This window comes from Pleurodeles waltl, chromosome 1_2, assembly GCF_031143425.1.
Source record: "Pleurodeles waltl isolate 20211129_DDA chromosome 1_2, aPleWal1.hap1.20221129, whole genome shotgun sequence".
Lineage (NCBI taxonomy): Eukaryota > Metazoa > Chordata > Amphibia > Caudata > Salamandridae > Pleurodeles > Pleurodeles waltl.
This window is the reverse complement of record NC_090437.1, coordinates 373,612,709-373,756,887: the sequence shown is the minus strand read 5'-3', so window position 1 is coordinate 373,756,887 and position 144,179 is coordinate 373,612,709.

Genomic DNA, 144,179 nt, shown 5'->3' with positions numbered 1-144,179 from the left:
AGTCTGTTTTGATGGGTGGTCCTTCTTCATTCGCCCATTTAAACAGAACATACCTTGGGATCCTAAGGTTCTTACTAGGGATAAATCACGTGCAGAGCATTCTACTTTTGGGAAGATGTTATTTGGGATTTGTGCAACTATCAATAATTCCTTAAAAATTTATCAATACTATTGGGGTTAAATTTGTGATTAAAATCTCCCAACATTAGGGTCAGATATCCTGGTTTACCAATACATAATAGTTCCAGATCTTCTTCAAACAGACCCCGCTGAACATCATAATCATACGTTTTCCTTGGATGTATGTATTCATTAATTATTATTAACGGTACGGCTCCTCCAATTGCATTATATAGATCCACCTGGCCTGCCAGTAGCCACCGACATTTAGTCTCTATCTCTATAAACTTACTTGCTATTCTTGTTGAGGCTAAGGTTATTAGAACCCCTGATGGACATCCTAACCCTTGCCGTGTTGCTCCCATGAAGAGTCTCAGGAAACCATCAACTGGATCGGGTTCGTCGCACAGCCACATTTCCTGGAAACACACTATATCATACTTTCCAAGCTCTTTTTTAAATAGGTCTTGTTTTAAATGCTTTTAAATGCTTTTTATAACCTCCCGGGTTCCAGGAAAATATCAAATGGGTGTGCGGGGAGCCTAATTCCGAGTCTACGACACTTAATTCGCCCCTCCTGTAATTATCACAAGGGTATACAGAAGGCTTAGGACAATTCCTCCACTGTGGGTCATCATTTCCAGTAGCAACAGTTACACTTAACCTACCGTTGTTTCCATCCACACACCTTCTTTGGTTGTTATTGTATAACACTTTACAATGCACTTGGTTAGGGAACAATCCTGCATGACATATAAGGACCCTCCCTTCTTGAATCTCGCACCCTAACTCTCTTTGTTGTACTAATCTTATACCCTACTTCCTTAATTCCGCCTCTGCTTGCCGTACCACACGTCTAATGCATTCAGAGTAGAAGAGTGCTTTAGTCACCTCTTCTCCCTCCATCTGACTCAATTTCACATAGACTTGGACAGCGGGCCATAACTTTTAGGAGTCGGGTATGATTCAAAGGTTTTAGCTTTCTACGCCTTTTCCTCCCAATCTCTCTTCCCCATGGTGCTAGATAGATCCACCTACATTTACTTCTGCTAGGGCTCTCCCATTCCCTCTTTTCCTCGAGGCCCTTAGGTTCCATTATTTCCATCTCCATCCCCACAGCTGTTTTATGAGTAACATCCTTCTTTTTTTCTTGCTGGCTAACTTCTCTAACTTCTCTGTATGGTGCGACAGGTACTTTTTGAAGCGTGGCCCCTTGCTCTAGGTCTGCAACTTCCCACTCTTGTCCTTGCTCTATCCTTGGGGTATCGGCCTGGTCTATCTTTCCCTCGTTCCCTGCAGAAGTTTTCCTCCCAACATTCCTTTATTTACTCTGCCTACTTTGCCTCCTACAGCAAAGTTTATAGTGACAACTATTAAACCCATAACCCTTCCTCCCCCTTCTATGATCCCTCTTTATCACCAGCATTGGTTCTTTAGGGATCTATACTGACGCTTGGTCTAAGATCTGTATTTTATCTATTTCCCCTCCTTCATTACTGGCCTCCCGGGTATCATGGATATCACGAGTATCTGTTTCTTGGTCTCTTTTTTCTAGCACTGGGCGTACTATGGTTGGCATACTGCTATTAATACATTTTAACTCTGCTGTTATCCCTTGCAGTTGATTTTTATGTACTTTCTTCAAACTATTGTTTACAGTCAGTACTTCCAAGATCGCTTGCAAAGTCTTCTAGATTAGGAACATTATCTCCAATAACGATTCTGCTGGTACAGCAGTAGTATCAAAGACAGATGCAGATGCGGAATGTTTACGCAAAACTGGTGACAATGACAATATATGCAACTTTTTACTTCCTTCTGCAGTGCCCCCCTAACCCCTTTCCAAAAGTCTCCCTCCTCTCCAAAGCCAGCGGTATCATCTCCTCAAAGTTCATAGTATACCTTTCTTGGAGCGAGATGCAGGGGGATGACGATTGCCTGGATTCCACCAACCCCTCAAACCCGCCACCCTCCTCTGTCCTCCTCACTAATAACAAGTCCTCTGTTTGCATTAAGTCTGCAATCAGGAACTCATTCCTCTAAAAAAAACTCAGAATGCTCCCTTACACTCTGATTGGCCTCGACCATATTACTCCCCTTTGATAACTGTAGCTGTGATGTGTGGTGTTTTTTTAAAAAATATCGTCCCACAAAATCTCTAATAGATGTTCCAAGTGGAGTTCCTGAGGATCTTTCATGATTATCCCTGGCAGCTCTATCTGCTCTACTAACTCCCAAGGCTGCCTTCTATCCTGATCCAGATAGCTGAAGTGCTTGCTCCCCTCCTCCGGCTTGATCTCCAGACGGCGGTGATACTAGCAACGGGTATTCCTCCATGGACTCCCTTACCTTAGGGCATGGTTTTGGTCCCCTTTTTCCACCGCCAGCACGTGATCTCGCCTTACTCGCTGGCATTACATATATCCCTCGTTAGGGCGATACTCCCCACACAAAACCTCAAAAAAGGAACAGGGATAGATTACACCGAGATCTAATTGTCTAATTGTAGCTGTTCACTTTCTGGGGAAATTTTTTCCCAAACTTCACAAAGTCTGCTGTAGCCTGATCTCCACAGGGTCCTTCAGTAACTTGCTGCTCCTTGCTGCTAGGTAGAACAATGATACGGGGAGGAACAGAGAGGAACAGAGAGCACAGAAAAACACAAAATGGCCTTACTCAGAGGCAAGACCAAGACCACCACATCAACACCAGCTCCACACCATGACCCCCCCCCCCCAGTAAGCTCCAAGCCAAGCCCCAGCTCCAAGCCAAGCCCCGCTCCAGCCACAAACGCCCTTGAACACCTCCAATTTGTCCTTTGTCCTTTGGTTCTAGCCTTCCTTTGACAGTAGCCGAACAGTTCTGTATATATATATGTCTATAATTAAAATCCTACCGCAGCTTCATGGGCACTTCATGGTAGCTGTCTAGTCACGGGCCTTGACACGAACTCCAGCAGAACTCGGGCAGCCTCTACCTGCCCCCAGCCTCTGCTCCAATCGGGCCACCAAGATCACTGACCCTCATGTGGGTCATTAGACCGCGGTGATAGCACACTGCGCACTGTGCACTGCCACTGTGCACTGGCTGGCAGACACCGGCACCATATCTGCTGTATCCGCTGTATCCGTTGTGCTTCGTAGTGCTTGCCACACAAAAAAAAAACACTGTGCACTGGCTGGAAGACACCGGCACCATATCTGCTGTATCCGCTGTGTCCGTTGTGCTTCGTAGAGCTTGCCACACAAAAAAAACACAGCCACAACTGTCGGGAACGCTATCGGCGCTGTCGGCGGCTGGGCAGTGGAGAAACAATCTCGGATTCTAGAATCCCAGACGAGCGTAGCCGCTAGCAGCAGCCGCGGTGAGAAACAATAATGATGGTGTTATAATATTTGCTCCCTGCCCCATTGTAAGTGCCTTCCTGACCCAGTGTCTGGATCTCCCTTGTCCAGTCCTAGCCTCCCCCTCTTCCATTGTAGGTCTGCAACTATTTAATTGTGGATTTTTTCCTATTTCCTTGAGTGTACTTTGAGATTAATATGTTACCATTCTGTTTCACATTTGTACTATCTGTGCCCTTCATCTTTATCTCCTTGCTCTTTTGCAATTGTTAACTTTCAGGTGTTTCTAATATATACAATAAGAATACAAACAATATATACTTAGGAGCAGAGTAATTACACATTTATAGACTACTCATATCATAATCAGTGTCAGTATTTTTTTCACTTCTCACCAACGGTTATTCCTTAATCGTTTTTCTCATTTGCTGAAAACACATTCAACATCAGGACGACACCCCATCTATCAACTGCAAAGGGGTACGTTCTTGCACAAAAATTACTCTTTGAGTACAAGTTACAGCTTATGTTGCACTGAGGAGAGTGGAAGAATTTGCAGCATTGCACCAGCAGTGCTAAGGGTGGTTGAAATGTCATATTTTGATGCTCCTGGTCCTGCCAGTCAGATAAGTGCTGATGGCGTAATGGTGAATAACAGGACTCTGGACCTTTTTTCATGCCAGAACGCTTGATGTTCTCTTGCACTCCTTCACAACACAAACAAGAGGAGAGCCATCGTGGTGGTGATTGCTTTTATCCTCTCCTGCATCCTTTACAATTGCACATGTGCCTGTAAATCATGTCAGATGAGGGTTCATTTATCAACCTGAATCTCAACAAGTGATGCATTACAAGCATATGTAGCCAGACAATCGCTGACTATGGCCTACTACTATTAGGAGTAACTTTTATTCATATAGCTGTAGACAAAAGCAGACCTTCACTGCTTAAACGTAAAGTATGGGAACAGCTGTATGGTTTATACCTATATTGCTGTCTAGTATTGCCTTTCATTACACACTACTAGAAGAATTATAATCAGGTGCACTCTAATTTTGTACCGATCCCAATGCAGCACATGGCAGGAGTTCCCTGCTAGATGGCTCATGGCAGTATGCAGGAAAGTAGGGCCGCCTTTCCTATATGAATGTTAGATGCTTCATTAAAATACTGTACAGATATAAAACACGCACGGGGTGCTACTGTTCTCATGCCTAACTTGGTAACTGCATGAGGTAGTGAGTGAGCTGTAGGTAGCAGAGATTGACATCCTTCGTTCTGTAGCTCATTCAATAACTCATAGGGCCATATTTATACTTTTTGACGCAAAACTGCGCTATCGCAGTTTTGCGCCAAAAAGATTAGCGCCGGCTAACGCCATTCTGAAGCACCATGCGGGCGCCGTATTTATTGAATGGCGTTAGCCGGCGCTAGCAGACCGGCGCTGCCTGGTATGCGTGGAAAAAAAACACGTACACCAGGCAGCGCCGGCGTTGGGGAAAATGGCGTTAAGGCGTCTTAAAATGGGGCAAGTCAGGTTGAGGCAAAAAAATCGCCTCCACCCGATTTGCGCCATTTTTAACGACGCCCAGACGCCATTTACATGACTCCTGTCTTAGTAAAGAGAGGAGTCATGCCCCCTTGCCCAATGGCCATGCCCAGGGGACTTCTGTCCCCTGGGCATGGTCATTGGGCATTGTGGCATGTAGGGGGGCACAAATCAGGCCCCCCTATGCCAAAAAAAAATATTTAAAAAAAAAAATTATACTTACCTGAACTTACCTGAATGTCCCTGGGATGGGTCCCTCCATCCTTGGGTGTCCTCCTGGGGTGGGCAAAGGTGGCAGGGGGGGTCCCTGGGGGCATGGGAGGGCAGCTGTGGGCTCATTTTGAGCCCACAGGTCCCTTAACGCCTGCCCTGACCCAGGCGTTAAAAAGAGGCGCAAATGCGGGTTTTTTTGCCCCGCCCACTCCCAGGCGTGATTTTTGCCCGGGAGTATAAATACGACGCATTTGCGTCGCAGTCATTTTTTTAGACGGGAACGTCTACCTTGCATCTCATTAACGCAAGGAAGGCGTTCACGCAAAAAAATGACGCTCATTCCTCATGCTTTGGCGCTAGACGCGTCTAACGCCAAAGTATAAATATGGCGTTAGTTTTGCGCCGAATTTGCGTCGAAAAAAACGACGCAAATTCGGCACAAACGGAGTATAAATATGCCCCATAGAGTCTCACAGCGAGGAGTTGATTCCCAGAAGCATCACTGAGCATCGGAAGTAATACTGCAGACGTTCTCTTTTACATACTCTTCCATGACTTTGTGAATAAGACTTGGAATGTCAATCATCTCCCTATTATTAAAAGTCTAAAGAGGGCACTGACCTTTTTAATTTGTATTAATTGTACGTGAATTATCCTATTTTATTTACATTTTAGATGTTTCTGGACCTTTTCAAGTAGGCATGCAAGAGTATATAAAAGGCCACTATAGGAGTACTTCTTACTCTTTGCGAACATGCTCCTGGGCGTATGTTTCAAAGAGTGCAACTTCAGTGAAAACAGGCCCAGAGACGACTTCAGCATCTGTAAATGGGCGCAAAATAGTATCAAGAGGTGGACCCGCCGACGGTGATCACACTTTTTCACCTGATGTCCCGTATACACCTTCCTTAGCTCTAATCTGTACATTAGATATGTTCTGACACCGGGAGGAAGTCATTGAAAAAGGATCGTTAACTTTTCTGATTAACGTTCCTGCTTCTTTTTTAATATACTACCTTTCAAGGCGGAGAATTTCTTCACTCTTTCTTTTGCAAACGTGTCTCTCTGGTAGCTTATTACTCGCTCCTATGTGTTCTTAATCTTTCTATGTGAGATGTGATTTTTAGTCTTCCCACTCCAAGGGAGAGAGGAGGGAGGTGAGAGCCAGCTACCCACAGCCCGAAACTCCCCATGCCTTGTATCTTATACGGTGGGAGCAGGCAGCCTCTATAGCTCTTCAACGCACGGATATTTTGCTCTAATCTCGCATTTAATTGCATCCTTTCACCTTTTCTCCACTTCTGGTTAAACAAGAATTGCATTCAAGGTGATAGTACATCCATAATACTAAGGCTCACCTTAAAATACGCTCATTTGAACTGAAGTGGGTGGAGGTTTTGGGATTTTAAAATCCAGCTGATTGTTAATTGAGTGGTTATAGGTAAAGAGTGCCGAGGAATTTATAAAGGTTTCAAAACATACTTACTTTCAAAAGAGCAGCTACAGATCATGAGCGCCTTGCTAGTACTGTCGCCATTCCCAGAGGAACATACCGGCCATCTGTTCATGTTTAAAGATTCTGCAAAGGCCCTGACATGATTCCTAGGCGGAACTTTATATGGAATAGTCTGTATTCGTTTTTTAAAATGGCCTTCCTGTCTGATCATTACTTATCAGTCAGGGTAACTGAGAGCAGCTGTAGAACACATTTTAAAGTGCTTCTTGCATTACTGTTTAGTACGTACTGATGATGGGACAAAATACCGGCTTTGACTGATATTTTTAATTTTTGCATGGGCACGAACATTAAAATACCTGTCATGCACGTAGAAAACCAGCCAGGTGGCAACTTGGAGCCTCACGTGGGCCTGCTTCTGCATCACGCCAGTGCATCAGAATGAGCAAATCGCCTGCTTCAGAAACGTACATTACAATCATGGCCCCAGTCTCTAGTCAAGACATTACTAGGGTCTCGTCCTGCTCATTCCCCTCTTTATCGGCAGCTCAAACATGTCCCCCGTGGTCAAATCACGTTTCAAAAACGATGTCTTTGAAAGAGCCTTTTTTTTAAATGTTTCTTCATCTTCCTCTGAGGCCAGAACATTATCCCAGCTCTTCGCACTGTGATTAATAGACCTGCATTGATTTGCTCCCGTAATCTGTTAAAAGGTCTCCACTTCAAATGGAAAGACCGGCTCAGCAGCCATTACCTGCAACCAACCCATTAGAAATAAACCTGAGTAAGCTGCATTAGAGGAACATGTAGTATGATTTTTATGTTCAATGATTAGAAGACGGATCAACACTGAAATCAATAGTCTCTAGAGTGTGGCCATCGATATCAGCGTTACATGATTTCAACGTTTCCCTGCAGATCAACGTTATTTAACTCAAACAAATTGAATAGCCAATTCAGCACAGATATGATTGTTGTATTTGGGATGATGTATTGATTTCAAGTCTACTTCATTAGAACTAACGGCACACTAAAATACAATTTGTTTTCATTACTAATTTGATTATTGGTAGGATTTGTTATTTAATGGCGCTTATTCAGGAGATTTACTCTCAAGACTCTTCGAAATCAATGTTTTTTTTTACTTTTTTCTCTCTCGTTTTATTTCCGTTTCATTTTAGTTGGTTTTCTTTAGCCGCCTGCTCTATTTAACGTTTTACTGGCTATGTTCACTTATGCATAATTCTAGTATTCAAGCAAATTAAATCCGCCTTTCACATGAAGAAAACATGCTTTTTTGGGATGGCTTAAAAGCTCTTATGATCACAAAATTCTACCAGTAGGTCATATATTTAGTTACATGCACAAAGAAACTTTGGGTCAGGTTGTTTCTATCACTGGTCTGATTGAACGTGATTCGTGTTTCGCTTCCACCTACAGGACAAGATACAGCTTTTGATGCTGGGTCATCTAGCTTCAGGCTTCGGTTAATGAATCCGTCAACTTCAGCTGTTGGCTCTCTTGCCACATAAGTGATGGCATGTTCTCTGATCTGCCTTAACCGCTTCGCTGCCAGGCCTTTTCCCCTCCTGTGCGAAGCCTTTTTTTGGCTATTTGGGACAGTTTGCGCTTAGACCCTCATAACTTTTTGTCCACATAAGCTACCCACACCAAATCTGCGACCTTTTTTCCCAACATCCTAGGAATTCTAGAGGTACCCAGACTTTGTGGGTTCCCCAGAAGGAGACCAAGAAATTAGCCAAAATACAGCAAAAATTTCGTTTTTTTCAAAAAGAATGGGAAAAAAGGGCTGCAGAAGAAGACTTGTGGTTTTGTCCCTGAAAATGGCATCAACAAAGGGTTTGTAGTGCTAAAATCACCATCTTCCCAGCTTTCAGGAACAGGCAGACGTGAATCAGAAAACCCCATTTTTCAACACAATTTTGGCATTTTACTGGGACATACCCCATTTTTACTATTTTTTGTGCTTTCAACTTCCTTCTAGTTAGTGACAGAGATAGGTATAAAACCAATGCTGGATTCCAGACAGCTAAACATTTCTGAAAAGCAGGCAAAATTCTGAACTCAGCAAGGGGTAATTTGTGTGGCTCCTACAAGTGTGTTCTATAGAAAATAACAGCTGAAATAAACAAATATTGAAATTGAGGTGAAAAAACCAGCCATTTTTTTCCATGTTTTATTCTGTAACTTTTTCCTGCAATGTCAGAGTTTTTAAAGCAATATACCATTACGTCCGCTGGACTCTTCTGGTTGCGGGGATATATAGGGCTTGTAAGTTCATCAAGAACCCTAGTTACCCATGGCCAATAAATGAGCTGCACCTTCCAATGGGTTTTCATTCTATACCGGGTATACAGCAATTTATTTGTTGAAATATAAAAAGTGAAAAATAGGTATCAAGAAAATCTTTGTATTTCCAAAATGGGCACAAGATAAGGTGTTGAGAAGAAGTGGTTATTTGCACATCTCTGAATCCTTGGGTGCCCATACTAGCATGTGAATTACAGGGCATGTCTCAAATAGACATCTTTTTTACACACTGTCTTACATTTGGCAGGAAAAAATGTAGAGAAAGACAAGGGGCAATAACACTTGTTTTGCTATCCTGTGTTCCCCCAACTCTCCCGATAAAAATGGTACCTCACTTGCGAGGGTAGGCCCAATGCTCGCAACAGGAAACACAACATGGACACATCACATTTTTACATTGAAATCTGACATGTTTTTTGTAAAGTGCTAGCTGTAGATTTTGGCCTCTAGTTCAGCTGGCACCTAGGGAAACCTACCAAATCTGCACATTTTTGAAAACTAGACACCTAGGGGAATCCAATATGGGGTAATGTGTGGGGCTCTGACCAGGTTCTGTTACCCAGAATCCTTTGCAAACCTCAAAATGTAGCTAAAAAAACATGTTTTCCTCTCATTTCGGTGACAGAAAGTTCTGGAATGTGAGAGGAGACACAAATTTCCTTCCACCCAGCATTCCCCCAAGTCTCCAGATAAAAATGGTACCTCACTTGTGTGGGTAGGCCTAGCGCCCGCAGCAGGAAATGCCCCAAAACACAACGTGGACACATCACATTTTCCCAAAGAAAACAGAGCTGTTTTCTGCAAAGTGCCCAGCTGTGGATTTTGGCTTCTAGCTCAGCTGGCACCTAGGGAAATCTAGCAAACCTGCACATTTTTGAAAGCTAGACACCTAGGGGAATCTAAGATAGGGTGACTTGTGGGGCTCTGACCAGGTTCTGTTACCCAAAATCCTTTGCAAACCTCAACATTTGGCCAAGAAAACACTTTTTCCTCTCATTTCGGTGACAGAATGTTCTGGAATCCTAGAGGAGCCACAAATTTCCTTCCACCCAGAGTTCCCCCAAGTGTCCCGGTAACAATGGTACCTCACTTGTGTTCCTAGTGCTCGCGAAAGGAAATGCCCCAAAACACTATCTCGACACATCAAAATGATCAAATACAAAACTACCTGTTTTTGTGGGGGGCACCTGAGTTGTTGGTCCTGGGCTCAGCAGCCATCTAGGGAAACCTACAAAACCCAGATATTTCTTAAAACTAGACACCCGAGGGAGTCCAGGGAGGTGGGACTTGCGTGGATCCCCCAATGTTTTCTTACCAAGAATCCTCAGCAAACCTCAAATTTAGCTAAAATATCACATTTTCCCCACATTTTTGTGTGGGATCACCGCACCGGGACAAATTTCCTACCACCCAACGTTCTCCTCAGTCTCCCAGAAAAACTGCTACCTCAGTTGTGTAGGTGGGTCAAGTGCCTGTGACAGGGAAGAGCCAAAAACATGTCAAAATTGTGCGGGAACCAAAGCGGGTCCATAAGGGCAGTTTGTAAAAAAACGTTTTTAGGCTGAGAAGTGCAGCGGAATTTTTATCGGTATAGATGAGACAATGTTGGGTGGTAGGAGTTTTGTGGATTCCTACGATTCCGGAAGGTTCCATCACAAAAATATGTGATTTCCAGCAAAGTTGGAGGTTTGCATAGCATTACAGGTAAGAAAAGTGTGTGGGGTGCATGTGACGCACTCCACCCTGGAATCAACCAGATGCTTGGATTTCAATGTGTCTAGGTCTTGTGGATTTTTTTACATGGCAGCATCCCAAAGTCAAAAAAGTGCTGCCCTCACCATTCAAAGTGGGACGATTTTGAGAGTTACCAACCTCTCATGGCCCAAATGTAAAACCAAAATCCAAAATAATCAAATGTCCTCTTGCTTGCTGTGGGATAAAATGTTTTAGCGTGCGAGGGAGAGCTGAAAGACTGTTACCCCCTTCAGTTGCGGTGGGGGCATAACCAGGCCCATACTGGTTGGTAGCCACCACCCCACAATTTTTTTGAATTCCCTGGCATCTAGTAGACTTTCTTACCCCCGGGGTGTGGGTCGGGGGTAATTGCCCAATCTGCCCACTGGTGGGCAGAACAACTTTGGCCCCATTTATTTGGGGTGGGGGTATAGCCATACCCCCACCCTCTTATTTTGAAAAAAAAGGTCTTCCCTGGACTCTGGTGGGCTTTCTGCCTCCCCATAAGGGGGGCAGATATGGCCAACAGTAATGTGCCCTCATGGGGAGCAACCCTTGCCCGAGGGGCTCCTCCCAAACAAAACACACACATACACACACCAATTCCTGGTGTCTAGTGGTTTCTGCCCCCCCTTGGGGGCATATTGGCCTAACAAAAATAGGCCAATCTGCTCCCAAGGGGGGCAGAAATGGCCTAAATACAATTTGCCCCCCAGGGGAGCGACCCTTGCCTAAGGGGTCGCTACCCATACATAAAAACATAAAATAAATAAAAAAAAATATATATATCCCTGGTGACTAAAGGTTTCTGCCCCCCCGGAGGCAGATCGGCCAGGGGGGGCAGAAAAGGTCTAAAACTATTTTGCCCCGCATAGGGAGGGGCCCTTGCCCAAGGAGCCGCTCCACTTCTGCGTTAGTATATAAAAAAAAATATCCCTGGTGACTAGTGGCTTCTGCCCCCCCTGGGGGCAGATCAGCCTAACATGCACTTGTTAAAAATGGGGTTTCTGGTTGCCTAGGGTATGCACCTAAGCCAGGCAGAACCCACCTACTCTTGTCAGGGCAAGGGAGTTACACGTCCAAGATATCCCCTGCTCACCCCCTTGGTAGCTTGGTACGAGCAGTCAGGCCTAGCCCAGAGGCAATGTATAAAGCATTTGCACAATACACACAACACACATGACACACTATCCCCACCACAAAGGAAACACAACACCAAGTTATATGAAAATATACTGTATTGTGCACAATGCAATTATTAGACCAAACATCACCTATCAGTAATATCCTGCTATCTTAGCAGGTGTCAGAACGTTACACATTATTTACTCTGCAAAACTAGCAGCAGTCACATATAACACACAGGTTACTTAGTATTATGCAACATAAGCAGTAGTCAGGAAACACGTTATTACAACAAAGCACTTGTCATAAAAAAATATCAGAAAGGCCTATACCAGGAACATTATGAAATTATATGGCAAGTCATGAAAAACATATATCAGCATGTCATACCCATAACAGGGACATGTAGCAAATATATATTGCATTAGCAAAATAAGCCTGGGGCATATCACCCTCCCAGTGTCCCAAAAAGTACCTGGTTCCTGAGAAAAAGGCACTCCTAGTGCCTGGAAGAGTAAGGTGGGACCCCAGGTGCTTCTTTGTGCTCAACGGGGGCCATGTTTCGCTCCAGGGGAAGAGGGGTATTCTGCACCCTCTCTGTTGCACCTAACGGGCCCCTCCTGGGGCCCGTGACCTCTGGTGGCCCCCCTGGGCCTCCACTGGCACTTCCACCGTGGGGGTGGCAACAACGAAATGCCCAAAGTAATCTACTGGGGCGATCGCACCCCTAAGGAAGAGGCCGGGGGAAAGGACCTCCCTTTCCACCCCGTGCCCTGCATTGTGCAGGCGGCTGCCCGTGTCCTCGGTGCAGCTGCCCAAACAAAGAAAAGGGGTAGCAGGGCCTCTGATGAGGCTTTCCTCCTGCTCCTCCACGGCTGCACCTGACACGGTATGGAAGCCACTCTTCTGCCCTTCCCCGGGCTGTGACGGTGCCCGGGGGTGCTCTTTTGAGCAAACCGTGCCCCATGGGTACTGATAAGAGGAAGTTTGTTCCAGTTTCCTTTTCTTTGTGCCCTGGGGCACTGGGGAGCACGCAGCACTCGCGCTTCCTCTGGTTTAGACGCCCGGGCAGCGGTGGTGAATTGTGAGCCCGGGTCACGGTGGTGAAGTCTCAGCAAAGCGCCTACAGAGTGCTCAGGGGCTCCCCCAGGCAGCGCTCTTCAGTGCGTTATGCCTGGGCTGCGGCGGTGATCCTTCCTCACCACACTGTGCTCATCTGAAGCCCGTCTGGCTTCCTACAAGCGCTAGAATGCGCTTTAGGGGAAAGATGCGGCACCCCTCGTGAGGGAAAGCTTACATGGGTCAGGGGCCACAGCACCCTGCTCTTGGAGACAAGCAAGGGGGGGAAGCACAGGGCTGGCAGGCGCAAAAACAGGTCAGCACAAGGGGTTCAGGTGATGGCAGTTCCTCCTAGTGACCAGGCAGGTTACAGGTCAGCACAGCAGCAGCAGTCCAAGGTGGTCCTGTTGAGTCCATTTAACAGCGTCCTGTGTCCAGTTCCAAGTAAGTTTTCTGGAGTCCCAAGAATGTCTAAATTGTGGGGAATATTCCCCTTTACTTAAACTCAGTGTGCAGTGTCTCTTACAATGAGGAGGAGAAGGGGTTTCAACCAGATACAACTGGTTCTGTGAGTGCCCTTTCTCTCCTCCAGCTCAGGCTTCAAACATCAGTGGGGGGGGGTAAACAACCCTATTGTGCGAGGCCAGGGCACAGCCTTTACAAATGCAAGTGTGCCCCACCTCCCCCTTTCTCAGCCCAGGAAGACCATACAAAATGTAGATGCACCTCTGTGACACCTCCACCCTCCCTGTGTACTGGCTGTCTGAAAAGTATACACAAAGCCCCAACTGTCAGTCTGCCCAGATGTGGATTGGAGTGAAGCTGCAAAACACCAGAGTCATAAGCACAAAGAAATGCTCACTTTCTAGAAGTGGCATTTCTGTAATAGTAATAAAAAATTCACCTACACCAGTAAGCAACATTTCTTACCACCATTACAACCATACCAAACATGCCTACGCTACCCCTCATAAGTCAGACAATACCCCTTACACATCAGGCTGGACATTTCTAATGCAATCGTATGAGAAGGCATCACTCACAGCAGTAAGACACCAAGTTAGGATGTTTGTCACTACCAGGACAGGCCACGCAACCTGGCACATGTCCTGCCTTCTACATACATGGCACCCTGCCCATAGGGCTAGCTAGGGCCTACCTTAGGGGTGACATATATAGTAAAAAGGGAGTTCTGTGCCTGGCAAGTAAATTTAGATGCTAGGTCCCTGTGGCAGAAACTGGGCACACAGACCTTGCGCTAGCAGGCCTGAGAGAGTTTTGAAAGGCTACTTCAGTGGGGTGGCGCAAGCAGCGCTGCAGGCCCACTAGTAGCATTCAATTTACAGGCCCAGGTGATAGAGATACCACTGTACAAGGGACTTATAGGTAAATTAAATATGCCAATTAGGTATAAGCCAATCATACCAGCTTTAGATGGAAGAGCACCTGCACTTTAGCACTGGTCAGCAGTGATAAAGTGCTGGGAGTCCTAGAGCCAACAGGGAGAGGTCAATAAAATAGGATGAACTAGGCAAAAGGTAAGGGGGTGAACCTGCCACAAGGGCCAGGTCCAACAGCACTTCTCAAGAAAAACGTAATACTTTTTATTGGAGAGTATTGACACTTCTCAGAAGCAAGCAGGTACTCTGAAACAGAGTACGTGCACTTTTCGTTTTCCATTTCAAGCACTGATGCTATACTAAGACATTGGATGAATTGTAATGCTTCTCACGGCTTGACTTGTTTAAGAATTAGGAGTATCTGTTCAACGTAAGCTTGACACTGCTGTACCTTAGCATTAGCCATTCTTGCACACCTGCACAGGAGCGAAGTGTGTTGTAATTTTTTAACAAAACTGTGCGTTTTCCTTTTCATGCATTATCACAATATAAATGCAAACAATCAAACGCATTGGCAGGCAGCAGAGAATAGCATGCCACCAATACTATGTCCCTCATTGCGAGTTACCCAAAGCGGTGTCCCCAGTAGACACCAGGGTGAGCAACATAAACTTTGCGATGGCTTCAGGACTGTAAATGTTTGCTCTGCAAACTCCAAACCCCATAAATATTGGCCCAGAGACACCAGACAGGGAACTGTCAGCAGAGCTGCCTTGGCGAAAAGCACTTGCTGTTCGCATATTTAGCATCAGGGGAACAGAAGAAGCTCCCTCCAGTTAAGTAAAAAGATTACCTTCCCTTCCGCCACCCCGAACTCTCATCTGCCTACTGTGAGTGCGTCTGGCCTTATTTGATCTCTGGTAATTTATTTATAAGGGGTTAGAGGTTCGATGGAACCTTTGACTACGCGTAGAGTGATTCTACCATGTGCACAATCTTTACACATAAACAAACACGTTGAACAAATCAGTCATCAGAAGCTTGAGTAAATAACCTTTACGCACCATGACCCATGCGGCCATGAATACCAACGCCTTTTGGTAAAGTTATAAAGTTTATTTCCCTATATTAACAATGCTAAAATCACATAAATTAATCTCAAAACCAAATGATAAGCATATACAAACAAGACAGGCTGACCAAAGCGGCGGAAGAACCTCAATTTACCCAAAACATTTATTATTAAACATTCAAGAGTTACAGTACAAATTAATAACATCAATAACTAAATATCAGAGATAGCATACATCTGGATTTAACAGGTGAACCAAATCAATTCTTTGTTAATAACATTTGTCAACACATTGGGCATACTAACTAATTCTCCAATTAGAATAGCATGTTTGGACATCATGCAAAAGCAATTTAGTCAAAAGTTAATTGGAAAGCATCTAACTAGGGTTCTATCAAAATTAGCAGTTGGTACCTAGACGGAAAAACAAAAATCTACAACAGAAACAATATAATTTTGTATACCTCTCCTCAATGGATCAGCAAGCTGTGATTTCTTCGTCAGTTGGACATCCGTCTGGTCCCCAATGGCATGGGGAAAGAAAGGAATTGGCTCAGCCACAGTTGGGCTTTAGAATCAACTGAACCAACTTAGAAAACATTAATCTAAGGAAACAGCATCAACAACATTAACTCAATTTATCTATGCGATAGCTATGAGGGAAAAGAACATCTGGAACTGTGGTGCTCCACGAACAGGACTGCTAAGGGAGAGAGAAAAAAGATAGAACAACCAAACTGACTGACAAAAGACAGGGAATGGACTAGACTCCTAAGTGTGGTCGGGCTAAGTTAAAACTCCACAAAGTATTTTCCCACGCCATCTTTGGTCATAATAGTGTGTGTGCACTGTAGGACCAATGAACACTACACTCTAAATATATCATATAACTAGACAGTCTTTTACACGTCGATGATTGGGGCTTCTTCTCCCATTCCCATCATCAGCTTCGTCAGGTAACTTTTAAGTTGCAGTCCCAGCTGCAGTCAGTGCAGCTGTTGTTGAATCCTGGGGACATCTTCTTCTGACGCATCAAATCTACAAAGTAGCAACTTTAGTACAGGACGTTTCAGCAAGCAATTCTCGTGAGAAAGTTTAAGACATTTACAAATCGCTTGGTCAGTGCTGTGTGAACAATGGACAGTGTTAATCCTCGGCTGTCACAAAACATTTAGGAACATTTATTTTATGCCATGGAGTTTAACATGAGGCTCTGTTGACTAGGCCCAAAATCTTGGTATTAATTAATGCAGCACCCGTCGCGCAATCCACTGCACGTAATTCAGGCAGTGGATTGCGCGATGGGGCTGTGCCTGGTGACCCCTGCACTGCCCATGCTTACTGGATGGGCAGTGCAGGGGCCACCACTGCCTGCTCTGAAAAAATGAAACGAAAACGTTTTATTTTTTATTTTTGTAATGCATCTGGTTTTCCTTTAAGGAAAACGGGCTGCATTACAAAGAAAAAAAACTGCTTTTTTGAAAATCAGTCACAGGCATGGGGGTCTGCTGTCCGCAGCAGGCCACCACCCTGTGAGGGCCACCATTCTCAAGGGGGTCGCAAATTGTGACCCACCTCATGAATATTCATGAGGTGGGCATTTGTGACCCCCTTGCAAATCGCTTACAGTGTCATGGACACTGTTGTGCATAAGATTTTGCGACTCGCACATTGCAAGTTGCTCTGACTCGCAACGTGCGAGTCGCAAAACCAAACGTACGTACATGTGGCCCTTAGTAATTTGTAGAATTGGAAGCCTCCATTTGGTTTTGAATTTAATACAGATTTTATAAGAAGCAAATGGAGCTTACTCCCCATGTAAATGTGATAATTGATTCTTTGTATCTTAAAAATATGTACCGTCCCTGTCCAATTAAGCTAAGAAATATATAGTTTTCTCATGGCCTAATCCTTTAGAAAGAAGGTTTTGCAAATGTGTTAATACTGCTTGCAGTATGGATACTTAAGTGATTTGTGTCCACTGGAACAGAGGTACTTCTAATTAGTGCATCCAGATCGCAGTAGTCTGAGCTCCAGTATTTCTGAGCTGGGCGGAACAGGATTGGCCTGGAGACATAGTGAGCAGCATGGCTGGAGTGGAAGGAGGGTGTGGGGATCACTATTCACATAAGTACCCTACTACACAGTCAAATATAACTTGTGTCTGTTCACCTCAGTGGAATCCACTGCCTTTCATCTTTCCCCACAAAACAAACTGCTCTCTTTCTGTTTCCTCTAACCTCTCCTGTTATCTCCTTACCACCTTTAATCTCTTAACATTTTCCCTTTTCTATTCGGCTTAAATTTCCCTTAACCATTTAGTTCTCCTGCTCCTTCTCTCAGAGGAATACCTAACCTCTCCTGAGCTTTCTCTTTACTCCTTTGCCATTCAATCGGCACTTCAAGTTGTTACAAGAGCTGAATGTGGCAGCAACTATGGCCCTCATTTCAACCCTGGTGGTCGGTGACTGCCGGGGAAATGTGACGGTAGTACCGCCAACAGGCTGGCGGTACTACACTGCATATTTTGACTGTGGCACCACGGTCATACCGCCTGGATTGGCGGAATACCGCCATGGTGGTCCCGGCGGTCGTAATCCACCAGGATTACAATGGAACCATTAGGAGCCGGCTGCAATGTTACAGCCCTGCTCCCCGCTGGCCCGGTGGGCGGAAACTCTGTTTCTGCCTGCCAGCCCAGCGGGGATGTCCAAATGGGGCCAGCGGGTTCCGGGCAACATAGGCAGCCGACTGGCGGTCCAATATTGGCAGTCGGCCAATGTTGTAATGAAGGCTTTTGTGTTTGGGAGTGAGTGTGAGCACCACAAAGCCTCTAGTCACTGGTGCACTTCTTCATTGAGTGAGTCAGGAAGTCTTTCTCAATGTAGGTTTGGAACTTTTTTGCATTCCAACTACCCCACTTTCTTAAACTTGTTTGATACCTACTGTAAGAAAACTGCAAGAATACTTGTATTGGAAGATCCCACCCTCCTAAGTACCTTCTGCCATGGGTAACCACCTACATCCGCATATAGAGAAACAGTATTGTAATGAGGAAACCTAAGCTAACCATCACACCTCCACCCTTATGACATGAAAATTGTAGGGTGATGAAAGCATTTTGCTTCTGTCTATAGGAAGAAGGCAGAACTGTGTTTTCCATTTCTGCACCACAATTCCATAGCACATATGAGTATGTTCTCTACCCATCATTTTCCTGTCATTAGCTTGATTTACCTTTTTTGATATTGTGTATGCAGGCAGGCTGTGCTTCTAGGAAGTCAATATGTGTTATCCTTTGAAGTACTACCTTCATCATGCACAGTGGATGCATGAGAATGGCATGGGCACGGCAGGGGCCCCGTAAGAGGGCCCCGCAAAGTATTTCAGTGTCTGCCTTGCAGACACTGAAATACGCGACGGGTGCAACTGCACCCGTCGCACCCCTGCAACTACGCCGGCTCAATTCTGAGCCGGCGTCCTCGTTGCAGGGGCATTTCCTCTGGGCCGGCGGGCGCTCTTTTGGAGAGCGCCCGCCGGCCCAGAGGAAATGTCTGAATGGCCGCCGCGGTCTTTTGACCGCGGTGCGGTCATTTGGCGGCGGTACTATGGCGGACGGCCTCCGCCGTCCGCCATAGTCAGAATCACCCCCTCCATGTCTTCACAAACAAAACCCAAGATGACCCACATCACACGTTTACATAAGCCACATCAGGGGGACAAGTCTAACACCATACATGCTCACATTGCACAGCACATAAATAAATACTTGGAATGTAAAACAGTACACAATGCCCTGATATCAGCATTGTATTTACACACACATAACTATACACACAACATATACCCTTCTCTGGGGGACAACAGCAGTGCACACAAACTCACATACTGCAAACTCTAGCACATGGAGCAGCAAGCTGGCACAAACACACACAACTGGAAACACACAACAAAAGTCACTCAGGAACAACATTACCCTAGAAAAGAAATTGCAGGACAAATGTATACTCACAAAAGACAGCTGTTTTGGTTTAATAATTAGAATAATATTAAAGTCCAACAGTCATTGTCCTGTCCATATTCAAGTTCAATAATGCCACAGTTTTGTGCGTAAACTTGATTCCCAACTGTCATGTAACCTCCACAGGAAGAGGCATCAAGGGGGCAGGCGGTGGGGGAATGGGATTTGGGAAGGGGAGTGTGGGCTTGGGGGTGGTCGTCTTGGGAGGTGTTGGCTTCTTCTTGGGAGAGCTGGGCTTCTTCTTTGGGGGAAAGAGTAATAGCGACTTGTGGGGGGCGCGGTGAGGCCTTGGAGGTGGAAGGGACAAACTGGGTGGGGTACTTCTGTGTCTGAGATGGGGGGGTGAGGGGAACAGGGTAAAAGTTAAGTACACGTAAAAAAGTTTTTTTAGACACATGGGGACATTCATCAGAAGGGGGTCAGGATTTGGAGGTTGAGAGCGTGTTTGTCTGATGTGTAGGTGTAGATGCCGTGGGTACGTGCTTATGGGAGGTATGTTTGTATGTGGTGGGTGTCTGTTTGGTGGGTGAGTGAGGGTGTTTATGTGTCTTGGGCATAGGGGGGGTGGAGGTGCTGGGGGATGCATTTGTCTGTTTAGGTGGTGACTGCAGGTATGGTGGATGTGGTGGATGTATGTGTGGCTGTAGTTGTGGTGTCTGTGGGTAAAGTGCTTGTGTTAGATGTCTAGGGTCTGCTGGAGTGTTGTCTGTAGATAGGATGGGTGTGGTGGCTGTGTCAGTGGCTGTTGTGTTGGTGTCTACAGGCATGCTTGATGTTGTGTATGTGATGCTGGGTGTGGTGGGGGTGTCAGAGGAAGTTGTGAGTGTTGCTGTGTCTGTGGGTGGATGTAGTTTCTGTGCATGCCGGTGTGTCTTGTGGTGCTTGAGTTTCAGTGCGCTCCATTTGTCTGTTGAAGTGGATGTCTATGTATCTGTATGTGTGCTTTGGGTAGGTAGGGGAAAGTGGGATTTGAACTTGGAATAGGGAGTTGGAGGGGAACAGAAGGTGGAGGGTAACTGGGTGTCATCCGTGTGGAGGTCAGAGCCTGAAAAGATCTCCGTAGGCCAGCCATTGCACCATGAATGCCTTCCAGGTATGCATTAGACTGTTGGAGCTGACTTGCCAATCCCTGGATCGCGTTCACAATGGCTGTCTGACCCACAAAGATATTCCTCAGGAGGTCAATAGCCTCCTCCCTGAGGGCAGGAGGGGTAACAGGGGCTGGGGCAGATGTGAATGCGGCAAAGGAGAAGCACATCCTCTTGGGTAAATAGGCATGGCCAACTAGGTGGGGAGGAACAGGGAGGGCGGTGATAGAACGGGGGTTGTAGGCAAAGTTGGTACTGGGGGATTCCCTGATAGGTCCCCCACCACTAGTGAGTGACCACTGGAGCAGGAATCTGATGATCATGAAGATGTCCCGGTCCCCCGTGTGCACTCCCCTAGCCCTCCGGGCCACTGGGTCTGTGTCAGTGGTGTTTTAACCCGAAGTCCTGTGGCCAGATGTTTTTCCACTTGGCTCAGCCCCATCTCCTTCACTTGCCTGTGCTGATGATGCACAAAGAAAGAGAAATAGGTTGATAATATGTCCATGATAACACTTCAATCACTACTCTGATTGTCAAACAATGCCTTTGTTTCAAGCAGACCCCAGCAAAAACTTACACCTGGTGGCACATACATGTTCTATAACATATGCATGCATGCCATCTGGATTTACTAAAGTTGCCCACCAGACAATCAGGATCTCAGACAACTAAAAATGCATTACTGAAGTCTTGCAACCACAATAACCATACAACAACTAGGAGACCTATCCATCCTCAAAGCTGTGCCACATGCAGCAGACCTAAGTTATTTTTTGGCAAATAATAGTATCTCTTTGTAAAGTTAATTCCCACATTTCACACACAAGATCATGCACAAATCCTGCTATGTTAATTACGAAAGTGCAATATCCTGGAGTAGGCAAGATGGAAATACCAATGTCATACTGGAATAATTTCAGCAATGTACACTTCAAGAAGTGACACCTGTTGCAGTAGAGTCAAGGAGGTAATATCCATTTTATTGAGGTAGGCCTCACATGTGCTATTGACATCAGGTTCAATATGTCAGGGAGAGATGTCTCCAGAATACACAAAACAATGCATCAGTAAGCCCCAGGATAGTCACCACTAATATCTGACACACCATTTCAATGACATTATCTGTGTGTTTCTGTAGTAACCATCTGTCCTTTGCATGTTGGAGGGATACAGAACATTCAATGACTAATAGAAGGACCTCAACCTGTTGTCCAATGAGAAGCAACATCACTATCCACATCTGGAACGTGCCAACCCTGGTGTCTATCTGTAGATGAATGTCTGTACCCAAGCACATTTGTTGTCAACATAACTGCAAGTCACTCCATGATGCATGCCTACAGTCAGGCCACAATCCTCAACCATCACACATGTGCAGTCCACTTTTCCACATGATTCCACATCAAGGGCATAGATAAACACTGAGTGCTTCAACAATCTGGGCCTAACTGTCATGTCCCTCATTGCTACTGCAGTTCTACATGCCAAATGATATACTGTGATGAATTAAGATATCTGTCAGACAATAAACAATGATGACACACTCCTGTCTGTGGCACAACATGAAATGCACCACCATTGTAACTGTACTATTCCACAAACAGCTTTCCATGCACATATATGTAAGAAAATACCAACATAAACCCACCAACATAGGTAGAACATGCATGACATTTCAGACTAAGAATGCTTCCTAAAGAGAAAAGGACACATGCTGACACGTAGGCACAAACAATGTTGGCAACAGTCACCGGACATAATTCATCTCAATGGATATTCCCCACTTACTAAGGGAAAGTAGTTTGCTACATCTGCAAACAATTAGCCATGTAAGCCATGTCACATGTATGATGGACACCTTCATATTATATACTTAAGCTAACTAGCTTATGGGTGGTAGAGGTTTACATACACATATACCCAGACAGATGGCAGAGGATAGTGATCCATAACCTACTTGTCTTTAGCCTGTAACATTTAGGGGTAGTGATCTGTAGGTTAGAACTTACACCCACTACAACACCAAACAGTACATGAATGATTACTGTACACAGTCATTTGTGGTCCCTGCAGAGCAAGTGGTTTGAAGATTCCCCCCAGTTTTGTACTACGTTTAGTTTTAGTTTTATTGACATATTGAAACATAAAATGTTAAAGCCAGACAAAAATCACGATTTAAAAATTGCAAAAGTTAAAATCCCCAATACAAACAATTTGGTGAATTGTTTGAAAATTCTTCCACAGAGATCGCAGTACACCACGTTTTGAATATCAGAAATTAAAAATCATATAAATACAAATAATTAACGTGTGATCTGAAACAATTCAATATTGAAATTGATTACATTTAAAACTTTATTAAAAAAAGAACCCCTTCCTACCTTAGGCTGGGGGAGCGCCCGCACATGATGCTTTGCAGATATGGGGGGTCATTACAACCCTGGCGGACGGTGTTAAAGCGGCGGTAAGTCCGCCAACAGGCTGGTGGTCTTTTTTTGGAATTATGACCATGGCGGTTACCGCCATGGTCATCCGCCGCTTCTCCGTTCCGCCCGCCAGGGCAGAGACGACTGCTGGGCTGGAGACCTGGGTCTCCAGCCCGGCAGCCGTGACAATACCAGCGCTGGTATTTTGACCCGGCTTACCGCCGTGGGTTTCCAGCAGTAGGAACCGCCATGAAATCCATGGCGGTAAGCACTATCAGTGCCAGGGAATTCCTTCCCTGGCACTGATACGGGTCTCCCCCACCCCCCACCTCCACCCCGACTTCCTCCCCTATACCCCCACCACCCCTGCCACCCCCCAAAGGTGGCACGACCCCCCTCCCTACCCCGACCCCGAGATTAGCTTACACATACACACCCGACACGCACGCAGGCACCACCAACACACATACACACACACACACCGACACACATGCCAACATCCACACACACAGTCAGACACGCACACCCACATTCAAACATACACGCACACATCCACACAGACATCCCTACAGACATACACGCACTCATTCCCAAAACACACACCACCCCCACAAGCATACACGCACTCACACACCCCCTCTACATACACCCACGCACCCACACAACACACAACACCCTCCACCCCCTCCCCTGACGGACGATCGACTTACCTGTTCTGTCGATCCTCCGGGAGGGGACGGGAGCCACGGGGGCAGCTCCGCCGACACCACACCGCCAACAGAACACCGCCGTGCAGAATCACAGGACGTGATTCGCTGGGCAGTGTTCTGTTGGCGTGGCGGTGGAGGTGGAGCAACCTCCACTTCCCCGCCGCCCGTCACTATGGCTGTTGGCGGCTCTCCGTTGGAAAAACGACGTAGAGCTCCTAACAGTCATAATACGCCGAGTGGAAAACCGCCACCACTGGCGGTATTCAGCACGGCGGTCCCTCAGCGGTCTTGTGAAAAGACCGCCGAGGTTGTAATGACCCCCATAATGTTGTGTGCACATTAATAATGGTAGGAATTTTTTTTTGAGTTCAAACTGTTGTAACTAACAGCTTTGGGCTGCTCTGGTATAAGCACTTATAAACTGCAATGGTGAGAACCGCAAAGACAAAATGCACAGTGGAATATACATCATATGCGAAAACCATAAATATATTCAGTGCCATATAAGACAATTCCTACCGAGGGCTGGAATAATACCCACATGCCTGATTTCACAAAAAAATATCATGAAATGGGCATTGATGATGGTATAGTGATGAAAAATATAATTTTTCATTTTCTAGCCTATAAAACTGGTCCCATGTCCCTGAGCAAAGCAGCACAAACAAAAGAACTCTTTACTTAGGCCTTCCCACCCAGATACTATAAAAACTCTGGACTGCTTCAGCCAAAAATTCTTATTCTGAGGCTTCCCCTCCAAGTGCTATGAGGGCACTATGGAGTGTGGACCAGGCAGCTGACAGATATTTGGTAACTGCACTTACTACCAATACACATTTTTGCAAATTCTGTAGGCATTGGCGCGGTCATATAAAAGCAAGGTCTTGCAAAGTGGGATGATCCATTTTTCCCTGGGGATCTTGTATGAAGGACAGAAGAAGAGAAAATGTTCAGCTGTTCCCACACCAGATTTCCATAATTTGCACTTGTTACCTTCAGAGCTGTTTGAAGACCATCGGGCAGTGAGGCATTAACATGTAAAGTGCCATATCTAAACTGAAGGAATAGGGAGCAAGCATATGCCGGTATTGTCAGGTCAAAAAATTGTTCAGCAAGTGGCTCCTGTTCAACAAGCAAAAATTCTGATGTTAATTGTCCCAACCCGTTCCGATGGGAGATCTGCTTGTTTACCGTCCCCCAATATCTCTGCTTAATTATGGTAGCAGCATTGGTTGGGATTGATTCAGGGTTCCCCCAAAACTGGGGGAAGCCCATTTCGTCCCAGGCAGATTTCATTTCCCTCAGCCAACTGACCGTATCCCAGCAGCTTGAGTTCCCTAATAGATCTCTGACTGCCTCTCAAAAATATTCCAATTCCTTTGTCTTCCAGAGGTGAATCCAGTATAAGAGGGGCTTCAGTGCTGCATGATCTTCGATATTATTCAACTTAAGATCCAATCTAAGGAGGATTAGTGGAATACTCTTCCCCATTCTGGCTATATAATTGATGAAGTTATTTTATTTCACTTGCAAGAGATTCTGCTGTCTGTTAAAACCCCACAATTCTGCTCCATATAGGGCAGCTCCTCTGACCTGGGCTTTATACATTTCTACAATAGGGTTTAATAGGGGACTAACTACAGCTTTAACTTTACGGCCCAAGGCCCTGCCCCTGTGACATATAATATGGGTACTTTTACTAATGTGTGCATCCCATCTGCCTGAGTCAGTAAATCTAATCCCTAAATAGACAATCTCATTAACCCTTTGTGATATGGTAGAGTTCATTTTTATACTGGCATTCACGTTCTTCTTTCCCTGGCAACAGATCATCAACTTTGTTTTCCCAACATTGACCTTCAGGTCCTAGTCTTTGCAAAAGAGACAAAATTGGTTGACTAAGGTTTGTAATCCCATCAGTGATTTTGCCATGGTGATAGTATCACCCGCATAAAACGACCCCTGATTTTCTGTCCAGCCAACCATGGCGAATCATTCTTACAGCTGTTAAGGTACTTAATAAAATTATTTATATACAAAAGAAAGAGATTGGGGGCAAGAACTCAGTCTTGCCACACTCCTTTCTCAGTAATGACTGAGTCTGTCAATTTGCAGTCCCTACCACATCTAATTTGTGGAGTCGTACAATTAAGCTCAAGAGTCCTCTGGGAACTCCCATTTTGTTCAATGTCTGCCACAGCTTATATCTGGGAACCAGGTTGAAGGCTGCACGGAGATCGATTAAGGCAACATATGTTTTCTCCACTGATATCCACCACCTTCCATCTGATTTCCATGAACCTCAATACCTGATCTATTGCATTGGCTGAAGGCCTAAATCCTGCCTGTAAACTAAAAATGGCCCCATTCACTTCAATCCACTCCTCCAGGTGAATCAGAATCTGTTTCACAAGTATTTTTGGGAGGTTATCTAACAGGCTTATAGGCTGATAGTTGGATGGATCACTAGGATTTGCCTTCTTGTACAGGTGTACTATTTCTGCTCCTTTCCATGTGTAGGGAACAGGTGCGCCTGAAGACATGCATTACAGACCTTATTTAAATAGGGTGCCCAGATGTCAGGATTTGACTAATAAAGGTCACCTGGTATTTTGGCAGGGCCAGGGGCTTTGCCCCACTTGAGGGAGGCTATAGCTACCTTGATATCAGCTAAAGAAAATTTAGTTGGGGATACACTTTCTTTCCTATTAGCACTCTGCTCCATAGAGTCTAGTCATCTCTCCCTGAGTAGAGTGAACTAAAATGTTTGACCCTTACATCGGGAAGAATTGATGCCACTAGCGGAGGCTGGGATTCACCACTTTCATTCGAGACCAGTCTCCAAAACGTATAGGCGTCTTTATTTCTTGTAGCCTCTAAAAGTGCTGTCCAATCTTCTCTTCCCAACTTCTCTATGCTTCAGATAACTCAAACCTATAATTCTCTCTTGATTGTTTTATTGGGTCTCTTATCCCCCTTCTAAGAGCCCTCAATAGCCTGTTCTTAGATTCTCTGCATGATATATTGTACCACCTTTCACTGCACTTGGTTCTCATTGTGCCAGTGGCCTCTCTGACGAACAGTTCTTTCAGGCAGTCAAATTATTTCAAGTGTTCGACCAGTATCCTTTTCTCATCCTGCCCAAGGTGGAGCATGAGTTCCTTTTGGTTGGCCAGCAATCTGTATATAGTTGCAGTGGTACAAGAGGAGGACTTAATGGTTTCCCACTTAACATTCCATTTGTTGTATGTCAGAGTGAGATGCCGGTCAAACTCCCTAGAAACAGGGCCCCCAATTACAGTTAGCAAACCCCTGATGGAAAGTATCAATAGGTCATGGTCACTTTCCTTGTGTGCCTCTACCACCATGTCCACCATGTGCCCCCACAAACAATATCCAGTAAGAAATAGTCAATGTGACTCCTATATGCTCCTCGTCTAAATTTATGAGAGGGATTTACATCTGAGCGAGAGCGCCCGTTACATGCCCCGAGAACGTGGGCAAGCGTAATATTAACAATTTGATGTGCTGCCCTATTCAATCTGTATCCTTTGCTCTCAGATAATTGCAGAATGCCCCATAGAATATCATCTTCTTGATAGAGCTCCTGCGCCAACGGGTAAGGCTCAAAGGTGTCATTAAAATCCCCACCAGTCAGGATACAATGGGTACTATATCTACTACCTAAAATATTATCCAGAGAACTTAAAACATCAGACTCACAACTTTTACCAACACTATAGATTTTTACCAGTAATAGTGATTTTTTCTCTTAGTGTGGACAGAAGTAAGCCCTGAAGATCAGCCCAGCCCATGTCTAATTCTCTCACTTGGCATTTGAGGAAGCAACTAATCCAAATGAGTAAATCCCCACAAAAGGTCTTCAAAAGGACACACTGCTTGCTGGGACCCAGTAACTCCCAAATCCAGGTCTATACTTGGGCTCCGTGGCCCATGTTTCCTGAAATAGGCATATCAAGTGATCATCTATAAAAAAAAACATTCTGGAATGTGTGTTTTGGCTTCCAGCCCGGCTATATTCCAGCTAATGACATTGGCTGGCGTCTCGGCCAATGCTTGTGAAGGAATCTGCGATAAACCCACAGGAATTAGGTTTTCCATTAATTCAGCCTCTGGGCTGGCATTTCAGTGCCCCTGTGCATCTCTGTACCTGGGCGCATCAGGCGCATCAGGGGTTACCCTCAATTTCCCATTCCCTGGAGGTCCCTACTTAACCCTGACTTTGAGTGAATCCACTTCAGCAATGTAGATGAAGTCCACATACACCAGGTCTGTTGGAAAGAGAGATCTCCCTTTTGGGCGCAGGAGCTGGGAGAGCCTCTGGGGCCGATTTCCACCCTCCTGGTGAAAAAATAACCTGTTTGGGGATAGAAAGCCGCAAGTCTGCACAGAAAAGTCCCCCTGGACAAGGGCCTGACTTTACAACAATTTGAGAATATCTGATGAACTATAAGAGGTGAGTTAAAATTGACAACAATGCAATCCCCATCACAGGGCTTCCTCGATGAGCCCACCCAGCCTACCCTCCTCACCATTAATATTGAGGATACCACTGAAAATCAAAAATTGCCATTAACATGTAACCAGTGGATGACCTTATTTTTCATTTCTATGTAGGACTCTGTACTGTTTAACTGTAACCTAGGTGCATTAGTAATCACTGCTACGTATGGGTTGGCATCCGGGGGAAGAGTTAGTGCCCCATGCTGAACCCCATAAGAACTATCGCAGGTTCTTGCCAAGTTCACGTTTATGAATCACCCCATCTGGGTTAGTCATTGAGTTGGTGCGAATTTCTCCTATATTAATGGTAGCTGTATCTCTAATGTGACAGTTCTCCAAAACATGACTGAGCCCCCAGCCAAGCCCTTTCTGATGAACAATCCAGAAGAAGCATTTTTGCGGGCATAATTGCGACATGATCCAAGATGAACTGGGGTTTCCTGATGGCGTAGTGGGGCAACATCTTCTGTCCTAAACGGTGAAGAATTGCTCTAGGGTTGCGATTAAAGGGAGGCAACCTTACACAAAAATCATTAGATGTGCATTATTGGGCAATCCCCTCCAGTTTCTCTTCGATGGCTATTAGGTGGTTCTCTATAGGACGCAATATTTTGGTTAAGTCCTACATTATAGGCTCTGTCACTAAGGTGACTAACTCAGCAGGAACCTCCTGAAGCCTTTCAGTCATGCCACTTTTCGGTTCCAGAGCTGCTGTGGCCCACAGTGCGTGCACGCTTGTTCTTTAGGGAATTGTCACATCGCTTTCTTTTCCCTTTTACTGTAGGAATCTCTGAACCTGGTACACCTGCCAGAATGTCCAGTAACACCGGTGGAGTTTCTGCCCCAGATAAAGGAGTTAGGCGGGAACTGATGCCTCCAGACAATCATCTTGCACAACTGGGGTGGGAGTGGGGGTGGCAGAGAGATGGCAAAAGAGGAAGCTGTGATAGATAGACGTTGCTCAGCAGAATCCATCTCCTTTTCTGTGGCTCCAACAGCCCTTTGTAAAAAGCCATCAAGTGTATTGTTAGTTTTAGAACTGTACTGGGAGGTTACTACCTTCCATTATCCATCTTTATACAGGCTCCAAATATCAAGTGTCAAAGGAACAGTTAACACATGATGGTTTACTGTGGACTTTTATCAGCACACTTGAGATTGCAGAGTGGTGGATAAGTGCTATGGCGGGTACAACAAGAGAGCAAGCCGCAGCAGCCTATTGCTACCCGCTTCCGCTCACACCTGCTGGTATTGCAGCTCTAAACTTTGTTGTCCAAAGTTCCACCACACATAAATATACAACAGGCTTGTACACTCTTTCGTGCTGTGTCATTTATGTCACTTGTGCAGCTTGTGAGGATGCATGGTGGCAATGATCATGTGGAATGGGTCTACACAGCAAATACGATGAACTATAACATCAGACAATGGACAGCTGGCTTAGAGATAGCAGGCAGATATGACAATGCACATGGATCAATATTCACTGCAGCTATACATTGATCAATAGTCAACAACTCCAACAAACATAAAGATGCATCAATTGACTCAGCTTCCTTATGTAATGTTTGCGCTGTTTAAAATTCCCAGGATAATAGGGGCTTCGGGGAGTGGGGGAGGTTCCACTTCACATCTCGCACCTCCAGGAAACCTTGGCCCCTCCTTCGGTGGGGTAAGCTAGCAAAAGAAGACAGAGGACTAAGGAGGAGGTGAAAAGCTGAGCAGGGGCTGTAGAATAGCAGGATAGTTGGAGAGGGCCGGGGGTGGCCCCGTCAAGATGGCATCTAATGGTGAGGCGAGACTGCAGGCAGGATGGGAGTGTGGGCAAAGGTGAACAAATACAGTCAATACAGTCAATGCGGGTAGTAGTAGGCAGCAGAGAACAGGCTGGGAGGATGCTAGCCTAGGTCTGCAGCATGCGGGGGGACGTGCTGCATTCTCCACACTCCTCATAGCACCTCGGAGCACTTCAAAGCACTTGACGCACTTAAAGCACTCAAAGCACTCCAGGCTTGCTGCTCACCGCGGTTTCAGTCACCGTTGCCTTTGCCATCCTGTGCCCTTGGATGCTGTTTGCCCTTGAAACGCTGTTTGCCTGCTCCACACTGGTCTGTTCCACGCTGCGCACCGCTCCCATTCCGTCCTCCATCTGCCAGCCTTCGACCTCTGACAGCTTCCGCTTTCCCAGGTTCAAAAGAGAGGGCACACCAGTTTGATGCACATGGCATGTCAACACAAACAATCTCCCATCTACTGTGTGACGCATGGCTCATTCCTAATTATCTGTGGGAGCAGGGAGTACCTCACTCAATCACTTGGCAATGGGGCAGGCAGGAGTCTGCTGTGTACTCTTCCTCATTTGGCTGCTTTGCTGCCCACAAATGCCCATCAAGCTCCGGGTAGGCCACCGCCAAAATGAAGGCCATTAGGGTGGTCATGGTCTGATGGGCATCCCGCCCATGTTGGGAGGACAGGCCCTCTGCAATCTTTTGGGCCCAGCGTCTCAGATCTTCCCACCTTTTGCAACAGTGGGCACTTTGCTAGCTGTGGCACCCCAGGGTCCACACCTTCTTGGCAATCACTTTCCATATCCCTTTCTTCTGATGGGCGTTGATCTGCATGTATGCAAAAGACAAGACACAAAATTATGTCCACAAGTCCCTTCACAAATCTAAGAACATTCTGATTTGCCCAAACTGCCCAAGTCTGGCACATACTAGCCATTGAGTACAGGGACATGACTACAAATACTTAGCAATCTACAGACCAACCCACCATCCTGCTCAGGCCATCCACTGATTAGGTAGGCCAACTGACATCTTGTGGGACATGCTCTATCAACCTGATAGAGATCTGAGAAACTATGGGACACCTCTGTGGCTTCTAAAAGGTAGACTCCTTAGGCATGAATGCATTAAAACACTCACACTCTGTGAGAATGATACTCTGCATATAGTTACCACAGGCTTCTGCCAGAGTACAAACTCCAACATTACACATGGGTCACAATGAAGGGTCTGGAATGGTGGGTACAGAAAATGTTTTCCATGTCCATGGGTGAACATGTGGAGTAACAAATACATAATCATGCCATCTCAGGGGGTGGGGTTTTGTGGCATGTACGTGTGCCACAGAACTTGCTTTTAAACATATGTATCCATCTACAGATATGGCATCAACAAACAAAGGCATGCATTGTGCATTTCCTGCCATGTGATCAACCTACTGAGGCACATATCATGGGTCCTAGGAACAAACACACTGTCTCCCCTGTGGGTCTATCATGTATGCAATAAGCCTGCACAGGACAAATTTGACCTGTGTGAAGGTGACAGCAGGGCTGTGTGAGTAAGGGACCTGACAAGGGCCATAGACACGCATTGATAATGAGGCCAAGTGCAGATTGGTCAGAGATCATTAACTCTCCCCTAAAACCATTTACATACTCATCAGGGAAAGAGCCTCAATAAGCTGCATATTAGCACAGAGCCTAGATTTGGCCACATAACAGCATCTAATGGGATACAGGGAGTGGGCATAGTGCCACAGTTGCATGGCAAAAGTGACTCAACACCAGATTAGACTTGGACCCATACTGTGAAATACATTTGACAAGCCCTGGTCTCTACAGGCGGTGCAGACAGAGACTCCATTCCCATCTCCTTCTTGCATGACAGTACATCACGTAGCCAACAGCAATTTGGCATGTGGTGCATATGTGGCAACCTGAAGGGAAGAGTGAGCCAGGATATGCCTTCAAAACAACAGTTTGGCAAGGCCAGGTATGGTTTGAAATCTCAGCGGCAACATACACATAGCTCACTTTAGACACACCTCACACGTACAACATGCATTCACAGCTTATGATGTCATGCAAATACATGTTGTCTCACATTGACAAAATCCATGTGGAAAGAGATGTATGGGGATGGCTATGCTGTCACCTCACCTAGTTTTGTGCATCAAACATAAGGTAGATCAGGGTACACTGAAAACACACACATAACAATGTATTAGGACTCAACATCTGGCACTCAACATAGATACATGCACATTGATCCTCCCATTGGTGCCACACCAACTTTACATTCTTGCACACATGAGCACAATCTAGACTTTGAGGAGGGAATGTATGGCGAAGTACATAGGAAGAAATGTGGACATGAGGCACTTATCTGCTCCTCTGGTGTACCATAAATCTGTTCATACAGGGGTAGGACCTCTGTGACTAGCCTCTCCAGCTCCTCCAGGAAGAAGGCAGAGGCCCTATCACCAGCTGGATGTGTCATGATTACTCCAAAAGTGGTACACAGCAGTACAGGTAGTAGAGATCTTGCTGGCAGCAGTGTCAGGAGTCAAGCAAGCATTTTGCAGAACATGGTGGTCAGATCCGCCATGTATGCAGCCATCACCACTAGAGGACACAGTCACTGGCACCAATGTTACCCTATGACTGTGTCTGCCGCTGTTGCAACCGCCTACCGCTATTACGACCTCTGCTGGCGATCACAGGCAGTTCCTAATGTCCAATGGAGTAGGTCAGGCACCCGCCATTTTAGAGGACTAAAATGCATTATATAGCACCAACAAATGCATCACAACTCCGATAATGTTGTTCTTTCCAGTGATAAGTATGTGTCTTGTCCTGTAGATCCTACTACTCAGACATAATTTTTATTCATTGTTAGGCACATATAGCAATTTGCTTTGGGGCACAACCCCCCAATCCCTCCGACAAAGGTCATTTTAAAGCTTGGGACATCAAGTCACAGTCCGAGTGGCAAGTTTAATGCACAAATTGTTGATGACCAGATAGATGATGTGAACACATGTGTTGCAAAGCAGGGGGGTAACATGTTACTTCTGTGTGATTAACAGTTCTGATGTGTCTGGTGTGTACTGTGTATTATGTCCTTAATTTACAACATGCCTTGTCAGAGTTTGTCATTGACATGCATCATGTATGTTGCAAAGGACACATTGAATGATGGAAAAAATAATTTCTCTCCATTAATAGGTACCCAGAGAGGGGGAGGATCAGACAACCTCCTGTCTTTCATCCACAATCAAATCTTCAGACCATGGAAAAATATCACATCATCCAGATCTACCATCTGAATCATCAAACAATTGTGGATCTATGTTGTCAGTTGGAGCCAGATCTGATCCCTACCATTCATCATCCAAATAGCATACCACCCTTTGTACAAGTTATGGCAGTGTTGTACTTCCAGGCCACAGGGTCCTTCCGAAATACAGTAGCCCTATCTGCTGGGAGGCACAGCCTAAGTACAGTCTTGTTTTGATGAATGTACTTTCAACAATGTTGAAACACCTGGACAGCTACATCCGGTTTCCTCAATGTGAGGTTTTCATCCATTTGAAGGCTGACTTCTATGGTTTGACACACATCCCACATGGGATGGGAGCCATTGATGCTAAACATGTTGCCTTGGTCCCATAGCATGGCAATGAACAAGTATACCGCAAAAGAAAGAACTTCCATTCCATCACTGTCCAAGTTATTTGTTTTTGGGGATCTCTACATTTCACAGGTCTGTGCCCATTATTCGGGTACAGTTTATGATGCCTTCATAACGAGGAACAGCACAATCCCCCAGCTGATGTCACCACTGTACCCAGAGAATGCCTGGCTGGTTGGTAAGTCACTTATGTCATGTTTGTTTGTGTGCAAAGTCTGCTGCAAAAATTCCAATGAGAGGGACCCATAGTTGCACATAAGCACTATTCCATACCAGGGGACTCTGCATACCCAAACCGTCCATAGTTGTTGATGCCGTTGAGTATCACAACTACGCCAGGGGAAGTCTGCTTCATTGATGTACATGGAAGAACACAGCGTTTTGTGAAGTGGGCTTTTGGGCTCCTGAAGGCCAGAATTAGGTGCCTTGACAAGACAAGTGGCACCCTCCTCTACTCACCTGAAAAAGTGTGTAACATCACTGTGGCCTGCTGCATGCTCCTCAACATAGCCCTCTGGAGGGATTTCCCATACATTTCAGATGAGGGGGAGTTATCAGTGCCACAGGTGAGAATCCTGAAATGCCAAGTGAGGATGACAGTGATGAGGGGGAAGGTGGAGACTTGCAGGCAGGTTTCATCAATTGCTACTTTATTTGCAAGTAAATATGTAATGTTATGTGATTACTGTGACTGTATGAGGTACTGTAGTTGTCACAATGTGCTGAGTAGGGTTTTTACCAAAATACAGGGGATCTTATGTTTTGCAGTATAAAAACAAAGCATGCTTGCTAAGTCAGACCTGAACATTTTTCTACTTTGATTATCTGCTTTGTGTGTGTCCTTCTCATTGCAATGTAAGCAGATCTACTGATGTTTGATATGAGGTTTTGGTCATAGGTATACTTTTTCCTGCCTAAACTCCTTGTATTGTTTTTAACCAGGTACCTTCACCACGTCATTTTCATGTGGACATTTCAGAGTTGTGACATTGGCAGGTATATGATGCTGTTCTGACATATGAAGTGGAGATGGACTGAACTAGGTAATATTGGTCACAGATTTAGAGTGAATGAGTCCTGTGCCAAAGCAGCCTGGACAGTGGGAGGGTGGAATTCTGAACTGCACAATAAACAGTGCAATAAATAAATTGCTAACGACAGCAGTTTTGAGTGTAAACAGACAAGTGGAAATTGCGTGTCTGACGTCCGAATCCAAGTTTATAAGTGTCTTCAGTAGATTGAAAAAGCCGTTTCATTCTAGATTATGAAGATCAACTACAAAAGGAAAGGGTCGGAAATGTAAATCACGTTAAAATCGTAATAGTTTCTAAAGCCCACTTCGTTAAGGCAACGTTGTAGTGACCCATATTTTCTTACCTATCAACAATGCACGCAGTGTAGAGTGACGTCAAAACGATACAAGACGCCATGATGCGAGTACGCATACGCGCGTCTGCAACTTACGGGGAATAAATCCTCCCCGGAAGCGCAAAGTCACCTCGCGCAGCAACAGAAACAACGGACTACAGTCCGTTGTTCAAACAAAGCGTCATTACGGGGAGCAGCGCCACATTGGAAGACTCTAACTAAACATTTCCCTATTTTTAGGAAATACGGACAATCAATAAGAATACCTCCTAATAGAAAGAAGGTATCAAACAACCAGGAAAATATAAGCGAATGAAAATATCGGAGATCATAATTTGATAAAACGCCACTATATGCTCCTCGTACGATTCCACATTGTGTATGCTAAATGGACAAACAAAATTCATAAATGTAATCAAAGGGACTTGCCATATAAGAAATGTTAAATTGAGAAGAAGGCCAATTAAGAAAGTGTAAATAGAAGTGCGAGGGTTAAAGAGCAGTTAAAGTTAAGACATTAACCACTAATAGAGTAATACTCAAGTGTGAGAATTTTGGTTAATAATTACCAAATTCATACATATCAGTTGAAATACAATACAACCATATCCATGCATAATCAACATATAATAACTGGTTATTGTCTTATTTACATTAACTGTGATCCCCCAAAAAGAATTCCAACTCTCTATCAGAGTTAAGGCCCGATTCTACAGCTTTTAATCTCATTATCCATGTTGCCTCTTTCCTCCGTAGCATATTGCCCCCTCTCGGGTTACGGGGAACATGCTCCAGTCCAAAAAATGTGAAATTTTTATGTATCGATTGTGCATTACAGGATAAGATATGGGCAACTATTGGATATCTTGTATCTCCATTTCATTTTTGAGCATCCGCATATGTTCACCAATTCTAGTCTTTAACGGGCGTATAGTACTCCCTACATAGATACGTGTACAATCGCATTGTATTACATAAACAACATAAGTAGTGTTGCAATTGATCATAGTACAAATTTTGTAAGTTTGCCCATTCAAAGAGAATTCTTTAATCCCATGGCATGCCCAACGACACGTTTCACAGTTACCACATTTGAAAAAAACCACCGTTTGTGTAGAAAGCCAAGTTCTGTTAGAGGAAACAGTGGTGAAACTAGGACTCAAAATATTTTTTAAAGTTTTACCTTTACGGTATGTGGTAGGAACTCTTTCTGGTATTAAATTTTTAATTGACTCATCCTGCGATAGTAAATGCCAATGTTTCGCCATAAACTTAACCAAAATTAAAGAAGCATCATTAAAATCAGTTATAAGGCGTACCTTGTTTGATTCATCAAACATGTTTCTACGAGTTCCAGTTCTTAAAGTATCAACCCTGTTGACATTTCTACTTCTTAGTTGTGCCTTCTTAATCATTTTTTTGGAGTAACCACGTGCTTTAAATCTTTTACCCATATCAATCACATGGTATAAAAATTCATCATCTAAACTGCAATTACGTCGTGCTCTCACCATTTCACCATAGGGAATGGAAGCTATCTGATGTCGCGGGTGAGCACTCGCAGCATGTAAAATAGAGTTACACGCTGTGGCCTTCCGGAAGAGTCTACTCTGAATTTTGTTATTCGCAATAAAGACCTCTACGTCTAAAAATACAATCTTCTCCGCACTGTATTGGTACGTAAATTCTACATTCATGGCGTTAGAATTAAAAAAAGTGCAAAATTCTAGCAATTTTTGTTCTCCACCAGTCCAAATCATGAAACAATCGTCTATAAATCTACCCCAAAACAAAATGTCGGTTTGCCACTGAGTGGATTCAGAGCCCCAAACCCAATTGTGTTCAAACCAACCCATGAAAAGATTCGCATAGGAAGGAGAGAACTTGGAGCCCATTGCAACACCCCGTTTTTGTCTAAACCAATTGTTGTTGAAAAGAAAAAAAATATTAGTAAGAATTACGTCAATCATTTCAATTAACATTACAGTATGTTGCCACAGGCTTGCTGATCTTTTGGTTAGAAAAAAACTAATAGCTTCCAGTCCTAGTTCATGTTTAATACAAGTGTAAAGGGATACTACATCAAGCGTAACCAACAACATATTCCAATCCCAATCAACATCATTTAAAATGCTAAGAATATGAGTAGTATCCTTGATGAAAGATGGAAGATTACACACTATTGGTTGTAAAAAACAATCAACAAATTCAGAGAGTTTTTCAGTTGGACCTTGTAAACCTGAGACAATCGGTCTGCCTGGTGGAAAAGGCAGACCCTTATGAACCTTGGGCAATGTGTAAAGACATGGGTATCTCGGATGAGTAACCTTTAAATACAAATATTCATCTTTGTTCAATAATCCCTCTTGTTGCCATACACACAATTTTTTATTTATCAAATCAGTCAGATTAGGGATGGGGTTGCCAGTAACTCTCTTGTAACATGCCAGATCATTCAGTTGTGCCAAGATTTCATTGTCATAGTCTGTCTTATTCATAAGAACAACATTCCCACCCTTGTCTGCTTGTCTGACAATGACATCCTTGTCTTGTTTAAGCCTTTCCAATGCAAACGATTCATCTGGACTCAAGTTTTTGGAGAAATGTCTGTATTTGTTCTTTGCCAAGTACTTATCATAATCTTGGCAAACCAGGTCAAAGAATCTATCAAAAATATTCAAGCCACAAGATTTTGGAGTCCAGCAAGACTTTCTTTTTAGACCACTAGAAATGGTTCTATTGTGATCTAGGTCCAGGTCATGTAATATTCTGGAACAGATATCTGGATCATCTTCTCGTTCTGCTAAAGAAAGTATGAGTGCTGTATCTTGCACCTCCTCAATGGACAGAGTACTCAGTGGAGAAACCGCTTCATCCGAAGTTGTATTCTCAATTTGATTCATCTGAAAGAATCTTTTTAGTTTAAGTTTACGCATACATTTAAAAAGATCAATCTTGGATTTGCAGGGATCCCCAAACGTTTTGGGACAGAAATTTAATCTTTTAGCTAAGAGACTACTCATCCCCGAAGTTAATTCAATTTTAGATAAGTTAATCACATTTATAGTTGAAGATTCTTCAATATCTAGTTTTTCTTGTCCCGGGATCTCGTTTTCACACCCTCCTGATCTCTTGTTTTGACCACCTGATCCTCTATTGCCTCTTCTGGTCTTTTTGCGTGGGGTGTGCCTTTGTTCTGAGTAAATTTGCCTCTTCTCATTCTCATTAACTCCTGTAAAAAAGTACTGCCTTCCGAGACGTCACTGACCTGGGCAGAAGTGCTCGGACCACCTTCCACCTCACTATCACTAGTGACCGAAGTGCTGATAGATGTTGAGTCTGAAACGTTGGACAAGCTAGACCTCCTAGGGGCCACCTTGGTGTGTACTAAATGATCATATTTGCTGGAGAATGTGAAAATTCTGCCTGTCAGATAGTCCTTTTCATCACGTTTTAATTTACGAGCTTTTCTTTGTATAATTTCTTCCTGATACTTGAGTAGTACCTCTTCCAGAATCTTATAGTTTTTGTCAGCTGCTTCCTTAAGATTCAGATTCGCAATTTCCTTTTCTAAAACCTCAATTTCTTTCTGTAAGTGGGTCACTTTCCTCTCTGAGTTAATAATCAAGATATCCATAAGTTTCATCGAACTGGTAGTAAGTTCATTATCCCACATGACTAACAGGTCCATATCCAAATCATCATAGGTGGGAAAGATCTGAGATCTTAAACCCCTAGGAATGTGATTTAACTTCCTATATTGTTTTAAAGTCGCTCCATCCCACCATTTAGATAATTCATTCTTTTTTAATCTCTCTAATCTAATAAATTTATTCCTTAAACCTTCATTATGTAAGCTGAAATTGTTCCGTGATGTATTTTGAATTATGCCCCCCTTAGCTAGGCTTTCAAACAATTCTTCTGCTATTTTGGTTCTATCCATAATGGAAAGTATATAGAAGTAGAGGCCCGTGCCCGAGCTGCCCCCCTCAACAAGTATACAAAGAAAATGGGGTGCAAAAATAGGGAAAAAATGGCGCTCAGGGTACTGCTAGGCCAATTAGAAAATTAGGGGTAGCCTGCACAAGGGAAAACACCCATCCCTCAAGGGTTCAAAACAAACCCAACATTAATTTGCACAAGGTGAGGCCCCCTTACCAAAACAATTTTTACTTTCACAACTTATATACGTCAAAGAATCAAGTGAGTACAGTTCAAATCAAGTAAGTCAACATCCAAGTGAGTGAATTCAAGGGAATGCAATCAAGAAATTTTACATCAATCAGTAAAAAGTCCAATCCAGTTTAGAGATTTAATAGATCGCAAACTCAAAATTCAACAACATCCACGAGGATACATTCTGAGCCAACACGTGTTTCGTCATGGGGAATTCTTCTAGTCCCCAGCGACTTCTTCAGGGCTCTATATTGTAAATAAATAAATGGTACTAGAAACCAAAATGCTCAGACTCTATGAAGCTCAATATATAAATTAGAGAAAAGTCCCATTCAAACTTGAAGGCACTAAAGTAACTAAATAAGTGAGAGGAAAGTGAATAAACTCTAATGTCTAACCCAACTTAGTTAAACCCCCAAATCACCAACTACGGAGAACAAAGAGGTGCTTCCAGTCACCCTACAGGTTACATGTCACCGAAAATTGCACTCACATCTATTACAATGGCCCATTCACCGAAATCTCTCCTTACTACTGACACAAATCCATGTGAGTGTTATTCATGCATCAAAACGAGTGAAAATATACGTGAAAAGTTACAGCTAGTCTATAGATGACAGCGTTGTCATTATCATACCTTATAAGCTTCCAATTTTAAAATTACTGCAAGTCTCTCCAGAGGATAGGTAACGTTCCAAAAGTAACTACTCGATAATCAATATACCTATTTTAGCCAAAGGAAACATGATATGCCAATAAATAAATTGCTAACGACAGCAGTTTTGAGTGTAAACAGACAAGTGGAAATTACGTGTCTTACGTCCGAATCCAAGTTTATAAGTGTCTTCAGTAGATTGAAAAAGCCGTTTCATTCTAGATTATGAAGATCAACTACATAAGGAAAGGGTCGGAAATGTAAATCACGTTAAAATCGTAATAGTTTCTAAAGCCCACTTCGTTAAGGCAACGTTGTAGTGACCCATATTTTCTTACCTATCAACAATGCACGCAGTGTAGAGTGACATCAAAACGATACAAGACGCCATGATGCGAGTACGCATACGCGCGTCTGCAACTTACGGGGAATAAATTCTCCCCGGAAGCGCGAAGTCACCTCGCGCAGCAACAGAAACAACGGACTACAGTCCGTTGTTCAAACAAAGCGTCATTACGGGGAGCAGCGCCACATTGGAAGACCCTAACTAAACATTTCCCTATTTTTAGGAAATACGGACAATCAATAAGAATACCTCCTAATAGAAAGAAGGTATCAAACAACCAGGAAAATATAAGCGAATGAAAATATCGGAGATCATAATTTGATAAAACGCCACTATATGCTCCTCGTACGATTCCACATTGTGTATGCTAAATGGACAAACAAAATTCATAAATGTAATCAAAGGGACTTGCCATATAAGAAATGTTAAATTGAGAAGAAGGCCAATTAAGAAAGTGTAAATAGAAGTGTGAGGGTTAAAGAGCAGTTAAAGTTAAGACATTAACCACTAATAGAGTAATAATCAAGTGTGAGAATTTTGGTTAATAGTTACCAAATTCATACATATCAGTTGAAATACAATACAACCATATCCATGCATAATCAACATATAATAACTGGTTATTGCCTAATTTACATTAACTGCGATCCCCCAAAAAGAATTCCAACTCTCTATCAGAGTTAAGGCCCGATTCTACAGCTTTTAATCTCATTATCCATGTTGCCTCTTTCCTCCGTAGCATAAGTTCTCTATTGCCCCCTCTCGGGTTACGGGGAACATGTTCCAGTCCAAAAAATTTGAAATTTTTATGTATTGATTGTGCATTACAGGATAAGATATGGGCAACTATTGGATATCTTGTATCTCCATTTTTAAGCATCCGCATATGTTCACCAATTCTAGTCTTTAACGGGCGTATAGTACTCCCTACATAGATACATGTACACTCGCATTGTATTACATAAACAACATAAGTAGTGTTGCAATTGATCATAGTACAAATTTTGTAAGTTTGTCATGTGGGATAATGAACTTACTACCAGTTCGATGAAACTTATGGATTTCTTGATTATTAACTCAGAGAGGAAAGTGGCCCACTTACAGAAAGAAATTGAGGTTTTAGAAAAGGAAATTGCGAATCTGAATCTTAAGGAAGCAGCTGACAAAAACTACACGATTCTGGAAGAGGTACTACTCAAGTAGCAGCAAGAAATTATACAAAGAAAAGCTTGTAAATTAAAACGTGATGAAAAGGACTATCTGACAGGCAGAATTTTCACGTTCTCCAGCAAATATGATCATTTAGTACACACCAAGGTGGCCCCTAGGAGGTCTAGCTTGTCCAACGTTTCAGACTCAACATCTATCAGCACTTCGGTCACTAGTGATAGTGAGGTGGAAGGTGGTCCGAGCACTTCTGTCCAGGTCAGTGACGTCTCAGAAGGCAGTACTTTTTTACAGGAGTTAATGAGAATGAGACGAGGCAAATTTACTCAGAACAAAGGCACACCCCACGCAAAAAGACCAGGAGAGGCAATACAGGATCAGGTGGTCAAAACAAGGGATCAGGAAGGTGTGAAAACGAGATCCCGGGACAAGATAAAACTAGATATTGAAGAATCTTCAACTATAAATGTGATTAACTTATCTAAAATTGAATTAACTTCGGGGATGAGTAGTCTCTTAGCTAAAGGATTACATTTCTGTCCCAAAACGTTTGGGGATCCCTGCAAATCCAAGATTGATCTTTTTAAATTTATGCGTAAACTTAAACTAAAAAGATTCTTTCAGATGAATCAAATTGAGAATACAACTTCGGATGAAGCGGTTTCTCCACTGAGTACTCTGTCCATTGAGGAGGTGCAAGATACAGCACTCATACTTTCTTTAGCAGAACGAGAAGATGATCCAGATATCTGTTCCAGAATATTACATGACCTGGACCTAGATCACAATAGAACCATTTCTAGTGGTCTAAAAAGAAAGTCTTGCTGGACTCCAAAATCTTGTGGCTTGAATATTTTTGATAGATTCTTTGACCTGGTTTGCCAAGATTATGATAAGTACTTGGCAAAGAACAAATACAGACATTTCTCCAAAAGCTTGAGTCCAGATGAATCGTTTGCATTGGAAAGGCTTAAACAAGACAAGGATGTCATTGTCAGACAAGCAGACAAGGGTGGGAATGTTGTTCTTATGAATAAGACAGACTATGACAGTGAAATCTTGGCAGAACTGAATGATCTGGCATGTTACGAGAGAGTTACTGGCAACCCCATCCCTAATCTGACTGATTTGATAAATAAAGAATTGTGTGTATGGCAACAAGAGGGATTATTGAACAAAGATGAATATTTGTATTTAAAGGTTACTCATCCGAAATACCCATGTCTTTACACATTGCCCAAGGTTCATAAGGGTCTGCCTTTTCCACCAGGCAGACCGATTGTCTCAGGTTTACAAGGTCCAACTGAAAAACTCTCTGAATTTGTTGATTGTTTTTTACAACCAATAGTGTGTAATCTTCCATCTTTCATCAAGGATACTACTCATATTCTTAGCATTTTAAATGATGTTGATTGGGATAGGAATATGTTGTTGGTTACGCTTGATGTAGTATCCCTTTACACCTGTATTAAACATGAACTAGGACTGGAAGCTATTCGGTTTTTTCTAACCAAAAGATCAGCAAGCCTGTGGCAACATACTGTAATGTTAATTGAAATGATTGATGCAATTCTTACTAATAATTTCTTTCTTTTCAACAACAATTGGTTTAGACAAAAACGGGGTGTTGCAATGGGCTCCAAGTTCTCTCCTTCCTATGCGAATCTTTTCATGGGTTGGTTTGAACACAATTGGGTTTGGGGCTCTGAATCCACTCAGTGGCAAACCGACATTTTGTTTTGGGGTAGATTTATAGACGATTGTTTCATGATTTGGACTGGTGGAGAACAAAAATTGCTAGAATTTTGCACTTTTTTAAATTCTAACGCCATGAATGTAGAATTTACGTACCAATACAGTGCGGAGAAGATTGTATTTTTAGACGTAGAAGTCTTTATTGCGAATAACAAAATTCAGAGTAGACTCTTCCGGAAGGCCACAGCGTGTAACTCTATTTTACATGCTGCGAGTGCTCACCCGCGACATCAGATAGCTTCCATTCCCTATGGTGAAATGGTGAGAGCACGACGTAATTGCAGTTTAGATGATGAATTTTTATACCATGTGATTGATATGGGTAAAAGATTTAAAGCACGTGGTTACTCCAAAAAAATGATTAAGAAGGCACAACTAAGAAGTAGAAATGTCAACAGGGTTGATACTTTAAGAACTGGAACTCGTAGAAACATGTTTGATGAATCAAACAAGGTACGCCTTATAACTGATTTTAATGATGCTTCTTTAATTTTGGTTAAGTTTATGGCGAAACATTGGCATTTACTATCGCAGGATGAGTCAATTAAAAATTTAATACCTGAAAGAGTTCCTACCACATACCGTAAAGGTAAAACTTAAAAAAATATTTTGAGTCCTAGTTTCACCACTGTTTCCTCTAACAGAACTTGGCTTTCTACACAAACGGTGGGTTTTTTCAAATGTGGTAACTGTGGAACGTGTCGTTGGGCATGCCATGGGATTAAAGAATTCTCTTTGAATGGGCAAACTTACAAAATTTGTACTATGATCAATTGCAACACTACTTATGTTGTTTATGTAATACAATGCGAGTGTACACGTATCTATGTCGGGAGTACTATGCGCCCGTTAAAGACTAGAATTGGTGAACATATGCGGATGCTCAAAAATGGAGATACAAGATATCCAATAGTTGCCCATATCTTATCCTGTAATGCACAATCGATACATAAAAATTTCAAATTTTTTGGACTGGAGCATGTTCCCTGTAACCCGAGAGGGGGCAATAGAGAACTTATTCTACGGAGGAAAGAGGCAACATGGATAATGAGATTAAAAGCTGTAGAATCGGGCCTTAACTCTGATAGAGAGTTGGAATTCTTTTTGGGGGATCGCAGTTAATGTAAATTAGACAATAACCAGTTATTATATGTTGATTATGCATGGATATGGTTGTATTGTATTTCAACTGATATGTATGAATTTGGTAACTATTAACCAAAATTCTCACACTTGAGTATTACTCTATTAGTGGTTAATGTCTTAACTTTAACTTCTCTTTAACCTTCGCACTTCTATTTACACTTTCTTAATTGGCCTTCTTCTCAATTTAACATTTCTTATATGGCAAGTCCCTTTGATTACATTTATGAATTTTGTTTGTCCATTTAGCATACACAATGTGGAATCGTACGAGGAGCATATAGTGGCGTTTTATCAAATTATGATCTCCGATATTTTCATTCGCTTATATTTTCCTGGTTGTTTGATACCTTCTTTCTATTAGGAGGTATTCTTATTGATTGTCCGTATTTCCTAAAAATAGGGAAATGTTTAGTTAGGGTCTTCCAATGTGGCGCTGCTCCCCGTAATGACGCTTTGTTTGAACAACGGACTGTAGTCCGTTGTTTCTGTTGCTGCGTGAGGTGACTTCGCGCTTCCGGGGAGGATTTATTCCCCGTAAGTTGCAGACGCGCGTATGCGTACTCGCATCATGGCGTCTTGTATCGTTTTGACGTCACTCTACACTGCGTGCATTGTTGATAGGTAAGAAAATATGGGTCACTACAACGTTGCCTTAACGAAGTGGGCTTTAGAAACTATTACGATTTTAACGTGATTTACATTTCCGACCCTTTCCTTTTGTAGTTGATCTTCATAATCTAGAATTAAACGGCTTTTTCAATCTACTGAAGACACTTATAAACTTGGATTCGGACGTAAGACACGCAATTTCCACTTGTCTGTTTACACTCAAAACTGCTGTCGTTAGCAATTTATTTATTGGCATATCATGTTTCCTTTGGCTAAAATAGGTATATTGATTATCGAGTAGTTACTTTTGGAACGTTACCTATCCTCTGGAGAGACTTGCAGTAATTTTGAAATTGGAAGCTTATAAGGTATGATAATGACAACGCTGTCATCTATAGACTAGCTGTAACTTTTCACGTATATTTTCACTCGTTTTGATGCATGAATAACACTCACATGGATTTGTGTCAGTAGTAAGGAGAGATTTCGGTGAATGGGCCATTGTAATAGATGTGAGTGCAATTTTCGGTGACATATAACCTGTAGGGTGACTGGAAGCACCTCTTTGTTCTCCGTAGTTGGTGATTTGGGGGTTTAACTAAGTTGGGTTAGACATTAGAGTTTATTCACTTTCCTCTCACTTATTTAGTTACTTTAGTGCCTTCAAGTTTGAATGGGACTTTTCTCTAATCTATATATTGAGCTTCATAGAGTCTGAGCATTTTGGTTTCTAATACCATTTATTTATTTACAATATAGAGCCCTGAAGAAGTCGCTGGGGACTAGAAGAATTCCCCATGACGAAACACGTGTTGGCTCAGAATGTATCCTCGTGGATGTTGTTGAATTTTGAGTTTGCAATCTATTAAATCTCTAAACTGGATTGGACTTTTTACTGATTGATGTAAAATTTCTTGATTGCATTCCCTTGAATTCACTCACTTGGATGTTGACTTACTTGATTTGAACTGTACTCACTTGATTCTTTGACGTATATAAGTTGTGAAAGTAAAAATTGTTTTGCTAAGGGGGCCTCACCTTGTGCAAATTAATGTTGGGTTTGTTTTGAACCCTTGAGGGATGGGTGTTTTCCCTTGTGCAGGCTACCCCTAATTTTCTAATTGGCCTAGCAGTACCCTGAGCGCCATTATTTCCCTATTTTTGCACCCCATTTTCTTTGTATGGTATGTTGGCAGACCTGGTTTCGATGTGTGATAAGGCTCGAGCTGGTAACAACATCCACCAATCTGTTAGCCCATTCTACAAGACAATGTCTGACAAAGCCCTCACTTCTCTGGTCTGGGAGACAGTACCATGGGATATCTAGCCTTACTAATATGGTTCAGCATTTCTTGGCTAAGACATTCCAGACATTTTAACAGACTATGTGCCGAACATTGCAATAAAATGTTTGGTGTGACCAGACATTTGTATCATTGTGTTGCTAGTAAACCTCAGCATGACAATACCTGACAGATATCCATCCTTCCATTACCATCTTGTCTTCCTCATGTGCATCACATGGACTTACAACTCAACATTTCAAAATGTGGAAAGTAAGGTAGCAGGCAATGTTTTTTGTGATAGGTGAGTTTATTGGCATAGGTGAAGGAAATAATTGAGAGATGCTTCAGAAAAGCCCATTTAGGGCAACTAATGCAAACAAACAAGTGTTGGTTGGAATGCTGAGCAATGTGAAACATTCACCCTCAGTGCAGAGATCTGGGCCTAATCCATCCTACATGTACCAGGTATGCCCAGACGTGGGTCCCGGGCTCACTATGCCACTGGATTCAAGCTAGCCTGGCTGATGAGGGGTGATACCCCGAAACCGGTCCCAGGATGCTTCTTTCTGGTCCCAGAAGGATCTGGCCTGGCAATTCAGGCTAGATTGTTACCCTGGGGAACAGGCTCAAGACTGGTTTGCATATGACTAGGTCCAAACTAGGGTGGCGTGGTGAGCAAACAAATTGATGGATTAAAACCATGACTGGGGCCAATGTTTGATTTGTTCGGCATTCCATCCATCATTTGGTTTGTTTGCTTTTGTCATCCTAAGTGCGCCGGGTATGCCCAGACGTTGGTCCCGGGCTCACTATGCCACTGGATTCAAGCTAGCCTGGCTGATGAGCGTGATACCCCGAAACCGGTCCCGGGATGCTTGTTTCTGGTTCAGGGAGGACCTGGCCTGGTAGTTGAGGCTAGACTGTTCCCATGGGGAACCTGGTCAAGACTAATTTTCAAATGGCTGGGGAGGTGTGGTGAGAAAAAGAATTGATGGATTAAACACAGATCTGTGGCTTTGGGTGAATGTTTGATTTGTTCAGCATTCCGTCCATTTGCTTTCAATAATGTGGCATATAAAAGTCTAAATCTGTGAACTCAAGTCTTGTACTAGAATACTTCTACGTACCCAATAACTCATCAATAACTCCAGATGATAATTCTTGGGTTCCAGTCTCGGGCTCCAAGCGATACAGATGCAGCAAATAAATATTTCAGCTGTCTAGAAAGAATCACCTTAAAACATGAGGAACTCGCTCCATGAATCCTAGATGTCTACCACTATTGCAAGTCTCATTGGAGAACCATGTTGCTATCGGACATGAAGTTTGTCTTGACTCATCTTGTGATTTTCTCTTAGTGCAAATGTGGCAGACGCAAAGCCTTAGGACAAGCAACACCCACACTGTGCATGCACAGCTGACCTCTTTTGCTAAGAAAGACTTGAGAACTCCTGAGGTTTGGGGAAGCATGCCTTTTCTCTTGTCCACAGCAGATAGAAGAGCAATAGCTGTGAATTATGACAGGCAGCAGAGAAAGGAGAATGACTGTTAAACAGAACAAAAGATTAAGAGGTCTTGACCCAAAGTTCCTATTTGAATTTATATTTTTGTTATTAATTAATTTGATTTATTTGATTACTTGAGGAGGACAAGACAGCTAATGCTAATGCAGTCTTAAGCTAGACTCAAACATTTCCTTTGATGCATTGATGTTGGCTCCTTGGGCCCCACAGAACAGAGATTAAGCCACAAACATCAAAAATTCAGGCAGCATGTTGGTCATATCGATAAAAGTATCCAACTTTAGGTGTAAATCTTCAAGATTAGTGGGGTGGTGGACATGATAGCTTTGTAAATGGGCATCACCAAAACTCCACTAACCATACCTACTGCAGGCAGTAGGCACATGAACAGCGGCAGCACCTCAGAGGCAATTCCCAGTAATGATGAAGACAGGGACAATGCATTCTCACCTCACATAGAGAACAATAGCTACCATTACACCAAACCTTCAGGGGATGCACCTCCTAATGAAACAAATGGCTGATACTTTCCTCTCTGCATTAGCAACAAACTGTACTCATATTGCATCATGGATTTCCAGTAACACAGTCAGACTTCACTGATGTACTTTCAACATCTTGTCCATAACCCAAGTGTGTGCAGTCATTGCATGATTTATAATCCTTACTTCTCTCTCCATGGTATTGCTGCAAACTTGTGATACATGCTTTTCTATCCCACCTTCCGAATGCCATACAACTCACATTTATGATTCACCACTGTAGTTACTACCTTTTTGATCTACAATGTCAGACTCATCCTATGTCTGGCTCGGCCCTCTGTGGGATTGTCAGAAATGCCCACCACCCACCGTTCCTCTCCCAATGATTGTGTCTGAGTGCTTTGAAACCTGGAACGTGGTCCTACAAATGTGCCTGTGGTGTGTCTCTCTACCTCTTTTCTTTTGAGACTCTGAAATTCACCAAAACTGCAACATTCCTTTCCACTACAAATTCAATTGAAATCGGATATTCTTTACCACCCCTTATTTCTAGGATTATTCCTATCCCAAACCCTTTAAAGAAATGCTGCAGAATTAGATTTGTATTTAAACATGGTAGTTTGTGTCCCTCCTCATCTGTATTGGTATTTAGGGATGCAACAGTCATTTAATGAAGTGCAGGCACACTTAAACAATACTGTATGGAGAAAGGATGATACCTGAAATGTTTTGGCTATATTTTCACAGGTATATGCTGTCAATGTCCAACATTGAAGGGTGACTTGATGAATACATTGCTTAAAACACAGACTGCTTGTTTGCAATACATGGAACAGGCACATTTAGGGGCAGATTTAAGAGCACCTAGCATCTCATAGCACCACATTAGCATAATTTTGTACACTAATGTGGCCCAACGAGGCCAAAATCACCACACCAAATTTACAAAGTGGTGCAATGCATGCATTGCAACACTTTGTAACCCTTTAGTGCTACATTATGCCTGTGTCAGGCATAACGTATGCAAAAGAGGTGTTCCCCAGTTACAGGGTTGAAACAATGGCACAAACAAATCTAAGAGATTTCTTTGCGTCCTTTTTTTCTGCATTTTTTACACCTGCTCAAAGCAGGCATTAAAAGAAGGCTCCCACTGGTTTCAACAGGCCTCTGGGTGCTTTGCAGGATTAGCTTCAAAATGTTTGGTGCTAATCCTGCAAAGCTCTGAACTAGCATAAAAAATTCTGATGCTAGTTCCCTAACTACCGCAATGGTGTGGCGTCTATTAAATATGGTGCACACATTGTGGCGTTACGGGGTGCAAGATAAGTGGCACTGCACTAGGTGCAGCGCCACTTTTCATAAATCTGACCCTAATTCTTTTGTTTATTTGAAGGTTTTGTAAGGTGCCGGATGTCCCTTTATAATTGTTTCATGCAGGAACTGCGTTAAGTGCATGTTACTGGAAGAACAGTAAATAATTCATGAGTGTTCAGACACATTCGGTTCATGACCACCAACCCTGCTGGCATCTCTGTACATTGAAAAGAACTGACATCACAGCAGATCCCATCAAGATACAAAACATTTTGTGGACAGCTGCCTTCAGTTTTGATGAGAATCCATCAAACCTTTAACATGTTTTGTTTTTCAAAAATAAGCTCCTGAAGTGGGAGTTGGATTTTGGTAAACAAAACCACAATGACCCCCACTTTCTGGGAGTTTTCTCTCAGGGAAAAGGGTCATTATTTTATTTGTGCGCCTCACTGGCAGGTTTTTCCTGTCAGTAAAGGCGATCAAAAAGGACATTCCACCATCCACAGTAAATAGTGAGCACTGTACTGCCCTTTCTCTGGGCGTCAGAGAAAGCTTTCCATCCACTGAGCCAACAAGGGATTCATATGGAAAGCTTATGGTCTGCACACCTCTAAATAAAGGTCGGCAGACCAAGAGTCTGATGGACAGTACATTTGGTCACAAACACAATGGAGTAGACATTCTGAGGGTGCTAGGGAGTCCCTCTGTGCGATGACATTGGAGTACAATGCTGCTGCGCATTTTCCACTTGGCAGACCGGCAGAAACCTTGGTTTTGGCCATTCAGCCCAGTGGAAAACCCTTAATAGGGCAGGTAGGGAGGCCATCAGGTCCATGGCGGTCTTCTCACCACGGGTCTGACAGTGGGTTTTCTGGCTGCCAAACTCTTAATCAGGCCCTTTGTCTGCTAAACTCTAAATCATGCCCAGAGTACTGAAAATTCGCAATGCTCCATAAACCAAATTACATTCTGCAAAATGTAGTCAGGAAATGATATTTCCCATTGCTCTTCTGTAATAACATGTGTTTAACACAGGTGTGCTGTCATTGTCATGTGAGGAGGTATATGAATATGGGTCCATTTGAAACTCCAATGTATTTTTTTTATATTTGTAAAATAGGCTTATAAAGCTCATCTTGGTCACACATGGTATTTGTGTTATTTATAGAAAAACAGAACAACACATCACTGGCAGATGAGGCGAGAATATTGAATCCAAACTAGTGCATTATAGATGCATTAACAAATTCTGGAACAGAAGATTGTGCATGGTGAGGGCTTTTCATAGTTCAGAAGCAAGTAAAACAGATGCAGCTTTATGTGCGTTCTAATAGCCAAGAGAGACACCAGAGGGGAGATTGATTAGTACTTGGGATGTGTTTGTAATTGCTTCCAGCTTGGCCTGCAGTAGAAAGATGACGGAAAAGGGTAAATAGGCACTGTATCCTCCATTTTGTCTCTAGGCTAAGGGATATTCTATGAATGCATTCAGTAAAGAAGCAGGCATTTCCCTCACCATCAACCAGTTCACTAGGGACCAGATGTACAAATGCTCCTAAATACTAAATCAGAAAATATGATTTTTTTCTGAATCACAATTTCCAAATCTGTGTTTGGTATGTATTATCCATCAATTTGATACTATTCACATTTGAAATGTACTGATTCTCTAATGCTGTATCAGCGAATCGTGAATCGATAATTTATAGACGCAAGTCTCAAAATTAATATTTTGAGGTCTGCTTGATGACATCACAAAGAGGAAGTGATTTAACTCATGCTCAGTTCAAGTTTCTGTATCACGTTTACGAGCAGGCATTCTTAGCAGAACCTTCTTTACTGCTGTTTTTGAAGTATTGGAGGCATTTTGGCCCTCATTATAACCCTGGCGGATGGTGTTAAAGTGGCGGTAATAACGCCAACAGGCCGGCGGTCAAAAAAATGGAATCACGACCATGGCGGAAACCGCCAACACATACAGCCACTTTAACACTACGACCGCCACGGCGGTAGTAACAAACACTGCGGTGGTAACCACCAACAGCCAGGCGGAAGACAATGTACCACCCACCCCACGACAAAACGCCCATCCGCCAGCTTTTCCAGGGCAGTACCAACGCCACCAACAGCACAGCGGAAACAGTACTTTGAAGGGAAACCACTCACCTCTCGACACTCAAGAAAGAACCAGGACGACATGGAGCCCGAGCTGCACATCCTGCCCATGCTGGTGTATTTTCTCATATATCAGGAGTACCAATGACGGCAACGATGACCACAGTGAGTACAGCACCTAGTAGACAGGGGAAGGGGGGAGGAAAAATAGAGTGACACACACACACAACATCCCCACCCCCACCCTCACCCCCAACATCATACACACAAACACATGCAATAACATTACATTTAAACCCCGTAACCTTCTGGAATAACACAAGGACAAAAGTAATTGAGTAAAATTAGTGCTACATTAGAAAGACTCAGAAATACGTTAATATCTCAAAAACGGTATTTACAAAATTTACAATATGTACAAAAGGCGGAACAATGTCCACCCAAAATGTCCGTGGCCCACTGAGCCATAACACAGAGGCGAAGCCCACACTTGACTCCTGCCTCAATACGGAGAGAACACTGCAGGGGCATCAGGTCGAAAACACACAGGCACCTCAGGGGGACAGGGAAGGGGGGCACCTCAGCCGGAAGATGGTATAATGCCACTGCTCCTGGAGAGGACTCCATGCCCACCTTGATGTCCAGGGGAGTGCAAAGCCACGGTGTCTCAAGTCTCTCCAGTGGGTGGTTTGCCCACTGCTTGCTCCTGAGGATCGCAAAGCCACAGTCTCTCAAGTGGGTGGTTTGCCCACTGCTTGCTCCTGGGGAGTGCAAAGCCACAGTCTCTCAAGTGGGTGGTCTGCCCACTGCTTGCTCCTGGGTGTGCAAAGCTACAGTGTCTCAAGTGGGTGGTTTGCCCACTGCTTGTTCCTGGGGAGTGCAAATCTACATTCTCTCAAGTGGGTGGTTTGCCCACTGCTTGCTCCTAGGGAGTGCAACGCCACAGTCTCTCAAGTGGGTGGTCTGCCCACTGCTTGGTCCTGGGGAGTGCAAGGCCACAGTCTCTAAACTGGATGGCTTCTCCACTGGTTCTGGAGAGGGCTTTGTGTCTAGTGTGCTTCATCCTGCCAAGAATAGGGTGAGTGGATGCTTTTCTCCACTGGCTTTGGAGGGGTATTTGTGCCCAGTGATGCAGCACTTGAGGGGTGCCAGGTCACAGTCGCTCACCTGGGTGTCAGAGCCACGAGATTTGCAGTGGTCAGGATGCATGATAGTCCATGGAGGCAGGGCTACAGTCCATCCAACGGCGGATACGACTGCAAAGTGGTGGTAGTTCTGGTGGTGGTGGGGGTGCTGCCAGTGGTGTGGGGAGGCTCCAGCTCTTCTCCTGCAGCCTCGGACGGCTTCCCACTGGGGCTGCTACTATTGGCAGTGGTGCTACTGTCAGCGGTGCAGGTGGCGGGGCTTGCAGCAGTGCTTGCGGTGGTGCTTGCGGCAGTGCAAGTGGTGGTGCTGGCTGTGATGCAGGTGCTGGTGCTGCCAGTGGTGGTGGGAAGCTCAAGCCCTTCTCCGGCTGCCCACTGGGGCTGCTGCTGCTGACAGTAGTGGTGCTTGTGGCGGTGCAGGTGGCGGTGCAGGTGGCAGAGCTTGCAGCGGTGCTTGGGGCGGTACAGGTGGCGTTGCTGGCAACCGTGCAGGTGGCGGTGCTGGCGGTTGTGCTGGTAGCCACCAGGCCTTCACCTGCAGGCTCGGATGGCTGAAGTGCATTGGCTGGTGTTTTTTGCCCCTTCCTGCCCTTGGCAGATGGTGGTGTCACCTTGGGTCTGGCAGCTGGAGTCTTTGAGGTGGGCTTGCTGGGTGGATGTGGCTCCTTCCCCTTGCTGGATGCTGTCCCCTTATTCACCTTGCCAGTGGCAGAATGTTCTTTGCCTTGGCAGGGGTTGGTGACACACTGGCTGGGCTGACGGGTGCCCCATTTGAGCCTCTAACAGCTACAGGAACCACAGCTGACGTGGACTGCCCTGGCCCGAGGGGAAGGATGGGGGGAGGGGGAGGGAACAGGTCAATGTTGGCAAGTAAAAGCTTCTTATGGACATTGGGGCGGGAAGAGGGTGAAGGTTTGGGAGTGGAGGAAGAGGGAGTGCTTGTAGGTGTCAGTCTGCTGTGTTTGGATGGAGTTGTGAGGTGGATGGCTGTTGGGTGGGTGTGTGCTTGACTTTGTGTACTTTGGGAAGAGGGGTCACAGACACAGTGGGAGAGGACACAGGGGACATGTGCATGGATGTGGGGATAGTGACTGCCAGTCAGGGGTGTGTAGTGATGGGCATGCTGGTGATGGAGGTAGTGGATGAGGATGTAGTGCATGCAGGTGTGAGTGGAGATGCTACTGGGAGGGAGGTGGACGAGGAGGTGGAGGGGGACACAGTGGAGGCAGTGGATGTTGTTGTGTCTGCATGGGGATGGTGCTTGTGTGAGTGCCTGTGAGATGAAGTGTGGTGCTTGTGTTTGCCTGAGCTACTTCTGTGTGTTGATTTGGGTAAATGCTGGTCTGAAGGTGTGCTTGGGATAGGCTGGGCTTGAGGGGATTGGGACTGGGTAGAGGAAGTTGGAGGGGAGAGGCTGGAGACAGGGACAATGGCTGCCATCAGTGCAGAGGCCAGAGCCTGAAATGCTCTCTGTTGGGCCGCCACGCTAGAGTAAATGCCCTCTAGCTATGTATTTGTTTGTTGAAAATGCCTTTCAACACCTTGGGTGGCATTCAGAATTGTTGACTGCCCAACAGTGAGGGATCTCAGGAGGTCAATAGCCTCCTCACTGAGGGCAGCAGGGCTGACTGGGGCAGGGCCTGAGGTGCCTGGGGCAAAGGAGATGCCCACTCTCCTGGGTGAGTGGGCATGGGAAACACGCTGAGGGGCTGCTGGGAGGGCAGTGCTGCTACAGGGGTGGCGGCTGTACCTGTTGTTGGAGTGGGCACAGAGGTGTCCGCCACTGCCAGGGAGCTTCCATCGGAGGAGGAGTCGCTGTCCGTAGTGTCCCCTCCTGTCTCCGTCATAGTGCTCCCCTGGCCCTCCGTCCCACTGGTGCCCTCACCCTTGGTGGATTCGGCCTCCTGGCCCATGTGGGATGCAGCCCCCTCCGTCGCCGGTGCCTCTGTTTGTCCGGCAGATGATGCTAATGCACACAAGGACAGGATGACAAAACAAAAAGGGGGGAGAGACAGAGGATACACTTGGTCAATGCCAGCAACATCACTACTGTTGGCGTACACAACACACAGGGAGCTGACCGATGCACTAGGCCATGCACTACCAGTTACAATGCTAGTCAGCAGCCCATGCGGGACATGTCATAACGCCATCAGCTGCACACCTGAAACCCATAGGACCCTGCCCAGAAGTGGATGCCCACTAACACCATTGGGTTTGGAGTGCTTCAGAGCCTGCCCAACAAGGGACCTACCCTGCCATGTTTGCCCTGACCTAGAGGTACCCACAGTCCACATACCCCACCCAGGTAAAACCTTAACTTGCCCCAACTCATGAATCTGAATTTATACTCACCCCCTTGTGGCTGCTATGATGCCCTCAAGCACCCATTCAACTCCCTATAGGCCACCAGAAGGATGCGGAACATCAGAGGGGGTCAGGGTACGACGGGCACCCCTTCCTCGTTGGGAGGCCAGCCCAAGCTGGGCCTCCTCTGTCTTCCTTGCCCAGCGGCGTTTGCGGCAGTAGGTACTCCACCTGTCAAAGAGCCCCAGGGTCTGCACCTCCTTGTCGATGGTATGCCAAATACCCTTTTTCTGATGGGCGCTGACCTGCAGGAAAAAGACAGCAGAAAAGGGATTAGTAATACCGTCTGGACCATCACACTCATGGCCCACCATATCCCTCCCATCCACTAACGCACATGCATTGACCACCATACATGCAGCACTCTGCCCAGGACACCTCAGCCCTCCCACATGTGGCTTACACACACAGCACTCCATACATTCATGGCCCACGCATCATGCTCACAGTGTACTCACCTGTTTGTCTGGAGGACCAAAGAGTAAAGTCTATTGGGGTAGGACCCCATCCACAAGTCTCTCCAACTCCTCTGAAGTGAAGGCAGGGGCCCTTTCCCCAGGCACATGAGCCATTGTTGCTTCCAGACATAGGTCACAGCAGCACTTACAGTGTAGGTCCTCTCCTGTTGAAAGTCAGGTAGTAAGTGAGTGAATAGATAGAAAATGGCAGTCACGTCCGCGGCCGGCGTACATCACTATTGGCTCCTGGAACCCATAGGGCCCAATGATACCCAATGCAAAGGTGCGCAGCGGTCATCGACCGCCTACAGCAATGGGGCACAATGCCACCGGAATTCCCTCATTTCCACTTGTCCCTCCATACAGGTCAGGCAGCCGCCATTTCAGGGGGGCACAGGCGATGGCACCTAACTGCGTCACAGCAGACATTGGCACATCAACTGACTCTCGGATTCACATACTGGTTCTGTAAATGAAGAGATGCATCATTATTGCAATAGATGTGTGAATATTACCCTCTGCTCACCGTTTTCCTCCCTAGGCTTCAACCGCTGGGGATGAATCTGAGATGGAGACATCCTTCAGTGTAAAGACCCCTGGTGGACCTTGCGACAATGGAGGACAGACACATTATCCTAACATACAGAATTGCTCGGGCCATAATCCAAGAACTGTGTGCCCTATTGGAGCCAGACCTGATGTCAGCTATCCGCCAGCCCACAGGTATCCCCCTTCTAGTGCAGGTCCTGTCAGTGCTTTATTTCCTGGCAAGAAGTTCTTTCCAAACAACAGTGGCCATGGCATCAGGGATGTCTCAGCCAATGTTCTCCAACGTGTTGACCGGAGTGTTGTCTGCCCTGCTGAAACACATGCACAGCTACATTGTGACACTAATTCGGTGCAAATAGAGTATAAATATGCTGCAGAGTATAAGTATGCCCCTAAATATGGCGTTAAGGACATAGAGTCATTTTTTGCACAGGAACGCCTACCTTGCATCTCATTAAGGCAAGGTAGGTTTCCACTTCCCAAAAATGACTTTAACTCCATAAATTTGGTGCTAGACGGGTCTAGCACCAAAGTATAAATATGGAGTTAGTTTTGCACTGAATTAAAGTTAAAAAAAATTACGCTAATTCAGTGCAAACAGAGTATAAATATGCCCCTTAGCGTCAAAAAATGATGCTAATCTGGTCAGAATCATTTATTTTGAGTCAAAACTGCCTAACGTCATTTTTTTTTTAAGCTAGCCTACCCTTTGCACCGGCTTGCACCATTCCATAAATATGGTGCCCAGCTGGTGCTAAAAAATGGTGCAAGCCGGTGCAAAACTTTTTGGGGCAAAACTGCCTTAGTGCAGTTTTGCACCAAAAAGTATAAATAATGCCCTTAATGAGCCACATTTCTTCAACTGGTGATATTGTTGGTGGGTGTGAAGACGTTTCAAGCTTTAGGTGCCTTTCCATCACTGATGCTATTGGTGTCAGGTACACATGTAGGCAACATAAGGTGCTGATGTGCTTGTTGCTCATCCAGCTCCTAGCACTGAAAAAGAAAGTGCCAGTAGAGACAAAAGGAAGAATTAACTATTTTTCCTCCTTAAAATAGTTTTTTTTACATGAAAATATATTTGTAACAAAATCCTACTTCAAAAGAAGTTTGCTATATTTGTTTGTTAGGATAAAAAATGTAATCTATGTAGCCTAAACCTTAATAAAGGTACATTTGGATTCATTGCAACCAAACAATGTTGTCTTGTTGTCTTGCATTTCCTTTGAAATGACTCAATTATGATTTCCTTAAAAGTAATATGTTGTTTTGTCCGTACGACATGCTCTGCTTTTACCAGCCTGACGGGCATCCTCACCCTCAGAACTGGAATCTAAATCAATTAGAACATTGGGTAGACGCCTCCTTATTGCTAAATTATGCAGCATGGCACATGTGTTATTATTTTGCCACAGGTGGCTGAGTTATACTGCAGTGCTCCCCCACCTTTGTCAAGTCGCCGGAACCTTCCTTTCTGACAGCCAAATGTGGGTTGTATTTCTAAACGTGTGCACTTGTGAGCTTGGTTGCAACTCTGCTAATTTCTGTTGGCAGTATTTAGATTTGGGGTCATTCATCGTCTCTGTCCAAAAGCATGCGCATTGTCACGTAAAATTATAGAGTAAAACAGTCTCACTAAATATAAAAGTTAAAGTCAGTTTACATATGTGTGCATGGTGTCAATCACACTTACCAAGCAAATGTCCATCTCCATAGTCACTTTTAGAAAGTCGATTATAATTCCCAGTGTGTCACAACGTTAGAGCCCTGAGTGCGACAAGAAAACGAGCTACAAGGTCTATGTTAACACAGGAACAATCACACACAGCCAGCATATTGAGTGAGCAGCTATTTTAAGGATAGCGGTATAAGAACTCATTTGCAGATGATGGGCATAGTGTGGTATGAGTTCCGTTAATTCAACCCATAAGGGGGAGAGTGTGCAATGGAATAAAAATGTTTATTCTGTTTTAACTTCGGGTGTGATGTAGGAAAATACATGCTGGATATAACAGCATAGCATTACAAAATCTGAAATAAAATGAGATAAGGTATTTTTTTAAACTTAACTTGCTTCTCCAATTACTCCCTGATAACTCCCAGCAGATAAAAGGTGTAGAGAACAGAGTACTTGAACATGCAGTGACATTGCATCAGTTCTCTCTGTTGGTCTTTCAAGAAGAGGCTGTAAATGAGCAATCCGATATAAAATGCCCTAACCACTCAGTCTACATTTGTCATAGATCTCCTCTGCTTTTCTTAAAGGGTTATCCTAACCCTACAAATCCTCTCCTGTCTCCTTTTCCTCCCCTGCATAGTAGCCAAAATCCACATCCTCCTATCCAACATATACAAAGCAACCATTGCAAAATGCTTAATGCACTCGGGGGTTGTTTATATAGGTTGCATTGGAGTAGCACCTGATTCGGGTTGGTGATAAATTGCACATGCAGAAACCCAATTCTGTGACTAGTTACAATTTACAAACTTTTTGTTCATTCAACTAGCTAATTGCTTTTGATAAATCTCTAACAGCTATTTGATGTTTGGATTAGCTAAAGGACTGATTTGGACTTCGTCGCGGTCAGTAACCAGTTACTGCCTGGTTTCTGAATCACTAAGGGGCATTTTATGAAAAATGACACACAAATGCACTAGCGTAGTAGTGTGTCTTTTTTTTAACACAAGCTTACTTTATTCCTTAGTGCCATCCATGCAGCATATTTAAGAGAAGAGGTAGGATGGCGCTAAGAATGGTTAGCTTAAAAAAAAAAAATGACGTTAACCTTTGCAAGATGCCATAAGGGAATATTAAGCTAATGCTGCAAAAGTAGTGTTAGACCGTTTTACGGCACATAAACATATTGCAAAAGAGTTAGAGCCGTTTCTTAAGGCATTAATGTCACAACAAAATGGACAAGAAGGAATGAGTGCAATTGCAAGAGAAGATGGCTTTATCAGGCCAGGAGAGACCCCAGGGAGACACCAATCACCCAAGTACAAGCCAGGCGGGTCCAGAAAAAGTCCCAGGAGAAAGAGAAGAGTAAGCAAAAGTGTTGCTTTAGCTAGTAGGAGGATGACATCCTGGTCAGAGAGGTGATGGAGCACCAATAACAGCTCTTCGTCACCTCCAAATTGCCAGTTGGTGGGAGAGACGCAATATGACAGCAAATAGTTGACAAAATCGACAGTGTCACAGTGGTGAAGCGGACTGTCACTGAGTGCAAGAAGCACTGGCAGGACTGCAAGTGCACAACTAAAGAGAAACTTGCAAGGAACCAAAAGGCAGCACTACAGACTGGATGTGGAATTTCCACACCACAGGAGAACCTGGATGAGCTGAATGAGATGGTTTCAGAGGTCATCCCAGAGGAGCTGGTCACCAGAATCGCAGGACAGGACAGTGCAGACTACCAACAACCACCACAAATGTAGGGTAAGTTGCAGGGGGGTATCTGGAACTCCACAAATGGCAGAGGGGGGAGGTATATAGGACACACTCAATGCATGTTAAAGGGTTGCATCGGGACACATAGGCCCTGAATCAAGATGCACCATCCCCACCCAAGCCACACACGTACTGACGCTTTGGTTGTGCTAAGCATTCCAACATATACACGTCAACTTAGGCCACTCATTATGGCTATACTCCGCCATGTAAATATGCACCACATTGCCTGGAATGCACATGCAAATAGTGTGGTTGCGGCTGTGCCACCACAACACCCATTGCATATTGTCAAAGCCCCTGTACCAACATGACATAGACATCAGAGACTAGGACTGAAGTCAATACCACCCCAGGGGTGGTGTCAGAGTGGTGTCTCTGACCAAAATGCTTCTCTTCCTACTTGTTGCATAGCTTTTACTCATGTGTACTGAAACTTTCAGCACATATTGAAATGACATCTCAGCAAAAATACCTTGTACATGTACAGGAAGGGACACCTCCCTGAACATGAACAAATCATCTCTTCAAGCAAGGCACCCTGTCATCATGCTGCAACAAAGTCTATGTTGGGGCAGGGAGAACAAATCTGTGCAGGCGCAGGGGAAGTTGCAGGGCTGTACTCTATTCAAGTAAGTATCGTACATCCCTGCATATCTAAACTGCTGCAGTGTACTGCAACACACATTGTAGCTGCCCTGAGCCATGCCACATGAGAAACGAGTGCCCTAAAGCCTGCAACCTGTGGAACACAAACCAAACAGGGTGAACCCACAACAACTCAGAGACAACCATATGCGCCATATGGGAATGGCCAAAAAAACAAAAAAAAACATCTAGCACACTGTGCATGTCTGTGAATATCATGTGTGCAGCTGTACATGTAGCTGTAATCTCACCATCTGACAAGATAGAGGGCCAGATCAAACAGCAAATGATGGATGTGTGCTGCTGTGCCAAATTAGGCAGCATCAAGCACTGTCATTTTCAAAACGCAGGGATGCACCATATACATAGGAATACAGCGTACCCCTGTGTGCCCCCTGCACAAGTGTAAATTATCTCTCATGAGCCAACAAAGCCACCCTTGCACCATAGTGCAAGGATGGCTGTGTTGAGGGGGGATTTTTTTAGCGGAAGGAACACCTTCCTGTAAAACAACATATTTAATGGGTGATTTGCTCTTACTATGTGTGCTGCAGAATGCAGCACACATAGAAAAAGCAAACAATCTAGTAGACATGTAAACATTACTCCTAGAATTTTGTCATGCTAAACCCACCCCTGGGCTGGTGTTAGATATTGGCACAGCGTCCAGTTTACAATTAGACCTAAATCTGAGGCAGTGACAAAATGCAATGGGTGTTGCTGTGGCACCCATTGCACACACCTTCCATGCAAAGTTCTGCGTATGATGGGGCCGTATATACTGTTGTGTAGCCATTTTATTTATAGCTCCATGCACGTTATTTTAACGCACTAGGCCGCTGTGCACTTTAACCTAAATATATTTTATTCAGCTTTGTCTTATTTTTGTTACAATAACCATTTTTACGGTCTTGTTTTATTTCCGTCTATCTAACTGTTTTTGCCTAGGCAAGCACTGTGTTCTCAAACAAGGCATTCTTGATCACTCTGTGCTTCTTCCAAGGCTACAGCACGGTACATTGCCGGTGAACGTGGTAGAAGTTTAGTCTCCAACATTCATAGAAAATACACATCCTTACGTAGGGACATTTTCACCGAATACCAGCTGTGTTATTATAAAAACACTTCCTTGTCCCTTACACGTTAGAGGGAGATTCCAGCCATGGAACCACAACTGTATGCTGATTGCTGAATGCTTCGCTACAGATGCTAATGCTGACCGCAGGCCTTTGCTCAGGTATGGGGGTTGATGTCTTCCCAGGGGAAGCGGAAGGGCAGAATTAGAGCTTAACATGCTTTGCTCTATCCTAGCCTAGGTAGGGATTAGTCCATCAATTATAGTGACAATATGATAGCGCTGTTTTTATGCTTCACTCTTCTCGTCACAATTTTAATACTGTCATGTTGTGTCATACTGGTCATTGCAGCTCATGCTTTGCTATCTAAGATGCAGTCATTTTATTAAATTCATTATTAAAACACATACTGCTTCTGTTTCTCATTTTATATAAGACTGAATTGTAAGTGAGAGAACAGGATGAGACCTGAGTGACCACGACTTCCCTGAGAAGCCAAGTATATCATGCGCTCTGCTGCCCAATCATCACTATCCTTTGGTGGGGATGAGGCACTGCTAGTTAGAAAGAGCAAAACTTGGATTGGAGCGACAGGTGTCACCCGCAGTGGGTTAGACTTAGGTGGTCATTCTGACCTCGGCGGTAAAAGGCGCCTACCGCCGGTCAGAAATCCTCCATAATTCCGCCGCGGTCGCGGTAACCCGCCACGGTCATTCTGACCCGCAGCAGCCAAACCTCTGAAAATCCGACAGCCACAACAGACCGCCAGACCAGCGGTCGGCGGAAAAGTGGAGGTGACCAAACCTCCACCGTCACGCCAACAGAAATACGCCCATGCCATTACGACCCACGAATCCACCCGGCGGTCATTCAAACGCGGTTTTCCATTGGCGGTACACACCGCCGCGGTCAGAATACACACAAACGAACAAAACTCAGCCACATTGGCCGATTTGAATTCCACACACCTGATACACATACACACACCACTCCCACACACACAATACAATATAAAACACACACCCACATCACCCACAAACCCCTACGACCAAAAATTCCGAAAGAAGCACTGAGAGACACATCAGCGATCACAGAATACCATCACACAGAGGCACACTACACCATCACCCACACAATATCCACACACAAAACAACACACACCACCACACTCAACACATTTAACTACACATACTCCACCCCACACATCATACACACCACTCCATGGCACCCCAAAGACAGCCCCGCTTCTCAGACGAAGAACTCAGGGTCATGGTGGAGGAAATCGTTCGGGTAGAGCCCCAGCTCTTCGGCACACAGGTCCAATACACGAGCATTGCCCGGAGGACGGACCTATGGCAGAGGATTGTCGACAGGGTCAACGCTGTGGGACAGCACCCCAGAAATCGGGAAGACATCAGGAAGCGATGGAACGATCTACGGGGGAAGGTGCGTTCCATGGTATCCAGGCACAACATCGCCGTGCAGAAGACTGGCGGAGGACCCCCACCTCAACCCCCACAATTTACAACATGGGAGGAGGAAGTCTTGAACATCCTGCATCCTGACGGCCTCGCAGGAGTCGGCGGAGGAATGGACACTGGTAAGTTGAAGCTTCACTACTGCTTCCCCCCCACCTGCATGCCAAATCATACCCCAACCCTCACCCCCATCCTCGAACCCCACCCTCACCCCCACCCCCATCCTCACCCCCACCCTCACCCTCACCCCCACCACCATCCTCACCCCCACCACCATCCTCACCCCCACCCCCAGCACACCTATTCCCTGTCAATGTCTCACCATCACAACCCACACATCCCAAAACCTAGGCCTGCATGCGTCCACTAAGCATGGACACCCATCACCAAAGCATGCCCAATGCATATACACATCCCCCCCACAAGCCACCCTCACCAAAGCCCCCACACACGAATGCCAGCACTTGGGGACACGGGAACCCACAGATACACCCATATGGCACACATTGAAACTATAACCATACCTCTATACCCCTGCAGGACCCGACCGCCAACACACCGCCACGGAGGGCCCAGAATTCTCCACACCCCCCACCCAAGAGGCCGTCAGCGATGACAGCAGCTCTGTCGACCTGGACACCGATGACCAGCCCGGACCATCGGGGACCTCTGGACAGTCGGTTCCCCTCAGACAGCCACAGGCCACTACAGACCCAAACCCCTCTGGGAACACCAGCACAGCTCCCACCCAGCGGGCCCATGCCTCTGTCTCCAGGGCGCGTCAATCTGCGGTGTGTCTACCACTACAGGGCACCCAGGATAACCCACCACCCCAACAACAACAGGGACCTGGGGGCAGTGGTAGTGGGCACACCGGCCAGGGGGCAGAGGCCCAGGGAAACAGGGCAACTCGGAGGGCAGCTGTGCGACCCTCTCCACGAGGCCCTCACCACCATCATGGGAGCATACAACCGCTCCCAGGAGACGATGGCGACGGTACTGGCCCGGTTCCAGGAGATCCAGGTACTGCAGGAGGAACACTATCGGGGGTACAGGGAGGACATCAGAGCCCTCACCTCCACCCTGGTTACCATGGTCGGGCTGCTGCAGGACCTCATCAACACCAGGACGGACACTCAACAACAACAAAGGGCCCCTGCCACTAGCCTGGACCAAGAACAGCCAACCACCTCCGCCGGCGCTAGTGGTCAGGAGGCCCCCGCACAACAGCAGCCCACCAGACCCCCACCTCCTGCAGGAGAAGAACCACCCCGCAAGAGGGCCCTGAGATCTCGCAAGAAGACAGAGTAGGATGTCAAGACCCCCGCCAGCAAAGGATACCACCTGATGTCATCCCACTGTCCCACATTGCCACCCTGTCCATCCTTGAACTGCCCATGCTCCATCTCTCCACAGGCCTCTGGACAATGCACCTGTGTGACTGTTACTCTGGACTCTGCCATGGACATTCCTTCACCATAGCCCCCACCCACTTGAAACCACCCATCCCATTTTGAGCACTGAAATAAACACCCATTTAGCACAAAACTATCTGGAGTCTGGCTGTGATTTCAAAATATTGTAATTGACATGACAGTGCAAATATATCCTTGTACATAGTGAAGTCAACAAACAGCTGCCACAAAGCTGTAGTCCATGGGGAAACGAAGCACAGGACTCGTAGTGGGGACCCCAGATCTGAAATAGGGAGGGAAAAGCCACAACTCAGTCATAATACACTGGGGCAAATAGACAGGCAGCAGAGATGCAGGAGAGTAGTTCACATTCACTAAATTATGTTTGAATTGTTACCTGTGTCCTATTGGAAGTACTGTTCAATGATTCTGTCCCTGTTGTCTGTTTCAGCCCCGTCGTCTTCCTCCTCGTCACTCTCCACAGGTTCCACAGCTGCCACTACACCACCGTCTCGACCATCCTCCTGCAGGAAAGGCACCTGGCGGCGCAAAGCCAGGTTGTGAAGCATGCAGCAGGCCACGATGATGTGACACACCTTCTTAGGTGAGTACATTAGGGATCCACCTGTCATATGCAGGCCTTTAGGAGGCCAAAGGTGCGTTCGATCACCCTCCTAGTACGCCCATTGGGCCTCATTGTACCGTTCCTCTGCCCTGGTCCGGGGATTCCTTACTGGGGTCAGTTGCCACGACAGGTTGGGGTACCCAGAGTCCCCCAATAGCCATACACGGTGTCTCTCTAGCTGTTCCATCACGTAAGGGATGCTGCTATTCCTCAGGATGTAGGCCTCATGCACTGACCCAGGGAACTTGGCATTTACATGCGAGATGTACTGGTCAGCCAAACACACCACCTGGATGTTCATGGAATGGTAACTTTTTCTGTTCCTGTACACCTGCTCCCTGTCTCTTGGGGGAACCAAAGCCACATGGGTCCCATCAATGGCACCAATGACGTTGGGAATATGTCCAAGGGCGTAGAAATCACCCTTCACTGTAGTCAATTCGCCCACCTCAGGGAAAATGATGTAGCTCCTCACGTATTTCATCAGGGCAGACAACACTCTGGATAACACCTTCGAAAACATGGGCTGAGACATCCCAGAAGCAATTCCCACTGTTGTCTGAAATGACCCACTTGCCAGGAAATGGAGTACTGACAGGACCTGCACCAGAGGGGGAATCCCTGTGGGTTGGCGGATGGGGGACATCAGGTCGGGCTCCAGCTGGGCACACAGTTCATGTATAGTGGCACGGTCAAGCCGGTAGGTCAGGATAATGTGGCGTTCTTCCATTGTCGACAGGTCCACCAGCGGTCGGTACACGCGAGGATTCATCCGTCTCCTCGCCAAACCCAGCGGACGGTGCCTAGGAAGGACAACATGGAGCACACAGTCAAGCAACCCACAGGTACGTACTCACAGCTTGCACAGTAAACGATTCTCTATGCAGTGAATGGCGTGTCTGAGTGGCTATGCAAGGCCTAGGCCTGTGTGACGCAGTTGAAATTGAGCCATGTGGACCCTCGAAATGGCGGCTGCCTGACCTGTGAAGTGTGACAATGGGATGTGAGGTCAATGCGCTGGCGTGGCACACCGCGGCGGTCGACGGGCGAAGACCGCGGCGCGAAGCCGCATTGGTTAACATTGAAGCCTATGGGTTTCAGGAGCCAATGGCGAAGGGCGCCGGCGGTACGCCCCGCCGCGGTACGCACCGCCGCGGACGTGACCGCCATTTCCTATCTACTTATCCACTTGCGACCTGAACTTTCACAGGAGAGGACCTATACTGCAAGTGTTGCTGTGACCTCGGTCTGGAAGGGACAATGGCTGCTGCGACTGGGGAAAGGGCCCCTGCCTTCACTGGAGAGGAGTTGGAGAAACTTGTGGATGGGGTCCTCCCCCAGTATGCGCTACTCTACGGTCCTCCAGACCAACAAGTGAGTTTAATTCAATATGGATTTGGGGCCACTGGCTGGCTTGGGGGCCTGGCGGGGGGCCTGGCGGGGATGGGGGGCATGTTGGGGCTGGCGGGGGGCCTGGCGGGGATGGGGGGCATGTTGGGCCTGGCGGGGGGCCTGGCGGGGGGCCTGGCGGGGATGGGGGGCATGTTGGGCCTGGCGGGGGGCCTGGCGGGGATGGGGGGCATTGGGCCACTGGCAACGAAAATGCAGACAAACTTGAACGTGGTATTTCTCCCTCCCTGTACGTGTCACATAGGTCCGCGCCCATGAGAAGATCGGGATTTGGCGTGCCATCGCCAAGGAAGTCCGGACCCTGGGGGTCCACCATCGACGGGGCACCCACTGCCGCAAGAGGTGGGAGGACATCCGCCGCGGGACCAAGAAGACCGCCGAGTCTCTGCTGGGGATGGCCTCACAACGTAGGCGGGGTGCCTGCCGTCAACTGACCCCCCTGATGTTCCGGATCCTGGCGGTGGCCTACCCTGATTTGGATGGGCGCGTGAGGGCAGCACAGCAGACACAAGGGGGTGAGTACAAGCATCATCTACTCTGTTGTCGCGCAGTGGAGGTGTCTGGGTGGGGGAGGAGGGCTGTGGGTCCCCCTAGGCCAGGGCGATATCTGTAGGCTGGGCACGCCCGTAAGCCCCTGTGTCCCCAGCCACCACCCTCAGTAGTGTGTCAGTACAGCCATCCCTGGGCCGTGTCATCCATGGGTGCAGTTGTCAACTCTAGGCGTGTAGGGCATGTTCCACGGAATGCGTAGCGGACCCCAAGTGCGCAACTTAGTGCAGGGGGCATCTGTGTCTGTCATGTCCGCTAACTGTACCGGTGATCCATGTACTCAAAATCTCTTTATTTCTCTCTCCCCCCCCCCTTTTTGTTTGTCTTTCTGTGCTTGTGTGCATCAGCATCATCAGGCGGAGGAGAAGTGGCATCGGGGCAGGAGGGAGCTGCATCTCACATGGCCCAGGAGGGCCATGCCACAGAGTCTGACTGGACCAGTGAGACGGAGGGCGAGGGGAGCTCCACAACGTGGACGACTGGACCCTGCAGCGACACGGACACGTCCTCGGAAGGGAGCTCCCTTGCGGGGGTGGCACCATCCGTGCCCCCCGCCATTACAGGTACAGCCGCCACCCAGCGCACCATCTCCGCCCTCCCAGCAGCCCCTCAGCGTTCGCCCCGTGCCCGCTCTGCCAGGAAGCCGGGCATCTCCTTCGCCCCAGGCACCTCAGGCCCTGCCCCTGTTACCCCCGCTGCCCTCAGTGAGGAGGTCATTGACCTCCTCCGAACGCTCATTGTTGGGCAGACTACCCTTTTGAATGCCATCCAGGGGGTGGAGAGGGAGGTTCATCGCAGCAATGCGTACCTGGAGGGCATTCATTCGGGTCAGGCTGCCCATCAGCGATCGTTCCAGGCTCTGGCCTCAGCACTGACGGCAGCCATTGTCCCTGTCTCCTGCCTCCCTCTACTAACTCCCTCCTCCCAGTCTCCTGTTCCTCTGCCTGTCCCACCCACACCATCAGACCAGCCTGCACACACCTCAACACCCAAGAGCAGCTCATCCAAACATAAGCACCACAGATCACGCAGACATTCACACAAGCAACATTCCGATGCAGACATGCCAACAGTCACTACCACCTCTGTGACCCCCACCTCCTCGTCTCCCTCCTCCCTCCCTGTGACGTCTACACTCACACCTTCATTCACCTCACCATCAGCCAGTGTTTCCATCACCAGCATACCCTCCACTCCAGTCCGCACACGTGCAGTCACCACCCCCACTGCCATTTACACGTCCCCTGTGTCCTCTCCCACTGTGTCTGTCACCCCCTCTTCCACACCACACAAACGCAGCCACCCACCCACCCAACAGCCATCCACCTCAAGACAGCCTCCCGCTCCTGCACCTGCACCCAAAGACAGCAAACTTGTCTCGCCTACAACCACATCCTCTCCCTCCACTCCCATACCCACTGTACCTACCACTCTCCATTGTCCCAAGAAAATCTATCTCTCTACTGCTACCTTCTTTCCTGACCCTGAGCCCCCCCCCTCCTTCTCGTCGGGGTAAAAAGAGCACCTCAGCCACCACCAGCCCTGCAGCCCCCTTGACAAGGGTGCAGGGGTATTGGAGCCCACCAGCCCGCAGGTCTGGATCTTCGCCCAGCAGCAAGGGGACAGCCAGCCCACCCCCTGGGAAGAGGAGCAGAAGGCGGAAGGGCCGCCGCCGGATCCCGGATTCGATATCCCCCCAGGACACTAGCCAGCCACCATCAACAGCCACAACTCCAAAGGGAGGAAAGGGCCACAGACTCCCGACTAAGGAGGGCAAGGGCAGCAAGGCGGAGAAGTCAGGCAGCAGGCCTGCTGCCCATGGAGGACCCGTCACAGCTGCCCAGGAGGAGCCCGCAACCCCCATAGCCGCTGCCCCGGGAGGAACCGGCACAGCTGCCCCGGGAGAGCCCACCACCCCCATAGCCGCTGCCCAGGGAGGACCCAGCCCAGCTGGCCAGGAGGGCCCCACCACCCACAGCCCAGGTGGGCATTGAAGGAGCACCATCCCCGCTGCCCAGGAGGGCACCACCAGGCAATGAGCAGTTGGCCAAAGAATGGCCGCCGTCTCCAGCACCGCTCCGCTGGGGCCCGCCGTCTCAAGAACCGCTGAACTGGGCCCTTCAAGGCAAGAACCGCTGAACTGGGCCCTTCAAGGCAAGAACCACTGAACTGGGCCCTTCAAGGCAAGAACCGCTGAACTGGGCCCTTCAAGGCAAGAACCGCTGAACTGGGCCCCGCCGTCTCCAGCACCGCTCCGCTGGGGCCCGCCGTCTCAAGAACCGCTGAACTGGGCCCTTCAATGCAAGAACCGCTGAACTGGGCCCTTCAAGGCAAGAACCGCTGAACTGGGCCCTTCGAGGCAAGAACCGCTGAACTGGGCCCCGCCGTCTCCAGCACCGCTCCGCTGGGGCCCGCCGTCTCAAGAACCGCTGAACTGGGCCCTTCAAGGCAAGAACCGCTGAACTGGGCCCTTCAAGGCAAGAACCACTGAACTGGGCCCTTCAAGGCAAGAACCGCTGAACTGGGCCCTTCAAGGCAAGAACCGCTGAACTGGGCCCCGCCGTCTCCAGCACCGCTCCGCTGGGGCCCGCCGTCTCAAGAACCGCTGAACTGGGCCCTTCAAGGCAAGAACCGCTGAACTGGGCCCTTCAAGGCAAGAACCGCTGAACTGGGCCCCGCCGTCTCCAGCACCACTCCGCTGGGGACCGCCGTCTCAAGAACCGCTGAACTGGGCCCTTCAAGGCAAGAACCGCTGAACTGGGCCCTTCAAGGCAAGAACCGCTGAACTGGGCCCCGCCGTCTCCAGCACCGCTCCGCTGGGGACCGCCGTCTCAAGAACCGCTGAACTGGGCCCTTCAAGGCAAGAACCGCTGAACTGGGCCCTTCAAGGCAAGAACCACTGAACTGGGCCCTTCAAGGCAAGAACCGCTGAACTGGGCCCTTCAAGGCAAGAACCGCTGAACTGGGCCCCGCCATCTCCAGCACCGCTCCGCTGGGGACCGCCGTCTCAAGAACCGCTGAACTGGGCCCTTCAAGGCAAGAACCGCTGAACTGGGCCCTTCCAGGCAGGAACCGCTGGCCCTTTGGCAGACGTGGCAGGGCAGGATCTGTCTAGGGCAGGGCTGCAGGATGTCCTCTGGCCAACATGCCTCCTCCAGTGGCAGTGGAGTCTGTTATGGACTGTTTGGACTGTGGCTTTGCTCTCCCCAGGATGGCCCAGTGGGCAGGCCACCCACTGTATGGACTGTATGGACTGTGGCTTTGCTCTCCCCAGGATGGCCCAGTGGGCAGGCCACCCACTGTATGGACTGTTTGGACTGTGGCTTTGCTCTCCCCAGGATGGCCCAGTGGGCAGGCCACCCACTGTATGGACTGTTTGGACTGTGGCTTGGCTCTCCCCAGGATGGCCCACTGGGCAGGCCACCCACTGTATGGACTGTTTGGACTGTGGCTTGGCTCTCCCCAGGATGGCCCAGTGGGCAGGCCACCCACTGTATGGACTGTTTGGACTGTGGCTTTGCTCTCCCCAGGATGGGCCAGTGGTCATGGAGTCCCCTCGTGGATCTGGCGTCGTGTGCTCAAGTGGCTGAGGTGCCCCCCCTTCCCTTCCCCCTGAGGTGCCTGTCCTTTTTTCTTTCTGATGCCCCTGCAGTGTTCTCTCCGTGGAGTTCTTGTCGTGGGACTGGGCCTTGCCCCTTTGCTCAGGATCCCTGTGGTCCACGGACAGTGGTTGGACTACATTTAGTAGCTGTATATATTTTGTACATAGTTTATTTATTTATTTGGATTACTGCTGTCCATTTTTCAATATATCTGCCCGTTTGAGATCTCTTCTTTTGGTCTTTGCATTATTTCGGAAGGGGGGGGTTTGTGGGTTGTGACAGTGATCTGTGGGAATGCATTGATGTGTGTACTGTAGTGGGTGTGGGTGGGTGGGTGTGTGCCGGTAATCTTTTCCCTCCCCTGTGTCGTAGGTGCAGTACTCACCGATGTCTTCCGCGCCGCCGGGCGTGCTCCTGGTACAGGAGCAGGTATAGGAGTGCGGGGATGACCTGCAACTCGGGTTCCATACTGCCGGACTCTCGCGTGGTGTATGTGGAGGTGAGCGTTTTCCCGTTCGTAGTCTGTTTCCGCTGTGTTTTTATCGGCGGTGCTCCCGCCCCGGAAAAGGTGGCGGATTGGTGGGTCGTGATAGGGTGGGCGGTACATTGCCTGCCGCCTGGCTGTTGGCGCGGTTTGTTTGTTCCGCCGTGGCGGGCGGAGTGTTAATGCGGCGGGCTGTGTTGGCGGTTCCCGCCAGGGTCAGAATTGCATATTTTGGACCGCCGGCCTGTTGGCGGGTTGGCCGCCGCTTTATCACCGACCGCCAGGGTCAGAATGAGGGCCTTAGTCTCCTACACCGCGGGCGATTCTGCCACTCAAAATCCAGTAGTCTCATTAGAATAATGAGAGCCTACGTGACATGGCGCTGCCAACGTTTGGTCAGGCTCTAATTTTCAGGTCCTCCGGAGTATCTCGGTCTCATTATATATAATGACGCCTCAATACCATATACGAAGACGTCCATGGTACTGAGGATTTCCACACCAGCTATGTAGGCTATCCTATTTGCAGCTGGAGGGTGTTCAGGCTTGAACTTTAAAAGGAAAACCCCATTTGGTGTGCCTACTCTGAACTTATAGTTTGTCTATAATGGCGAATCCACAGCAGGTACAAATAGCAGTTAATATGAGACAACCTCTAACTACACACTTATTAGCAAATGGCCTAACGCCCCAGGATGGTCCAGTCACATTCATGGTGGATTCCCATGCAGCTTATAGAACAGAATGTTTTTTATTCCTGGGTCACATTTCCAGCAGTTGATGGGAACACAAATACATTTCATCATTATACAGTTGCAAAAACGCCTGGACAATACAGAGCATATGCATATTTAGAAATACCTTTATCTTACCAAGAACATAACAATTGGCTTGATGGTGCCCTACCCCACACAATATTACCAGTAAGGTTAGGTCCTCTAAGTAATGATGGTCCTACCTGGCCTTTATTGGCCACCTATACACCACATCCTGAAGTTGCAAATTTAGCAGTGGCTGAGGTTTGTCGTTTATATAAAGAATTAACACTGATATATATAGAGGATTAGTACAATTCATAATGCAAACATTAAATACAAACCCAGCACGTGCTGCTCCAGCACATCCACATACAGCAACGCCAGGTATAAATCCTGCAAATGTACATTCAACAATGGGTAAAGTACCCGACAAACGGGAGGAAACTCCGTTTTGGTTAGCACAAAAGATTAATCGCTGGAGGCATTTCCCCAGACGGGACCTCAGGATAAACATAGAATATTAATGATGTACTTGCCTTTTGGGATGGTCTCTACAGTAGATAACTGTAATACCTGGGGCACGGTATTTGCCGCACTCTATACAACTGCACACAGTACACCGACACTTGCCAATTTACCGGAGGTGTTAAAACAAATTCAAGATGAATATGGAGCTGCCCTGTCCCTAGATTTGGGGATGCAATTGATGGGCAATTTTGCCACAGTATCCTCAATCATTTTAAGTAACCTTAAAGGGGAAGCGGTCGCACTTGCAGTGTGCATGCAGCTCCGTGACGTTCCACAATAGGATCAGGAACGAGAGCTGCCTAAAATAATCCCAGAAATTTATTCTACCATAGGTCGAGACAGTTTAGGGGCCAGACCATCTACACCACAATTTCAGGCCAGATCAAACAAAGATTTTCCCAAGCAAGCTCCTGAGGGCAATAAGAAACGTTGGGATAAAAAACAACAAACTCCTAAAAAGGAGAGGGGAGAATCTCCGCATACAGAGACCCCACAGAACAGATATAATCTCAAAATAGAGATAATATTAAAATGCCTGATAGATATCAATATACTGATACACGCCAATCTCGGTCCTTTCAGAACTCATCAGAAAAATTAAATGACAGAGGTGGGCGATCAGAGCGAAGGACAGAGTACGTGAAACCGAGACAGGAATCACAGAGCTCGTCGGAGGTTTCTGGTAAAATGGAAGAGAAACCAGCCCAACAAAAAACACAATTCAAAAAGAAAAAAGTGGCAGCAGTCACAGTTCAACATGCCACTCAGGAAGAGGGTCCTCTTGAAGAACAAGAAGTGGGCTCTAGCACTGCTAGACAATGCTGCAGAGGTCACAATTGTTCACCGGAATCTTCTAGAGCATCTGGAGGTGAAAGCAACTGATGATTTTATACAAGTAGAAACTGCAGACGTGCGTGCCTCCACGCCTGATAGGGTATATAAAGTAACGCTACAGTTAGAAGGAGACATTGAGTGCATAATAGACCCAATCTTTGGGGATCAGGTAGTAAACATATATGATGTTTTGTTGGCCGAACAAGATTGGCCACCTGAATTTGTCCGCACCTGCCCATATGGAGAAGACGTTATTAAGCCTTCCTTCTTGGCCCTTGTTCCAGAGGAACTTGCTGAATCTTATACCATTGATTGAGCTTTTGCACAGGCACCTGTATTATACCGAAATCATGGAGGATGGGATAAAGAATCTCCCTACCATGTAATTCCAATTGAAAATGAACCTCAACCCCAACCTCACTATCCTATAAAACACAAAGCAAAAGCACCTGTGAAAGAAATACTCACGCAATTAGAATACCAGGGCGTAATTGAACCCTGTGTCTCCCCAATGAATAATCTATTATTCCCAGTAGCTAAACCAGACCATTCATATAGAATAGTCTTAGACTACCGACACTTAAACAGTCATACACGCACTTATGCTATACAAAACTCACACAGCACAGCACTAATGAACAATATAGTGCATAAAAAAGACAAAACAACACTGGACATTTCCAATGTTTTTTTCTGCCAGAATATAGTGCCTGAGAGTAGAGACTTAAGACTTTTCAGCGCACTAGGATCCCAGAAAAAATTCTGTTGTTTACCTCAGGGATATAAGAACAGTCCAGGACTGGTCGCAGGTTGTGTGACAGCAATTTTGCACGAGATTGATCCTGAAGCATTGTCCTTTGTAGATGATATCTATCTTATGGATGATGAACTACTACAACATTTAAGACAGGTAGCCCACATTGTTGTAGGATTTGCTGAATTTGGCTACAAATTAAATTTAAAAAAAACTAAAATTGCCTTCCTCAGCGTCCTGTTTTTGGGATATGAGCTATCAAGTGAAGGAAAGAGTCTAGCGCCACAATTCTTAGAGAAATGCGCACAGTTACAACCATCAAATATGATTAAAAAACTTCAATCTATATTGGGTTTCCTAAATTTTGGCAGAACTACATTCCAGATTATGCTACATGCATAAAACCTTTATATGATCTGATACGTCCCGATTTTTCAAGCAAATTCTGGACAATTGAACATACAAGCACTCTTTGAGATCTGCAAACATACATTCTTGCAGCACAACACTTACACACGAGGGACAACAAAACACACTTGGTCATCAGAGTAATAGCTGGTGCCATCGGTTTCACCTATGTGGCATTTAATGAAGGTGAGACAGTCCCAATTGCATACAAATCACTTATATTCAGCGGCAGAACAGCGCTTTGCTCCCACTGAGAAAATTCTCACTGCTGTACAGATGGCTATTATTAAAGAAATACCTCTTGCCCAAGGAAAATGCATTATTTTCATTTCTCCGATCTCAGACCTAGAGGCTGTTACAAAAGCCAGCGTTCCGAACGCAAAAGCATTACATCCATGTTGGATGCAATGGGCTACGTCTTTGGCAGTCACTGACGTAGACTACATTTTTGACCCAAAATTACAAACTCAAGATTTTTTACAGTATAAAATAGAATACCCAGTTCCAGGAAATACATTGCCTATTGAACAATATCATAGAGTCATGTACACTGATGGCTCAGCACAACCTGCAATTTGCACAAAACACCAATATTCTGCTACTTGCGCAGTTGTAAGTGGCTCATGGAGGGCGATAAATTTTGTCCTCTACATACCTTTATGCAAACCCTAGGGGATTGCACAGCACAGTTGGCAGACTACAGGCTCTGCTGATGGAACTGGACCACACGGATCCTGAACAGCCTACACTGATTGTTTGTGATTCATATTATTGTGTCCAGTCCTTTAATGAATACCTGCATTACTTGCACCAGAATGGGTTCGGAGTTTCCAAAGGCAACACCATCAAACACAGACTTCTGAGGGGGAAAGTAGCAGATCTCAAAGCGATGCTACCAAATGTCCATGTTGTGCATACACTTGGACACCAGAGCGTTGGGATCCACGTTGCTGGAAATACATTGGCTGATGAAGCTGCAAAGTCAGCAGTGGCTGTGGCTGCTGTAGCTGCAGTGACTCGTCTGAGTTCAAAACAGGACGCAAACATATGGGCTGCCGTGACAGCTACGGCTGATGGTACGCCCTATCTTAAAGGATTTCCTGACAAATATTCCTACTGAATGGGAGGTATGCTGAACGCTGAGGTTAAGATACCAGGCGTACGGGTACGAGACATTCCCAATGGAGATATAAGATCACATTAATTGATTAAAGCAGCGCATGAGGTGGAAGCACCTGCCCATGCTGGTGTGGCGGCTACAATTTTGATCTTGCAACCCGTTATTGGTGGCCAGGCCTCTATAAAGAGACTAAGCAGTATGTCCTTTGTTGTGACATCTGCCAACAAATGAAAGTGTCTATTGCCAAATGCCCACGGGAGACACCCCTCTTGATTTCAAACAAACCATTACAATGTGTGTACTTGCATCATTGCGGTCCCCTAACACCGGAGAGTGCAAACAAGTATATTTTAGTTGATGTTGATTCATGCTCCAGATTTTTATGGGTGTGGCCACAACGCTTGGCTGACGCTCGGACTGTTATTAAAGATTTGAGAGTCTTTATCGGTACAAATGCGGTTGTGGCTTTCCATTCGGACCAGGGCCCTGCTTTCGCATCAAGGGCATTCAGGGACGCCATGGCTTCCTTGGGGGTCCAACTCCAGTACTCGTCTCCATTTCATCCCGAGGGAAAAAGTGTAGTGGAGTGATTAAACCGTGATTTAAAGCAATCCTTAACAGCCAGAGTCTTAGGTATGGGTCGTAGTTGGTTTCACCACCTATATGGTGTCCAGAGAGCACTTACTATTCTGCCTAGAAGGTCCCTTGGGGGTTGTACTTCATATAAGTGTATGTTCTGGATCTTGATGGTTCTGGCGTGGAGGCAGCAGAAACACTTTTTGACATAAATAAACGTGTCACTGTCTTACAGGAATTGCAACAGTTCTGTGACGATAATTCTTCTATCAGTGCTGCCTCCACAGGAATCAAGAATGTGCCTGTAACATCTACCGGCTGGATTCCCAGAGTTGGGGATGTTGTACGTGGGAAAGTTGCTGTGAAAAAGGAATTTGGCCCTTCTTATCGAGCACCAGTCCCAGTATTAGGGATACACGGTACCAGAACTGTAATTCTACCACCGTTGGCAGGTGCCAAAGAAAATCATTTTGTCTCCATCGACAATGTCAAATTACACCATTTGGCCGATTCTGCACAGCCGACCAAGAGGAACATCCAGTAGTTCCCGAATCCCTGTCACTACTGGTCAAGAAGTTCCTCTACAAGTTGTTTATACCAACACTGACACCTCTCCGAGCTTGGGGAGGATGGAACATGATCTTGCATTGATTCCACTAACATCACACAATATAGAAATGGTTGACCGAGTTGACTCAACTCCAACACAGACGGATGGTGCTATCTGTAGTGCGCCACCAAGGGACACATCAACTCTACCACTGACCACGGCTCCACCATTTGCACAAACTGCTTTGTGGATATTTTGCCGACTTCAATGATGACTTCTCAGACTCATTTGCCTCTTCCACACCTGACTTGTCAAGAGCACGTAAGCTAATGAACTGGCTTAAAGAAACATATTTTGTTTTCCCATGGAACTATCCATTGCTCTCTTTGACTGTCCTAGCTTTTCTACTTTGGATTGGTTTTGTTATTACCTTTTTCTTATTTATACATGGTCATTTTCTTCCTGAAAAATCAACAGTTGAATTGGTGGAGGAGGTCTTAAAACCATATTTTTCATCACATAAGGTCCAAAGAGACTTTTCCGCAGTACCAATTCCTGATGGGATTGTTTGGGACAAAGTAGTATTTTATATATATGGTCCCACAGAAGTAATTCAAACACCATATGTGTTCAAATTATCAATGAATGGTATTATATTACCAGGCATTGTTTCTGATGAATGGGATGTGAAAACAGTTGATTCTATGATGACTGAATTGCAGCATTATACTGTCTTTGAAAATTAAGATGTTTACCAATCTAAGGAGAAATATGGTGATATGTTTTGCTATAATTATCATGGGCACCATTTCATACATAGAGCGAGCAGCCCCAAAACTGTTTTTCATCATACACAATTGGAACATTGTCCGACTCACCCACAGGGGAGTTCCAAAACATATTCTGAAAAGTTTACATATTTTTCTGGGCACAATGTAAAAAATGAGGAGTCATATTATTTTAAGGTACCACCTACTAAAGATATACATACATTCTATAGAAGGCTGTGAATATTGGCTGTTGATCGATCTGAAAAGTGTATGGGAAACAAAAATTGGCAAATTAGGGGAAAGGAAGCTTTATTTAGATCATGCCTCATTCCTGTACAAATTATATTTTTAAATGAAACTGTACAACAAACAAGTTGTTTAGGCTTAGCTAAGATTAAGGAATTAAACATACCCAGTATACCTGCCCCTGCAAAGTTTTATAAATGGCAAAAATATACAAATGCAACTGAAGATCAGCTCGACAAATGGGTCCAGAATGCTACATTTAGGCCCTCATTACAACCCTGGCGGTAAATCCTGCTTTCCGCCATGCAGAAGACCGCAACATACCGCTGCGGCTGCGGAATTCCGCTACAGGTATTACGACTCACAGATCGGAATCTGCCAAAATACAGACACCCACACAAGTCAACCATACCAAAGGTTAGTGATAAACTGGCGATACCAAAACCGACACCGTCACACCAACAGGAGTACACCCACACTATCATGACCCCCGAATCAACGCGCCGGTCTTTCAACCACAGAAATCCATTGGCGGTACACACCACCGCGCTCAAAATACACACTCACTTACAAAACACAACCACATTGGACAATTAAAAAAACACACACTTGAAATACATACACACAACACACCCACACACCCAATCCAATATAAAGCACACAACCACATCACCCACAAACCCTTACAACCAAAAATTTGAAAGAAGGCCATAGAGAGAGACTACCTAAAACAACACCAGCATCCACAGACACACAACACTATCACTTACACAACATCCACGCACCTCAAACAACACATACCAACACATCCCCTCACACACACAACAGAAACCACCTCAAACATCACCCACACCACATCAGGGCACCGCAAACACACCCCAAGTTCTCTGAGGAGGAGCTCAGGGTCATGGTGGAGGAAATCATCCAGGTAGAGCCACAGCTATTCGGATCACAGGTGCAGCACACCTCCATTGCAAGGAAGATGGAACTATGGCGCAGAATTGTCGTCAGGGTTAACGCAGTGGGACAGCATCCATGAACACAGGATGACATCAGGAAGAGGTGGAACGACCTACGGGGGGAGGTGCAATCCGTGGTATCCAGACACCAGATTGCTGTACAGAGGACTGGCGGTGGACCCCCACCTCCTCCCCCACAACTAACAACATGGGAGGAGGAAGTCTTGGCAATACTGCATCCTGAGGACCTCGCAGGAGTAGCAGGAGGACTGGACTCTGGTAAGACATATCTTTACTACTTTATCCCCCACACCCCACCTGCATGCCATCACATACCGGCACCTTTACCCTCACACCCATCACCCGAACAACCCACATATACCCCACTAATACAACCCACACATCCCAAAACCAAGCCCTGCATGTAACACCAATACATGGACACCGATCACCAAAGCATGTCCAGTACAGAGGCTCACTCATGGCCCAAAATCACCAATCATTCAAGGACCAAGCCAATATTGCAAGCACAAGAGTAGAGGGTCAAACACCAATTGCACAAGATGGCACACACAGATACAATAACTATGCATTTAAACCCCAACAAGACCCATACCCAACGTCACCATACAGGAGGTGCCAGTCCCCCCACAGAAGAGACCCAGGGTGATGACAGCAGCTCTACACGCCTGGACCAAGATGACCAGCCCGGCTCATCAGGGACCTCGGGCAGTTGTTTCCCCTGACACTGTCACAAACCACCACTGAACCTCCCCCCTCAGGAAACACCACCACAGCACCCAATCAGCGGGCCCATCCCTCTGTCCCCAGGATACGTCAATCAGCAGTGTGTCCACCACTACAGGGAACCCAGGCAACCCCACTAACACAGACAATCAGGGACCTGGGGGTAGTGGCAGTGGGCGCACAGTTCAGGGGACAGAGGCACAGGATAACAGGGAAGCTGGGAGGACTGTTGTGCGACAGGGGGAGGACAGGCCCAGGGAACCCACTCTCCACTAGGCACTCTCCAACATCATGGGAGCTTACCACCATTCCCAGGAGACCATGGGCAGAGTGCTGGCCAAGTTTCAAGAGACCCAGCGGCTGCAGGAGGAACACTACCTGGGGATCAGGGAGGACTTCAAGTCCATCAACATCACCCTGGTCACCATTGCAGGGGTGCTGGCAGACCTTCTCAACACCAGGAGGAACAGAGTGACACAACAACGGGCCACTGACACTAGCCTGGACGATGAACAGCCCTCCACCTCCGCCGGTGGAAGTGGACTGGAGGCACCGCCACAGGAACAACAGGCCATCAGCACCCCACCCCCTGCAGATGGAGAACCAGCCCGCAAATGGTCCCTGAGATCCAGGAACAAGACAGAGAACATTGCCAAGACCCCCACCAGGAAATAAGACCCCAATGAATGTCATCCTTCTGTCCCACTATGTCACCCTGTCCTTAAACTGCCATTGCTCCACTTCCTATGCCACTTTGGACAATGCACCTGTGAAACAAATAGACTGGACTCTGCCATGGACATACCTCCACCATCACCCCAGCCCATTTTACAACCCCCTCCACTTATTTGCACAGGAATAAACACACTTTAATCACAAAACAATCTGGAGTCACAAATGTGTAATTGCAATATCTATGGAATATAACCATGTCAATTTACTGGTTCACATACCAATGTAACACAGCTGTAGGCCAGGAGTAAACATAGCAGAGGGCACAAAGTGGGACCCAGATCTGTGAAATGGAAAGTCAAAGTGACAAGTCAGTGTCCATACACTGAATGACAGACTTCTGCTAGCTCCAACAATAGTATGAGATCTGGGAAGCAGTGACATCTTCTTACCTATGTCTCACTGGAAGTATTGCAAGATGATGTTGTTTCGGTTGTCGATATCCTCTTCTTCTGCCTCCTCTTCTTCACTGTCCACAGGCTCCACAGGTGCCACAAGACCACTATCTGGCCCATCCTCTTGCAGAAAAGGCATCCGGCATCGCAAAGCCAGGTTGTGCAGCATACAGCAGGCCACGATTATCTGGCACACCTTCTTCGGTGAGCAGTATAGGGAACCACCTGTCAGATGGAGGCCCCGGAATCTGGCCTTCAGGAGGCCGAAGGTGCGTTCTATTATCCTTCTTGTTCGCCCATGTGCCTCAACCAGATCAAATCACGACGCCACTGCAGGAGTCTCTCATGTCTTTCCAGTGGGTGGTTTGCCCACTGCTTTATCCTGGGGAGTGCAAAGTCACAGTCTCTCAAGTCTCTCAAGTGGGTGGTTTGCCCACTGCTTTATCCAAGTGGAGTGCAAAGCCACCGTCTTTCAAGTGGATAACAGTCTCCACTGGTTCTGGAGGGGGCCTGATGCCCAGAGTGCTTCATCCTGCCAAGGACTGAGGTAGTGGATGTATCTCTCCACTGGTTCTGGAGGGGGCCTGGTGCCCAGAGTGCTTCATCATGCCAAGGACTGAGGTAGTGGATGTATCTCTCCACTGGTTCTGGAGGGGGTATTGTGCCCAGAGAGCTTCATCCTGCCAAGGACTGAGGTAGTGGATGTATCTCTCCACTGGTTCTGGAGGGGGCCTGGTGCCCAGGGTGCTCCACTTGCAGTGTGGGCGGTACAATTCCCTCACCTGGGTGTGTGTGCCACGAGATTGGCAAGGTACAGGTAGCATGATATGCAATGGAGGCAGAGACATACCCCACACTGCTACGGCTTCTCCTTCCACCTGCAGGTGCAAACAGTGATGGAAGTCATGCCTCATGGAAGCTGCCCAGGGTCCAGGAACTCTCCCCTCCAGCCTCGGATGACTGACCACTGGGGATGGTAGACATGTCAGCGGTGTTGCCACTGTCCGAGTATGTTGCGGGACCGGTGGCGGTGCTTGCGGCGGTGTCTGTGGTGGCGGTGCTTGCGGCGGTGTCTGTGGCTATGGTGCTGGTGGCAGGGCATGGGTCAGCACATGCTGAGGGACACAGCAGGACGTCTCCTTCAGCCTCGGATGGCTGCCCACTAGGGAAGAGGCTGGGGACTGTCGCTGAGGCTGTAGACGTGCCGGTGGCTGTGCAGGTGGCGGTTGAGGTGGTGGGGCAGCTTGCGGTGTTCGTCGCCGTACAGGTTGGTGTGGTCTTGGACAAAAGGTGTGACACTGGTCCCTCAGTTGGTGCCACCATGCCCTCTCCTGACCTGCTCTTCTGCTTTTGGCCCTTCCCCACCCTTGATGGTGCTGCAGTTGTCTTGCCACTATCCCCTTTTATTTTTGCTCAGCCCTTGGGGGCTGGTAGTTTCAGCTTCTCCCTCTGGGATGTGGGCACCTTTTTCACCTTGGCAGGTGGCGGAATGTCCTTGCCCTCGCTACGTGGCAAACTGGCAGCCCTGATTGTGCCACCCACTTAAGTAGATCCTTAAGCATGTCTCAGGCATGCCATTGCAAGGCCTGTGTGTACAGTTTCACTGCCAATTCGACTTGGCATTTAAAAGTAGCCTAAAACTCCCCTTTTCCTACATATAGGTCACCTCTAAGGTAGGCCCTAGGTAATCCCTAGGGCAGGGTGCTGGGTAGACAAAAGGCAGGACATGTACCTGTGTAGTTTACATGTCCTGGTAGTGTAAAACTCCTAAAGTCCTTTTGCACTGCTGTGAGTCCTGCTCCCTTCATAGGCTAACATTAAGGCTGACCTCATATACTGTTTGAGTGGTAGCTGCTGATGTGAAGGGATTAGGAAGGTCATATTTAGTATGGCCAGAAGGGTAATACAAAATCCTGCTGACTGGTGAAGTTGAATTTAATGTTACTATTTCAGAAATGCCACTTTTAGAAAGTGAGCATTTCTCTGCACTTAAATCCTTCTGTGCCTTACAATCCACGTCTAGCTAGGTTCAGTTGACAGCTCCCTTGTGCATTCAGTCAGACAAACCCCAAACATAGAATACTCAGCCTTACTTGCATACATCTGCATATTGAATGGGTCTTCCTGGGGTGGGAGGGCGGAGGCCTGACACTTTCATGTCAAAGGACAGTAGTCTGCCCTATCACAAAGGACTGCTGCACCCCCTACTGGGATTCTGGCAGACAGGATTAAACTGAAAGGGGACTTTGTGCACTTTTAAGCCACTCTTTGAAGTCTCCCCCACTCCAAAAGCACATTTGGGTATTTAAACAGGACTTCTGCCCCTACCAACTCAGACACTTCCTGGAGAAGAAACCCTGAGCCAGAACCTGCAACCTGCCAAGAAGAACTGCCTGGCTGCCCAAAGGACTCAACTGACTGCTTTCTGTGAAGGACTGCTGCCTTGCTGTTGCCCTGCTGCCTTGCTGTTGCCCTGCTGCCTTGCAGATCTCCGGCTGTGCTGAGAAGTGCTCTCTAAGGGCTTGATAATGAGCTTGCCTCCTGTTCCCTGAACCCTTCACCGCACGCTTAACCGGAACGACGCAGCCTGACTTGGGAAGGAAAAGATCGACAAAGCACCACAGTAGCGACCGGAAATTCAACGCACAGCCCACTGGATCAGTGCACAGCTAAGCTGGAACGACACAGCCCAATATCCTGTGAGGAATCGACACTGCGCTTGCCATGAGTTAGAATTCTCCACGCAACACCCACTGGATCGACACAGCCCCTGTGACTTCATCCTGCCAGCACCGGATTTCAACGCATCGGCCCCAGGGCATCCAAAAAACCCAAAAAGGATCCAAGACCGAGCGCCGGAAATTGATGCAAATCTTTCACTGCGTGGAAAATAAATGACGCATTGCCATGTGAGGCCTGAGAAATAGACGCACACCTCCCTGTTTTCCACGCATCCCCTACTCTGAGGTTCCTTGCAGAGATTTTGAACGCAAACCAGGTACTTTGTGCTTGCAAGAGACACTTGTTGTTTTTAAGAGACTAAAGATACTTTATATTATTTTTGCAGTGATATTCCAAAATATACTTATCGCATTTTAATCATTTTGCCCTGCATCTTATCAGATACATATGTATTTTTCTAAACACTGTGTGATGTATGTTTGTGGTGTTATACTGTGTTATTGCATGATTTATTGCAAGAATACTTTACACATTACCTTCTACGTTAAGTCTGATTGCTCAGCACCAAGCTACCAGAGGGTGGGCACAGGACAATTTGGATTGTGTGTGACTTACCCTGACTAGAGTGAGGGTCCTTGCTTGGACACGGGGTAACCAAACTGCCAACCAAAGACCCCATTTCTAACTTGCACCTAATGAGAATTAAGGCACAGCATGATGCAGGTAAGGTTCCAACTGCATCTATTTATGTATAGGTAAATTATATAGTCAGCAGGAGGTGCAACATCTAAGATCATCATGACTTCTGCTGAGTACATGGGGCCCATCACATACATTTATATGCCCCCATATCACACCTGCTCCCAACAGCTATTCAGAGTGCATGAAATATAGAACTTAGGTATTTCTCATTTTTCCCAGTGGCTTACACATTTGCCTCCCTAACAGGTTTTGGGACTCACTCCCATATATGATGCATGGCGCAGACCTCATTTTGTGCTGCTCAATACCAAGTTGCCCTATGCATGCATCACAACACTTTGTAATGGTTGTGCAGGGAAAGTGGTACTTCTACTCTGCCGCGGCTTCATTATTGTACATATGAATTGCAGGCTTAAGGTGTTGCTGGGGCTCTTCATACAGGTAGCATGTGACATGTTCAGATCCAAAACCATGAAATGCAGCACTTAGCCTTATCTGCAACTGTCATGCACCAAGCTACCAGAGGGTGGGCACAGGACAATTTGGATTGTGTGTGACTTACTCTGACTAGAGTGAGGGTCCTTGCTTGGACAGGGGGTAACCAAGCTGCCAACCAAAGACCCCATTTCTAACTTGCACCTAATGAGAATTAAGGCACAGCATGATGCAGGTAAGGTTCCAACTGCATCTATTTATGTATAGGTATATGATATACTCAGCAGGAGGTGCAACATCTAAGATCATCATGACTTCTGCTGAGTACATGGGGCCCATCACATACATTTATATGCCCCCATATCACACCTGCTCCCAACAGCTGTTCAGAGTGCATGAAATATAGAATTGAGGTATTTCTCATTTTTCCCAGTGGCTTACACATTTGCCTCCCTAACAGGTTTTGGGACTCACTCCCATATATGATGCATGGCGCAGGCCTCATTTTGTGCTGCTCAATACCAAGTTGCCCTATGCATGCATCACAACACTTTGTAATGGTTGTGCAGGGAAAGTGGTACTTCTACTCTGCCGCGGCTTCATTATTGTACATATGAATTGCAGGCTTAAGGTGTTGCTGGGGCTCTTCATACAGGTAGCATGTGACATGTTCAGATCCAAAACCATGAAATGCAGCACTTAGCCGTATCTGCAACTGTCATGCACATGCAAAAATTTTACTTTGTATGGAAATGGGATATTTACCAACTGTTCCATCAATCTCAATGCCCAGATGATCCAGCAGATCTTGCTCCCTTGTAATGAGGTCTGCCCAGCAGTGCTTCAGTTGGCGATTGTTCCTTCCTGTCACAAACACTCTTGTTAGGTGGTGGAGCACCTTGCCCGATCGCAGCTTTCTTGCCTCTGTGGGGTAGCTTTGAATGACACGGCCACCCAGTACCAGTAACATGGAGAGGTAGTGCTGTATCAGCCATATAAAACCCACCAGCTCATCAGCTGACATCCTGGCCATCCTCCCTTTCCCTGACATACATAACCGCAAATGCAATTCACTGAAAAAACTAAGGCCCTCATTCTGACCCTGGCGGTCGGTGATAATGCGGCGGCCAAGCCGCCAACAGGCCGGCGGTCCAAAATATGCAATTCTGACCCTGGCGGGAACCGCCAACACAGCCCGCCGCATTAACACTCCGACCGCCACGGCGGGACAGACAAACAGCGCGGCGGTCCCCGCCAACAGCCAGGCGGCAGACAATGTACCGCCCACCCTATTACGACCCACCAATCCGCCACCTTTTCCGGGGCGGGAGCACCGCCGATAAAAACACGGCGGAAACAGACTACGAACGGGAAAACGCTCACCTCTACGCACTCCACGCGAGATTCCGGCAGTATGGAACCCGAGTTGCAGGTCATCCCCGCACTCCTATACCTGCTCATCTACCAGGAGCACGCCCGGCGGCGCGGAAGACATCGGTGAGTACTGCACCTACGACACAGGGGAGGGAAAAGATTACCGGCACACACCCACCCACCCATACCCACTACAACACACACATCAATGCATTCCCACAGATCACTGTCACAACCCACAAACCCCCCCCTCCGAAATGATGCAAAGACCAAAAGAAGAGATCATAAACGGGAAGATATATTGAAATATGGACACCAGTAATCCCAATAAATAAATAAACTATGTACAAAATATATACAGCTACTAAATGTAGTCCAACCACTGTCCGTGGACCACAGGGGTCCAGTGCAAAGGGGCAAGGCCCAGTCCCACGACAAGAACTCCACGGAGAGAACACTGCAGGGGCATCAGAAAGAAAATAGGACAGGCACCTCAGGGGGAAGGGAAGGGGGGGCACCTCAGCCACTTGAGTACACGACGCCAGATCCACGAGGGGACTCCATGACCACTGGGCCATCCTGGGGAGTGCAAAGCCACAGTCCATACAGTCCATCCAGTGGGTGGCCTGCCCACTGGGCCATCCTGGGGAGTGCAAAGCCACAGTCCATACAGTCCATACAGTGGGTGGCCTGCCCACTGGGCCATCCTGGGGAGTGCAAAGCCACAGTCCATACAGTCCATACAGTGGGTGGCCTGCCCACTGGGCCATCCTGGGGAGTGCAAAGCCACAGTCCATACAGTGGGTGGCCTGCCCACTGGGCCATCCTGGGGAGTGCAAAGCCACAGTCCATACAGTCCATACAGTGGGTGGCCTGCCCACTGGGCCATCCTGGGGAGTGCAAAGCCACAGTCCATACAGTCCATACAGTGGGTGGCCTGCCCACTGGGCCATCCTGGGGAGAGCAAAGCCACAGTCCAAACAGTCCATAACAGACCCCACTGCCACTGGAGGAGGCATGTTGGCCAGAGGACATCCTGCAGCCCTGCCCGAGACAGATCCTGCCCTGCCACGTCTGCCAAAGGGCCAGCGCTTCTTGCCTTGAAGAGCCCAGTTCTGCGCTTCTTGCCTTGAAGGGTCCAGTTCAGCGGGTCTTGCCTTGAAGGGCCCAGTTCAGCGGTGCTTGAGACGGCGGGGCCCAGCGGAGCGGTGCTTGAGACGGCGGGCCCAGTTCTGCAGTGCTTGAGACGGGGGGGCCCAGTTCAGTGGTGCTTGAGACGGCGGGGCCCAGCGGAGCGTTTCTTGAGACGGCGGGGCCCAGCGGAGCGGTGCTTGAGACGGCGGGGCCCAGTTCAGCGGTGCTTGAGACGGCAGGGCCCAGTTCTGCACTTCTTGCCTTGAAGGGCCCAGTTCAGCGGGTCTTGCCTTGAAGGGCCCAGTTCAGCGGTGCTTGAGACGGCGGGGCCCAGTTCAGCGGTGCTTGAGACGGCGGGGCCCAGTTCAGCGGTGCTTGAGACGGCGGGGCCCAGTTCAGCGGTGCTTGAGACGGCGGGGCCCAGTTCAGCGGTGCTTGAGACGGCGGGGCCCAGTTCAGCGGTGCTTGAGACGGCGGGGCCCAGTTCTGCGGTGCTTGAGACGGCGGGGCCCAGCGGAGCGTTTCTTGAGACGGCGGGGCCCAGCGGAGCGGTGCTTGAGACGGCGGGGCCCAGTTCAGCGGTGCTTGAGACGGCGGGGCCCAGTTCAGCGGTGCTTGAGACGGCGGGGCCCAGTTCAGCGGTGCTTGAGACGGCGGGGCCCAGCGGAGCGGTTCTTGAGACGGCGGGGCCCAGCGGAGCGGTTCTTGAGACAGCGGGGCCCAGTTCAGCGGTTCTTGAGACGGCGGGGCCCAGTTCAGCGGTGCTTGAGACGGCGGGACCCAGTTCAGCGGTGCTTGAGACGGCGGGGCCCAGTTCAGCGGTGCTTGAGACGGCGGGGCCCAGTTCAGCGGTGCTTGAGACGGCGGGGCCCAGTTCAGCGGTGCTTGAGACGGCGGGGCCCAGCGGAGCGTTTCTTGAGACGGCGGGGCCCAGCGGAGCGGTGCTTGAGACGGCGGGGCCCAGTTCAGCGGTGCTTGAGACGGCGGGGCCCAGTTCAGCGGTGCTTGAGACGGCGGGGCCCAGTTCAGCGGTGCTTGAGACGGCGGGGCCCAGCGGAGCGGTGCTTGAGACGGCGGGCCCAGTTCTGCGGTGCTTGAGACGGCGGGGCCCAGCGGAGCGTTTCTTGAGACGGCGGGCCCAGTGGAGCGGTGCTTGAGACGGCGGGGCCCAGTTCAGCGGTGCTTGAGACGGCGGGGCCCAGTTCAGCGGTGCTTGAGACGGCGGGGCCCAGTTCAGCGGTGCTTGAGACGGCGGGGCCCAGCGGAGCGGTTCTTGAGACGGCGGGGCCCAGCGGAGCGGTTCTTGAGACGGCGGGGCCCAGTTCAGCGGTTCTTGAGACGGCGGGGCCCAGTTCAGCGGTGCTTGAGACGGCGGGACCCAGTTCAGCGGTGCTTGAGACGGCGGGGCCCAGTTCAGCGGTGCTTGAGACGGCGGGGCCCAGTTCAGCGGTGCTTGAGACGGCGGGGCCCAGTTCAGCGGTGCTTGAGACGGCGGGGCCCAGCGGAGCGTTTCTTGAGACGGCGGGGCCCAGCGGAGCGGTGCTTGAGACGGCGGGGCCCAGTTCAGCGGTGCTTGAGACGGCGGGCCCAGTTCAGCGGTGCTTGAGACGGCGGGGCCCAGTTCAGCGGTGCTTGAGACGGCGGGGCCCAGCGGAGCGGTTCTTGAGACGGCGGGGCCGAGCGGAGCGGTTCTTGAGACGGCGGGGCCCAGTTCAGCGGTTCTTGAGACGGCGGGGCCCAGCGGAGCGGTTCTTGAGACGGCGGCCGGTCTATGGCCAACTGCTCATTGCCTGGTGGTGCCCTCCTGGGCAGCGGGGATGGTGCTCCTTCAATGCCCACCTGGGCTGTGGGTGGTGGGGCCCTCCTGGCCAGCTGGGCTGGGTCCTCCCTGGCCAGCGGCTATGGGGGTGGTGGGCTCCTCCTGGGCAGCAGGCCTGCAGCCTGACCTCTCCGACTTGCTGCCCTTGCCCTCCTTAGTCGGGAGTCTGTGGCCCTTTCCTCCCTTTGGAGCTGTGGCTGGTGACTGTGTCTGGGTGGTGTCCGGGGGGGATGTAGAAGCCGGGCTCCTGCGGCGCCCCTTCCGCCTTCTGCTCCTCTTCCCAGGGGGTGGGCTGGCTGTCCCCTTGCTGCTGGGCGAAGATCCAGACATGCGGGCTGGTGGGCTCCAATACCCCTGCACCCTTGTCAAGGGGGCTGCAGGGCTGGTGGTGGCTGAGGTGCTCTTCTTACCCCGACGAGAAGGAGGGGGGGGCTCAGGGTCAGGAAAGAAGTTAGCAGTGGCGAGGAAGAGTTTCTTGGGACAATGGAGAGTGGTAGGTACAGTGGGAATGGGAGTGGAGGGAGAGGATGTGGTTGTAGGTGAGTCACGTTTGCTGTCTTTGGGTGCAGGTGCAGGAGGGATAGGCTGTCGTGAGGTGGATGGCTGTTGGGTGGGTGGGTGGCTGCGTTTGTGTGGTGTGGAAGAGGGGGTGACAGACACAGTGGGAGAGGACACAGGGGACGTGTAAATGGCAGTGGGGGTGGTGACTGCACGTGTGCGGACTGGAGTGGAGGGTGTGCTGGTGATGGAAACACTGGCTGATGGTGAGGTGAATGGAGGTGTGAGTGTAGACGTCACAGGGAGGGAGGAGGGAGACGAGGAGGTGGGGGTCACAGAGGTGGTAGTGACTGTTGGCATGTCTGCATCGGAATGTTGCGTGTGTGAATGTCTGCGTGATCTGTGGTGCTTATGTTTGGATGAGCTTCTCTTGGGTGTTGAGGTGTGTGCAGGCTGGTCTGATGGTGTGGGTGGGACAGGCAGAGGAACAGGAGACTGGGAGGAGGGAGTTAGTAGAGGGAGGCAGGAGACAGGGACAATGGCTGCCGTCAGTGCTGAGGCCAGAGCCTGGAACGATCGCTGATGGGCAGCCTGACCCAAATGAATGCCCTCCAGGTACGCATTGCTGCGATGAACCTCCCTCTCCACCCCCTGGATGGCATTCAAAAGGGTAGTCTGCCCAACAATGAGCGTTCGGAGGAGGTCAATGACCTCCTCACTGAGGGCAGCGGGGGTAACAGGGGCAGGGCCTGAGGTGCCTGGGGCGAAGGAGATGCCCGGCTTCCTGGCAGAGCGGGCACGGGGCGAACGCTGAGGGGCTGCTGGGAGGGCGGAGATGGTGCGCTGGGTGGCGGCTGTACCTGTAATGGCGGGGGGCACGGATGGTGCCACCCCCGCAAGGGAGCTCCCTTCCGAGGACGTGTCCGTGTCGCTGCAGGGTCCAGTCGTCCCCGTTGTGGAGCTCCCCTCGCCCTCCGTCTCACTGGTCCAGTCTGACTCTGTGGCATGGCCCTCCTGGGCCATGTGAGATGCAGCTCCCTCCTGCCCCGATGCCACTTCTCCTCCGCCTGATGATGCTGATGCACACAAGCACAGAAAGACAAACAAAAAGGGGGGGGGGAGAGAGAAATAAAGGGATATTGAGTACATGGATCTCCGGTACAGTTAGCGGACATGACAGACACAGATGCCCCCTGCACTAAGTTGCGCACTTGGGGTCCGCTACGCATTCCGTGGAACATGCCCTACACGCCTAGAGTTGACAACTGCACCCATGGATGACACGGCCCAGGGATGGCTGTACTGACAAACTACTGAGGGTGGTGGCTGGGGACACAGGGGCTTACGGGGGTACCCAGCCTACAGATATCGCCCTGGCCTAGGGGGACCCACAGCCCTCCTCCCCCACCCAGACACCTCCACTGCGCGACAACAGAGTAGATAATGCTTGTACTCACCCCCTTGTGTCTGCTGTGCTGCCCTCACGCGCCCATCCAAATCAGGGTAGGCCACCGCCAGGATCCGGAACATCAGGGGGGTCAGTTGACGGCAGGCACCCCGCCTACGTTGGGAGGCCATCCCCAGCAGAGACTCGGCGGTCTTCTTGGTCCCGCGGCGGATGTCCTCCCACCTCTTGCGGCAGTGGGTGCCCCGTCGATGGTGGACCCCCAGGGTCCGGACTTCCTTGGCGATGGCACGCCAAATCCCGATCTTCTCATGGGCGCGGACCTATGTGACACGTACAGGGAGGGAGAAATACCACGTTCAAGTTTGTCTGCATTTTCGTTGCCAGTGGCCCAACGCCCCCCATCCCCGCCAGGCCCCCCGCCATGCCCCCCACCAGGCCCAACATGCCCCCCCATCCCCGCCAGGCCCCCCGCCAGGCCCCCCGCCAGCCCCAACATGCCCCCCCATCCCCGCCAGGCCCCCCGCCATGCCCCCCACCAGGCCCAACATGCCCCCCATCCCCGCCAGGCCCCCCGCCAGGCCCCCAAGCCAGCCAGTGGCCCCAAATCCAGATTGAATTATACTCACTTGTTGGTCTGGAGGACCGTAGAGTAGCGCATACTGGGGGAGGACCCCATCCACAAGTTTCTCCAACTCCTCTCCAGTGAAGGCAGGGGCCCTTTCCCCAGGCGCAGCAGCCATTGTCCCTTCCAGACCGAGGTCACAGCAACACTTGCAGTATAGGTCCTCTCCTGTGAAAGTTCAAGTCGCAAGTGGATAAGTAGATAGAAAATGGCGGTCACGTCCGCGGCGGTGCGTACCGCGGCGGTGCGTACTGCCACCGCCGGCGCCCTTCGCCATTGGCTCCTGAAACCCATAGGCTTCAATGTTAACCAATGCGGCTTCGCGCCGCGGTCTTCGCCCGCCGCCCGCCGCGGTGTGCCACGCCAGCGCATTGACCTCACATCCCATTGTCACACTTCACACTGGGTTTGGCGAGGAGACGGATGAATCCTCCCATGTACCGACCGCTGGTGGACCTGTCGACAATGGAAGAACGCCACATTATCCTGACCTACCGTCTTAACCGTGCCACTATCCATGAACTGTGTGCCCAGCTGGAGCCCGACCTGATGTCCCCCATCCGCCAACCCACAGGGATTCCCCCTCTGGTGCAGGTCCTGTCAGTACTCCATTTCTTGGCAAGTGGGTCATTTCAGACAACAGTGGGAATTGCTTCTGGGATGTCTCAGCCCATGTTTTCGAAGGTGTTATCCAGAGTGTTGTCTGCCCTGATGAAATACGTGAGGAGCTACATCATTTTCCCTGAGGTGGGCGAATTGGCTGCAGTGAAGGGTGATTTCTACACCCTTGGACATATTCCCAACGTCATTGGTGCCATTGATGGGACCCATGTGGCTTTGGTTCCCCCAAGAGACAGGGAGCAGGTGTACAGGAACAGAAAAAGTTACCATTCAATGAACATCCAGGTGGTGTGTTTGGCTGACCAGTACATCTCGCATGTAAATGCCAAATTCCCAGGGTCAGTGCATGACGCCTACATCCTGAGGAATAGCAGCATCCCTTACGTGATGGAACAGCTAGAGAGACACCGTGTATGGCTATTGGGGGACTCTGGGTACCCCAACCTGTCGTGGCTACTGACCCCAGTAAGGAATCCCCGGACCAGGGCAGAGGAACGGTACAATGAGGCCCATGGGCGTACTAGGAGGGTGATCGAACGCACCTTTGGCCTCCTAAAGGCCAGGTTTCGGTGCCTGCATATGACAGGTGGATCCCTAATGTACTCACCTAAGAAGGTGTGTCACATCATCGTGGCCTGCTGCATGCTTCACAACCTGGCTTTGCGCCGCCAGGTGCCTTTCCTGCAGGAGGATGGTCGAGACGGTGGTGTTGTGGCAGCGGTGGAACCTGAGGAGAGTGACGAGGAGGAAGACGACGGGGCTGACAACAGGGACAGAATCATTGAACAGTACTTCCAATAGGACACAGGTAACAATTCAAACATAATTTAGTAAATGTGAACTACTCTCCTGCATCTCTGCTGCCTGTCTATTTGCCCCAGTGTATGATGACTGAGTTGTGGCTTTTCCCTCCCTATTTCAGATCTGGGGTCCCCACTATGAGTCCTGTGCTTCGTTTCCCCATGGACTACAGCTTTGTGGCAGCTGTTTGTTGACTTCACTATGTACAAGGACATATTTGCACTGTCATGTCAATTACAATATTTTGAAATCACAGCCAGACTCCAGATAGTTTTGTGCAAAATAGGTGTTTATTTAAGTGCTCAAAATGGGATAGGTGGTTTCAAGTGGGTGGGGGCTATGGTGAAGGAATGTCCATGGCAGAGTCCAGAGTAACAGTCACACAGGTGCATTGTCCAGAGGCCTGTGGAGAGATGGAGCATGGGCAGTTCAAGGATGGACAGGGTGACAATGTGGGACAGTGGGATGACATCAGGTGGTATCCTTTGCTGGCGGGGGTCTTGACATCCTACTCTGTCTTCTTGCGAGATCTCAGGGCCCTCTTGCGGGGTGGTTCTTCTCCTGCAGGAGGTGGGGGTCTGGTGGGCTGCTGCTGTGCGGGGGCCTCCTGTCCACTAGCGCCGGCGGAAGTGGTTGGCTGTTCTTGGTCCAGGCTAGTGGCAGGGGCCCTTGGGTGTTGTTGAGTGTCCGTCCTGGTGTTGACGAGGTCCTGCAGCAGCCCTACCATGGTAACCAGGGTGGAGGTGAGGGCTCTGATGTCCTCCCTGTACCCCCGATAGTGTTCCTCCTGCAGTACCTGTATCTCCTGGAACCGGGCCAGTACCGTCGCCATCGTCTCCTGGGAGCGGTTGTATGCTCCCATGATGGTGGTGAGGGCCTCGTGGAGAGTGGGTTCCCTGGGCCCGTCCCCCCCCTGTCGCACAGCTGCCCTCCGAGTTGCCCTGTTTCCCTGGGCCTCTGCCCCCTGGCCGGTGTGCCCACTACCACTGCCCCCAGGTCCCTGTTGTTGTTGGGGTGGTGGGTTATCCTGGGTGCCCTGTAGTGGTAGACACACCGCAGATTGACGCGCCCTGGAGACAGAGGCATGGGCCCGCTGGGTGGGAGCTGTGCTGGTGTTCCCAGAGGGGTTTGGGTCTGTAGTGGCCTGGGCCTGTGTGAGGGGAACCGACTGTCCAGAGGTCCCCGATGGTCCGGGCTGGTCATCGGTGTCCAGGTCGACAGAGCTGCTGTCATCGCTGACGGCCTTTTGGGTGGGGGGTGTGGAGAATTCTGGGCCCTCCGCGGCGGTGTGTTGACGGTCGGGTCCTGCAGGGGTATAGAGGTATGGTTATAGTTTCAATGTGTGGCATATGGGTGTATCTGTGGGTTCCCGTGTCCCCAAGTGCTGGCATTCGTGTGTGGGGGCTTTGGTGAGGGTGGCTTGTGGGGGGGATGTGTATATGCATTGGGCATGCTTTGGTGATGGGTGTCCATGCTTAGTGGACGCATGCAGGCCTAGGTTTTGGGATGTGTGGGTTGTGATAGTGAGACATTGGCAGGGAATAGGTGTGCTGGGGGTGGGGGTGAGGATGGTGGTGGGGGTGAGGATGGTGGTGGGGGTGAGGGTGGGGGTGAGGATGGTGGTGGGGGTGAGGGTGGGGTTCGAGGATGGGGGTGAGGGTTGGGGTATGATTTGGCATGCAGGTGGGGGGGAAGCAGTAGTGAAGCTTCAACTTACCAGTATCCATTCCTCCGCCGACTCCTGCGAGGCCGTCAGGATGCAGGATGTTCAAGACTTCCTCCTCCCATGTTGTAAATTGTGGGGGTTGAGGTGGGGGTCCTCCGCCAGTCTTCTGCACGGCGATGTTGTGCCTGGATACCATGGAACGCACCTTCCCCCGTAGGTCGTTCCATCGCTTCCTGATGTCTTCCCGATTTCTGGGGTGCTGTCCCACAGCGTTGACCCTGTCGACAATCCTCTGCCATAGCTCCGTCCTCCGGGCAATGCTGGTGTATTGGACCTGTGTGCCGAACAGCTGGGGCTCTACCCGAACGATTTCCTCCACCATGACCCTGAGTTCTTCGTCTGTGAAGCGGGGGTGTCTTTGGGGTGCCATGGGGTGGTGTGTATGATGTGTGGGGTGCTGTATGTGTAGTTAAGTGTGTTGAGTGTGGTGGTGTGTGTTGTTTTGTGTGTGGATAGTGTGTGGGTGATGGTGTTGAGTGGCTGGGGCTGCTAGTTTGTGGATGGTGGTGTCTCGCTCTGGCCTTCTTTCAGAATTTTCTGTCGTAGGGGTTTGTGGGTGATGTGGGTGTGTGTTTTATATTGTATTGTGTGTGTGGGAGTGGTGTGTGTATGTGTATCAGGTGTGTGGTATTCAAATCGGCCAATGTGGCTGAGTTTTGTTCGTTTGTGTGTATTCTGACCGCGGCGGTGTGTCCCGCCAATGGAATACCGCGTTTGAAAGACCGCCGCGTGGATTCGTGGGTCGTAATGGCATGGGCGTATTTCTGTTGGCGTGACGGTGGAGGTTTTGTCACCTCCACTTTTCCGCCGACCGCTGGTCTGGCGGTCTGTTGTGGCTGTCGGATTTTCGGAGGTTTGCCTTCTGCGGGTCAGAATGACCGTGGCGGGTTTCCGCGACCGCGGCGGGATTATGGAGGATTTCTGACCGGCGGTAGGCGCCTTTTACCGCCGAGGTCAGAATGACCACCTAAGTTCCCTACAACTATCCCAACTACCGCAACAGCATACTACCCCAGACAAACACCCTAAAATACAGAAACAGAACAATTATAATACAAACGATAGGTTTAAAGACAAATAAAACACAACAGCTACATGACACAGTACAATAAACACTCCAAACACTCGAAACTCCTACAGCACCAGCTCCACACACCCTCTCACAGTCACAGACAATAAGCCTGTAAAGTGAAACTGAAAGTGGACTCACTGTACCATGTTTGCATGCAGGATGCCCTGTTTCATCACTTCCTGGTCATGTGTGTCACGTTTCCAGTCATGCGTCTTTTTTTTGATGCATGAAGGTCATGAGCCAATTTTTCCCCCTTTTGCGTGAAATTGCTTGTGGACATGCGATAGAAGTTTGTGGGCTAGGCATCTTTCAGCTCAGGAGAATAGTATGGTATATACATATGTGTGAACATTTTTGATGCATGACGGCCATTCGGCGATTTTTCACCATGGTGCCTTAAAAGTAATGTGAACGTGTGATAGACACTCAGGGCCCAGGCGTCATTTTAATGACTTTACAGAGTATAGATTCAATGCATTTGCATCATTTTTTTTAAGCATGAGGTGATTGCGTGGAATTTGGCACTGTAGGCCTTGAATGCACCCTGATTCCTTTACCATGTCACATGGGATGTGCTACAATGTTGCGTATATGGTATGGCAACACATGCGTAACTATCCAATAATGTCATAAGTGTGACATTGGTATGTTGAATCCCCAGGTTTGTCATCTGCGATTAATCATACCATGGGCATATGTGCATTTGTAGTTATACTGTGTCCACATACGTGTTGGCACAGGTGTGCTATGTGTGTAAATATGTGTTTGAACACTAATTTGTAAGAGGACTACATTCTTATGTCAGATATACAAATGTACAAATAACAACAATGCAATATATATGATGGCCTATGTCCAGCACATGGTAAGGCATGTGCATATAATGACAATTTGTACTCAGAGTATGCAGTGGACTATGACTGGGGTGACATCATGTTACCCCTGCCAATTTGCGTGTGCATGTGTGTCCACTCTGTGGTGTGCTGTTGGATTTTACTTCATGATGCTCAGCTACAAGTGTGACATATGGTTCCCCATGCATCCTAGTTGCAGGAGATGGTATGTACACATGTGTTACTGAAGACTGGTAAATGCTGTGTGTGTATGAAGACATGTGTAGTGTCATTTGTGTAACATATGACCACAGTGGTGTGTTCATGGGATGTGAAACCTCACGTTACAATATTCCTGCATGGACACATGTTGGCATTGGACAAATGCATGTGTAGTCACATCAGTGTCATCTATGTTTTCATATGTCGGAACACAGGTTAAGGTAATTTCTTACAGTCACTGATCTTGTGATACCTATGCCCTCACGTTTGTGCTAGGTTTCCTTTTGTTCAGAATCCATACACATTAACATGCATGAGCCATTATAGTGGTACATATGTGCTAAAATATTTGGTATGTATGTGCATGCCTTCAACTAGGCACTCACATTTGTCCACATCATGTATGTTATGACTGTCACATGCTATGTCATATCACTATGTAGCATTGCTGCACTCTGGCATAGATGCCAACCTACTCATCATCACAACTGTGTGAGTTTGTATGGCAACACAAACCCATGGTTGCATGTGAAGGGGGAGGTTAATGGAGCTCAAGTTTACTCAGCCCCCTGTGCACATGCATCAGTCCCCTGACAATGTTGTTCATTTATCTGGCCCGAGCCGTGGTGTTTGGGTTTTGTGTGTGGGGATCTAGCTTCTTCATGATTGCTACTCAGTAGAACCATGCACACTCCCCTGTTGTACTTGATGTCAGCCTTCCCCTCTCATGTACAGAGGACTAGGTGCTTACACGTGTAGGAAATATCTCATTATTTGATGTCCTTATTTGTTTCCAAGGGCAGCTTGTTTAGGGGTTGATTATCTGTTGTGACTTCAATTTTGGGAACGTGCCAGGGTACAGATGGTGTTGTCTGTCACTGCCTCCTGTCATGGTGGTATGGGATAGACAAATACCAGGGTCTGGTAGAGGCAAACATGACAGGGTTATGTACTGTAGCAACACAAAAGGATGATGGACGGAGGGTTGACAATGCAAACACTCACCCCCACTCACAGATCTGGGTTTAATCCATTGTTCTTCTGCTCAGCATGCCACCCCAGTTTGAACCCAGCCATATGCAAATCAGTCTTGACCCTGTTCCGCATGGGAACAGTCCAGCCCGAACTGCAAGGCCCGGTCCTCACTGGACCGGAAACAAGCATCCTGGGACCGGTTTTAGGGTATCACCCTTCATCAGCCAGGCTAGCTTGAATCCAGTGGCACAGTGAGCAAGGGACCCACGTCTGGGCATACCCTTCCCACTAAGGGCAACTTTAGCAACACAAAAGGATGATGGACGGAGTGTTGACAATGCAAACACTCACCCCCAGTCACAGATCCGGGTTTAATCCATAATTCTTCTGCTCAGCATGCCACCCCCGTTTGGACCCAGCCATAAGCAAATCAGTCTTGAGCCTGTTCCGCAGGGGAACAGTCCAGCCCGAACTGCAGGGCCAAATCCTCACTGGACTGGAAACAAGCATCCTTGGACCAGTTTCCAAGTATCACCCTTCATCAGCCAGGCTAGCTTGAATCCAGTGACACAGTGAGCAAGGGACCCACGTCTAGGCATACCCTTCCCACTTAGGGCAACTTAAGCAACACAAAAAGATATTGGACGGAGTGTTGACAATGCAAACACTCACCCCCAGTCACAGATCTGGGTTTAATCCATTGTTTTTCTGCTCAGCATGCCACCCCAGTTTGGACCCAGCCAAATGCAAATCAGTCTTGACCCTGTTCCGCATGGGAACAGTCCAGCCCGAACTGGGTATGCCCAGACGTGGGTCCCGTGCTTCCCATGCCACTGGATTCAAGCTAGCCTGGCTGTTGAGGGGTGAAACCCCGAAACCGGTCCCAGGATGCTTGTTTCCAGTACAGGGAAGACCTGGCCATGCAGTTCGGGCTGGACTGTTCCCATGGGGAACAGGGTCAAGACTGATTTGCATATGGCTGGGTCCAATTGTAATGGCATGGGCAGCAAAAAAAAGATGGATTTAGGTCCAGATCTCTGTACTGGGGGTGAATGTTTGACATTGTTCAGCATTCCATCCATCACTTGTTCTTTTTGCATTTGTCACCCTAAGTGGGAAGGGTATGCCCAGACGGGGCCCCATGCTTCCCATGCCACTGGATTCAAGCTAGCCTGGCTGATGAGGGGTGTAACCCCAAAACCGGCCCCAGGATGCTTGTTTACCAGTACAGGGAAGACCTGGCCTGGCAGTTTGGGCTGGACTGTTCCATTAAATTCTTAGATCCTGACAATGAGTCATATGTTTGGATAGTGATTCTGCAGCGATAGCTGCTTAATTTGTCTGGCAACCCATTGCGCACTCCACAGCCAAAGTGTGTGTGCCATATGTGAGGTACAGTCCACCATGTGTCAGGGTTGTGCCCAATGTCAGTGCCAGGATATAATACCATGGATACACTGTGCAGGCTCTGCATCTGACATTGGTTACACTCCCTGGACAATTACTGAAGGGCCATAGTTACTTATGATGCCCCCCCTTGTTACACATGTACTTTACAGGCAAAGCAGCAATCACCCTGGCATGTGACAGTGTTCAGTTCCAACATCACTTAAACTCCATTTGTTCACATCCCCTACCTTATGTGTGTCCCCCTTGCATACATCCTGTTAGGCATGGTGTTGTTGTGGAGAATGGGCTAGGAATTAGCACCTTGTCCACTTGACGTCACATTATATGGAGTGTGCATTGATCTAGGCTTCCAGGAGTCACATGCCTGTGAATTGCGTGTCACTGATATGTAAGATGGAGGCAGTAGACCCTCTTACATCACAAACGATGTTGCTACCATACTTGTAACTTTTGTGTTTCTTACTTGCTCTCTGAGGTTTGAGTCACATTCCAATGGTATATGTAGTAGAGACCGAGTAGTCAAAGGAGAATCAGGTGCAAAGTATTTTATTTGTGCTACTTACAATGTGATGTTGTTAGTCCAGTCACTATGTATAGAAGTTCTCAACAATGTGGAGTCTCCTGTGAACTCCTGCAGCAGTGTTGTGTTGTTCCCCCTCCAAATGATCTGCTCCATCATCATCCTCCTCCTCATTGGGGACATCAACCTGGTCAGCCCAGGGGACATTTGTTCTGACACAGATGTTGTTGAGGATTGCACATGCCAGTATGATTTTGCATGGAGCATACAAAAGGCTTCCACCTGTCAGGACCAGACACCTGAACCTTGATTTCAAAAGCCCAAATGTCCTCTCCACCACATTGTGGGTTATTCTGTGCCCTTCATTATAGGCACGCTCTTCCACCACTGAGGGATTTTCAAATGGAGTCATTACTCATTGCTGTATGCCGTAACCTTGATCAGCTATTAAGGAAAGAGATAAGATGTGTTGGTAAAGCATGATAGTGGTTTGAAATATACCCATTGCAGTTGTTAGTTGTAGTTGCAGTGGTGACTCAGACTTGGTTATGGTATAGTGTATGTTCCTGTTCTTGTGAAATGGTTTCATTGGACTGTGTTGATGGATATGACAATCTTGAGTAGTGGCTCAAGGACCTGGGAATTTTCAAATTGATTCCAAAATCATGGTTATATTTTAGCAAAAATGTGTTGTGTAGTCCATATTTGAAGTAGTGTCCTATTGTTAGATGGAACCTACCACTTCCTTGCACCACAATGGTGTCAGATGTAAAGACACTTTAGTAGCCCTACAACGCCATACTGTGCTGTCCATGTTACCATGTGGTACTCTGCATGCAGTGCAACACTTAGGGACCCTTTGTGGCAGATGATGGTTGTGCCAGCAATCAATGTGCAAAGGTGTGTGTCACACATTTGTAGGATGATCAAATTTGGTGCAGTAGTATCTCCTAGCTTCCAATACATGATTTCTCACAGACACTTTCAACACATGAACAGTGCAGGGTTTGGGAGAAGGCAAAGCTATTTTTCACATTGGTTCTTTAGTGCGGTGCATGTAAGGTCAGGTACGTCCTCTAGACTCCTACTGAGTCCTACTATGACATCCATGATTTTTATAGGTTTTTCACATACTCTGCATTATGGTGGACCATTTCTGGTATACAGAACGGACATGGTGGTGTTAGGGGACACTATGAGTGAATTTGAGATGGCACTGGAGTAGGTGCTGTCCCATTTCTCATGATTCTGCCCCATAGTCTTTAATGGCAGGATAATTTGTATTTGTAGGTGTGTGACACAATGCAGCAGACAGGTGTATGTGCACACTACAGATATGTCAGATGATGTGTAGTTGGTAATGGCACCACTTGGGTAGCATTTGATTTAGGTGCTTGGGACTGTGCCTTTGTTTGACTTTCTTTAAATGGCCATGGCCCACGCCATTGACATGGCTGAGCTATTCTTTGCTTGGTGTAATGTGTGTGTGAGATCTGTATTCAGTTGTCAACCAGTGGACACTTGTAGTGGTTTGTGAGCAGTTTCTGTATGCAAAGGGGATTTGGCTCCACCTGTCCACATGTGGTATACCAGTCAAGGGTGTGGCTGTGTTATGTACATGTGAGTGTATGTGTTTGTGAAGTGCAATGAATGTGGTGTAGGGTGGCATGCTGCATGTGTGCTTTTGCCTGTACATCTATGTTCCCCTGCCCACATGTATTTAGTGTGGTGTTTGTCTTTGTCCTACCTGATTGGTGTGCTGTCTGTGTAATGATTGGTTTGGTGGCTAACCTATGAGTAGACCATTGCCATATTGCATATCCTGGAACTGCTTGTTGATAGTGCAATGGCAGAATATGTAGTTATCATGGATGCTGCTGAGACATTTTGCTACAATGTTGGTGAAGAGCCTGCGGTGGTCCACAATGGCCTGCACATTGATTGGGTGTGCTTGTGGTTCCTATATAGGTGTTCAGTTGATGCAGGTGGCACCAGTGTACATGGGTGCAGTCCACTGCACTCAGCACATGCGGGAACCCAGCAATTTGGTAGAAACCTTGCTTGGTCTTCTGCTGCAGATGCTGGGTGTTTAGGAAGCAGATGTGATGGGGTGTGAGGCGTATGATAGAGTCCAGGACCTTAAGTAGGAGGACAGAGAATGATGGCTGGGACATACCAGCTTCTTGTGCACCCATTATCTGAAAAGATCCAGATGCCAGCATATGGAGGGCAGCGAGGAGTTTGGTCATGGGTGGAATCGTAGTGGAAGTTTGCACCCTTGCTGTGATGTGTGGGGCAATGTGGTGCAGCAGGCTTACAATGGACTTCTGGTTCAGTCAGTACATCCTGATCACATCTTGTTCCCTGATGCCAAGGATGGTTGTGCGCTGTCTGAAGATCCTCTCCTGCCTTCTGTGCTGCTTTTGCGACTGCTGTAGTGGTGTTTGGGGTTGCTGCTGTGGTGGTGGAGGGACCTGCTATCTTCGCTGAGTCCTTGCATGTGCCAAGTTGGAGCAGTAGCACTTCCATGTACTCCTGGAGGTTTCAAATGCTCCTTCTGTGTGTTTTCCTTGAGTGGTGGTGTGTTGGCCTCTATTTAATGTGTGTCAAACCAGATGTTAAATTTTGATGTTAGTCCAGGCCATTTTCAGGTCTGCTTCCTTGGTATGCGTCATTTTTGCATAGGTAGGTAAATATGGCTTAAAGGGCTAGCATCATTTTTAGGGAGGGAATGCATACCTTGCATCTCATTGGCGTAATAAGACGCAAGGTGGATTGGCGCTGCCTAAAAATGGCACTAACTCTGATATTACGATGCTAGACGGTTCTAGCATCAAAATATAAATATGGAGTTAGGTTTGTGCTGCTTTAGCATAAAAAAATTACTTTAAGGTGGCGCAAACATTTAATAAATATGAGCCTTAATGTTTGTGCATCTGAGCCTTAATTATCACAAACTGCTAAGGGCAATGAAGGGAATTCTCTTACATTGACATCATGCATCTGCAGTGTATTGAGTAGTCATGTTATAGACTGCCTCCAGTACACTACATATTTCATAACAATACTACCCAGACAATTAAGCCATGCTATCAATCAAGTTTTCATAACAAATATAGTTAATGCAAACCATACAATTGCCCTTCCCTTGTCAGTCATATCCTACCACTGTGAATCAAGTGGTGTGTTAATTGGTGGGTGCTAGGCCATAATGTTTCCCATTCCGTCATGCTTCATCTGGAATTCTATGCAGCTGTCCCATTCAATGTCCTGTATGTGCTCCTCTGAACAAGCTGTTTGGACTTCAGTGCTGCTTCCATTTGTCTGTGTTGTGCTTGGGCACGAAATCAATGGCAGATATCCATTCATGTGTATCTCTTTTTTACCTAAATGATTGGGCAGTTTAACTTGTGGCTGTGTCACTTGAGCAGAATTACAATCTCGACTTTATTAAAAACTATCATCTTACCAGCATCATCTCCACCTGTAGTGCTTGTGGTGCTTGTTGTGGATGCAGGCATGTAATGGTTGCAGAGCTGGTAACACATATGGTTTTTTTTTGCATTAGAGGTGCCTTCCAAATCCTGACCTCTGGATAGATTTGTTGGGCCCGTGTATGCTCTGTAAGTGTGTCCCTTGAGCCGCTCATCTTGTGCTTAATTTGGGGGACAGGAGAGAGGTGTCTTTTCTGAAGACTACCACCTCTGTCTTGGAATCAAGCTTCAAACAGTTTGTAACTTGAAGATGAGGAACTTCGTTTCAGTATCGAAGTTGTCATCAGAGAGGGAGATGATAAGCTGGGGGTCATCAGAGTACAAGGTAATGCTGGACCTTGGATGATCTTAGTGAGCAGGCCTTGTAGACTTTTAAGAGTGTGGGACTGCGTTAGGAGCCTTGAGGTATGTCACAGATTACGTTGAGGGCAGAGCTGACTGACTGAGAGGAAGTAGGTGATCGCCACATTCCAGACGCATGAAGGCATTGGATGGGGATGGGGTGGGAGACAGTACTGAATGCAGCAGAGAGGTTGAGATTGAGGTGCCACTGTATCTCCCTTGTCTATGATAAGACCAATGTCATAAGTGGCAGCAATGAAGTTGGTCTGAGTGCTGTGATTGGGCCAGGATCCAGATGGGGGAATGTTCAGAAGATGGTTGTTGTTAAGGTGGTCAGACAGTCATTTGTTGATGAGTTGTTCCAGGACTTTTACCAGGTAGAGTAGCAAGAAGATGCATCTGCAGTTTGTTAGTGTCTTCTGGTCTGCTGAAGGATTTTTCAGTAGAGGTATGATAGTGATGTGTTTCTGGGCATCTGAGAAGGTTGCAGTGATGAGACAGTCACTGAGTATAAGAGTAAGGGCAGTGCAGATGGGGTTGAGACCTTTGGTAAAGATGAGGTGAAGACAAGGATTCAATGGTGCTCCAGAGTGGAATTAGTGCATAGTATTCTTCTCATCGGGTTGGGATGCAAAGTTGTTCTCTACGTTGCTGATTTTGTTGCTGAATTAGTGACGGAGCTGGGTATAGAGTTTCTGTGAGGGGCTGACAGTTGTGGAGCTGGCTATAGTGAATTCCTTCTCTATGGAACTTTTTTTTAGAGTTGTTGGACCTGTGCTTTAATCCTTTCTCTCATGGCTGAGCATTTAGTGGATCTGAGTCACTAGTGGTACAACTGGAGGGATAATCTGTAGGTGCTTCCATTGTTGTTGTGGTCAGTGTGTACCATCTGTGTTCAGTTGTTTGCAGTGCTGTTTGGAGACTTAGGGGTCATCTGTGTACCAGTTGCTTGAGGTCTAGTCTGTCAGGTGGTGATGGCTTTGGATGGGACCAGGGCATCTGCGCCAGAGATCATCCAGGGGTTGAAGTTTGTGATAGATCAAGAGAGGCCATCTAGACTTGGAGGGAGGTGGGTACTGACTTCTGTGGTCTAGGGATCCTCAGAAACCTTGTTCATTTGCAACAGTCACTTTTGTGGGTGCAGTATGGTAGGTGCAGGTCGAATCAAATGAGGGAGTGGTAAGTCTAGGTGAGGGGGTTAGGCTTGTCCACCATAATATCGGAGAAGTTTGTTGAGAAGATACTCAGCAGAGTGGGTGGGGAGATTCACTCTGGTGAGTCTGAGTGTGTTTATGTCTTACAAGATATGTTCGGGTCGGTGTAGTCCACCAGATGAAAGTTGGGGTTGCCAAGGAGGATGGAGGTGCAGGAGACAAATTCCAGTGAATTGATGAAGTCCACAATGGTGTTTCTGAAGTTTCATCTTGGTCCAGGAAGTCTGTAAAGTGGAGCCTTCCGAGGGTGTTGTTTCTATAGATGTTTAGCTTGACAGCTAAGTGTCTGGGGTGATTGCTGAGTCTGCAGATGTGATGGAGTAGTGGGTGTTTTCTTTATAGATGCTGGCTAGTCCTCCTTCAGGTTTTCCAGGTCTCTTCTGTCTTGTGATCTTGAAACCCGGGGAAGGAGTGGCCACTGAGATGTCAGGGACAGATGTTTGATTGACAAAGAGCTCTGTGAGGAAGAGAAAGGTCCAGAGATGTACCAAACTTCGATGGAGAGTTTGATGAGTGAGCAGGAGTTGAGGAGGAGTTGTGTCGGGAATGTTGGGTGCTGTGTATAGATGTGCTACGCAGGTTTTGGTGATGTATGTGTGGTGAAGCGGTATCCCAGGTTAGCGAGCAGGCAGATGTGCAGGGAAGTGGCAAGCAGCACAGGAGAGCACACCTTCAATAGTGATGGGATGGGCCTGGATGGGTGTCCAGTGCTCAGCATGTGGAAGTAATCAGTTGAGTACCATCTTGTGCTGCAGTTGGTGGGAGGTGAACCATGAGTTTTGGCACTGAGCATGTGGCAGACGGGCAAAGATGAGGTAGCCACTTCGATGCTTGCCATGAAAAGCTGCAAAGCACATCCAATCTGAAAGGTCTGGCCTGGTCGGAGGACCGGGCACTAGTAAGGAAGGCCAGCAGGGCCAGGCAGCATATACCTATGCAACATAGTAAAGGTATACCATGCTTTCCATTACTAAATTTTGCACTCCCTCTACTCTTGCTGCTCTAAACTCAATATGCCATATTCAAGGAACTAATTTGTTTTCAGCCTGCAAACAATGTGGTCTATAATAGTAAATAATGCATTGTAGTTGTTTTCATCAGAATATGTGGCAATTTGTTAGAAATGGGGACCTGGTTGGCAGTCAGTTTATACTCTGTCCTCGCAGGGACCCTCACTCTAGTCAGGGCAGTGGAGAAATACACTTAAGGTAACCCCTGCTCACACTATTGGTAGCCTGGCACAAGCAGTCAGGCTTATCTCACAGGCAATGTGTAAAGTATTTGTACCAACACACACAGTAATATAGTGAAAACACTATAAAATTGACACCACACCATTTTAGAATAATAGACAATCTTTATCTAAATCAAACAAGACCAAAATGACAAAAAGCCAGCATACACAAGTCAAGATATGAATTTTCAAAAGAATAAGAATCTTACTCAGTAGAAAACAATGGCAATGTTGTTGTTACACAAAGTACCTGGTTTATGTAAAAAATAAAGGGGCATCGGCAAGCGTGCATCCAAAAACTCGGTGATGTGTCAATTTCTCACTTGCAAGTGAGACCGTGTGTTGTTTTCTTCTCTGGTCAAGTAGGAGCTGCATCATTCTTCTCTCCAACACGAGAGCAATACATCGATTTCTGGATGGCACTTCGGATCTGTGCAGGAGTGCACTAACTTTTGATGCCCAGCAATGAAGTGTGAGAATTCCAGTCCCTTGGTGTTGGAAAACAGCAATGTGTGGGGTTTCTGCCGTTATCAGCACCACTTGGCAGGGCAGGAGTATCAGCAGAGAGTCCAGGTGCTAGCAGAGGAAGTCTTTGATAGCACTGAAACTACAAAACAGGAGGAAAGCTCAATCCAGCAGGAATATTCCACAAAGTCCAGTCTTTGTCCTCTTTTAGGCAGAAGCAGCAACTGCAGGCCAATCCAGCACAGGACAGTCACAGGCAAAGGGGCAGAATTCCTCCCCCAGCTCTTCAGCCCTTCCCCTTGGCAAAGGTTCCACTTGATTCTAGAAGTAATCTGAAAATCTGGGCTTTTGGGTCCACTACTTATACCCCTCTTGCCTTTGAAGTAGGCAAACTTCAAAGAAAAGTCTCTGTTAATTACAAGATGCTGCCTTTCCCAGGCCTGGCACCAGACCCACAGTAGGGGGTTGGAGACTGCACTGTGTAAGGGCAGGCACATCCCATTCAGGTGTAAGTGGCCAGTCCTTCCTCCACTCTAGCCCAGATGGCCCATCAGAATATGCAGGCTAAACACCAGCTCCCTTTGTGTCACTGTCTAGAGAGGATTCGCAAACAGCCCAACTGTGAATCTGACCCAGACAGGGAATACACAAGCAGGCAGAGTCACAAAATGGTTTAAGCAAGACAATGCCCACTTTCTAAAAGTGGCATTTTCAAACTGGCAATTTAAAAAACAACTTTACCAAAATATGTATTTTAAATTGTGAGTTTAGAGACACCAAACCCCCTGTTTCCACCTGCTCCGACAAGGAAACTGCACTTAAAAGATATTTACCTGCTCCCACAAGGAAACTGCACTTAAAAGATATTTAAAGGCAGCCCCCAGGTTAACCTATGAGAGAGATAGGCCTTGCAAAAGTGAAAAATGAATTTGGCAGTATTTCACTGTTAGGACATGCAAAACACATCAGTACATGCCCCACCGTTAACATCCACTGAACCCTTCCCATGGGGCTACCTAGGGCCTACCTTGGGGGTGCCTTACATGTATAAAAAGGGACAGTTTGGGCCTGGCAAGTGGGTACACTTGCCAGGTCGAATTGGCAGTTTAAAACTGTACACACAGACACTGCAGTGGCAGGTCTGAGCCATGTTTAAAGAGCTACTCCTGGGTGGCACAACCTGTGCTGCAGGCACACTAGTAGCATTTGATTTACAGGCCCTTGGCACCTTTAGTGCACTTTACTAAGGACTTACTAGTAACTCAAATGTGTTAATCATGGAAAAGCCAATTACACATACATTTTACACAGGGAGCACTTGCACTTTAGCACTGCTCAGCAGTGATAAAGTGCCCAGAGTACCAATAACAGTGAAAACGGAGTCCTGCACACAGTCAAAACATGGGAAGCAGAGGCAAAAAAGACAGGGGAGACCATGTCATGGATGCAAGGTCTAACACCATTCATGAACTCAGATGAAATTTACAACTACAGAAACAAATAGAGAAGATTAGGAAGATGGGAATCTGCAGAGGACAGTTAGAGGAGCAGCTACTGAAAATGTGGGACCACAAAGTTGTGTCATGCTGGGTATTTACAAACATTCACAGTGGAGTTTTTAACCATAAATAGGTGTTTGGACAAAATATTGAGTTGTAAATATCAGGAATATAGTATTGTGATGCATATATATCATGATGCGAGAATATCTTTAACAACAATATGATTGTTTTTTGAGGTATGTAATATAGTTTTAAAAATTATTGATAATTTTAATATTTTCAATGATATAGGCGGTCATTACAACATTGGCGGTAAAAGACGCTTACCGCCTTGCAGAAGACTGCCAACACACCGCCGCGGCCGCGGAATTCCGCCACAGCTATTATGACCCACATCCCAAAATCCGACAAAATTCAGACACCCACACAAATCCGCCACACCAAAGGTCAGTGATAAACTGGCGAAAACAAAACCTCCACCGTCACGCCAACAGAAATACGCCCATGCTATCACGACCCATGAATCCACGCGGCAGCCTTTCAACCGCGGTATTCCATTGGCGGTACACACTGCCGCGCTCAAAATACACACACATTTACAAAACACAACCACATTGGACAATTCGAAATACACACACCTAATACACACAGCACTCCCACACACCCAATACAATATAAAACACACACCCACATCACCCACAATCCCTTACAACCAGAATTGCTACAGAAGGCCAGAGAGAGACACCACCATCAACAAACTAGAATCCACAGGCACTCATCACCCACACAAAATCCACGCACCTCGCACAACACACACAAACACATCCCCTCACACATCACAACACACACCATCTCACACATCAGCCACTCCACCCCATGGCACCGCAAAGACACCCCAGGTTTTCTGAGGAGGAGCTCAGGGTCATGGTGGAGGAAATCATCCGGGTAAAGCCACAGCTATTCGGATCACAGGTGCAGCACACCTCCATAACTAGGAAGATGGAGCTATGGCGCAGAATCGTGGACAGGGTCAATGCAGTGGGACAGCATCCAAGAACACGGGATGACATCAGGAAGAGGTGGAACGACCTACGGGGGAAGGTGCGTTCCTTGGTCTCAAGACACCACATTGCAGTTCAGTGGACTGGCGGAGGACCCACACCTCCTCCCCGACAACTAACAACATGGGAGGAGCAGGTCTTGGCTCTACTGCACCCTGAGGGCCTCGCAGGAGTAGCTGGAGGAATGGACTCTGGTAAGTCAAATCTTAAACTACCATATCTCCTACCCTACCTGCATGCCAACACATACCCCCACCCTCACCCCCATCACTCCAACTCCTCACATATGTCCTATTATCGCAAACCACACATCCCAACACTAAGCCCTGCATGCAACAACAAAGCATGCACACCCATCACCAAAGCATGTTCACTACCCATACCCACACAGACCCCAAAACAATTATCACACAAGGTCCTACACAAGAATGTAAGCACTGGGGTACAGGGTCACCCACCCATTGCACACCATGGCACATGCAGATGCAATAATCATGCCTTTACACCCCTGCAGGACCCCTACCCAACGTCACTGGACAGGAGGTTCCAGGCATGTCCACCCCCCCAACAGAAGAGGCCCACAGTGATGACAGCAGCTCTGTCCAACTGGATCTAGATGACCAGCCCGGCCCATCTGGGACCTCGGGACAGTCGATTCCCCTGACACAGTCACAGGCCACCACAGAGCCTCCCCCCTCAGGAAACACCAGCACAGCACCCACCCACCGGGCCCATACCTCTGTCCCCAGGACACATCAAGCAGCAGTGTGTCCACCACAACAGGGAACCCAGGCACACCCACAAACCCAAGAAAAGCAGGGACCTAGGGGCAGTGTCAGTGGGCACATGGTTCAGGAGACAGAGGCCCAGGAAAACCGGGGAACTGGGAGGTCTGTTGTGCGACAGGGGGAGGACAGGCCCAGGGAACCCACTCTCCACAAGGCCCTCTCCAACATCATGGGAGCGTACTATCATTCACAGGAGATGATGGCAACGGTACTGGCCAAGTTTCAGGAGACCCAGCGGCTGCAGGAGGAACAGTATTTGGGGTTCAGGGAGGAACTCAAGTCCATCAACACCACCCTGGTCACCATGGTAGGGGTGCTGAAGGACCTTGTGAACACAAGGAGGGACACTGTAGCACAACAAGTGGCCCCTGACACTAGCCTGGATGATAAACTGCCCACCACCTCCGCTGGTGCTAGTAGACAGGAGGCAGCACCACAGGACCACAACACCATCACCCCACCCCCTGCAGATGGAGAACCACCCCGCAAGTGATCCCTGAGATCCAGGACAAAGACAGAGAACAATGCCAAGACCCCCGCCAAGAAATGAGACCACCCTGAATGTCATCCTTCTGTCCCACTTTGTCATCCTGTCCATCCTTAAGCTGCCCTAGCTCCACATCCTATGCCCCTTTGGACAATGCACCTGTGAGACTAATAACTGGACTCTGCCATGGACATTCCTCCACCATCTCCCCAGCCCATTTTACTACCCCCTCCACTACTTATCACTTAAATAAACACCCTTGAATCACAAAACAATCTGGAGTCAGTCAGTGCTTTCACAAATGTGTATTTGCAATAACTGAGGAAAATAGCAATGTCCATTCTATTGTCAACATACCTATGTCACACAGCTCTAGTCCATGAGGTAACATAGCAGAGGTCACACAGTGGGAGCCACATCTGTGAAATGGAAAGGCAAAGTCACAATTCAGGGTCCATCCTGGGTGAAAGTGACAGATAGATGGTAGGTCTAACAATTTTATCAGACGTAGGAGGCAGTGATTTCTTCTTACCTGTGTCTCACTGGAAGTATTGCTGGATCACGTTGTTTCTGTTGTCTATGTCCTCTTCTTCTGCCTCCTCTTCTTCACTGTCCACAGCATCCACAGCTGCCACAAGACCTCCTTCTGGACCATCCTCCTGCAGAAAAGGCACCTGTCGTCGCAAAGCCAAGTTGTGCAGCATACAGCAGGCCACGATGATCTGGCACAACTTCTTTGGTGAGTAGTAGAGGGAACCACCTGTCATATGGATGCACCGGAACCTGGCCTTCAGAAGGCCAAAGGTCCTTTCTATCACTCTCCTAATTAGCCCATATGCCTCATTGTAGCGTTCCTCTGCCCTTGTCCTGCGATTTCTTACTGGGGTCAGTAGCCATGACAGGTTGCGGTAACCACAGTCACCTGCAAATGTCGAGGGACAACTGTTAGACACATACTAACCCTTAGGGACAACCCCAGACCCGAACAACTATTCACCCGGTCTAGGGTCCTTGTCCTCACCTATTAGCCACACATGGTGCCTCTGGACTTGCTCCATCACGTAAGGGATGCTGCTATTCCTCACAACTGAGCCAGGAAACTTGGCATTCACATGGGAGATGTACTGGTCGGCCAAACACACCATCTGCACATTCATTGAATGATAGCCCTTTTGGTTTCTGTACACCTGTTCACTCCTTCGGGGGGGGTACCAAGGCCACATGTGTCCCATCAATGGCACCAATGATGTTGGGGATATGTCCCAGGGCATAGAAGTCACCTTTCACTGTAGGCAAATCCTCCACATGAGGGAACATGATGTAGCTGCACATGTGTTTCAGTAGGGCAGATAACGCTCTGGACAGCACGTTGGAGAACATAGGCTGGAACATCCCTGATGCTATGGCCACTGTTGTTTAAAAAGACCCACTTGCCAGGAAATGGAGTACTGACAGGACCTGCACTAAAGGGGGGATTCCTGTGGGATGGCGGATAGCTGACATCAGGTCTGGCTCCAACTGGGCACACAGTTCCTGGATTGTGGCCAATCAAGTCTGTAGGTGACTATTACATGTCTCTCTTCCATTGTTGACAGGTCCACCAGTGGTCTGTACACCGGAGGATGCCGCCATCTCCTCATCTGCCCCAGCGGACGTGCCCTATGGATGAGAACAGGGAGCACAGAGTCAGCCAACACTGAGCTAGTAAAAAAAATTTTTTATTGCACACATTTGTCAATACGCTATGGGGGTCATTCTGACCTCGGCGGTAAAAGCCGCTTACCGCCGGTCAGAAGACCGCCACAATACCGCTGCGGCCGCGGTCAGCCGCCACGGTCATTCTGACCCACAACTGCCAAACCTCAAAAAATCCGACCGCCATTGCAGTCCGCCACATCAGCGGCCCACGATAAACTGGAGATGACCAAACCTCCACCGCCACGCCAACAGAAATACGCCCATGCCATTACGATCCACAAATCCACGCGGCGGTCTTTTCAACGCGGTAGTCTATTGGCGGTACACACCGCCGCGGTCAAAATACCCACACCTTTACAAAACACTACCACATTGGACAATTTGAAATACACACACCTGATACACATACAAACAACACTCCCACACATCCAATACAATATAAAACACACACCCACATCACCCACAAACCCCTACGACCAAAAATCCGAGACGAAGGAGAGAGAGACACATCAGAGAATAGAGAGCCAGACACACAGAGGCACACTACAACATCACACACACCACATAGTAGCACAAAGCACCACACACCAACACACTCATCACCACATACACCACCCCACACCTCATCCACACCACCCCATGGCACCACAAAGACACCCACACTTCACGGACCAAGAACTCAGGGTGATGGTGGAGGAAATCCTAAGAGTGGAACCCCAGCTCTTCGGCTCGCAGGTGCAGCACACCACCATAGCAAGGAAGGCGTAGCTATGGCAGCGGATCGTGGACAGGGTGAACGCGGTGGGACAGCATCCCAGAAATAGGGACGACATCCGCAAACGATGGAACGACCTACCGGGGAAGGTGCGCTCGATGGTGTCGCGACACAACATCGCGGTGCAGAAGACTGGCGGAGGACCCCCACCCACCCCACTAGAATTCACATCATGGGAGCAAGAAGTATTAAACATCCTGCATCCTGAGGGCCTCGCTGGAGTACACGGAGGAATGGACTCTGGTAAGTCCTATCTCATATACTTCATCCCCCCCACCCCACCAGCATGCCAACCCACACCCCCACCCTCACCCCCAACCCACCATCACACATCATCCCTGAGAATGTATCCCTAGCACAACCCACCCAACCCCTCACCAACCCTTGCATGCCACCACAAACATTGGACACCCATTACCTAAGCATGACCACTGCACATACCCATCCCCCCCACAAACCACCCTCACAACACCACCCACAAGGGAATGCCTGCACTGGGGGACAAGGGCACCCATAATTCGCACGCTTTTTCACACACAGAAACAATAACCATACTCTCTCACCCCATGCAGGACCCGAAAGCCAACACACCGGTCAGGAGGGTCCTCAAATGTCCATCCCACCCCCGGAACAGGCCCCCCTGTGAGGACAGCAGCTCTGGCGACCTGGAACCTGATGACCAGCCCGGACCATCGGGGACCTCTGGGCAGTGGGTTCCCCAAACACAGACACAGGCCACAGCAGACCCAAACCCCCCTGGGAACAATAGCACAGCTCCCACCCAGCGGGCCCATGCCTCTGTCTCTAGGACAAGTCAAGCAGCGGTGTGTCTGCCACTACAGGGCACCCAGGCTAACCCAACACCCCAACAACAACAGGGACCTGGGGGCAGTGGTAGTGGGCACACCATCCAGGGGACAGAGGCCCAGGCAAACAGGGCAACTCGGAGGGCTGCCGTGCGACAGGGGGGGAGGAGAGGCCCAGGGAACCCACTCTCCAAGAGGCCCTCACTACCATCATGGGAGCATACCACCACTCCCAAGAGACGATGGTGACGGTACTGGCCAGGTTCACCGAGATACAGGCACAGCAGGAAGAACGCTACATGGGGTTCAGCAACCAACTCACCACCATCGCTACCGCCATGGGGAGCATGGTCCAGGCCCTCAACAGGATAGAAGACACGTTGCGGGACCATGTGGCACCACACAGGGCCACTGTCACTAGCCAGGAACAGCCTACCACCTCCGCCGGCGCTAGTGGACAGGAGGCCCACACACAACGACAGGCCACAAGAACCCCACCTCCTGCTGAAGAACAACCACCCCGCAAGAGGAGCCTAAGACCCCCAAAAAAAACAGAGTAGCATGCCAAGACCACCGCCAGCATGAGATACCCCCAGAAGTCATCCCACTGTCCCACATTGCCACCCTCTCCAAACTCAAACAGCCCCTGCTCCGTCCTTCCACAGGCATATGGACAATAGACCTGTCAGACTGAGAACTGGACTCTGCCATGGACATCACTCCACCCCCACCCATCACCGTCATCATATAATGTACCATTATCTGAGCACACAAAATAAAACAATTATTGCACAGAAAACCGTTTGGAGTCATGCTGTATTCTCAAAAAATCGTACAACACATAACAGTTCACAATATGTGATGTCAGTTAGTGATGACAACATACCAATGTCAATACGCTGTAGTACATGGCCAAACCAAGCAGAAGTCGGGCTATGAGTCATTAAGCACTGAGAAGGGAAGGGAAAAAGAATATGTTATTTAAAAGAGCTGGGGGGAAATTCATAAAGTTGAGATGCATGAGGCTCTAAGTAACTGGGAAATGGCGTGGCTGAATCTTACCTGTGTGCTACTGAAAATACTGTTGTATGACAGCTTCCCTGTTGTCTGTTTCCTCACCGTTGTCTTCCTCCTCTTCACTCTCCACAGGCTCCACGGCTTCTACGACACCACCATCTGGACCATCCTCCTGCAGGAAAGGCACCTGGCGTCGCAAAGCCAGGTTGTGAAGCATACAGCAGGCCACGATGATGTGGCACACCTTCTTTGGTGAGTACATTAGGGATCCACCTGTCATATGCAGGCACCTAAACCTGGCCTTCAGGAGGCCGAAGGTCCTTTCAATGACCCTCCTAGTACGCCCATGGGCCTCATTGTACCGTTCCTCTGCCCTGGTCCTGGGATTCCTCACTGGGGTCAATAGCCACGGCAGGTTGGGGTAACCAGAGTCACCGATTAGCCACACACGCTGTCTCTGTAGCTGTTCCATCACATAGGGGACGCTGCTATTACGCATAACATACGCGTCATGCACTGACCCAGGGAACTTGGCATTTACATGGGAGATGTACTGGTCTACCAAACAGACAACCTGCACATTCATAGAATGGTAATTTTTCCTATTTCTGTACACCTGTTCATCGTCATTTGGGGGTACTAATGCCACATGGGTCCCATCAATGGCACCAATGATGTTGGGGATATGTCCAAGGGCATAGAAATCACCCTTCACTGTGGCCAAATCAGCCTCTTCTGGGAATATGATGTAGCTCCTCATGAGTTTCATCAGGGCAGACAACACTCTGGACAGAATCTTTGAAAACATAGGCTGAGACATTCCAGATGACATGGCCACTGTTGTCTGGAATGAGCCACTTGCAAAGAAATGGAGGACTGATAGAACCTGCACTAGAGGGGGAATTCCTGTGGGTTGGCGGATGGGTGACATCAGGTCTGGCTCCAGCTGGGCACACAGGTCATGTATAGTGGCTCGGTCAAGTCGGTAACGGAGTATTATATGGCGTTCTTCCATTGTCGACAGGTCAACCAGCGGCCGGTACACGGGAGGATTCCTCCTTCTCCTCGCAAGTCCCTGCGGACGGTGCCTAGGAAGGACAACATGGAGCACTGAGTCAATCAACTCACAGGTACGTACAACACAGCTTGCACAGTACACGAAAATGTTTTGACTGCTATGTTTGTATGTGTGCAAATGCAAGGCCTAGGCCTGTGTGACGCCGTAGAATTTAAGCCATGTGGGCCCTTGAAATGGCGGCTGCCTGACCTCTAAACTGGGACAATGGGTTGTGAGGTCAATGCGCTGGCGTGGCACACCGTGGCGGTAGGCGGTCGAAGACCGCTGTACGAAGCCGCATTGGTTAACATTGAAGCCTATGGGTTTCAGGAGCCAATGACGATGTGCGCCGGCGGTCGCGGTACGCACCGCCGCGGTACGCACAGCCGCGGTACGCACCGCCGCGGTCGTGACCGCCATTTTCTAACTGCTTAATCACTCGAGACCTGATCATCCACAGGAGAGGACCTATACTGCAAGTGCTGCTGTGAACTCGGTCTGGAAGTGACAATGGCTGCTGCGACTGGGGAAAGGGCCCCTGCCTTCACGTCTGAAGAGTTGGAGAAACTCGTGGACGGTGTCCTCCCCCAGTATGCGCTACTCTACGGTCCTCCAGACCAACAGGTGAGTACACTGAGTGCACATTGAATGGGTAATGCCTGTGTGGAGTGGGGTGGCTGTCAGTTGGTGGGGTGGGGAGAAAATGAGGAATGCAACGCACGACTGATGAGAGTATGGGCCACATGGCAAGGGTGGGGAGGGGGGGCATGTACTCCAAACATGCAGAAATGTGACGTTTTCTCTTTCCCACCCTGTACATGTCAAACAGGTGAGCGCCCATCAGAAAATCGATATTTGGCGTGCCATTGCCAAGGAAGTCAGGGCCCTGGGGGTCTGCACCAGACGGGGCACCCACTGTCGGAAGAGGTGGGAGGACATCCGCCGCGGAACCCGAAAGACCGCCGAGTCACTGCTGGGGATGGCCTCCCGACCTAGGAGGGGTGCCAGTCGTACCCTGACCCCCCTGATGTCCCGGATCCTGGCGGTGGCCTACCCTGATTTGGATGGGCGCTTGAGGACATCACAGCAGACACAAGGGGGTGAGTATCAGCACATTCTCCTATCTATACGCGCAGTGGAGGCGTCTGGGTGGGGGAGGAGGGCTGTGGGTGACAGTAGGCCAGGGCGCTTTCTGTAGTGTAGTCCCCTCCCTTAGACATGGCCCTGTGCCCCCGCCCACCACCTCTGTAGGGTGCCAAGTGCAGCTATCCATGGTCCAACAACACCCATGAGCGCGTCTGTTGTCCCTAGACCTGTTGGCCTAGTCAGAAGTACAGAGTAGTGTACCCCAAGTTCGCAGCTTAGTGCATGAGGCACCTGTGTCTGTCCTCTCCGCCAAGGCTATTGACAAGGCATGCACTCAACTTTGTTTTCTTTCTCCCCCCACCCTTATTCTTTGTTTCTTGTGCATTAGCATCATCAGGCGGAGGAGAATTGGCGTCGGAGCACGAGGGAGCTGCAGGTCACCAGGCCCCGGTGGGCACTGACACAGACACCGAGGGCACCAGTGATCCGGAGGGCGAGGGGAGCACCACAACGGGGGCTGGTGGAGACACCAGCGACACCGACACGTCCTCGTTTGGGAGCTCCCTAGCGGGGGCGGCAACATCTGTGCCCCCAGCAACAACAGGTACAGCCGCCACCCAGAGCACCAGCACCGCCCTCTCAGCAGCCCCTCAGTCTTCGCTCCGTGCCCGTTCGCCCAGGAAGGCGCGCGTCTCCTTCGCCCCAGGCACCTCAGCCCCTGCCTCTGTTACCCCTGCTGCCCTCAGTGCGGAGCTCATTGACCTCGTGAGGACGCTCATTGTTGGGCAGACTACCCTTTTGAATGCCATCCAGGGGGTGCAAAGGGAGGTGCAACAGAGCAATGCCTACCTGGAGGGCATTCATTCGGGTCAGGCTGCCCATCAACGAGCTTTCACTTCTCTGGCCTCAGCACTGACGGCAGCCATTGTCCCTGTCTCCAGTCTCCCTCTTCTAACTGCCTCCAGCCTTTCTCTGTCTCCTGTTCCTCAGCCTATCCCATCCACACCATCTGACCAGCCTGCACACACCTCAACACCCAAGGCCAGCTCATCCAAACATAAGCACCACAGAACACACAAGCATTCACCCAAGCAACACCCAGTTGCAGACATACCAACAGTCACTGCCACCTCTGTGTCCCCCTCCTCCTCGTCTCCCTCCTCCCTCCCTGTGACGTCTACACTCACACCTGCATGCACACCAACATCAGCCAGTTCTTCCATCACCAGCACACCCTCCACTACAGTCCTCACACGTGCAGTCACCACCCCCACTGCCATGTACACGTCCCCTGTGTGCTCTCCCACTGTGTCTGTCACCCCTCTTCCAAGACACATAAACGCAGGCAGACACCCAAACAACAGCCAACCACCTCACGACAGCCTACGTCTCAGTCACCTGCACCCAAGGACAGCACACCTGACTCTCCTACAACCACATCCTCTTCCTCCACTTCTATCTCCACTACTCCTACCCTTTACCCTGGTCCAAAGAAATATTACCTCACAAATGTTGACCTCTTTCCCTCCCCTGACCCACCCCCTCCATCTGGAAAAAGTCCCAAAGGCACCTCAGCCACCACCAGCCCAGCTTCCAAGGTACAAGTGGTGCATGGAATATGGAGTCCACCCTTTGGCGGCAGTGACACTTCACTGAGCAGCAAGGGGACTGGCAGCCCCCCCCCAGGCAAGAGGACCCGGAAAGTGAAGGGCCGCCGTGAGCGGACTGAGACGGCTGCCCCCAAGGAGGTGACTCAGGCCACTTCACCTGCCACAACAGCCAGGGGCGGCAAGGGCCCGAGAGCCCCATCTAAGGAGCAGAAGGGCAGCAGGGCGGAGAGGCCAGCCAGCAGGAGCGCGGAGCAGGAGGGCCCCACACGCCCCATCCCGGCTGCAAGGGACGACACCAAAGGGCCCAGGACTCCGTCTCCGAAGGGGCCTGACACTGCACGTTCGGAGGGCGAGTGAGCAGGTTGTCCAGGCCAGGTCTGACTCCCTACACTGACTGGAAGAGCACTGCTGAACAGGGCCCCGCCATGCAGAAGAGCACCGCTGAAGAGGGCCCCGCCGTGAAGACAAGCACCGCTGAAGAGGGCCCCGCCGTGAAGACAAGCACCGCTGAACAGGGCCCCGCCGTGCAGAAGAGCACCGCTGAACAGGGCCCCGCCGTGAAGACAAGCACCGCTGAAGAGGGCCCCGCCGTGTAGAAGAGCACCGCTGAACAGGGCCCCGCCGTGAAGACAAGCACCGCTGAAGAGGGCCCCGCCATGCAGAAGAGCACCGCTGAACAGGGCCCCGCCGTGAAGACAAGCACCGCTGAAGAGGGCCCCGCCGTGAAGACAAGCACCGCTGAAGAGGGCCCCGCCGTGCAGAAGAGCACCGCTGAACAGGGCCCCGCCGTCTCAAGCACCGCTCCGCTGGGCCCCGCCGTCTCAAGCACCGCTCCGCTGGGCCCTGCCGTCTCAAGCACCGCTCCGCTGGGCCCTTCCTGTCAGGCACCGCTCCGCTGGGCCCTTCCTGTCAAGCACCGCTCCGCTGGGCCCCGCCGTCTCAAGCACCGCTCCGCTGGGCCCCGCCGTCTCAAGCACCGCTCCGCTGGGCCCTTCCTGTCAGGCACCGCTCCGCTGGGCCCTTCCTGTCAAGCACCGCTCCGCTGGGCCCCGCCGTCTCAAGCACTGCTCCGCTGGGCCCTTCCTGTCAAGCACCGCTCCGCTGGGCCCGCCGTCTCAAGCACCGCTCCGCTGGGCCTTTCCTGTCAAGCACCGCTCCGCTGGGCCCCGCCGTCTCAACCACTGCTCCGCTGGGCCCTTCCTGTCAAGCACCGCTCCGCTGGGCCCTTCCTGTCAAGCACCGCTCCGCTGGGCCCCGCCGTCTCAAGCACCGCTCCGCTGGGCCCCGCCGTCTCAAGCACCGCTCCGCTGGGCCCTTCCTGTCAAGCACCGCTCTGCTGGGCCCCGCCGTCTCAAGCACCGCTCCGCTGGGCCCTTCCTGTCAGGCACCGCTCCGCTGGGCCCTTCCTGTCAAGCACCGCTCCGCTGGGCCCCGCCGTCTCAAGCACCGCTCCGCTGGGCCCTTCCTGTCAAGCACCGCTCCGCTGGGCCCTTCCTGTCAAGCACCGCTCCGCTGGGCCCCGCCGTCTCAAGCACCGCTCCGCTGGGCCTTTCCTGTCAAGCACCGCTCCGCTGGGCCCCGCCGTCTCAAGCACCGCTCCGCTGGGCCCTTCCTGTCAAGCACCGCTCCGCTGGGCCCCGCCGTCTCAAGCACCGCTCCGCTGGGCCCCGCCGTCTCAAGCACCGCTCCGCTGGGCCCTTCCTGTCAAGCACCACTCCGCTGGGCCCCGCCGTCTCAAGCACCGCTCCGCTGGGCCCTTCCTGTCAAGCACCGCTCTGCTGGGCCCCGCCGTCTCAAGCACCGCTCCGCTTGGCCTTTCCTGTCAAGCACCGCTCCGCTGGGCCCTGCCGTCTCAAGCATCGCTCCGCTGGGCCCTTCCTGTCAAGCACCGCTCCGCTGGGCCCTTCCTGTCAGGCACTGTTCAGGGTTCACTGTGCCCACCATGCATCCTCCTTGTCCAGTGGGGACATTTATCCACCTAATGGACTGTGGCTTTGCACTCCCCAGGATGGCACAGTGGGCAAGCCACCCACTGTAGAGACTTGAGAGACTGTGGCTTTGCACTCCCCAGGATGGCACAGTGGGCAAGCCACCCACTGTAGAGACTTGAGAGACTGTGGCTTTGCACTCCCCAGGATGAAGCAGTGGGCAAACCACCCACTGTAGAGACTTGAGAGACTGTGGCTTTGCACTCCCCAGGATAAAGCAGTGGGCAAACCACCCACTGGAGATACTTGAGAGACTGTGGCTTTGCACTCCCCAGGATACATCAATAGGCATGGAGCCCCCTGGTGGTGCTGGCATCATGCACTCATCTGGCTGAGGTGCCCCCCTTCCCTTCCCCCTGAGGTGCCTGTTTTATTTCGATCTGTTGCCTCTGCAGTGTTCTCTCCATTTCAATTGGGTATCGAGTGTGGGCCCCAACCATGCATTTTGGGCCCAGTGGTCCACGGACTTTATAGGTGCAGTACCTGGAATTGAATTCTTGGTGTACATATTTGTTTATAGAGTATATTAAGTTTTGACTGATGGATTTTACATGATTACAATCGTTTAAATAATTTCCTTTTGTCATTGCATTCTTCCAGGAGGGGTTTGGGAGGTGTAAATGTAATGTTTCAGCATGTACTGGTGTGTGTGTTGTTGTGGGTAAGGGTGGGGGTGTTGCATGTGTGTGTGTGTCACTCTATTTTCCCTCCCTCCTCCTCTGTGTTGTAGGTGCAGTACTCACGGTGGACATCGTCGCCGCCGTCCGTCATGATCCTAGTCGAGGAGCAGGAGGACTATTACAGGGAGGATTTGGAGTTCAAGCACCATGGTGTCTGGGTTCCTCGTGGTGTGTGTAGAGGAAAGTGATTTCCATTCCAAGTCCTGTTTCCGCCATGTTTTTGTTCGCATTGAGTCCGCCACGGAAAAGGTGGCAGATTGGCCTGTTATAATAGTGTGGGCGGTACATTATCTTCCGTCTGTCTGTTGGCGGTGACCGCCATGCTGTTTGTTTGTACCTCCGTGGAGGTCGGAGTGTTAAAGTGGCTGTCTATGTTGGCGGTTTCCGCCATGGTCATGATTCCATTTTTTTCCGCTGGCCTGTTGGCGGTTTTACTGCCGCTTTACCAGCGACCGCCATGGTTGTACTGAGGGCCTTTGTGTTTTTTTTCCATCGCTTAGATATGCTGAAGCTGTGGTTCTGGAATGATAAAAAACATAATTTGCTCAACATTAATCCACTTTTCCTATGATTTTTTCAAACTTCGATGGGCAAACACCCTACTCAAATAATTTCAAACAGATATTCATAAAATGGGAAAGCTAGCACTGTTGGAAAATAATTGGATAGACGCCACATGCAATTAAGGAATTAGAATTTTGTTCCTTCACATTTAGTCCCAAAGGACCGGATCTTTATGCAAAGTGGTTGCATTTACTCCAGAATATATATCACTTAATGTGAGACACAAATTGTTCACTTCAATTTTAATTGCCAACACCTGTATTATCTATTTTTTATTATTGTTTTTCGAGTTAACTTTAGTTTCTGAAACGCTATTCTGCAGAAGTAGGAACATTTGCAAAACAAATAGTTCTGAGTAAGATGCTGCACAAGTCAGCATGAAGGCAGGTGTGATGAACGGTGCAGCCTGGAATATTTTCCTGCCTCAGCATCTTAGGACATGATGAATTTGCAAACCATTTTGTCATCACAGAATAACACATTTTTAGACGGTGGTATTAATTAGAAGCAATCTACTCATGTCCTAGCGTTTCCGCTTCTTGACAAGTGTCACAGTTAGGCCTGGGGCTTTGCAGCGCATTGTGTCACCTTTGTGGCGTTTAGGGCCGTATTTATACTCCGTTTGCGCCGAATTTGCGTCGTTTTTTTCGACGCAAATTCGACGCTAAACTAACGCCAACTAACGCCATATTTATACTATGGCGTTAGAGGCGTATAGCGCCAAAGTTCCCGGAATGTGCGTCATTTTTTAGCGTGAACCCCTTCCTTGCGTTAATGATATGCAAGGGAGGCGTTCCCGTCTAAAAAATGACTCCCAGGCCTTTACGTGGTATTTATACTCCCGGGCAAAAGAGACGCCCGGGAATGGGCGTGGCTAAAAACGGCGCATTTGCGCCGCTTTTTAACGCCTGGGTCAGGCATGGCGTTAAGGGACAAGTGGGCTCAAAATGAGCCCAGAGTGCCCTCCCCTGCCCCCAGGGACCCCCCCTGCCACCCTTGCCCACCCCAGGAGGACACCCAAGGCTGGAGGGACCCACCCCAGGGACATTCAGGTAAGTTCAGGTAAGTATTTTTTTTTTTTTTTTAAATAATTTTTTTTGGCATAGGGGGGCCTGATTTGTGCCCCCCTACATGCCACTATGCCCAATGACCATGCCCAGGGGACAGAAGTCCCCTGGGCATGGCCATTGGGCAAGGGGGCATGACTCCTATCTTTACAATGATAGGAGTCATGTTGATGGGGGATGGGCGTCGTTAAAAAATGGCGCAAGTCGGGTTAAGACGATTTTTTTGCCTCAACCTGACTTGCCCCATTTTAAGACGCCCTAACGTCATTTTTTCCCAACGCCGGCGCTGCCTGGTCTACGTGGTTTTTTTCCACGCACACCAGGCAGCGCCGGTCTGCTTGCGCCGGCTAACGCCATTCCATAAATACGGCGCCCGCATGGCGCTTCAGAATGGCGTTAGACGGCGCAAAATTTTTTGACGCTAAACTGTGTTAGCGCAGTTTAGCGTCAAAAAGTATAAATATGGGCCTTAATGTCTTCACGTTGATGTGATCTCATCTGTCCCCTGCAGAGAACGGGAGAGGGTGACATTTTAGAAACCTATTCAGGAAACTTTAGTCACGTCAAAACAACACCATAATGGGAATCGATATAGACAAAGGAAAGCTTATTGGAATGTTTTACAGTTTTAAACATTCTAATTAGACTCAAACGTTGCGGAATTCGGGATTATTTTGAGAGGCTTCAATTGAATGAGGTGTGAGAGGCTGCAAGAGCCACGTCAGTGTGTTCTTGCTGTGACTTTTTATGTAACGAGCTAATCATGCAATCCCAAGTACCCTTGCAGAGGTGCTAAAATCCACATGGCCAGAGGGAGTTTTGCAAGAGATTGAGGAGATTTAGGGCCAGATGGACGAAAGTGTTTGCTATTACGATTTTTATGATTCGTCATTTAGTAATCGCAAACACCAATGTACAAATGTGTGTTTGACCATTAACATCTCTAGGGGTCAAAATGTACAATTCTATATAAATGCCATTTGGCGGAATTACTTGAAAATTAAAGACCTCTAAACTAGATTTGGATTTTTGCCATAAATTGATGATTTACCAAAATGGTACCCAGCTCCCCTAAGGGAGAACTAGGCTTGCAGATTATGTCATACCCCAAGAGAAGACTTCTTGCACATACTATGCATGTGTCCAGCCTTGCTCTGAAACATTTTTAACTCAAATCGCATCAGAACCTATAGACAAGCAGCTTTGTTTTCCATGAAAGGGTCCTCGCTGCAAATTATAGCGTTGGGGGTGGGGGGGGGGGGCTCTAAGGAGTGGATTAGGGGAATAAGGCTCCAGAAGGAACTGTTTACAAATTTGCACAATTCACCCAACCGTTGAGGGTTGGTCCAATGATACGTGATGGTCTGATAGCAATTTTTCACTTTCATACTGTTATATTGACTTAGCCAATGCAACTTAAGGGAGGAATGCTTTTATAGCGATTGCCTACTTTTTATTAGCTTGGATTGTTGAAGTTTATTTTTAATTTGGAATGTTGCATGGCTGCATGTAATATGTGAAATGTTTGTAGCTCTGAAAACTGTTGTTGAATTACACTTTCACTCTCAGTTGCACAAAAATAGCCTTGTAGATGATGCACATTTTCAATCTGTCTTTTACATTTTCTGCTAAGGTTGTATAAATGTCTGAAAGTTCTGATGAATTACCAATGCACTTTGCCTTTAGTTCAAATTTTTGCAATATTTTTTATCAAGTGTGCAAAGAAAGATTTGCTGGTTAATGTGTTTTACACATTTCGCAATTCCAAGTGAGTCGCAAATGGACATATCCCAAGAATATTAATGAGCTAGGGCTCGTTTTTCAGCCCTTTGGGATTCCCAAAAATCACAGGGAGGGTGGCCTGCTGTGGTCAGCAGACTACAATGTCTATGATTGATTTTCAATAAAGCAATCCTTTTTTTTTAAATCAGCCTACCTTCCATAAAGGAAAATGGGCTGCATTTAAAAAAAAATTAAACGTTTTCTTTTCATTTGTTACAAGTAGGCAGTGGTTTGTGGGACCACTGCATGCTGTTCAAAAATATTTGTACAATTGTTCTCAAAGAGGAAGAGGTCCCTTGGGACCCCCATCTCATTTGCGCATGGTTTGCATTTCAGTTGCAAAACATTCTTACATACCACTGCGATTTGGTGTTAGGAAGGAATGCACTGAACACACTCCTTCCTTATACTGAATGGCAAACCAAACTTGCAATTCCATAACAGGTTATTGAATCGCAATGTGGGCTTGGTACATACAAAAATTATTTTTGTATTCGTAAACAACCTGATTCTGCGAATCGGTCTGTTTGCGAATGTAACAACGCTTCATACATGTGGCCCTTAACGTGCAAATGTGAACCATTTAACACTGCTGAAAGTGATGCTGCAGGATGGTAAGTCACAGAAAGTGATGTCACAATTCATGTACCTAGGAGGAAACATCTACAACGTTACAGATAATTTTGTGGGGGAAGATACATGTTTAGAATACTGTACTTGAGTTCTCATCATATCTAGTTCATAATATTCATAGACATATCATAGAGAAGAATGCCAGGAGACGTAGCACTGACCAGCTCACTGCCACTTCCATTGGCTGAGGCTTTCAGGGCTTGTGGGCGGTACAATGCACACATAGGTTTAAGTCCAGCCCAGCATGCCAGTGACTCATTCTCTGCAGAACTTCACTCTAGCCTCCCCTGACCACCTACCTGATCGATTGTGATGCTACTCTTGCCATGAGTCCAGGTAAGTACTTACGTGCATGGTGTATATGGAGCTACACTTAGTTAGTTTTAGTTAGTTTAGTTAGTTTTTAAAATTTATAAAGCGCATGGTGACCCAAGGGCATCCCAGCGCTAAAGCAACAAGGCACGAATAGGTAGAAGGACTGATGCTAATTACAGAATAAAATAGTTTTAAGCTGTTTCCTGAAGAGGCGTTCAGAGGATTCATAACGGAGCTCCATAGGAAGGGTGTTCCAAAGGTGGGAAGCCTTGCTGGAGAAGGAGTTGTTGCCCCAAGCTCTCTTAGACCGAGAGATGTGTGCATGCCTAAGAGAGGAGGAACGTAAGTTCCTAGAAGGAATGTGCAGGAAAATACGTTTCCTCAAAGAGATGGGACCCTTACCATGTAGGGCCCTGTGGAGAATGTAGAGAGATTTAAAATGGATCCATTCTTTGATGGGGAGCCAGTGGAGAGTAGAGATAGCCAATTTGGCGGACAAATATTTTGAGGAGTGAGTAAGAAGCCTAGCAGCTGCATTTTGCACTCTTTGCAGCTTCTTTATAACATAAAGAGGGGAGCTGAGGAACAGAGAGTTACCGTAGTCTAGCCGGGAAAGGATTAAGGCTTGAATGAGGATTCTTCTGGCCGTAGGAGGGAGAAGGGTGAGAATCTTTCTGAACATACGCATGAGACCAAAACAGGTGGAGGAGACTTTACTGGCTTGAGAATCCATGGGAAGCCGGGAGTCAAGCATCACACCTAGGGTCTTAACTTGAGGTTTGGGAGAGGAAGAGTACTGAAGGCGTCTGAAAGCGAGGGGAGGGGAAGAGCGGGGGGACCATTGCCCAAGACCAAGACTTCCGATTTTCCATCGTTAAATTTGAGTTTGGACTCATTCATCCATTTGGCAATGTCACTCATACAACGGGAAAGGTTAGCCACCGGCGAGTCTCCAGAGCTGGAGAGGGACACCACCAGCTGAGTGTCATCCGCATAGGTGACCAGTGACAGATTATAAGGGGCGATTACTTTAGCTAATGGTGACAGGTAAACATTAAAGAGAGTGGGGCTAAGGGACGAGCCCTGGGGGACTCCACATGCCAAAGTGAAGAGGCCAGAGAAGAAGGTACGGTCCAAAACTTGGAAGGATCTGTCTTTAAGGAAGGAGGAGAGCCAGGAGAGGGCAGAGCCTCCTACCCCTATATCTGATAGTCTCCAGCAGAGAAGATCGTGATCGACAGTGTCGAAAGCTGCACTTAGATCAAGCAGGATAATGGCTACGTGAGTCCCATGGTCTAAGAGCTGGCGAGCCGACTCGGTTACGGTAAGAAGAGCTGACTCAGTGCTGTGCAAGGCTCTAAAGCCCATTTGAGTGGGATGGAGGAGCTCATTGCTTTCAAGATAGCTAGTTAGTTCAGTATTGACATGTTTCTCAAGGATTTTAGCGGAGATAGGGAGGAGGGCAATAGGTCTGAAATTTTCCAATAGAGTGGGGTCCAGTTTAGGTTTCTTCAGAAGAGCTTAACAACAGCCTGTTTAAATGACTGGGGAAAGTAGCCCGAGGATAAGGAGTAATTAAGAATATTAGTGAGAGGAGGAACAATGGTGTCTGCTACCTGCAAGATAGCAGAAGGAGGAGCGGGGTCTAGAGGAGAGCCGGATTTAATTTTGGACAAAAGGTTATTAGTCACCTCATCGGTGAGAGGGGAGAAGGTGGTTAGAGAGACTCCTACAAAATGGGGATCTATATCCTTACAAATAGGAAGTAGATTAGTATATGCAGGGAACCCAGAGTATATACTGATGACTTTGTCTTGAAAAAAAGATGCCAGTCGATCACTGTGGAAAACGGAGGCCTCCGTCATGGGGATAGATATGGGAGGGGAAGTCAGTTCTTTAAAAAATTTAAAAATTTCTTTCTGGGGACATGAAGAACATTCTATTTTATCACCATAGTAGGTAGACTGGGCAATTATTTTTGTTATGGTGATATGTTCTGATCGCCTGTTTGTAAATCTCTCTGTTGGAGAGGCTGTAGTCTTTACGCCACAGTCTCTCTAATTTTTTACAGTTCTTTTTAAGTTCAAGCAGGTAAGGGGAGAACCAGGGGTTAGATTTTTTGGGATGAAGGAATTACTCTGGTTCTGATGGGTAGAACGACGTCCAGAGAGGATGAAATCCATTTATCAAAAGAATCTGCAGTTTCTGGGACAGAAGGGTGATAGGTTTTATCAGGGGCCAGGAGGGCCTTGCGCCATTCCTTAGGGTCCAGTTTTGACCAAATACGTCCAGATGTAGTGATACTGGGGAGGTGCCCTTGGTTGGCGTCATAAGGAAAAGTAAAGGAGAGAAGGGAGTGATCGGTCCATAGTAATGGCAGGGGAGGGGCCGCCAGCAAGTTGACGATGTTGCTGAATATAAGATCTAGCATATGACCCTTCTGGTGGGTGGGGCCAGATATATGCTGAGTTAGTTGGAGTGCTGCGAGAGAGGTTGCCAATAATTTAGCCGAGGGGCAATCCGAATTGTCGAGATGAATATTAAAATCTCCTAAAATAGTTAAGTTAGAGAGATTGTAGAAATGACTGGCTGCAATCTCCGGGAGAGTATCCAAGAAACGTAGAACAGGTCCGGGGGGTCGGTAGAGCAAAATTCCTGAAAAAGTGAAAGTGGGGGACAGACATAGTGAAAACATTAAGCTCTCACAGTCAGGAATATCTAGAGGTGAGGTGGTGCATTTAATAGTAATTTTATGAATGATGGCTATTCCACCACCTCTGGTGGCGGGTCTATCAAGATGTATCATAGAATAAGTGGAAGGCAAAGAATTACAAATGTGTACTGTAATTTGTCATCATCGAGCCAGGTTTCAGTAAGAAACAGTACATCAGGCAGGAGGTCTTCGAGCAGATTATAGATATCTAGGGAGTGAGCTGGGAGGGATCGGCAATTAAGCAGCATCATTCTTGCTGGGTGGGGAGAAGGAACTTCGAAGGACATAGAGGGCAAAGCAGTCCACCCACAGCGTGGGCAGGAAAGGAGGGAAGGGAGGCGTGAATCGCTAGAAGGGGAGAAACAGGGATCAGTGGTTTTACACGCCAGCAGTTGAGAAGAAGAGTAGACTTTGGGGAAAAAAGGACAGCATCTCTGGGCTCAGGGCGCTCCAGGGCGTGGACGGGCGCAGACGGGCTTGCGGCGTGCCCGCTGCGCGCGTCTGCTGCGCGGCCGGCTCCCCTCCGTCATTAAATACTGACGTGAGGCAGCCTGAGCCGACTTTGGAAAAAAAAGAACTAGACCGCCAACCTGTCAAAATGGCGGTTGGAAATGTCCCCAGCAGGAAGGAGGGGGAAAGAAAAACTGAGCACCCGGTAGCCGCTAAACACGGGCTCCGGTGCTCAGACAAGGCACGAAATAAAGAAAAACAGTGAGCAATGGTCAGAAATAGAATAAAAAAGCCCCCAGAGTGGAATACCTATAATTTAAAAGTTATTTTTAAAATATGACAAACAAATTCATAAAACACTCGTTATCACAGCATACATGTTAAAAAATAGAAGCCTACTCATATGTTGCTGCGCGGCCGGCGCCCCTCCGTCATTAAATACTGACGTGAGGCAGCCTGAGCCGACTTTGGAAAAAAAAGAACTGGACCGCCAACCTGTCAAAATGGCGGTTGGAAATGTCCCCAGCAGGAAGGAGGGGGATAGAAAAACTGAGCACCCGGTAGCCGCTAAACACGGGCTCCGGTGCTCAGGCACGGCACGAAATAAAGAAAAACAGTGTGCAATGGTCAGAAATATAAAAAATCCCCCAGAGTGGAATACCTATAATTTAAAAGTTATTTTTAAAATATGACAAACAAATTCATAAAACACTCGTTATCACAGCATAAATGTTAAAAAATAGAAGCCTACTCATATGTTACTTGCTGCGCGGCCGGCTCCCCTCCGTCATTAAATACTGACGTGAGGCAGCCTGAGCCGACTTTGGAAAAAAAAGAACTAGACCACCAACCTGTCAAAATGGCGGTTGGAAATGTCCCCAGCAGGAAGGAGGGGGAAAGAAAAACTGAGCACCCGGTAGCCGCTAAACACGGGCTCCGGTGCTCAGACACGGCATGAAATAAAGAAAAACAGTGAGCAATGGTCAGAAATAGAATAAAAAAGCCCCCAGAGTGGAATACCTATAATTTAAAAGTTATTTTTAAAATATGACAAACAAACTCATAAAATCACAGCATAAATGTTAAAAAATAGAAGCCTAATCATATGTTACTTGCTGCGCGGCCGGCGCCCCTCCGTCATTAAATACTGACGTGAGGCAGCCTGAGCCGACTTTGGAAAAAAAAGAACTAAACCGCCAACCTGTCAAAATGGCGGTTTGAAATGTCCCCAGCAGGAAGGAGGGGGAAAGAAAAACTGAGTACCCGGTAGCCGCTAAACACGGGCTCCGGTGCTCAGACACGGCACGAAATAAAGAAAAACAGTGAGCAATGGTCAGAAATAGAATAAAAAAGCCCCCAGAGTGGAATACCTATAATTTAAAAGTTATTTTTAAAATATGACAAACAAATTCATAAAACACTCGTTATCACAGCATACATGTTAAAAAATAGAAGCCTACTCATATGTTGCTGCGCGGCCGGCGCCCCTCCGTCATTAAATACTGACGTGAGGCAGCCTGAGCCGACTTTGGAAAAAAAAGAACTAGACCGCCAACCTGTCAAAATGGCGGTTGGAAATGTCCCCAGCAGGAAGGAGGGGGAAAGAAAAACTGAGCACCCGGTAGCCGCTAAACACGGGCTCCGGTGCTCAGACAAGGCACGAAATAAAGAAAAACAGTGAGCAATGGTCAGAAATAGAATAAAAAAGCCCCCAGAGTGGAATACCTATAATTTAAAAGTTATTTTTAAAATATGACAAACAAATTCATAAAACACTCGTTATCACAGCATACATGTTAAAAAATAGAAGCCTACTCATATGTTGCTGCGCGGCCGGCGCCCCTCCGTCATTAAATACTGACGTGAGGCAGCCTGAGCCGACTTTGGAAAAAAAAGAACTGGACCGCCAACCTGTCAAAATGGCGGTTGGAAATGTCCCCAGCAGGAAGGAGGGGGATAGAAAAACTGAGCACCCGGTAGCCGCTAAACACGGGCTCCGGTGCTCAGGCACGGCACGAAATAAAGAAAAACAGTGTGCAATGGTCAGAAATATAAAAAATCCCCCAGAGTGGAATACCTATAATTTAAAAGTTATTTTTAAAATATGACAAACAAATTCATAAAACACTCGTTATCACAGCATAAATGTTAAAAAATAGAAGCCTACTCATATGTTACTTGCTGCGCGGCCGGCTCCCCTCCGTCATTAAATACTGACGTGAGGCAGCCTGAGCCGACTTTGGAAAAAAAAGAACTAGACCACCAACCTGTCAAAATGGCGGTTGGAAATGTCCCCAGCAGGAAGGAGGGGGAAAGAAAAACTGAGCACCCGGTAGCCGCTAAACACGGGCTCCGGTGCTCAGACACGGCATGAAATAAAGAAAAACAGTGAGCAATGGTCAGAAATAGAATAAAAAAGCCCCCAGAGTGGAATACCTATAATTTAAAAGTTATTTTTAAAATATGACAAACAAACTCATAAAACACTCGTTATCACAGCATAAATGTTAAAAAATAGAAGCCTACTCATATGTTACTTGCTGCGCGGCCGGCGCCCCTCCGTCATTAAATACTGACGTGAGGCAGCCTGAGCCGACTTTGGAAAAAAAAGAACTAAACCGCCAACCTGTCAAAATGGCGGTTTGAAATGTCCCCAGCAGGAAGGAGGGGGAAAGAAAAACTGAGTACCCGGTAGCCGCTAAACACGGGCTCCGGTGCTCAGACACGGCACGAAATAAAGAAAAACAGTGAGCAATGGTCAGAAATAGAATAAAAAAGCCCCCAGAGTGCAATACCTATAATTTAAAAGTTATTTTTAAAATATGACAAACAAATTCATAAAACACTCGTTATCACAGCATAAATGTTAAAAAATAGAAGCCTACTCATATGTTACTTGGAGGCACCAACACTGTGGGACTGAACTGCACTGCAGTACTACGGTGCCACCATTCCTGTGCATACCTCTCTTGCTTCCCACTTGTGCTATTTCTACTCTAGATCTAGTCAATGATACTGACCAGTAACTGTACAATGGCAACATTTTTGGACGACACAGGCATTAGGAAAATTGCAAGACCTTTCTTAGTTTTGCATCAGTCAGCTAGCATGTCCATGTCAACAATTGACTAAAATAACGATGCACCTTGGCTTTCCTTTTTATTTGTGTCTCTGTTGCAAACGGGGTGGTCTGACTGATAAGCAAATGATTCTAAAACATCCTGTCATGATTAAACCAGAAACGTTTTAACGCAATTTTCCAGGTCCCCTAGGAAAGTAGACTTTCTCTGTCTTTGACTTTCTGTGTATTCTATCCTCTTTCTAAACCTCGTTAACTCTCTGTCTACCTCTGTCTCAGAATTTTCCCTCTTCCCATGCCATCTTAAGGATTTTAGGAGTGCCAGCCAAGGCATATTTCAACTTGATCAACTGTTAACACTTAACACATAATCGAGTATTATGGCTTCCTGGGGTATTGAGTTGAGAAATGAGTGATAAAATAAAAATGTGTCCATTTAAGGTGCCTCCAAAATATGTGTTGCTCAGAACTCCCAGAATAATTCAAATGACAGTGAACAGAGCATATCTGGAAAAATATAGGCCCTGTCTTTTCGCCCACAGAGTACGTGGGCAGCTGCTATTAAGGATCAGTTGGGAATGGTGTTGCTAAGATGCACATGTAAGCCCTTTTTGCTTACGCTTCCTCACTACTTATAGCATTAGGCACTACACTCCCATTAAATGGCACTATATTTCTATGTGTGGTAAGTGCAAGAAAGTGGTACCCACTTTCTTGGCTGGCTCATGGATACGCCAAGATGAACCCTTAATCTTATTCATAGGATCCCAGATATACAAAGCAAGCATCTGTTTGACCCATCAAATCTTTTAATGGATGTGTTACAAACAGATTACCATGTCGAAAGTTTGTATAGTGAAGTTCCTTGTGGTTTGAATAGAATCACTTGCCTCTTGGACATTTTAGTATTGCTTAAACTGTTACAGTGAAAGAACTGTCAGCATACATTTTAAAGTGAGTATTCTCCGTAGCAAGTGTCAACAAAATTGACTCAAGATATAAGGTATGGTGAGGGTTTAACATCAACCCCTGAATCGATAACCGACTAGCCAGGTTTTCTGATAACCTTATTGGAGCAGGAACTCAGCTGACTAGTGTTGTAAGTCAGAATATCAGAATTGCTTGCTAAAATAGCATCCCATTGGTTGTAGGTTTCCATTTGATTATAGTTTGATAATATTTGCAAACTAATATTTCTGTCACACAAGAATTTTTTTTATATGGTTTTAGTATCACACCCGGAGAAGTTTTAAGACAGTGACAAGTGGATGCTTGCTCAGGGCCTCAGAATTTCAGAGGGCCCTTTGATATTCTTATCACCTGACTGCTTGAGCCAACTCTGTTCTGTTACTGTCCTGCCCTGATGACATTTAGTGATCCTTCAACACAGATTATTGTAAATACCGTTTTCCTTCAATGGGTTTTATAACACATTTTCTTGAAGTTTTGCAGCACACTATAACAACCAAAAACAACGCTCAGTCTCCTCCCAAGCCTCTGACCTCCCCCACCACCCATATTGCTCAATATAGGCCACGTTTAATTCTGTCTCTGATCACCCCACCCCTCTGCCTGCCCCTCGCGACCCTTAAACTCTGTAGTGTCTTCTCTCTTCGTCCAGCATCATTGCTACAGATATTTTGTAGAAATATGTTTAATTTAAGTTGTTCAATACCATTCAACATCTATTCAGGATGTTTTTTTTACTAGAAAATGACCTCACACATGAGAAATGTTAGGGTGTCTCAAAGAATGTTTCAGTTTCTATTACTGAGCCGTTGCTGGATTACAGTACTGAAAACACAAATCACTATCCCTGAATGTTGGGTGCAGACACATTTAGCATTTGGACCAGTGTGCCATTGCATTGCCACTGACCAGGCCAAACAAGCCATGTTAGAACTGGATTGGATCATGAATTCAAAGGTGTTGCAAACAAGGACCCTCTAAATTCATTGGGCTCAGGGCCCCAAAGGTCCTTAATATGTCCCTGACCACATCATGCATAAATGGAAGAATGCCTGTGAATAAAATTGGTGACACTAAGGAGACATCTAGGTCATTTCTAAAAAGTATATCCTTCCAATGTTTGAAGGGCTCTACTGTGTCTGCATGAGTACACTTAAAAGCACGATGCTTAGGTGTTCTCACTTTGAAGGAACTGTGAGATTCACAGAGGTGGTTATGTGAGGGAGAACCACAAACATAGTTCCAGCAACAGCAAAAGACCTCACTTTGCAGGTGAGTGATGGTGCATCAGCAAATACATCACTGAACACGGTTACCATTAGCAAGAAGATGCTTCAAGCTATTTGGTAGGTCAGTGTCCATAGCATGCAGCCATGCTCCATCTTTTGTAAGGAGATTTAGGGCCTAACGGAGACGGTCGGACCCCTGCACTCAAGGCGGTCTGACTGCCACATTACGACCCTGGTGGGCGGACCTGCCAGGGGACCACCATCACTGCCAGGAACGTGCTTCCTGATGGGTAGACGGTGGTCTGAGTTGTGTTTAGCCATGGGAGCACTGAACTCAGCGTTACCATAGTGATTACATCTCAGCTTTCCACCAGCCTTTCCATGGTGGTCACTCTGCCGTGGAAATACTGGTGGAAAGCCAGTGATGAGGGCCCCAGTGAGTCCCCTACACTGCCCATGCCCAGGGCACGGGCAGTGCGGGATACCCCGGACCCAGCACCATCAGAATGCACAGTGCGCATTCCAACGGTGTTGTATTGCTACGGTATTGACCTTGGCTCCCTTAAGGGCTGATTGTCCAGAACGTTGTAATACAATGTTCCCACTGGTCAGCCAAGAGGTAACATTGTAATACGACTGGGAGGAACGCTGTTGGAATGATGATGGCATCTTCCCCGCAGCATTTGTGGTCCTGTTGTGGGACCCCCAATGTCGTAATGAGCTCCTTACCTTCCTAACTTTGCTCCTATGCCAGGGCCACATTGATAAGCTGAGATATTTGTGTCAGTAGCTTGTATCATCAAGTGAAATGTTTAGTATTGTGAAAGAACTACAGTGAAACATATCTATGGATTTAACAAACCCTTTTCTCTCCAAAGGTGTTTAAAATTGTGCTATGTGTGTACCGCATCCCTATTTAGTCACTGCATCATTTGGATATCACAAGTTAGTCCTTAGGTGTGTGACTAAACCTATGAGTCTGACATTGGAGTTGAAGTTGCTTGATATTTTCATTTTCGGTGGAAAGGGCATTTTGTGTTTGAAAGGGGGGTATGAAAAAAGTGAAACTTAAAGGAGTAGAAGGAATTTCACTTACGTTTTACTTGAATTTTAAATGTATTGAGGGAGCAGTGATTTTCCTGTTGTTTCATTTTTATTGTACATGGTGATGGTAAATATCTCATAACTTCTATTGATTTACTAGGCGTAGGTGATCCTGGCCTGCCGGGAAAGCAGTGGAAAAACCATTTGATAGCTCTAAGCAATTGCAGGCTTACTCAGGAAACAAAATGTGTTACTTCTCAATCTGAGAACATTGATGGTGAAGCAGGAGTAATGCCAACTAAGTTTTGGTTTACAGTCTATCTAGGACATATCATTTCTAAAGATCGTACAAAACGATTGATATTTTTTTAAGCAACGAGTGAAGCTCTTGCTCTGCAGAAAAAGCGGAAGTGACATCATATTTGGGATAGACAAAGCACTACTAAAGATTAGGACTCTAGCCCTTAAGCGAGATGATGAAAAAGCAATGGAAACAATTATGATGGGAAGAGTGTCACTTACTTTATGGTGTTATTAAAAAAGAACATTGGTGGCACGGTCATTGGGAAGGTTTGATGAAAGTGCGAATTGACAAATGACAATTGATGCTAATAGCAAAAGTTATAGAGCAGTTCTGTTGTACTGGCTCACAGATCTCACAATTGGCAAAGAGAAACTACTCTGTCGGTTAAATAGTGGCATTTGTGTGCTACAGGAACATGGAACAATTCATTAGTTCTCTGTGCTCCTATCTTTCATTGTTTAGATAGATCACAAGCTCGCATTCATGTGTTCACATGCACAATTCAGAGAACAACATCAACGTAGCAAGGCAGAATGTTTTTTTTTGGAACATTTGCTTCGGCACAAGAACAAGAATATCCCAATGATGATTTACTATGTGAAAAAGAAGAGAGAATTTTCTTTGGTTTGACAATAATGGTGTCAGAACAATTAAAATGGATATTGGAATGCTAGAGAAAAATTGTAAGTGATGTGAAATTCTGCACAGGCGATAGAAAAAAAAAACAACAAATGTGTTGAGGGAGAAGTTGATAGTGCACAAAGTTAACATAGGATGGTGAACGACCAAAGTAACAGTAAGACATTTGTAGTGGTGGACTAGGATGAACAGTCAAGCCAAAGAGAGTGTGAGAAACTGTGGGACATATTTATGAGCCCCTAGCTCTACCTTGCGCCACATTAGCGTCATTTATTTCAATGCAAATGTGGCATTAAGGTGGCAGTTCCCATGTGCCATATTTACAAAGTGGCGCAATTCTTGCATTGTGCCACTTTGTAAACCCTTGCGCAACATTATGCTTGTGTCAGGCATATTGTATCCAAGGGGGTTGTTAGCCCGTAAAGGGGGGCTGAAAAAAGGGTGCAAGGAACTCTATGAGATTTCCTTGCGCCATTTTGTGGGGCACTTTTAAAGCCTGCTCAGAGCAGGCATTATAAAGGGGCTTCCATTATTTAGAATGGGCCCCTAAGTACTCTGCAGGAGTAGCACCAACATTTTGGCACTACTACTGCAGAGTACATCAATAGCATCACATAGAACGGCGCTATTGCCTCCTACCCTGCGCCACAGTGCACCGTATTTTAAATATAGCGCACCTACGGTGACGGTAGAAGGGTGCTAAGAGGCACTGGGGCACTCGGTGCAGTGCCACTCTCCATAAATCTGCCCCTGTGTTTAGTGTGTCAGTAGCCATGAGGCCAGAGTGGCAAAATACACACTTTGGGACTGATTTAGATTTTGGTGGAGGGGGTTACTCCATCAAAACATGACAGATATTGAGTCAGACGTATTGTGATCCCATTATAGCCTATGGAGATTGTAATACGGCAGGTGGGATATCCGACATGTTTGTGACAGAGCAACCTGTCAGTCAAACTCTAAATCAGGCCCTTTGTCTCTTGTAGAAGATCCTAGGAAACCTTTGTATTATTGAACAGTTCAAAAATAGGAGATGAACACCATACGTACCAAGTGGTTGATGAGAGATTGTCTTGGTGTGCTGAAAACACAGAGTGTGATTTTATTCTTCAAATAAGTATTTTCCATGGAAGGTATCATGAAGACATTCTTGAAGATAATGGAATACATTTTACATCAGAAGAGATAATTGAGTTCATGAAACAGGATGGTGTAAGGGAATCAGTAATAGTTCGGGATCCACCAAAGGCGACTCAGATGGACAAGATGAATGGATTAGTCAAGGCATGTAAACAGGTGACAGTACCTGAGAGAATTCCTGTAGGAGGTGTTTGAGTAAGATGTGGACACAAGTGAAGAATGGATGGTGTTTATAAAAAGGAGCTTCCCAATTCAAAGTTTCCAGGAGGGTAACTGAAATGAGAAGGGATGTGATCATTCTTGAAAATGTGTAGATATGATGCATGAGGTGTTGGTTGCCCAGGCTGAGGGAAATGGAGAGAGAAGAACATAAAAGTAGAATATTTCCTGTCAAAAAGAAGCATTCTACACTCATACAGGAAGCGTGGGGTACATGGATATACATCTATGGAATACTTAACAGTTAACAGTGTAATACTGGCCCATATTGCTATCTAGGGTTTCTCGTGACATTATCTGTCACGAGGCTGAAGGCGGAGTGATTTCTAAATGTCACCTAAACAAGACATGGCAACATAGGACCAGAATACACACATTACTTGCTATGTGTTTTATAGTACATGATTTATTAATTAATTTTAGTACTCGTTAGAACTATTTTGAGCATTTGAGCATCATCCTCAGTTTCATTTTTAGTATCCATCGCTTACTTGAGATTGCACTTATGTCTTTTGATGTTTCAAGAAATGTGTGTTTATTGTTAGAGAATAAATAATTTGGTAATATTGAAAACATTGAAAATGTGTTCTCGTGCAACAATGGGTCAAATTCTGAACATAATGCAAATGTGTAACAAAATTAAAACGTATTCGAAAATGTGTTTTTTCTTTTTTATTTATGTTTGCTGATTAATGCTCTGAAAGCAGCACTGTGATTGTGAAGGTGTTTTGCACATGCACTGAAAGAGAGAGGAAATACTGCGTTATTTTTGATTTTTTATATTTATTTATGTTTTTAATTTGATTAGGAAGCTAAACATCTCACATAATTAATTCTGGACCGTGAATTATGGAACACTTTCAGAGTTAGGACCTTTTTTCTATAAAATATGCATTTTGAAACCACTGGCACACATTCAAGGTCACCAATCTATTAAAGATAGATAGATAGATACTGATTTGCATATTGGTCTAGTCCTCTGTGCCGAACCTGCATGAAGTTTGCTCACTCGTAATATTTTAAAATGTGTCCCCATTCATCAAGGGGTACTGAAGTATACAAAACCTACAGCTTAGTCCCAGCTGTATAGTGCTCATTGGATCCACCTCTATGCACACCCGCTGCACTCAGTAGGTTGTACTGAAGAACAATGTTCCCTCTAATTTTTTTCCACTGTGTGCGGCAGTGTAAGGCTGCAGCCAAGGATACGTGCAGAAAGAAATTGACCATTCACGCAAGCGCAGCGCATAACTACCAAGATCTTTGGCATTTGCCTCTCAATAACTTTGTTTTAACACTAAAGAAAAAAAGGGATATTTGTATAAACATTGCTCCATTGAATAGGGCATTAAGGCAATTTTGTGACCTGGTGGCACACCCCAAGGGCATGGCCTGTTGAGTGCCACCCACAGCCCCCAAACAGAAATCAGGTGGTTGAACCATTGTGAAACTTTAATGAATACTTTCAGTGTGCTACAGAGGGCCATGCACATTAAACAGAGCACGTTGTAAATTAGTTAACATTTACAATTTGATGAACACACTACTGAAACAAAGCCTGTCCTGGGTGGAGGTGCTTCACCCCCCACCACAGGAAGAGTAACACCTGGCGGTGAGCCTGAAAGGCTCTGGCCTCGAGTTACACTGCCCACACTACCACAAATAGAGCATTAGTATTATCTATTATTGCCCCTGTCAAGCCTCTGGGGAACCCCTAGACTCTGTGCACACTATATCTCACTTTGATATAGTATATAGAGCCAGCTTCCTACAGCAACCAAAGCAATAAAAGCCCATCTTTTTTAACCTGTTATTTAATAAAACAGAATTTTCAAGGTGATTCTGTAATTCTCAGCGTTAGTAGTTTGATGCTATAATTGAACACCCTGTTTCCATCTACAGCATAGAATGTTATCTGGCTTCCCACGCTGGACTCATCCCAAAAACAGTGTCATCAAACCCAGCATTTATAGACATATGGCGCAAAATTGTGATCTTTAAGGTGCAGCTCATTTCTGCGTGCATTAGCGTGAAAGACAATAGTTATTAAAGGCTAGATTTTAAAACACTAAGAGCTCTTGGGATGGGAAACCTGCTGCAGTATGTTGGCCATCTGCACCATCTGATTCCCCAAAAGTTTGGCAAACATTTCAGCAGATGCAGCATTTGCCATTTTCCCAAAAGGTTCCGTGTAGTTTTGAGACGAATCGCTGTAAGGGCGTGGCAGGGGACAACTGTGCTAAAAGTTAGGCCATGCCATAGTTTGAAAGTAAACTTACTAAAAGTTTTTTTTTATATAGGTTTTGAAATTAAACATGCAGACCCTCGCTGATTACGTATCAGTAACCACAAATCGTAACTGCGCGGTTGCTCCGAAAAGGCAAAGTAACAGCTCCCATTGTTGTTTCAAAAAAATGTGCTTGTATTGACCAGAGCAGTTGTGCCATCAGCACTAGTGTCAGGAGCCCTCCCTTCTTTACACTGTGTGTGCACTCAGGAGTTGTCGGAGTCCAGCACATAAAAATACTGTGATCCACCAAAGTCGTTCACCTGGAGGCGCAGGCCTGGGTTTTAACTCGTCTCTACATAAACATATGCACCTATATACTGTATATATATATATATATGTATGTATGCATAACACCTACATGTATAGGTATATAGGTCTGCACCTACATTCCTAAACAGATAAGTTTATCAATACTGAGTATAGTTAGATAGCTGGTGACAGTAGAAGGACGCAACGTTACAGATTCTTGAATTGCATTATGATTCTTGTTCAAATGAAACATACTAATCTTATTTTGCATGTATATGTAAATAAATCGTTTGATGATGTTGCATATAATGTCAGTCCCTCTTTCAGACCGTTACACTGCGTTTCTGTTAGAAATGGGGTTTTTGGTTGGCAGTTAGGTTGCCCTCTGTCCAAGCAAGAACCCTCACTCTAGTCAGGGTAAGTCACACACAATCCAAAACCAGCCTGTGCTCACCCTCCGGTAGCTTGGCACGAGCAGTCAGGCTTAACTTAGAAGGCAATGTGTAAAGCATTTGTGCAATAAATCATACAACACCATAGTATAACACCACAAAAATACACCACACAGTGTTTAGAAAAATATAGAATATTTATCTGGATAATTGTAGGTCAAAACGATCAAAGTTGCAATACGAATTTGTAAAGATATCACTGAAAAGTGATATTAAGAGTCTTTAAGTCTTTAAAAAGCAATAAAGTGTCTTTCAAGCACAGAGTACCTGGTTTCTGGTGGGAAATCTCCTCAGGGGGCCACAGGAGAAGAGATGCGTGGAAAAAGGGGTGTGTGCGTCGTTTTCCGCTCAGCACACACAGACTTGCGTCGTTCTTTTCCACGCGGGGAAGTCGGGCGTCGTTTTCCGGCGCGCAGACAGTCTCTTTTTGTGGATCGCGAGGATTACCAGATGTCCCGGGTCTGTGCGTGGATTCTCCTGCTTATTTTCCGGCTGCGCGTCGTTCTGCGGGGCTGCGCGTCGAAGTTTCGATCTCACGGTAGGCGTCGCGTCGATTTCTCCTTGGAAGTCGGGCGGCGTTGTCCTTGCGAGGCCGTGCGTCGAAATTTTGGTCTCACGGCAGGCGTCGCGTCGATTTCTCCTTGGAAGTCGGGCGGCGTTGTCCTTGCGAGACCGTGCGTCAAAGTTTCGCACTCACGGTAGGCGTCGCGTCGATTTCTCCTTGGAAGTCGGGCGGCTTTGTCCTTGCGAGGTTGTGCGTCGAAGTCTCGATCGTCCCGAGGGCGTCGCGTTGATCAGCGTCGGTGTGCGGCGTTTTTCTCGCCGCGAAACAAGCTGTGCGTCGAAATTTTCGGCGCACGGAGCGTCCACGTGAAAGGAAGAAGTCTTTTTGGTCCTGAGACTTCAAGGAACAGGAGGCAAGCTCTATCCAAGCCCTTGGAGAGCACTTTCACAGCCAGACAAGAGTTCAGCAAGGCAGCAGGGCAACAGCAAGACAGCAGTCCTTTGGAGAAAGCAGACAGGTGAGTCCTTTAAGCAGCCAGGCAGTTCTTCTTGGCAGGATGTAGTTTCTGGTTCAGGTTTCTTCTCCAGCAAGTGTCTGATGAGGTAGGGCAGAGGCCCTGTTTTATACTAAGTTGTGCCTTTGAAGTGGGGGTGATTTCAAAGAGTCTCTAAGAAATGCACCAAGTTCCCTTTCAGCTCAATCCTGTCTGCCAGAGTCCCAGTAGGGGGTGTGGCAGTCCTTTGTGTGAGGGCAGGCCCTCCACCCTCCCAGCCCAGGAAGACCCATTCAAAATGCAGATGTATGCAAGTGAGGCTGAGTACCCTGTGTTTGGGGTGTGTCTGAGTGAATGCACAAGGAGCTGTCAACTAAACCTAGCCAGACGTGGATTGAAGGGCACAACAAGTTTTTAGTGCAAAGAAATGCTCACTTTCTAAAAGTGGCATTTCTAGAATAGTAATATTAAATCCGACTTCACCAGTCAGCAGGACTTTATATTACCATTCTGGCCATACTAAATATGACCTTCCTGCTCCTTTCAGATCAGCAGCTGCCACTTCAACAGTGTATGAGGGCAGCCCCAATGTTAGCCTATGAAGGGAGCAGGCCTCACAGTAGTGTAAAAACGAATTTAGGAGTTTTACACTACCAGGACATATAACTACACAGGTACATGTCCTGCCTTTTACCTACACAGCACCCTGCTCTAGGGGTTACCTAGGGCACACATTAGGGATGACTTATATGTAGAAAAAGGGGAGTTCTAGGCTTGGCAAGTACTTTTAAATGCCAAGTCGAAGTGGCAGTGAAACTGCACACACAGGCCTTGCAATGGCAGGCCTGAGACAAGGTTAAGGGGCTACTGAGGTGGGTGGCGCAACCAGTGCTGTAGGCCCACTAGTAGCATTTAATCTACAGGCCCTAGGCACATGTAGTGCACTCTACTAGGGACTTACAGGTAAATTAAATAGTCAATCATGGATAAACCAATCAATAGTACAATTTACACAGAGAGCATATGCACTTTAGCACTGGTTAGCAGTGGTAAAGTGCTCAGAGGTCAAAAGCCAACAACAACAGGTCAGAAAAAAATAGGAGGAAGGAGGCAAAAAGTTTGGGGATGTCCCTGTCAAAAAGCCAGGTCCAACATGACCCCCCACCAGCCTAAAGCCAGGGGAGAACAATCACTAGCCTGATGTACTTCCCTGTTTGAGGCGACAGAACAAGGACCCAGGCCCACAACAGCAGGGGCATGCTCCAGTTCTTCGCCTTCCTGACTCCAATTGGATCCCTCTGTCCATACTCTCAGGGCCCACTAAGCCCATCCATGGGGAACCTTTCTCCTTTCCTGCGGATCCCATCTGTGCAGCACCTAACCTTACATTGCTCACAGATGTATCCCAGGAGCAGGATAGTACCACCAGGACCAACACAGTGGTGTTGCCCATTCTATCCCCGGGGTGGGATACTTGTCCCCTCCCCAGGGATAACTCTGTCCACCCGGACAGCAAGCCACAGTGATTACTGACAGCTGCCAGGGATGAGAGCCAGGCCCCAGGCCTCTCAAAGCTCTCCAACCACTGTGGCTGTGGAGAGTGGGGGGCGGTAGCCCCAGGTGCTGGGCACCCTTTAACCACTCTCCCTTCCACCAGGTCAGGGATGACAGCCTGAACCTGGTCCTCCCCTCTGGGGCTTTGTACCCTCCCTCCTGGAGCGGTACCCCCAGAGTCCAACATGGCCAGGGGGCTTACAGAAGTCGCCCTGTACCATTCCTCCACCAGTGCAGGGCTGTTAACCTGCCACTGGCCCTCCAACCTGGGGTCTATACCTTCAGGTTGGACTAGGGCCCGGGGTGAGGCTTCCCTCCCCCTGCCCTCCCTTCTGGGGTCCAGCACCCTCCAACTAGGAGTGGCCTCCTCAGAAGACAACATGGTAGGGGCACTGTTATCAGTAGCCCCTCCCTCCAGGTCCGGGGGGACACCCTGAACCTGGTCTTCCAGCCCAGGGTCTGTACCCTCAGACTGGATCACCGCCTGGCAAACCAGGACTTTCTGGGAGGCACACCTACCCCCCACCAGGTCAGAGTTTAACCTCTGCACCTGCCCATTCAACTCAGAGTCACCACCCTGAAGTTGAACAATTGCCTGGCACGCCAGGACTTCCTGGAGGGCACACTGACCCTCCACCAGGTCAGAGTTTAACCTCTGCACCTGACCATTCAACTCAGAGTCACCACCCTGAAGTTGAACAATTGCCTGGCACACCAGGACTTCCTGGAGGGAACACTGACCCTCCACCAGGTCAGAGTTTAACCTCTGCACCTGACCATTCAACTCAGAGTCACCACCCTGAAGTTGAACAATTGCCTGGCGCACCAGGACTTTCTGGGAGGCACACCTACCTCCCACCAGGTCAGAGTTTAACCTCTGAGCCTGGTTCCCCAACCCAGGGTCACCACCCTGAGGTTGGGCAATTGCCTGGCACGCCAGGACTTTCTGGGGGGCACACCTACCCCCCACCAGGTCAGAGTTTAACCTCTGAACCTGGTTCTCCAACCCAGGGTCACCACCCTGAGGTTGAACCATTGCCTGGTAGACCAGGACTTTCTGGGGGGCACACCTACCCCCCACCAGGTCAGAGTTTGACCTCTGAACCGGGTTAGCCAACCCAGAGTCACCACCCTGAGGTTGGGCAATTGCCTGGCACCCCAGGACTTTCTGGGAGGCACACCTACCTCCCACCAGGTCAGAGTTTAACCTCTGAACCTGGCCATCCAACCCAGAGTCGACACCCTGAGGTTGGACAACTGCCTGGCACGCCAGGACTTTCTGGGGGGCACACCTACCCCCCACCAGGTCAGAGTTTGACCTCTTCACCTGGTAAGCCAACCCAGAGTCACCACCCTGAGGTTGAGCCATTGCCTGGCATTCCAGGACTTTCTGGGGGGCACATCTACCCCCCACCAGGTCAAAGTTTAACCTCTGAACCCGGTTATCCAACCCAGAGTCACCACCCTGAGGTTGAATCTTTGCCTGGCATGCCAGGACTTCCTGGGGGGCACTCTCACCCCCCACAAGGGACACGCCGTCCCCAAGGGCCACACAAGAGTCTGGTTGGCGCAGGTCTCCCGACCTCTGCCCATCCGGCAGAGTCTGGGTTTCCCCCAAACCAGAAACGGTCTCACCTGGATCATTCCTGGGGGGCTCTGCTCTCAGAGCTGACCCCTGACTTTCAAGATCCTCCACTGGGGTCTGCCACCCCCTCTCAACCCTATGTCTGGACTTCTGCACCCCCTCACTAGGAGTGGTACTGCCAGACACCAGAACTGTTGGGATGCTGTCTACAGTCATCCCCCCAAGTTCTTCGGACACTGCGGGGCTTCCCTCAAAAGGTGGCCCTACGGTACAGGTTAGGCTCTGAGACCTACCTGGGACACTACAATCCTCTCCCACCTCACTTGGTCGGGAACCACCTAGACCACTCCCTTCAGGAGCACCCCCAAATGCCTCTCCAGACTCTCTGGTACTCACCCAAAAGTCTGCCTCCACTGTAAGTTCCCTGGGGTCAGAGAACTCACACTCCACCTGGTGTTGGCGTAGCTCTGGAAAATAAGGACCAGACATATGCTCTCCAGCAATTACATCACTCTGCCCTTCACATGTATTAACCACAGTACCCTTCACCCAACCACCTAGTAACTCAGCCTTGGAAAA